This window comes from Mustelus asterias, chromosome 17 (assembly GCF_964213995.1).
Source record: "Mustelus asterias chromosome 17, sMusAst1.hap1.1, whole genome shotgun sequence".
NCBI lineage: Eukaryota > Metazoa > Chordata > Chondrichthyes > Carcharhiniformes > Triakidae > Mustelus > Mustelus asterias.
Genome location: NC_135817.1, coordinates 53583418 through 53727596, shown reverse-complemented (window position 1 = coordinate 53727596; position 144179 = coordinate 53583418). Strand labels below are relative to the sequence as shown.

General features: G+C 40.4%; 1 protein-coding gene across 3 annotated transcripts; it reads right to left on the bottom strand.

Moving 5' to 3' along the window:
• Positions 1-22574: 22574 nt before the first annotated feature.
• man1a2 (mannosidase, alpha, class 1A, member 2) lies at positions 22575-138879 on the bottom strand. 3 transcript variants are annotated; one of them, XM_078232675.1, is made up of 13 exons: positions 138311-138879; positions 104455-104710; positions 99087-99183; positions 85541-85659; positions 83053-83133; positions 65867-65961; positions 51134-51257; positions 49587-49680; positions 35647-35762; positions 32555-32774; positions 30718-30890; positions 28685-28800; positions 22575-24135 (listed from the first exon to the last, which is right to left on the bottom strand). In XM_078232675.1, exons 1-13 carry the CDS (start codon positions 138646-138648, stop codon positions 24003-24005), a joined length of 1962 nt encoding a protein of 653 aa, XP_078088801.1. In that variant the 5' UTR covers positions 138649-138879; the 3' UTR covers positions 22575-24002. The 3 variants fall into 3 exon arrangements, with proteins under 3 accessions (XP_078088801.1, XP_078088799.1, XP_078088802.1); XM_078232673.1 differs by lacking the exon at positions 51134-51257 and adding an exon at positions 58033-58156 and having other exon boundaries at positions 138311-138854; XM_078232676.1 differs by lacking the exon at positions 138311-138879 and adding an exon at positions 137113-137354.
• Positions 138880-144179: the final 5300 nt, after the last annotated feature.

The following is a 144179-nucleotide window of genomic DNA, read 5'->3' as shown; positions in this document are numbered from 1 at the left end:
AATCTTCATTGCATTTACTCCAGATATGTCACCTTCACATCAATACTTTCAAAATGTCTTTCCTTTATCCTCAAATGAGGACTTCCCTCCCCTGTGGTTGACAGGCCCTCAACTCTAAGTCTCATTTTTTGACATTCCATCCTCACCTCTTCTTCCCAAAGCCATGACAATGTCCCTTTTTTGCTCATCAACCACCTTTCAGCATCCATATTCAATAAATTATCCTCCACCATCTCCAACATGGAACAACGACCAAACACTTTCTTCTCCTCTTCTCCTTTCAGCTTTCCGAAGGGTTTGGTCCATCTGAGAAACAGCGGTCCACTCTTCAATCAACCCCAACAAACCCTTATCTTCCCATGCAAGTGCAGGAGATGCAACAGCTTCTCATTCACTGTCTCACTTCCCACTGTCCAAAAAATCCTTTCAGGTTAAAAAAAAAATAACTTACTTGCATTTCTTTCAACTTAGTATATTGCTGCTCATGATATATGATCTCCTCTGCTTTGGGGTGACCAAAGGCAGATTGGGTGATTGTTTTGCTGGATGCTAACATTCTGACACTCTCTCCCATATCTCTGTACCATGATCCAATTGCCTGGCCTGAATGGTCTCCTCTTCCCTCTGGGCCTTCAATCCATCTACACTTCCATCCCCCCACCAGAACAATGAGGGCTCTCCGCCACTTCCTTTGAAGTCTAACTGATTTCCATCCACCACCATCCTTTCTCACTTTGCTGAACTTGCTCCTTTAACCTCTCCTTCAACTCTACGCATTACCTCCAAGTAAAAGATCTTAGTATGGGTATGCACATGGTTCCTAGCTAAGCCTACCTTTTTATAGGATAGCTAGATCATTTCTTGGGGCACTTCCAGTTGGAGCACCCCACCCTCAACTCTTTTTCAAGTACAAGATAAAAGCAGAAAATACTGGATGAACTCAGCAGATCTGGCAGCATCTGTAGAGAAATGCAGTTAGTGTTTTGAGTCCCTATGACCCTTGTACAGAACCTGGTGGCTTATTGGTCTAGGGGTATGATTTTCGTTTGGGTGTTACAACCAACAAGTTTGAGAGAGGTCCCAAGTTCATATTCCAAACAGTCCTTTAGGAGGTGGCATGGTGGCACAGTGGTTAGCGCTGCTGCCTCCCTGTGCCAGGAACCTGGTCAATTCCAGCCTTGGATGACTGTCTGTGTGGAGTTTGTACATTCTTGTTTGTACACTCTCCGGGTGTTCCGGTTTCCCCCCTCAGTTCAAAGATGTGCAGGTCAGATGGATTGGCTATGCTAAATTGCTCCTTACTGTTAGGGGGATTAACAGGGAAAATACATGGGATATTGGGAAAGGGCCTCGGTGGGATTGTTGTCGGTGCAGGATTGATGGGCCAAATGGCCTTTTTCTGCACTGTAGGGATTCCACGATTCTAACTGAAAAGGGATAGAAGCTTGTGATTCCAAATAAACCTGATGTCATGTGACCTCTCATCTTGTCCACCCCAGTCAAACACCGGCATCTCCACATCATATTTAACAGATCATCCTCTGCCATGTCTGTCACGTTCAGCATGACACCATCACCAAACACATCTTTCACTCCCCTTGCAGCATTTCAGAGTCTGTTCTCTCCATGACAGGCTGATCCACTTGCTGAATCACTTCCAACATAGGAGATCTAACAGCTGCTCCCCTCATCTCTCTCACTCCTGCATCCCCCAAACACCCCCAAGAGGACTTGTATACTTCTATCAATTTAGTACACTGGATTCATTGTTCACAGTATGGTTGGCTATACATTGGGGAGACCACAAATAGATTGGATAACTGTTTTAGAGAACAACTCAATTCAGAGCATGAAAATGACCCCAAGCTTTGGGTGACCTGCAATTTTAACTCTTCACTATTTCTACACTGACATTGCTGTCCTCCCTCTACTGTGGTGCTGCCATAAAATTAATACAAGCATTAGGAACAGTGCCTCATCTTTCTATGGAGTTTTCATTGCCTTCGGGACTAAACATTAAGTTCAACTGTTTCAAACTGTAAGCTCTTCCCATCATCATGATTCCTTTTCTTTGCAAGTTTTGGACTTAATCTAGGTTTTGTGTTTGCCGTTCGTTCTTCTGCCATTCATACTTCGTCTGGACACATCTTTTGTTTCTTATTCCATTACTTTTGACTCAGCCCCATCAACTCTCGTCATCTAATATCTCCAGTTTTCTGCTCCCTCACAAACCTTCCCTTTAGATCCTTTTTTCCCATCCTCCTCCACTTTACTGACCTAAAATCTATTACATTTATTCAGATTTCGTTCAGATGAAAGATCAAAGACCTACAACATTAACTCGGTTTCTCTCCCTACAGATGCTGCCAGACCCTGCTAAGTGTTTCCAGTATTTTCTGTTTTATTACATAAATCATAACCCCGCTTCCATTTTCTTGCATAGCAGATTCTGGTAATGGAGGATGGCCGTACCAAATTCGTTTGTGTGATGCAAATTAGGGTTGGTGCTTGGGGTGGTGATCCCATCAGTACATGGCTGGTACTATAACCCTGGGCTTGTACCTCTTGGGTCTATCTACATTTCTCAGTCCTTTCTCTTTACCAGATATTCCATGCTTCCCTTATTAATTTATCCATATTTACACCTTCTCTGGACCCTTTGTCTCTTCACTTATCCCATTTTGTCTTGTATCATCATCCCTTTAATCAGATAGCCAATTTTGCTTTTGCAACCCATCAAAGACACTTTTGTTCTTCCCCATTTCCCTAACTCTGTACATGCTTGAAAGCTCAATCTAATATCGTCCAGTTCTGATGAAAAGTTATGAACTGGAGACATTAACTCCTTCCCACAGATACGGAATGCTTCTTGCATTTTCTGTTTTTATCTGAGTTTTTGTGGTTAGGTGTACTTTGGGCATCAACTGAACTCCAAGCATTATTACAAAGCTTCAGGTATAGGCTACTTCAATCAATTATTTCACCATTGAGAATGATATAAAGATTAATGTTTGTATTTCTGCATCAATTCCCAAAATCACTACATACTTCTGCTTGGGCTGTCAGTACCAACATCCGTATTCCACCAATATTAATGAATGAAACAGCAATGTGATAATGGCCAGATAATCTGTTATTTGTTACGCTAACGGAGGGAGAGACATTGGCCAGGACACCAGGGATTCACTCCCCTACTCTCCTTCGAAATAGTAGGATCTTTGGCATCCCCCCAACCAGACAGATGGGACCTAGTTTAATGTCTCATCCAAAAGATCACACCTCCACCAGTACTGCACTGAACTGTCAGCCTTGATTTCCTTTTGCACTCTAGCTCTAGAGTGGGACTTGAACCCAGAACCTTGTGATTCAGAGGAAAATGAGCTACCAACTGAGCCATAGCTAATAAAATAGGGCTCTGATTTATGTGCACAAGTGAATCATCTTCCAAGGTGAATAGGAATTTTCCCCAAGTTGCTGATGTTCCTCTAAGAGCTATTTTCCATATATTTTTGAATTCTTATATATAGTAGATTTGGTGATGGTGACTTAACTTTTAAATATTTAAGATTATTCTCAGAGGCTAAGCATAAAGATTGCACATTTGACAAACAAAAAACAGACAGTAACAGCAAAAATGAGAACCATTTTAAGTAAAAGCTTCTAATACTGAGGGATGCACTTAAAGTGAGAGAGGCAAAGTTCAAAGGAGATGTGAGAGACAAGTTATTTTGCAGAGTGGTGGGTGGCTGGAACACGCTGCCAGCGGTGGTGGTGGAGGCAGCTATGATAGGGGCATTTAAGGAGCTTTTAGATAAGCATACGAATATGCAAGGAATAGAGGGATATGAACCAAGGACAGACAGAAGGGATTATTTAATTTGGCATCATGTTCGACACAACATTGTGGGCCGAAGGGCCTGTTCCTGTGCTGTACTGTTCTATGTTCTGCATGTGTCAATGAAGGTTATTGTTTGTGAAGGTGACCAAGGGATGTACCAGGGAAATATTACCTACCTTATTTCACTTTCACTGTTATCCTCTACACTCTTACAGGAAAATTAAAAGTAATTCCAAGGAAATTTGAATGAGTGTTACAGACCACAATCCGACCAGGATTTTCTTTTAAAAATACAAGAAAAAGTGCATCTTTGACAAATAGAATAACGAAAAATACAATAAATTGTCATTTAATAACATTATCGAGAAAATTTTTTTATAATCTGTATAAACAGTCATGCTCCTTCAAAAAAAACTCGACATTTGGTGAGGGCAACTTGAATTCGTTCAATACAGATGGTCAAAAAAGTGAACTAGACAGAATTTCCCAGCAGCTATTTCATGTGGACATTCCAAACAGATTGTAAGATTGTGTCCATTAATCAAATGAATAACTAATTTTAAAAATGCCTAAGATTTAAATAAGTTTCTTTGACAATTTAGCTAATCTTCATGAAACAAAATTATTTCTGATTACAAACGCTGGAATGTTTTAATAAATCAAAAACTTTACATTTTTAACTGGGTGATAGATGTAGATGGAATATTAAACTTGGATTAGTGCACTACACTAAATAAACCTTTAACAAGAAAGCAATATTGTGAATCTAAGTGGCATAGTGCACGAGGTGCTAATGTACTGCAGTAAAGGCAGAGTGAAATTTTCTACTTAAAATTAACCCTAGTCAAGTGTATAGAAGTGCTACCACTGAACCAGGAATGATGCTTGACCGAGCACACAACCCTCATGCCTTTCAACCGCTTTTGTTAACATACAACTGATTTCTTTTGTTTCAGAAAAAATCTGCCCTATTTTTCAAACGATGTGACCCATGTTTTGACAGTTAATATTATGTGGTAAGAATCTGCTTGTTCCTTCTCTTCAAACTAATTTTGGTGCTTTTAACAAGAATGAGATCACGGAGTGTTTTAAAACTGAAGATGAAAAACAGAAGAGAAAGAAAAAAATTGAGACTAATGGAGTATGGCAAAGATACCCAGTTTAGAGAAGTATTGAGGAAGTTTTAGGGACATAGTGAAGTATATAACCTAGCATTGAGAGATTTAGGGATTAGAAACATAGAAAGAAACATAGAAACCCTACAGTGCAGAAGGAGGCCATTCGGCCCATCGAGTCTGCACCGACCACAATCCCACCCAGGCCCTACCCCCACATATTTTACCCGCTAATCCCTCTAACCTACGCATCCCAGGACTCTAAGGGACAATTTTTAACCTGGCCAATCAACCTAACCCGCACATCTTTGGACTGTGGGAGGAAGCCGGAGCACCCGGAGGAAACCCACGCAGACACGAGGAGAATGTGCAAACTCCACACAGTGACCCGAGCCGGGAATCGAACTCGGGACCCTGGAGCTGTGAAGCAGCAGTGCTAACCACTGTGCTACCGTGCCGCCCAGATTCTCAGAGAACAGTAGCAAAACGGCTGAAAGACCATCCGCCAATGGTGAAGCAGAAACCAGAGGGCTGCTCAGTGTTGGCAGAGTGAAAAACGTGCACAAGCAAATGAGGAAATTGCTATGGTAGGGTAGGGTAGTGCAAAGGAAACCAACTAAAGGGTAGAAACCCATTATGTACCTCACTCAGGAATTGCCTGGGAAATCCTCTTGGTCAGTTTTCAAAGTGAGGTTGAGGGTGGTAAAATGATGGCAATGTGAGACTGTGTGGGTGAAGGACATTGATTTGGGAATTTTGAATGGGTTGAACCTGAAGGGATAAAGGTATAGGTTAAGGTTTAGCTGGCATTGGAGGGAGCCAGAGAGGTGGGGAATATTGCTAAGGATGTCAAATAGCAGATAAAATGGGTTATCTAATCGAGAGAAGGAAGTCTTCTCGGCATCACATCAGTTTGACATGACAGATGTTGAGTTTGTAAAATTCAAGGCCAAACACACAAATACAAATAAAAGGGCAGGGCTTGTTTTGCAACTATTAAATGTCATTACTCCTAGAATGATTTCACAGTTTGGGGTATAAAGTTGGCAGTGAAAGATTTAGCACTGTTGATGAGGCATTAAGGGAGTCTTTTGAAAGGCTTAGATATTCTGCTGTTCAATGGTCTCTCTTGACATGCATGGAAACATGAACCTTTCAGTAGACTCCAGTTGTAGCAATTTGGAACACCCTTCCACAAGTAGAAATTGATGTTAAATCAATTGTTATTTTTTGAGATTCATAGATTTTTGTTAACCAAAGGTATCAAGGGACATGGGGCAAAGATATATGAAACCAAAAGAGAAAATGCTGGAAAATCTCAGCATGTCTGGCAGCATCTGTAAGGAGAGAAAAGAGTTGACGTTTCAAGTCCAGATGACCCTTTGTCAAAGCTCAGATAAATAAAGTTGAGTTACAGATCCAATGTGATCTCATTGAAAGGTGAGATAAGCCTGAGCAATAAAATAGCCCATTTCTGTTCTTATGCCCTTACGTTTTCTGGCATTGTTGCGCTATTTGATCTTATAAATGAAACAAAAAATCTAGATTCTAAAATAATTTGCATCCCAGGTAAAAATAACCTCCAACAATATGGTAAGGCCATTAGGAAAGATGCATCGGCTCGGTGGTCTCGGATGTATTGAAGCATCCATCTGCACACGTGCAGCAGGCTCACTGAGTGAGGCCATAAGCGTATATAGAATGGACATCACATGCCTATGAGTCAAAGCACAGGAAGCTATTATGGTTATTTGCATAGTTCAAAAGCTATTCTGCAGATAGCTCAGTACGATTTAATGCAGGTGTATTATTTTTTAATGCAGCAGCCTCAAAGTCTCCCATGGTAATTTTGGACAGCAAATCTGACAGCTGTAATGCTTATAAGCATGTTTACCTTTTTTGGAATAACACATTTACTCAGGTCTGAAGAACCAATTGCACTCCAGAAAAAAATACAGAACCACTCAGCAGTAAGGGCAATACTGAGTCCTTAATTGGCATTAAACAACAGGCATGAAATTAAAGCATGAATATTGTTCTGTTTGTTCACCAGGGCAGAAAGCTTAGAAAATGGCTCAAGGTACCAGTTAAGTCCATTAGTACAATTTTAATGGTTTTCCATTGTTGACTAAATTTCATTGCCTTGATTTGAGAGACACCATAGGAAATATTTTATTCCATTGTGTTTATAAGTAACAGGGCTGTTATTCCTTCCCTTTGTACCTGAGTTGCATGTTTTTCTTAAGTGCCAAGAAGAGGAAACAAAGGATGAAACCCAAGGATTACCCGGGGAATCCTCTCGGTACGGAGAATTGGTTGGGAGGGTGGGGTGGTGAACAAGGAAGCGATGAGTTGTTATGCCTCTTTCTTAAAATGCAGCCATCTTAATGACAAATCAGCAAGGATAGTTTGTCTGCCAACATCACTTTCATCATTCAACACTAAAAAGACTGCCATTGTGAGAGGTAGCCCACAAAAGTAGGCTTTGGTACTGTACCTTGCCCCTCTCTGATTAGAGGTTCAAAAAGAGGTAGGGAGCAAAGTCTTGTAAAGCAAAAATGCTGGGACCCATTTTCTTTCGGGACCAGTGGCTAAGACATTGCACGCTGTTCTTTTTATGCAGTAACCAGTAGGTCCTGATGCTGGCAACTGCTTCTGGTGATGTGGGTCCCGGTTGCTGTGTAACCTTTGGGGTTTCTTATGCTGTGACCTGCCAAGGTATAAAGCAGAATTGTTAGAATTTGGAGCTAGTAGTTAATCAGGGGAACAAAAACTTATTTCATTTCCCTTTAGCTTCAAACTTCACTATGAGTGTAACTGAAAACCATACCTCAGTCAGAAACAGGGCAACTGGACCCAGAGTAAACTCTTCAGCACAAGCGAAAACAGATTCAAATACTACAGATAAAGAACATTTAAAACTCTCACCAGCAGGAATTATAACTGAAAGCAACTAAATATAAATAGGTTGAGGCTCTAGAAAGCATAGGTAATGGATTTTACATTGTGGCTGAATAGTCCTAGATAGGACTAATTTCCCAGTCGATTGATAAGTATTTAACATTAAAAGCCTGCTGTATATTTGGATGGAAAAAATTGATTATGCCTTTAACTTTGCTACTGAAGCAGAACAATTAAATGATCAGGAAGTACATTTTCTATAAAAAAAACTGAAATCTTTTGTTTTATTACATGACCTCCTGGCCTTCTATTATCTGATGTGGAGATGCCGGCGTTGGACTGGGGTAAACACAGTAAGAAGTCTAACACCACCAGGTTAAAGTCCAACAGGTTTATTTGGTAGCAAAAGCCACTAGCTTTCGGAACAGGCTGTCCCTTCGTCAGGTGGGTGGGAGTTCTGATCACAAACAAGGCACAAAAAAAACAAACTCAATTTACATGAATAATGATTGGAATGTGAGTCTTTACAGCTAATCAAGTCTTAAAGGTACAGACAATGTGAGTGGAGGGAGCATTAAGCACATATTAAAGAGATGTGTATTGTCTCCAGACAGGACAGCTAGTGAGATTTTGCACATCCAGGCAGGTTGTGGGGGTTACAGATAGTGTGACATGAACCCAATATCCCGGTTGAGGCCGTCCTCATGTGTGCGGAACCTGGCTATCAGTCTCGGCTCAGCGACTCTGCGCTGTTGTGTCGCTGTCGTGCGCTGTGCTGATGTGCAAAATCTCACGAGCTGTCCTGTCTGAAGACAATACACATCTCTTTAACCTGTGCTTAATGCTCCCTTCACTCACATTGTCTGTACCTTTAAGACTTGATTAGCTGTAAAGACTCACATTCCAATCATTATTCATGTAAATTGAGTTTGTGTCTTTGTGCCCTGTTTGTGATCAGAACTCCCACCCACCTGACGAAGGGACAGCCTGTTCCGAAAGCTAGTGGCTTTCGCTACCAAATAAACCCGTTGGACTTTAACCTGGTGTTGTTAGACTACTTCTATTATCTGATCAGAAGGTGACCATGTAGAAGTTACAAAAAAATAAATAGAAACTGTTTTACATTTCATTGGCATCAAACATTCCCAAGTATGACCAGCTGAAAAGTCCAGTTCCTAAAATGTGCAATGAATTACATTAACACTCATAGGTTCCACATCATCACCACTTGGGTTCTATCGCACAATCACTACCACCTAGAAGGACAAAAACAGCAGATACCTGGGAACAGCACCACCAGGAAGTGCCCCCCCCCCCCCCCCCCAAGTCACTCACCATCCTGACTTGAAAATGCATCACTGCTCCTTCATTGTTGCTGGGTCAAAATCCTGGAACTCTCTTCCTCACAGCACTGTGGATGTACCTACACCTCAGGGACTACAGCATTTCAAGAAGGTAGCTCACCACCACCTTCTCAATGGGGATGGGCAATAAATGCTGGTCTAGCCAGTGACACCCACATGCCATAAATGAATTTTTAAAAAGCTCTACCCTTCACAATGGGTCCTTTGCACTCAAGTGTATATTGTTTTTCATTTCACTATGAATAGGGGATTGAAGAGAGTTCATTCTGCAAGCTATGCTGAATGTTACATAAACATAGTTCTCTGACGCAGAAAATCATCTCCAAATTGCTGTATCACACTTGTGGAAATAATAATCCTGTATTCCATTTTCTGTAAAATTCTAGGGATGACTAGATAAAATTCTCCGATAGTTTTATGTGCCATCACCCCACTTGTAATGTTATCTTCTCAAAAAAAGTCTAAAAATCCAATTTTCTTTGAGTCAGTAGCTTTCAAATGCATCTATTTACCTGACAGTAAAGATTTCCCAAATGCAAATTTTCCATTCCAAAAAAAATACTCTAATTTTCCTGACTGTTAAAGAATAGTTCCTGGAGTGGAGAATCTTTCCTCATAACTCAACCTTCTAAATTCAGAATTAAATCTAATAGCCCTTCACTGGATTCCCTCCTTTCCTTTGAGAGATGAATATCAAAAGTACTCCCGATATGGTATAATTGAGGCCAGATACAACTCAACATAATTTCTTGGCACCTACAAGTCTTACACTTAGTTATAAATTCTAGTTTTTTTCATTTCTTCACTGTTCAGTGAGGATAGGCAACAACATCTCCTCCATGATCATCCTCAACACAGGTGCTCTGCAAGGCTATGTCCTCAGCCCCTTACTGTACTCCTTATACACCTGACTGTATGGCCATACTCCCCTCCAACTCAATTTTCAAGTTTGCTGATGACACCACTATTGTGAGTCGGATCTCAAACAATGATGAGACACAGTACAGGAAAGAGATAGAGAATCTGGTGACTTGGTGTGACAACAATAATCTCTCCCTCAATGTCAACAAAACGAAGGAGATAGTCATCGATGGGGACAAAGTAGAAGTGGTCGAAAGCTTCAGGTTCTTAGGTGTTCAGATCACCAACAACCTGTCCTGGTCCCGCGATTCCAACACTATAGTTAAGAAAACCTGCCAATGCCTCTACTTTCTCAGGAAACTAAGGAAACTGGCATGTCCACTACAACTCTCACTAACTTCTACAGGTGCACCATAGAAAGCATTCTTTCTGGTTGTATCACAGCTTGGTATGGCTCCTGCTCTGTCCAAGACCACAATAAACTACAAAGGGTTGTGAACGAAGCCCAATCTATCATTCAAATCAGCCTCCCATCCATTGACACTGTCTACACTTCCCGCTGCCTCGGAAAACAGCCAGCATAATTATGGACCCCACGCACCTCAGACATACTCTCTACCTTCTTCCATCAGGAAAAAAATACAAAAGTCTGAGAACACATACCAACCGACTCAAAAACAGCTTCTTCCCTGCTGCCAGACTTTTGAATGGACCTACCTCGCACTAAGTTGATCTTTCTCTACATCCTAGCTATAACTAACTCTACATTCTACACTCTCTCCTTTCCTTCCCTATGTACGGTATGCTTTGTATAGCATGCAACAAACAATACTTTTCACTGCATACTAATACATGTGACAATAATAAGTCAAATCAGATTTAAATCACAGATATAGCCATAGATACATCACCCAATTAGCACTCAGGTGCATCAAAATTTCAACCCTGTCATTGCTAAGTTTAAATTAATTTATTGACTTATTTTTTTGAACCATTCATCCAGAAAGCTAGTGCTCGTGTCAAAAAGGCTATTTTTAAAATATGCAACAGATTATGACCAAAGACAAAGTTATTGCGATGTTGTGTTTTGGTGAGATGATCCTCTCGCACAATGAACAATGTGCAAGTAGCATTTGAGTAGCAGGTTGTAAGGGATGTGGTGTGAATCCATTGTAAATTTCAATCATTTATTTTAAATGTACAAGGTGAGCCATGTACAATCTACTTCGATTTCTATATTCAACATGGCAAAACAACTGAGACCATTTCATTTAAAAAAAAACTTTCCTGCTCTTATGGAGCTGAAATCAGGGGAGGACTGGCCAGGTAAAAGGGCAAAGGATGTGTGTGTGGGGTGGGGGGGTGGAGAATGGCTCCTCAATGGATTCTTGTCTCCGGGGAATTTCCCAGTAATGGACAGGAAGAAGTCAGCAGTTCACATCTAAGGTGATCAGCCAATTACGCAACTAAGAGTCCAAATAGGGGCCATTCTAAGATGGAGATGGGACCCTCATGCCGCTTCTCCCATGCTCGCTATGCGTGGAGCCTAACGGTTCTCTGGGGACTTCCCAGAGGTAGGCCAAGGGTCTATCAGATCATCAACCCCAACAGAAGTCAGGGTGAGCATTGGGCTACTGCTGAAGCCACTGATCATCCTGTGGGGAGACTCCTCCACTACATAATAGTCGCAATTACTACAATTTTAGAAATCTTCAGAGGGCTCCACGCATGGCTCCCCAACCTTCATTTACACTCACCACTCTTGGTCGGGCCACCAGTCACCAACAGCCTTGTGCGCTCTGGGTAAGTCCCTGGCATGCTGAGCCCACCTATCACCCCAAATGGATAAAGCTCCTGGAGGAAGCCTGTTAACAGGTTGTTTCTGAGTAGATCTGCAGGGCCTATCAGGGTCAGGACTTCCATATGGTCCTGGCATTGGTCCCAATGCCTTCCAGAAATTTCAGTCCAATAAATCCACAAAAACTGAATTACATTAACATTCCTTCTGATTCTGCAAATTCTTCACCATCTACTTCAAAAGAGAAATATGGTACCAATCCTGCGGCCATCTAAGCACAGGGCAACTGCAAACTGGTCTTCTGATTTATCCAACATGGAACTACCAACTTCACCAAAATGTCAGTATTTACAATCTCTAGCTATCTGCAGCTCTATATTACACTGACAATGGCTGGAACATAGTCAAGTATAGTAGTGTTTTGTGAATGTATGAATTAGGAGCAGGAGTAGGCCACTCAGCCCTTTGAGTCTGCTCCAGCATTCAATTAGATCAGAGCTGATCTAACTTCAAATCCACATTTGTCTACTCTAATAACCTTTCACCCTCTTGTTCATTAAGAATCTATCTACCGCTGATTTAAGACAAATACTCAGTTTCCACCGCGCTTTGCATAAAAGAGAGCTTCAGACACTCAACATTGAGAAAAAAAATTATCGTCATCTGTCTTAAATGGGTAACAGTGGCCCCTAGTACAGATTCTCCCAGAGGAAACATTCTTTCCACATCCACCATGTCGAGACCTCTCAGGGTCCTATGTTTCAATCAAGTTGCCTCCTGCTCTTCTAAATCCCATCAGATACATGCCGAGTCCGCCCAACCTTTCCTCGTAAGACAGTCTGCCCAATACGATTCACACACTAAGACCTCCAGATCCAACTGCATCTCTGAATTCTGCAATCTCTCACCATTTAGTTAAATGCTTTTTTCCCCCGCTACACTTTCCCATGTTATACTTTATTTGCCAGGTCTTTGCAAATAAATGCTTGCAATCCAAGTTTTAGTTTAGTAAACCTTCTCTGAACTGCTTCCAAAGCATTTACATCCCTCCTAAGGAGACCAGTACTGTACACAATACTTCAGATGTAGTTTCACCACTGGCCTGTAAAAATGAAGCATAGCATCCCTACTTTGGTATTCAATTCCCCTCGCAATAAATTATAACTTTCTATTAGCTATCCTAATTATTTGCTGTATCTGCTGCATAGAAAGCATCCTTTCCGGTTGCATCACAGCTTGGTATGTCTCTTGCTCGGACCAAAACCGCAAGAAACTACAAAGGGTTGTGAACACAGCCAAGTCCACCACGTAAACCAGCCTCCCAACCATTAACTCCACCTACACTTCCCGCTGCCTAGGGAAAACAGCCAACATAATCACATTGAGAAAAGAATTCTGAAAAAACGTACCAACCGACTCAAAGAACAGTACAGCACAGTATAAGGGCCTTCGGCCCTCCAAGCTTACGCCGATCACGTTGTTCTATCTAGACCAACGGCTTATATCCCTCTATTCCCCTTTTGTTCCTATGCCTATCAAATGAAGTCTTAAATGTGGTTAACGCAACTGCCTCAACCACCTCAATTGGCAATGCATTCCAGGCCCCCACTACCCTGTGTAAAAAAAACTTCTCCCCCCCCGCCTTATCTTGAACTTGTGCCCCCTTATAATTGTCATTTCTGCCCTGGGAAAAAGTTTGCAACTGTTCACCTTATCTATACCTCTCAATTTTATAAACTTCTATCAGATTGCCCCTCAGCCTCTGTCTTTCCAAGAAGAACAATCCCAGTTTATTCAATCTCTCCTCATAGCTAATACCCTCCATACCAGCCAACATCCTGGTAAACCTTTTCTATACTCCCTCCAAAGCCTCCACTTCTGGTAATGTGGTGACCAGAATTGGACACAGTATTCCAAGTGTGGCCTAACCAATGTTTTATACAACTAACATAATTTGCCAACTTTTATACTCGATGCCCCGTCTGATGAAGGCAAGCATGCCATATGCTTTCTTCACCACCTTTTCCACCTGTGCTGCCACTTTTAAGGATCTGTGGACCTGTACTCCCAGATGTGTGTGTGTCTATGCTCCTGATGGTTCTGCCATTTATTTTATAGCTCCCACATGTATTGGGTCTACCAAAATGCATCACCTCGCATTTGTCCGGATTAAATTCCATCTGCCATCTCTCTGCCCATTTTTCCAAGACTCAAGAACAGCTTCTTCCCTGCTGCCACCAGACTCATGAATGGTTCTATCACACATTAAGTTGATCTTTCTCTTCACCCTATCAGTAACTGCAACACTATATTCTGCACCTTATCTTTTCCTTCTCCCCATGTACTCTATGAACAGTATGTTTTGCCTGTAACAGTTCGCAAGAAACAATACTTTTCACTGTATCCCAATACATGTGACAATAATAAATCAATTCAATCTGCATACTATCCTTTTACGATTCACACACTTGGACCTCCAGACCCGACTGCATCTCTGAACCCTGCAATCTTTAGTTAAATACCTTTTTCCCCCGTCACACTTTCCCACATTATATGTTATACTTTATTTGCCAGGTCTTTGCCCACTCACTTAACCTATATCCCTTTGTGTTCTTCCAAAGAAAAGGACAATTCATGTCCTTTTCACATCTTATTAACCTACCTATCTTTGGCATCATCAGCAAATTTGGCAACCATGCCTTTGGTCCTTTCATCCAAGTCATTTATTTAAATTGAGGCCGCAACACAAATCCTTTTGAACACCATTGGTTACATCTTGCCAACCAGAAAAATACCCATTTATGTCTACCCTTTGTTTTCGGATTGTTAGCCATTCTTCTATCCATGCCAATATACCAGTAGTGGGCAACCTGAGGGCTGCATGTGACCCATCAGGATTCTGACTGTGGCCTGCAAGATATTTTGATGATAGAGCACAGAGTTTGAGAGCATGGAGCCAGGAGTCAAAAGAACACAAGAGTGAGAACAAGAGCAGAGTCGGAAGATAAAAGAGCACAGGAAAGAGTGAGAATGAGGGCAGAGCCTGGAGATAAAAGAGTGCTGAAAAGAGTAAGACTGAGAGTGGAACGATTGGTAGATGAGTATTTTAGTTATTTTCCTCATTTATTTTAAAATAGTTTTACAATTTATCAATAACTAAGATTTTCTTCATAGTTTTTAATCACATCGGTAGTAAAGGGAACAGTAGGGTTTATCAATAAAAGTAAAGATAAATAAATATGAATAAAAATAAGAAATACCTCAAGCACACATCTGTGCAATTAAGAAATGTATAATGTTTTGTTGTAGCTGGTATTAGCTTTGACAAGCGCAGTAAATTTAATATACACAAGGTGAGCATAAATATTTCTCCTATTTGAACTTGATAAGTTCTATTAATATATGAATGACTCAGCATTTTCTGTAATACATTATTAAATATTTGGTGTGTATTAAATGTAGTTAATCTTATTCATGGAATCATGGTTAGTGCACACTGATTTCAACCTTGCAGCCCACTGAGGAGGAGGGCCACTCATTCGGCCCACTCACTAACCTAGGTTGCCCATCACTGCCCTAGACCATGAGCTTTTATTTTTCACAATAACCTTTGATGTGGCACCTTATCTAAAGCCTTCTGGAAATCTACATACAGCACATGCATTGGTTCCCCTGTATCCAGAGCATATGTTACTTCTTCAAAGAACTCCAATAAGTTAAACATGATTTCCCTTTCAGAAAGCCATGTTGATTCTGCCTGATTACCCTGAATTTTTCCAAGTGCTATAATATAAGGTCTTTAATAATAGCTTCTAACATTTTCTATAAAACATGTTAAGATAACTGGCTTGTAGCTTCCTGCTTTGTCTCCCTCCCCTTTTTGAACAAGAGTTAAATTTTCCAATCTAATGGAACCTTTTCTAAATCTAGGAAATTTTGGAAAATTAAAACCAATGCATCAACTATCTTGTTACCCACTTCTTTTAAGCCCCTAGAATGAAATCCAGCCAGACTCAGGGCAGCTCCAACAATTTTCTCAGGACCTCCATTTCCTAATTTACACACTGATTTCTCGGACGTTACTGGCATCCTCTATTGCGAAGACCGATAGAAACTGTAGAATGTGTTCATATTACTAGCTAGCTTTCTCTCATACTGTAATCTTTCCTCCCTTATGAATCTTTGATTTTTTTTAACATTCTATCCAACCTTCTGACCTGTCACCCACCTTTGCGCAACTATATGCTTTTCCTTCAAGCTTGATACGATCTTTAATTATTTAGTTGACCATAAACTAAGGATGAGTCCTTCCCTTGGAAATTTTCTTTTTTGTTGCATGAATCTAATCTGTGCATTCTGAAATATCCTTTCAAATGTCTGCCACTGCATCTCTATTAAGCTATGCCTTTACCTAATTTGCCATTTCACTTTAGCTAGCTGCGCGGTCAGGTCCTCATAATTGTCCTTATTTAAACTTAAAATATTAGTCTCTTCTCTCCCTCAAACTGAATGTAAACTTCAGTCATACTATAACCACTACTATCTAGGGGAGGCCTTCACGGAGGTCATTAATTGTCAAAATCTTGGTATCTTTTGATCTGAAGTCACATCAAGTGGTTTTAAGGATCGGGAGCATATGCAAAACACCCATTCCAAACATAACGCAAGCAAAGCACCAGCAATTGCAGTCTCTAAATATAACAATCATAAACGGAGTCAGTTATCAGGTCCTGGGAATGTTATAAACCAGCCCAATAAAAATGTGAACACTCGGTGAATAGATTAAAAGCTGTGCACATATTAAAGTCAAGTTTAACATGTTGCTGATTTGTGCAAAAATAGATCTAGACATAGAGCAACTTTAAACAAAATAACTTTGAGGTTTCAAAAGAAATTACAAAAGAAATCAGTTGTTTAAAAAGCTTCTTAAAAATGCTACAATAATGAATCTGAACATAGAGAACTACATTCTAGTAGTTTAGTCTCATTGCTTCTGTCCATGATTAAACAAGAATTAAAATGCCCTCTGCACACAACTACCCCTCAACACTTATAGTACTTTACAATTCTCAGCAATGAATGCACGGATCTTTCAATTTGAGTTTCTTACCATGTGTGTTAGGTATTTGCACAATGAAATAGTTCAAATAAGAGTAGACTGAGCAAAAGAATTGCGGATATAGTTGACATGACTGCAAATGGAATTTGAGAAAATTCCTCAAGCTTTAGAAATGCTTAAACTGGATCTGAAATGATGGACTGGTTCCAGATTTAAAAGGACAACTATTAGGGCTGCAAATAATGGAATCTTGAATCGAGCAATTTATGGGCATCGCAACCATGTTCTAAACATATTTTAAATAACTGAAAATTACTGTTAAAACTGTACAGAAGTATTTAGAAATCCACTGGTGACACTAGTGAGTTTCTTAGTAAATTAAATGTATTTTATTTAAAATTTTTTAATAAGGTGAGCAACTAGTGCCTGTCTCAAACAGCTTAATTTGAAAAGTATCCTCGTATGGCAAAATCAGTAAAACCTCACTATGCTTATTAATTCAATCTGGGAGCATGGCCAGTTTTGGGACTGCAGTTGGCTTATGAAGCAATTTAAAAATAAAGCATAAAGGATTGCAAGAATCCAATTTTCATTGGACGTAACTTGCACATGAAATATCTTGAATTTTACTGCTGGCTGGATTGATTTCAGCTAAATTGCACTGGTTAGCAAAAACTCTACCCCATGGTCACATTATCAACTGACTCAAAAACAGCTTCTTCCCTGCTGCCATCAGACTTTTGAATGGACCTACCTTGTATTAAGTTGATCTTTCTCCACACTCTAGCTATGACAGTAACACTACATTCTGCCTATGTACGGTATGCTTTGTCTGTATAGCGAGCAAAGATCAATACTTTTCACTGTATACTAATACATATGACAATAATAAATCAAATCAAACATTAAAGTTGTAACTGTATCCTTGCCAAACTATACAGCATTGATTATGCGTGAATCTGAAGTTTCAGTGTTTATCCAACACATGAAGCTCAAATCAATTATAGGGGAAAAACTATCCAATACCAACTATCCAATGCCACTTGGAAAGTTTCCAAGAGTTTTGATCACACGGCCAATGACTATCTGCACAGTAGAAAGGTTCATTTACATGTTGAACCAAACTAAAACTGTTGTAAGTGTCAATGTTGACAAATGAACTGAATATGTTGTCCTTCCTGTCATTTGAAAGGGACCCTGATCAATTCTCTGGTATTGCTAATAATTGTCATATTTAGCATTACGCCCCAAGGCCTACCTCTGTAGAAAGGTGGAGTGGAAACAAGAGAGAACTACGCAAGTCATGTACTCAATTTTGTTCAATTTACTGAATGGTTGTAATACTATTAGGATGCACTTAGTCACACAAATTGTAGTGGAAATCCAGAGTGCTTGCCTTCAAAAAAGGTATTGAGAGTAGGTCAATTAAAAATTGCTGGGTAAAGTTATTAAGGTAAACAGAGCAAATGTAGGTAGTTGGGAGGTGAGGGACAGATCTAACTGAACTATGAAACGGGCTTGAAACGTTGAATGACCTGCTCCTGTTCTTTATGTTCCTATTGGATAATTATAGCTGATCAATAATGGTCAACAAATGGATACTAGCTGCAAAAAGTAAAATGGGAGTGGTCGAGGTTGGAAATAAATAAATAAATAAACGCTCCAAGCTGGTAACTAAATAACAAGGCATTCATGAAGGTGAATGGCGCTGGCCGAAAATAATAATGAAAAAAAAAAATGCAAGTATACAAAATGGAATCATCTGACAGGAAAGAAAAAAATATAGTGCAAAATAATGAAAAGACCCAGACCCAAAAGAGGGGAACAAAGCTATTATTTTCTTTAAAACGTTGCAATGCAAAAATAGCTATAACTATGCCATTTAAATATGTATCTAGAATTACTCGTTTTCCATTAATCATAGCCAGCAGTTCTTAATCACTAAAATTTAACACTTTTTATCACATGCCCACATGCAGCTATTAAAGTCTCTTTGGGCCCATAACAGAAGCCTAAAAACAATGAAGATTGTTAAAAAAAACATTTTTGGAATAATAATCACAAAAAGGGATCAAGTTTGAGGTAGGGTTTTCACTGGTACACATTTCAATTGCATTATTCAGTTCATACAGTTTTAGCTGGTTACTTATTTGAGAGCTTTTAGATCTTCTTTACACTTACTCTTGATCTGTGCAGGAGGAGGAATTTACATCACCTAGCTCTGTGCAACCATCAAGAGGAAAAGTAAATTAAGAAAAATAAATTTTACAATTCTTTTATATGGCATCCTACATGCACACTCCTTTTGTAAAGGCAAAATCATTTAGAGCTTCACTCAGTGAAGCAAACCCTTTCAGCTGAAAGTCTACTGGCAATAGTCAGAATCCCTTTTGATTGACATCAACATGAATAATTTTTTGCAAACTTGATTTTCATCCTCAAATTCCATAGTGCTTATTTAATAATGAGTCTTTGACACCAGAATGTTACTGTTCTCCCCGCCATGGGAATCAGAGCGGGCAAGGGACGGACTATAGAAAGGTCTGTTGACCTCAGATGGGATTTTATGGTTTTGGGACGAGCGAGGCTGTAAAATCCCACCACAGATATCTTCAAATGGTAGCAGGCAATCCAGATTTTTTCTTCACCAATAATGTCACTCTGAACTTGGCCGATAGAAAGTATCATGCAGCAGAATTCTCAGTTAGTAGATGCCTCACCCAACAATCTAGGCCGGAAATAGACAAAACCCATGCCCCATTTTTACTAGTGATTTGAGTGGCAAATAAATGGATGCAAAAAGAGCAGTATTTCACTTGTGTTTTGAGTCAAATTAAACAAGATGCATTTAATAACAGAATGATTTGTTATCCACAATATCCTCTTGTTTCTCTATCACTTTTTAAAATAGACTTGAAGCAAGTTTATGGAATAGCAGTTTTGTGCTAAACTCATCAAAAGTACCAAATGTTGAATTTATATACACCCCTAATAGAATGCTTTCTGATACAATTCAATTAAGCACCATAATGGAAAGTAGTATGCTATCTCTAAAATGGTAAAACATATGTTTCAAGCACAACTAGTATTTGTAAACCATGCGGTGTTGAAATTGAGATGTGGTCACCATTCTGCTTTCTTAGACAAGGGGATGGAAGAAGAATGAAATTACACAAATACAGTAACATAGTCCATTCAGAGCTGAACAAAATCATCTATCTTTTTCAGTACTTTTTAAAAATGATTTGTCTTTGTAAATCGAGTGCTGCTGCATCTCTAAACAACTGGCTCTTTATCTTTATTCTAGCTGTACTCCCACTCCATTTGCAGTAAAAGACCTGAAAGATGATTCAAGATTCAGCAGTGACAAGATCATAGTTTGAGCTTTGGATAAGTTTGCATAAGTTTTCTTTGATGTGAAATTAATCCCTGATCTCTAGAGTTTAAAAAAATGTTGACTCCATGCTGGTCTTCAAATTACCTACAAAATATTTCTCTGCTGGGAATCTTCATATTACATGAAACTATGTAAAGTCAATTCCTAATTAACTACTCTAACTTGCATGATTAATAGGAAATTAGTTTGCAACACTTCACAGGAACACACAAATAGTTGTGCATTATTTTCCTGTTAAAAGTAAATAGTTAAATGTTATTCAACTTGTGTAAATACTTTAGAGAATTCACCCAGATTAGCTTGTGTGAATAATTATTTTACAGGCAAAAGAGCATATTAGTATGCTATGATATCATAGTGCAACATCATAGCCATGAGTGTCCACGTGGGTCCCAGAAGATCTTGAAAGCTTTCCTACTTGCTACTTCAGATGGGGGAGAGGGGGGGGGGTGGGGGGAGGAGTAATGAACAGAATGCTGTTGTGTAAACAAAAAAGAGATTATATAGGCGACAAAATGCTCTGTCAAATAATCAGATGAGAGTTTCTGTGGCAGATGGGCAGAAGGGTAGGAGTGGAGACTTGCAATGTTACAGGCATGCAAGTAGGTAATCTTTGTGACTGAGAGAATACATGTTATTCAACAGGCAAACATGGAACTAAGTTGCATAATGGAGAAGACACTGGGGGAAGATGGTGTTATCAACCATCTCAAGATTACTGAGTAGTCAAGAACAACAGGAATGGGTAACATGACACAGTGACAGTCATACAGAGTGCCATCTGTAACCTTGACTAGTGCTGTAGCAGAGACAGAAACCTAATTGGAGATATCAAACAGGGTCTTGTGGCAGAGATGCACAAATTTGGGAAGCAATGACAGTTCAATGACTCAGTAGCAAAGTAGCAGCAGAATAGGATGGGAGACTGCAAATGGCATTGATTGAAAAATTAAAACTAAAAAACAAGTCCAAGTATAGAAATATGGATGAGTACTAAGCAGGAAAGAGAAATAAGCAAAGTACAATTCAGCCTTGAAAAGATAGAGAACAAAATCATCTACTATTTTCATTAAGTATCTACAATGCAAAAATGGTTGTAACCATACTATTTTAATATGTCCTAAGGATTACCCATTTTCCATTAATCACAAAGCACAGCTAACATAGAAGGGTTAAGGGTGAATATTTTGGAAGGAAGCATAATATTGTCCTTGGAGGGAGTGTAGTGTTGATTTACCAGAATGATATTTAGACTCAGTGTTAAATTATGACGAGTGATTTCAAAAGCTAGGATTCTATTTCCCTGGAAATTAGAAGGTTAAGGTTTGACTTTATGTTGGTATGTTTCTATTAGGATGGAGGGTTATAGGTAGGCCTAAAAGGGAGGGATATGTTCGGCACAACTTGTGGGGCCGAAGGGCCTGTTTTGTGCTGTAGTTTTTCTATGTTTCTATTAAGGTTTGACTTGACCAAAGTTTTTGAGATACAAGGGGAACACATAAGATAGATAGAGAGAAATTATTTTTGCAGGTTGTGGAATCTAAGATTGGTGGCATAGTCTGAAAATTAGAGCCAGACCTTACAGGAGTGAAATTAGGAAACAATTTGGTAGAAAGTTAGAATTTTTTTCTGCAAAATACGACTGAAGCTCGATCACCTGTTAATTTTAAATCAAACTGATTTTTAGTAGCCAAAGGTATCACAATCAGCCACAATATCCTTGAATGGCAAAAGAGGGGCTAAGCAGCCTGCTCCTGTTTCTATGCTCCTATCGAAGGGAAAGGAACAGAGACTGAGAGGGAATCATTTACAAATGTCAGCATGCCTGGCCTCTTAAGGGGTATTAAATGGTTAACAGTTTACCAGAAATGGTGTGCGTTTGTGTGTGCGTGTGCGGGGGAGCAACTTGAGCTGCTGTTATACTTGCCAGTGGCCAACTGCAGAATGGAATTGATACTGGGCTATGTTCTTAACCAGGGAAGGGTGAGTCCATGGACTTGCTCTTTGCACATATATAGGGTAGGGAAGATGGAAAGGTAAGAATTTTTTTTTCACTTATTAGAATTGGTAAATACCAGCTCCCTTCGCAGACCCGATTTTAGTAGATTATGAAAGAATTCCTCTGCCCTCAATCCCTCAGATATATTTTGGAACAGCTTGTAAACAAAACAATCTGGTAAGAGGAGAAAGGCAAAAATGCTATTTGATCATAAAAGTAAATATGTCGTAAACAAAAACATCCTCAGAGACATCATATTTTTTAATCATTCAGTACATCTTTGTTTCAGTTTGCTTAAACTTATGCATACAGTCTACTCCTAATAATTCAAAGTCACTTCTTGCACGAAATAACGGAAATACCAATAAACTGAATTAAGCAACATAAATAAAACAGCATAGTGAGAAATTACTACTCAAATCTGAAATCTGAGAATTTAAACTGATTTAAGAGGAGTAGAGTGTATAGAATAAATTTGTAAGATTGCCTTATGTTTTATCATTGTGCAGGGAGTTGTGAAGAGTGGAATTAAGGATAATTTTGTGTAGGTTTCATTCAGGGCAACTGTCAAGAAGCTGACATTTAAAATGTTTCACAGACCTTGATTAAATCAACAACACAGAAGTTCATCTCTTTAATACTGTAAAAGATGTGTACCATCTCCAGAGAAGTTTTAATCAGTCTGTTAGGACCTCTATCCACTGGTGCTAAAGAGCAGCCTGACTACTCTTGAACACCAGCCAATAAAAGAATGCAGAATGCAAGGTGAGAACCACATTTGCAAGCACTTTACCACAATTAAATGGCTCAGCTTCAACTGAAGTGCAAACTTTCAGCCACCAGCCATCTGTTGAGGCTAATACTGTAGAATATTGACAAAATGCTACAGATTTTGCATTCAAATGAGAACAGAAAATCTGGAAAAAGTACATCTTTTTACAATACCAAAAATACAATACAAGAGAAGTTAAAGTTCTCCCTAAGCAAACCAAGCCTGAAGGTCAACTGTGCCTTCACATTTGAAATAGCGATACCAATAGATTTTTAAAAAAATCAACACAAAGGCTCCTTTAGGGTAAAGAAAATTTGCAAAGTGCAGAAATATCACAAGCACACTTATACTGGCAAGATTCCAACAATCCCAAGATGTCTGCAAACATATGCAACATCAGAACTGGAACAAAGCCTCACAAGCAGCCTCTTCCAAGGTTTTTCCTACAAAAATAGTTTGTTCTTCTACTTTTTGTTAGGAAGAACCATTTATGGATGACTCCACAAAAGGGATACTGTGTCTTTAAAAACTGAGACTATTACACTCTTACCAGGGACTCTCAATGGCTTCAGGTAGTGCAGGAAAAAAACAAAATCCTGTACTACTTACATACATCTAGTGCTGTTTAGCTTTCTTTGAACATCTGCCATAAAATTCATTGTACAGCCTGAGTACTGTACTGATTGCCAACTACACCATTGTAAACTTATACATTCGTAGTTACTCTGCTCTGAAAGATGTACTATCCCAGTAGTCCACACCTTTCCTGCACGGCTTAATCTCAAATCTTTTGAGTCTTTTGAATAGGATCCTTTTTTCCCCCAGCAGATTTGTTGCACTTGTCCTGCTAGCACTGAGATGCAACAGTGAAGTTCACCTTCAGTTCTCTTGGGAATCCTCACTGAAGTGCCACATTTCCAGAGAGAGTAGTGTTCATAGAACGTAAAACAGGAAGAGGGTGAGCTTCTGTGTTAAAAACCCAATAGTCCAAGGGCAAGAGGTCATCACTAGAAAACAGGAGGTACAAGTACCTGAAATTGAAAACAAAACAGCATTGCCATTATGAAACAAGCTAATTATGAAAATAAGATATTTAAGTTTTCAGGTCACATTCCTGTGTCTACTGCAACAGTAATTAGTTTATATGGCAGACTGCAGATAAAATCTGGCACTCTAGAATGTTTAACTCAGTTTTACAAGAAGGGGTACACCAGCAAGTGGAGGAGTACAATGTTTAAACAGAATCATTCATTAAATTGGAACATGTACATTGTATAAACACATTTCTGCAATGGAGTTCTCCTGAAGGTTCCCAAACATTCTTGGTGGATCTCCCTTTAGAACATCATATCGCATGTATGCTCTTTTTTTTCTAAGAAACAGAATTTTTGAATGGAGCAAGAGGATTTTATCTTCTCAGCTAGCATGTTGCTTAAGGCCTTTCAACTGCCTCCACCTGTTGACAAAAAAGGCTTTCACGCAGAAAAGTGCAAAGTTTACTCTTATGGCACTCAGCTAAGAGCAGTAAAATGTAAATTGTTTTCTTCAGTGATAAACAGAGTGTCTCTCAGCTGGTATCATAGAATCCCTTCAGTGCAGAAGAGGCTATTTGGCCCATCAAATCTGCACTGACTCTCTGACAACCGTAACTTACATAGGCCCTCGCCCCCCACCCTATCCTCATAACCCCATAAATTACCATGGCTAATCCATCTAACCTACACATATTGGGACACTAAGGGGCAATTTACCACAGCCAATTCACCTAACGTGCACATCTTTGGACTTTTGTAATTCACTTTTGTCAATTTTCAATGCCAAATTAACAAATGCATTCCAGATAGATTGCATGATTAAACAATCAACTTATTTTCGCAGATCTGAAAACAAACAAGTCATTTTTAAACAATGTGAAAATGACTAACAGCTCAAACAACATCATCCTTACAAATGGATCCATTTTTCATCTCTATAGCTACGATTACAGTCCAAATCAAAAATTCTATTAAATTTTTGTTTGGCAGATTATTACAATGTTTATTGATTTACTATTGTGTGAACGATATCCATATGCAACTAGAGCCATGCATGTCAGTGATAGCAGACTTTTATTTTCCCTTAGTCACAACCACCATTCACCCCACCAAGTTTTTCTGAAGGTTGCAATTTGTACTGAGATATGGTTCTATAGGCATCGCCGTTCCCCATCTTGTCCAAGTGACCAGTAACCACGCTTGACTCTGGAAAGTAATTAGCAATGTTCTGCTCAGCACAGCCAACAATCTGAAGTTGTACCTGTAATTTGGTGGTTGGATGTATACTCAAGAATCCACTGAAATGAAATCTTGGAAGGCAAGACTGAAACCCTGTGAGGTGGACCATTATTGATGTTGTCAGAGTCTGGTAATTGAGGGCAATAGAGAAGCCCTGAAGATCCAAGAAGGCAGCCAAAGGTTGGTGACTTTGTGCTGCAGGCCACTGGGGTAAAGGAACCCCACTTTGAAGTAGTAGTATTAAGCTGGGCACAGCCGAAGAGATGAAACCATGCTTGATATTTCAATGTCCTCAGGAATCTAGGGGAATGGAATCTCGAAGACGAGATTGAAACCCTGCCAGATGAGCTGTCATTGAAGCTACCAGAATGGGAACAACATTTGGAGAGTTTCAAGGCGAGTTCTTCAAAGGTGAACACTGAAAACCCTTGAGAGAGAGCGAATTTCAGCAAGATTGGTTGACTCACTCTCTGACTAATGTCTGGGTGGTTTGTTGAGAAATCCATGGAATGTGTTTTGATTGTACCCATCATTTATTTTATAGTGTGGTGTGTCAAACAGGCAAACCACGTTAATTCACATGTACCTCATATTTACCTTGAACGTTAGAGTATAAAATAGATATTGTAAATTGTTTTACCTTTCTGACCTTGCAAAATTTCTGTTTGTTCAAAACCCGTGGAAACTTGTGGCTTTCTCCTATTAGCAAGTGTTTCGAATCTCAAACTTTGTCTACCTTAAAGAAAACTTTATTGGTCCCTAACTGGATCTCACCTACAACTTGGGAGTCTAGCCAAGAATCATAACAGGCTGACTAAATATGCCCATCCACTGAAATCTGTTGCCTATTTTGGTTCTTAGCAAACAGAATTTACTGCACTTTTTATTAATGCAATACCAATGCATTAGTGCATAGTGACCAGCAGATGGAACTAGCAGGTTTATAAACGCAGGAAATAGGATCAGGTTAGGCCATTCAGTTCATCAAGCCTGCTCTGCCATTCAACTAGATTATGGCTGATCATCTAACTCAATGCCATTATCCCTTTATCCCCTGATGTCTTCAATATCTAGAAATCGATCAATCTCAGTCTTGAACGTACTCAATGACTGAGCCTCCACAGCCCTGAGTGTTGGAGAGTTCCAAAAATCTACTACCCCGAGTAAAGAAGTTCATCTTCATCTCACTGGGCCTCCCCCTTATTGAAATTGTATCTCTTGATTTTAGACCCGCCTATCAACCCCTCCCATCAGCCCCACCACCAGTCAGAGGAAACATCCTTCTTGCATCTATCTTGAGCCCTGTAAGTTTTTTTTAATGTTTGAATAAGATCGCCTCATTCTTGTAAAATCCAGATTTTTAAAAAAATACATCGGCCCAGTTTCCTCAATCTCTCATCATCATCACCCCAGGAATTGTCTCGAATTGGATTAGCCTTCATAGTTAGAGAGCTAGACTATAATGGTAAGAGGTTTTCTACAGCGATATACAGCCCTGCTTAGACCACTTTTGGAGTGGTGAACAGGTTTTGTGCACTACCTCTTAGAAAGGATTTATTGACCTTGGAAGGAGTGCAGTGCAGAATGACCAGTATATTATGAATGGTTATTTCAAAAGGGGGAATTACATAAACTAAGTGTACATTCCATGGAATATAGAAGGTATAAAAGGTTATGAGACAACTTAACTGAGCTTTTTAAAATTCAGAAGTATGGTATGAATATTTTTGTTGACATTTGAAAACATAAAACCATACATATATTTCTTATAAACAAAAACTATTCCAGGATTAAAAATACGGTATCTCAGTCATTCAGTAAACTTAATCCATATAGTATTCATAATATACTCCACCTAGAAGGACAAGAGCTGGATGCGTGGAAACAGCATCAGCTGCACGTTCCCCTCCAGACCATACACCATCCTGACTTGGAACTATACTACCATTCCTTCATTCAGTCGAAACCCAGGAGTTTCCCTAACAGCACTGTGGGTGTACCTACACCACATGGACTGTAGCGGTTCAAGAAGGCAGCTCACTAACATCTTTTCAAGGGCAATTGAGTTGGACAACAAATGCTGGCCGAGCCAGCAAAGTCCACTTCCTGGGAATTAATAAATAAAAGCTTGCTGCAACATGACTGTAATACAGGCATTGCCGCTTCATACAACGCATGTGGCTACAACAGGCTTCAACTTACATGGCTCATGGAAGAAAGACTGAATTCTAAATCGACATGCATTTTTAAAGAAACAGCTGCTTAATTAAAATATTTTTGCTTGTAAATTTTGCCTAAATTGCTAAAAATGTGTTCAGATAATTTCACTTAATAATTGCCACACACTTGGAATGAAAGAGGTATGAAAATACATCACTGCATACGTACTGGCATTTTCACGATCTAAAGATGAAAACTGAAAAAACTGCCACTACTGCTCATGTAACAGTGATGGTGGAGTTTTATTTTAATTGCTTCATGGAATGTGAGCATTGCTGGCAAAGCCAGTATTTGTAGTCCAGCCATAATTGCTGGAGAAGCTGCCCTTGTGAGCCATTTTCTTGAACCACTGCAGTTCAATTGGTACTGATACACCCACAGTGCTGTAAGGAAGGGAGTTTCAGAATTTTGATCCAGTGACAGTGATGGAATGGAATATAGTTCCAAGTCAGGGTGTTGTGTGGCTTGGAGGGGAAATTGCAGATGATGGTGTTATTATTTCTCTCAATAATTAGATAATTTTTGTTAGAGTACCTATGTAAAAACAGCCAGGAATAGCTACTCGGATCTGTTTTCAGACCTCAAGTTTTTTTTAAAAACTTATTCATGGGATATGGGCATTTGCTGGCTAGGCCAGCATTTATTGCCCATCCCTAATTGCCCATAAGATGGTATGTATGCTGCTTTCTTGAACCACTGTAGTACATGTGGTGCACATTCACCTACACTGCTGTTTGGCAGGGAGTTCTAGCATTTTTACCCAGTGACAGTGAAGGAATATTGTTCCCTATGTTATACATGGTTTTATTTAGAGATAAGTATTGACAATGAACTACAGATGGGGGGAATTCACATTTAGGGAAGTACAGTCCATGTAATCTGTCTCATTATTAAGGTAGAGTGGCAATATCTGAAATACTACATCAAATTATTTTTCACTACTTTTTATCTCAGAAAAAATTCTCTTTTCCTTCTCTTTATAAATTCTCTTTTCCTTCTCTTTATAAACTAATACTCAGGATTCAATAAGTTCTTTATAACAACGACTGGAAAAAAATCTAGCTAGATTTAAGTACTTTTTGCTTACTTTAGTGTTTCAGCCAAGAAGAAACTTTGTTGCACATCATCATAGGCTGGAGATGAAGAGTAGACATCTTTAACACCCGAAAATCCTCCGATTACCCTGCAATACTTGTCAATAGCCTGAAAACAGAAGCATGCTATCAAAATATAGTTTCATAAGATTCCTGTTGTAGGTAGATGCACTATACAATTATCAACAATAACATGCTGCTGGCTAAGATCTGGAAATGGAACATGTATTCACAATAAACAAATCCAAGAACATCACGTTGTAACAATTGATAATAAGTTAGAACAATCTTCCTGTGAAATATTAGTACAAGTAATTGCAGGCATATCAAACGTTCATTCATTAGAAACACAATTGGAGATTAAAACGTCCTATAAATAAGTAAAAAGCTAGCTTTCTCTAAACCATTATAATTAAAGAATTCAAAATTGATAAATTCTTCTCAACAACTGCTGACTGAAGTTTAATTAAATTGTAACTAGCCAATTTTATTTTGAGGATAGGGGGAAATTGCCTATAATTAAATTGTGGAAGTCTCGCTAATATTCTCGAAACAACATTTTGATCAATTCTGTCTCATTGGCATTAATAGGCGAGTACTATTGACAACCAACCTATCACTGGTGAGCAGGGATAAAGCACAGTATATACTTTCTTGATACTTTTTGCTGATGACCAAGCCATGTTTATACTGCAAACTGAATCAAAATCACAGGAATTGCCAAAATTACATTACTTGAGTTATTGGAGGCTTTCTGGCCAAACACCAAATAGGAAAGGATTCAAGGTAGATCAAGAGCGGTGCTAGAGTCTTTTGAGTGTGGTTTACTCTCGTAACAATGTAATTAATATATTGCACGACAATTTACTGTCGAGCTTCTGTCATAACATATCAATATAAAGTTATTTTTACTTTCCCAAACTCAATGCCCATCAATTACATATCTTTAAGGGATTATGTTTTGAAGATAAAGCTGCTGCTTTTACTCATAACAGCATCCATTATGTAGCAACTGAAAGTAGGCCTGTGGTCCAATGCTGATTTATCCACTCTTATCTGTCACCATGATGTTATGTTTCCCCCTCCCCAGAAGCAAATATTTGTCCTGACATTGACCACTGTTCTCTGGCACTCCTGTCATAACTGGACCAGAATAGGGGTTCTCCAGGACCACAACAGAAGCTGTGTATCCTGGAGGATACCCTGAGGTTGGTGAAGTCGTCTATTCACAATAGTGGGGAAGTGAGGAATTTGAAAAGATGGAACATAGATTTATATAGATGGCTTTTTACTTTTTTTTGAAATCTCAAGTGCCTTTCCAGCATTCTTAATATTTTTAATGCTTATGCATATTTCAAATAATTAAAATTAGGTATATGGTATCCCTTTAAGATGATCCCTTATGAATGATAATGTCACAAATTGGTAAACTATAAATGTCAAAGTAGGCTTTCATAAACAAGGCATTTACCTTTTTATACTAGAAACTACCACCAAACAATCAAGTACAAGGTGCAGGCTTTATCTGTCATATCAAACTGGAAGCACAGATAGGATAACAGTATGCTCCCATCTATAATTTCCAAAACATACCAGCCTGTGTAATTACATCCTCTACAATGAATTGGAAAAACTCAGAATTTATAATGGCAGTAACTATGTAGACAAAAGAATACGAGAGGGAGAGGCAAAAAAAAGATGATTGGGGGGGGGAGGAGAGAGGACAGAGAGAAAAAGGAGGATCACAGCTTTGTCAGCATAAATAATGAGTGTGAATAAGATGGGGAAAGCCACAAAATCTCAAAGCACAGGAGGTCATTTAGCCCATTGTGACCGTGCTTTGAAAAAGTTACGCAACTAGTCCCGTTCATATTCATTTAGCCAAGAGGTATATACAAATGGGTATATATTCTTTATTCATACAGCAAAGGGGAAGACTTGGATATTAATGCACAAAGATGACTTTTCTGAAATCAGTGCCACCTGAAAGTTATTTTTCTCCATTTTGTGGTTTTGCATTTCTCACCTGAGCTGCCTCCCAGCCCCACTGCCTATATTTGGGGTCATGTGTGAATCTCCACATGTACCAGTAGGTTTCAATCACTTCTGGTCGAAGGATGTAGTACTTCTCATTTTGTCTCAGTGCCACTGCCTCTGTCCCACCATCGAATTTGAAAGCCTCAGGGCCTAACTTTAGTACTGTTTAAAATAAGAGAGGGAGATGGAATAAATAGAAGTCAACACAGCATCATAGAAAATGAGCAAATCATGAACAAATCTCAATACTACTTAAAGTTCTCAAACTTTTAACCTTTATTAAAAATAGTTGAAAATTATTAGGTACATTGCCAGTATGATGGGTGCCTATACACAGAATTGATAGGTACTATTTACTGATGTAGACAACCAATATTTTAAGGATTTTTCACACCACTTTCCAGATTGTTTAAAATTGAACTTGCCCACATTTTTGGGAGTGAAAAGAATTATCATTTGTACTATCAGTCCCAGCACAGATTAAGTACAAGTCAAGATTTTGGAAAAATATCAAGATTCATGGCAAAATAACCAAGACGATTTAGCAAATAAACAGGATCCTGCAGAAAATGCAAAAGGAATTCAGCTTTTACTGTATTACCAATTATCTCATAGAATCAGAGTCTCTACAGTGCAGAAGAGGCCACTCGGCCTACTGGGTCTGCACCAACTCTCTGACAGAACAACTTACCCAGGCCTTCTATCCCGCCCCCATCTCTGTAATTCCACACATTTCCCATAGCAAATCCATCTAACCTACACATCTTGGGACTGTGGGGAAGCAAGCGGAGCACCCAGAGGAAACCCACACAGATGCAGGGATATCATGCAAACTCCACACAGACAGTCATCCAAGGCCGGAAATAAACCCAGGTCACTGAAGCTGTGAAGCAGCAGTGCTAACCACTGTGCTACCATGCCACACCGATCTGCTTTACTGAATAGAGGACAGCTGCACTATTCTTGCTCCATGCATGAAATTGGTTGATCCCAGTGACTTAATAGTTCATCTAACAGGAAATTTGTGCAAATTTATGAGAAAGAATAAAACACCAGCCCACACAAAGTCCTATCTGACTTCTAGAAGAAGTTAGCATCAAAAATGTTGCTCAAGGTGACTGTTACAACTTTAAAAAGTTTGCCTTAATCTCAGAGTATAACATTGGCAATCTCCCCCTGTCTGAGTGTCTTATGTTTTGGAGTGTGTTTGTACAGCTGAATATTTACCTTCTCAATAATTTAAACCATGAGTAAAATAATATTAGCCCCCAGTGATGCACCACCACAAGCATTTCAAAGATGACTGAGAAAATACTTGTTGAGACAAGAACGGATACAATTTGTTAAGCTGCTTTATTTCACAGCTAGCAAACATACACAGCAACCTCCCAGAAGTACAAGCTAGCCCCTACACTATCCATCCTTGTTGTTCAGTGAAGGTGTCTGATGCATAGTAATTAAAACCAAATTGTATATTTTAGACTCGTGTCTATAAGGTGGTCAAATTAATTTTAATTACAATTCAAACTCAGCTTCACTTGTATCCTAGTTCAATTTATATTTCAATATGCATTAAATTGCTGTTCTTATGGATTTATCATCTGATTCACCTTTCGACAAAAATAAATTCATAAATGCTTCCAAGAAAGTTTTCGATTAGCCCAGAAAGTTGAAAATAAATGCATTAAAATTGCATTCTAATAGCACAAAAGAGAACTCTATCAATTACTAGAAGTAGATCCAGAGATTTTTTATGTATAATTTTTTTTAAATCAGCAAAAATTGAGGTGTAATCATAATGCTTCTGCCGGAGAACTGCACCTTACCTGTTCTGTCATATGATTGGTGACAGGTGTGAGCAATTTCAGCACCAAGCTGGAGATAATGACCTGCTTTATCATCTGGGGACCCATCTGCTCCGAGAGCAAACATTCCGCCAGCAAAACATGTTAGATGGCCCATTTTCCTCTCCAGATGACCGTTCTTCCATTCCCCAATAAATGTCAAGCCAGTGTTTGATTTCCTGATCAGATGCTTTTCAATAGCCTGCCAGAAATTTAAGCACTGATTAAAAAGACAATAATCTAACTGCACCAAATTTCAGATCTGCCTTGGATATTCTCTCAGGTACATTAGTGCTGGTCATTCCAGTAAATGGTCTGAGTGCTTTACCTTCAACGGTGTGCCAATATTGCTCAAAATTGAAAATAATACAACTCAGCAATGCAACAACAGAACCTCGTCATCTAAACTGGCTATCCTGCTTGTGTAGTGAGAAACAATTAGTGGCCAGATAAATGATTTTATGTCATTCAGCAAGTGAACATAGAGAGCAACAGATATAACAAACTTTCACACCAACTCGCTTCTCTTTCATCCTTAAAATTAATAAAAGCAGCAGCTCACTTCTGTTCCAATTAGTGAGCTAAATATAAATAAATTTACTTTTAGTCCATCTTAGCATTGAATAAAGATCACGACATATTCAAGTCATGGCTCTCTCCCTTCGCAGGGTCACTTATTGGCCTTCCTCTCACTAGATCTCACTAACTGACTTCTCAACAGTTGTTCTTGATTCTCTTCCTTTCTGACTTGGTTCCTGATCAAGTCCGAGTCAGCGTGGTTTAAGGAAGAGTAAATCATATTTGACTAATTTGTTAGAGTTCTTTAAAGATGTAACAAGCAAAGTGGATAATGGTGGTCCTGTAGATGTAGTGTAACTGGACTTCCAGAAGGCGATCGATAAGGTGCTACACAAGGAAAGATCCCATGGGGTTGGGGTAATATATTAGCTTAGATATAGGATTGGCTATCCAACAGAAAACAGAGCGGGGTTAAAAGGGTGTTTTTCTGATTAGCAAGCTGAAACTAGTGGTGTGCCACCCGTTTCAGTCCTCAGGCCCTAACAACCTACAAACCATATTAATGACTTGCATGCAGGGATAGAATGTTTTATCGTCAAATTTGAAGATGACACTAAAATAGGTGGGAAAGCAAGTCACAAAGAAATAATAAGAAATTTACAAATGGATATGGATAGGTTAGGTAAGTGGTAGATTGAATTTAACATGGATTAGTGTGAGTTTATCCATTTTGGTCAGAGGAACAAGAAGGCAGTCTATTATCTAAATGGAGAGAAACTTCAAAATGCTTTGGTGCAAAGGGATCTGGGTGTCCTTGTGCATGAATTGTAGAAAGTCCGTATACAGGTGCAGCAGGTAATAAGGAAGGCAAATGGAATTTTGGCATTCATTGCTAATGGAATAGAGTATAAAAGTAGAGAAATGCTGTTGCAACTGTATAGAGCATTGGTGAGACCGCATCTGCGCACAGTTCTAGTTCTCTTACTTGAGGAAGGACATAAATGCATTAGAGGCGGTTCAGAGAAGGTTTACTAGATTGATTCCAGGGATAAAGGATTGTCTTGAGAGATTGAACAGTTTAGATCTAATTATCTAATTGAGGTATATGAGAAGCTGAAGGGGAAGGGGATTGTCCGGGTACATGTAGAGTGGATGCTTCGCCTTGTTGGACATTCTAGAACCAGAGGCCATAGTTTTAGGCTAAGGGGTGGCAGATTTAAAACAGTAAGAAGTCTCAACACCAGGTTAAAGTCCAACAGGTTTATTTAGCATCTAGAGCTTTCGGAGCGCTGCTCCTTCATCAGGTGATGAAGGAGCCAGATGAAGGAGCAACGCTCCGAAAGCTCATGATACCAATTAAACCGTTTGAACTTTAACCTGGTGTTGTGAGACTTCTTACTGTGCCCACCCCAGTCCAACACCGGCATCTCCACATCAGATTTAAAACAGACAAGAAGAAGAATTACTTCAGTCAAAAGGTCGTAAACCTGTGAAATTCTCTACCTCAGGGTGCAGTGGATGCTGGAACACTAAACAAATTTGAAGAGATAGATAGGTTTTTAACTAGTAGCCAGATGAAGGGTTACAGGGAGCAGGCAGGTGAAGGCAAGATGAGATCAGCCATGATCGCATTGAATGGCAGTGCAAGCTCGAGGGGTTTCATTGCATACTCCTACTCTCAGTTCTGATGTTCCCTTCTCCAATTTTAGCGTTTGCCAGACAACCTCTGTTCAACATTATTTCCCTTCCTAATGTGTCTGAAACTAGCTTCTTGCAATTTGTTTTTAAAAAGGAGACTGCAACGGCCTACAGTGTTAATGTTTGCTGGGAGCACCAGAGATGATTTCCCAAATCATCATGAGTAACAGTTTTAATTCAGTTCATTAACACGTCAACTCCCACTGCCCCACTAGATTCATATTTGAAAGATTTCTAAATTGGTGAACTTGATCTGAGGTTAAAATTATAAATGTAATAATTTACGAGTCCTTTAAATGAAGATAGTGAGGCAACCAACATTTTAAGTTTGCAATTACAAATGCTATCAACTTCTAAGTTCATAACTCTTACATCAGGTCATTGAGTGTCTTTAAGACAGAGATAGATAGGTTCTTGATTAATAAAGGGATTAGGGGTTATGGGGAAAAGGCAGGAGAATGGGGATGAGAAAAATATTAGCCATGATTGAATGGCGGAACAGACTCGGTGGGCCGAGTGGCCTAATTCTGCTTCTATGTCTTATGGTCTAAGATTATATTGCTTTTTATCACAGCATCCTCTTAATTTATCAGAATATCAGAAAATTGTATGATACCCAAACAAGCAGTATAAGATTTAATTTGATAAACCCTTATTACCACAGAACATTACTCAATATGGAAACAACTGAATATTGGTAAAACTGAGTTTTCACTTGTATTGCAACCTGCAAATAGGTCAGCTATACTAAGTGGGTTAATATAAGTATGCATTCTTGCAATCCAATTATAAATTTGCTTGTGTCTTACAGAAAGTCACAAACTCATGTTCAGCACTTCAAGAGAGTTTTCGTTTACCTGCATAGCATCATCGTACATTTTCCTTGCTTCTGTATCAGTTTTATCAGATACGAGCCAAGCTTTCAGCAAGTATTCATAGAAACTGTCTCCCAGGCCACCCACAGAGGTATGATCTGCACAGAAATGAAACAACAAAATTCACATCCAAAACTAGGCCATATATTTTTTATTCAGCAATACAATATCTGTTGCGTTTGTGTATAAAGTCATTTGTATTGCAATCAAGCTTGAATGTTCATCAATTTAAAATACTGAAACAGAAAGTGCTCAACAGGTAGATGGAGCTGCCAAGACAGAGTGAAAAAAAAATCAATCGTTTGGAAAATGATCCCTGCACATAAACAGATCAGGCGATGACCTGTTAATACAAATGAAATCACTAATTGTTAATTATTTAACCTAGATTTGAGGAAATGTCATAACTAATGAAGACGCAGGGAGAAGTAATTTTAATCAGGGGCAAGAAAACATGCATACAAATACACGGAGCACCAGAAATTAACTTTTGGAATTAGAAATACGTGTAATTTGCAAAAATGTTGGCACCACTGAAATAACTAGAAGCACAAAGGCAAATCCATCAAGCTAGAGTTAAGGGAAAAGCAAAAACCCAAGCAATTTCAGGGGCAATCCGTGATTCTTCACAATGCATCATGAAGCAGAGTACCATAGGGGATGTTTTAATAAAAAAAGCTGGGAACACTCAAGAGGTCAGAAGGACAGATGTAGATTTCATCAAAATTGGTTGCATTGGAATATTACCATCTTCCACTCAACATAGCTACTACTTTCATTTGTTCTAGTTATTCCTCCAGGCAATGGCAGAGTACACTGCCCAAAATATCAAGACGTATTCGTTCCTTCAAGGAATTCTTTAAACGCAACAAACCACTCTTTTCAGAGCAATTTTACATGGTGTTAGCGCAAAATATTCAAAGTTACCATGCTCACCATGAACATTTTTTAAGCAACTTTTGATGACTAACATGAGTGAAAGATTTTCTAGTAATCATTTCATAGTTAAGATTTCAAACTATTATGAAAGTTATGGCCAAAAAAATGAGATAAAACTTCTGGTAACAATCAGCATTATAGCTGACCCTCGCATCTGTGCCTAGGCTATTAACAGGCTCCGAGATTTGATCACAACGTACAGAAGTCCTTGTTAGAATACAGAGTTCAGTTGGGAGGCTGTTAATATTGTAATACTCTGCTAACCTTTTAAAAATGCTACGTAAGAATAGTGACTATTTGAGGGACAAACTGGACAGCTGCCCTGGAACGAAAGGTACAAATCTTTCTATTAGCTTTGGAACAGTTGTGACTGACACTAATTGCAGGAAAAGAAAAACTGCTAGCATGCAAGTGTGTGGCTGATCCCTGAAGCCTCCATCATAGAAAATCAGGCATTGCCTTGGCAGAGTGTAGGAATGGCCAAGCCATGCCCTGTTCTGGGAGGCAAGAGTTGAAATGTCCAAAACTTGTGCAAATTTTGCTAGTTCCAGCTCTGTTTCACAGCAGAAAATGTGATCTTCAGTATCAGTTCTGGGCATCACACTATTGGAATGATGTGAACAGATTGGAGACAGTGCAGAACAGGTTTACAAAGAATGATTCCAGGGATGAGAAACTTCAGTTTTGAGGATAGATTGGAACCTGTTCCCCTCGGAAAGAAGGTTAAGAGGAAACTGGATAGAGATGCTCAAAATCATGAGGGCTGGACAAAGTAGAGAGGGAAAAATACTTCCTGCTCATGTAATGATCAAGCACAAGAGGGCATAGATTTAAAGTAATTTGCAAAAGCAGCAAATGTGACACGAGAAAAAGCATTTTCACTATAGAGTGGTTAGGGTTTGGAATGCACTGCCTTGAAGTGTGGTGGAGATAGGTCCAATCGAGGTATTAAAGAGGCAGCAGATGATTAATGGAATAGAAACAATGTGCACAGGTACAAGGAAAAGACAGGAGAATGGCACTGAGTCATAATACTCATTTGGAGAGCTAGTGTGGACATGGTGGACCAAATGGCCTTCTTCAATGCCGTAACAATTCTATGGTTCTGTGATCTACAATTACTAAATATCTCATGGCCAGCATTTCTAATTAAATCACTTGCAATTCTTTGTATGAAAATGTCGAGACTGCTCACCCCCTTTCGCCCCCCGCCCCACCCTGGAAAATGCTGATTCTTCCGCCATTGGCCAGGGACTCCAAGTAAGTTGAAGGAAGGGGTGCAGGAAGGTGTGAACACTGACTGAGGGATGGGGGTGGTGAGCACTGTATGATAGGGATGCAAACTGTCCAAGGTGTGGGAGGATGTGAGCACTGTTTTGGGGAGGTAGGTGAGAACATTGCTGTGGGTTCTAGAGTAGTTTGCATATCAACTGATTTACTTAAGAATTTTGCTAGTTTCACACCTACTACAAAAAAACTATATCCACGTTGAAACCAGGGTAATTATGTGTGGTGCTCGCCAATAATGGAGCTATCTAGGAAGTCTATAATTTCCCATAAGTACTAGGTATGTGCTTATGTTGGGACTTCCAATGGCTCCCACTCAGATATTTCAGGGTACCTCTGGTCTTTGATCAACTAGAGACCGGAAAATCTGGGCTACATTGTTTCACGAGAAAGCTCATCCAGGAAACAGATGAAAAGAAATCAATTTTCCCCCCGTGCAGCAGGGACCACATCATTTCGAAATTAAGTGATATTTTACATGTCTTTTAATTCTGGGCATTAATACTACTGTATTGCCCCAAATACAAGTTATTTTACGGATTAGAGTTAGGACTCCAACTGTAATTTACAAAGCCAATAAATTGAAGGGTCAAATTCAACTGCAGAAGCCCAAAAGTTAATATTTTTACAAACAAATCTTATAATTTTAGAAAGCTCAGTTTCTATTTAAAGGTTCACACGTGCAACATTCCTCATTATTCCCCATTCACTATTTTCTGTTCACATTTAATTAGCGGACATTGGTAGAAATCTCAAAGATAATCCACTAATCATGAGCTTATGTATCTAGGATAACAAAAGGGCATCCTTTTTCTTACTTAAGAACTGCCAGATTTCATTCAAGTTAAGACAATTTGTTTTCAAGAAGACTCGTCAACTTAAGGATTTTTTTCTTTATACACACACACTCTCACTCTTTTGGAAATGAAATTGTATTAAAAAGTGCAATGATCAGCCACAGAATTACATCGACATCTACTCAGTTTTCAAATATACAAGGATGATGTTTAAAAATAAATACATCAATTCATCTTTATTTTCTTTTAAACTAAACCAGATAGCTGGGAAGATGGAATAATGTAGAAAACGCAACACTAGTCATGAGCAGAATGTAAACACATTTTTTGTTAAATGTTAACACAAGGCAAGAATAACATTAGTTCTAAAATAGGGGCAATAAAAAAAGCTTTCTCTTTGAACTTTATATTAATCCTTCAAGATAAATATTATGCAACTCATTTCAGTCAACATTCACAGTTACAATTGCCACTGGCACAAAAATTGGCCTAAAAACAAGATATGCGCCACATCATTAAATTAGCAGTCAAATTATGAAAGGCACTTCAGGCACTTATATAATCTAAAGGTGCAGATGATGGACATAGGGAACCTCACATGAACAGAATTTCTGTTCTATGAGTGCTTATGGCAAGTTTCTTTACTAAATTCTCTGGCTTACTATCAACATTACAATCAGAAAACTTAGGTAATTCTACATATAATTACACAATTTACACCACAGAAACAGGCCATTCAGCTCAGCTGCTCTCTGCACCACTATTTATGCTTCACATCGCCTACTTCGCCTAACCCTAACAGCAGCCTTTATTTTTTTCTCCCTCATGTACTCATCTATCTGCCCCTAAAATGGCATTAGTCAACTAACCACAATCGCCTCCAGATTTAGGTGTGAATTAGACTGTGCTCATTTAATAATTGTGCTGATTTCATAATTGTGTATCAGGGTAACAATGTTCATCTTAAGCACATATGGAAATTATTTCAACTTCCAAAAATCTAATGGTCACGTTCAATATTTGTTTTCCTGTTTTTTACATTAGCATGAAAAAACATAGTGCAAAACTGGCAATAAAACATTGTTGTGCCTGGACTACAGACCAAGAACTGTTCAAACCAACAGTATTCGAGGGTATTGCTTTCTCAATAGCATTTTATTTGATACACAGAGAGCTTCAAGTTTTTAGGTGTCCAGATCACCAACAACCTGTCCTGGTTCTCTCTCTCTCTCTCTCTTCCCTCCCCCCCGCCCCCCCCCCCCCCCCCCCCCCCCCCCCAACCATGCCAACACTATAGTTAAGAAAGCCCACCACCGCCTCTGCTTTCTCAGAAGACGAAGGAAATTTGGCATGTCAGCTACGACGCTCACCAACTTTTACAGATGCACCATAGAAAGCATTCTTCCTGGTTGTATCACAGCTTGGTATGGCGCCTGCTCTGCCCAAGGCCACAAGAAACTACAAAAGGTCATGAATGTAGCCCAATCCATGACACAAACCAGCCTCCCATCCATTGCCTCTGTCTACACATCTTGCTGCCTCGGCAAAGCAGCCAGCATAATTAAGGACCCCATGCACCCCAGACATTCTCTCTTCCACCGGAAAAAAGATACAAAAGTCTGAGATCACGTACCAATCGACTCAAGAACAGCTTCGACTCAAGAACAGCTTCTTCCCTGCTGCTGTCAGACTTATGAATGGACTTACCTTGCATTAAATTGATCTTTCTCTACACCCTAGCTATGACTGTAATAGTACATTCTGCACTCTCGTTTCCTTCTCTAGGAACGGTATGTTTTGTCTGTATAGCGTGCAAGAAAAAATACTTTTCACTGTATGTTAATACATGTGACAATAATAAATCAAATCAAACAGGAATAGTTTATAATTTAAAAAAACAAATGAAGCAGGTTAGGCAGCATCTGTAGAGAGATAAACAAACAGGTTATTGACCAGAAACGCTAAGGATTTCTCTCTCCAATGGTGCCACTGGGCACGTCGAGTACTTCTAGTATTTTTTGTTTTTATTTCAGAATTTCAGCATCTGTGTTGCAGTTTATCCAGTACAAAGGCAGAATAAAATGTAATTTCTGATTGTCAAATTAAAATAGCTTCAGGCGGTGATGCAGATGCCACAAGGTATCTTAAACCTGTTCACTCATTATGGCACCAAACATTCTGTGTGCTTCACTTTTTCAAAAGAAATGTATGCACATTAAAAGGATCACAAGGGCAAATATTTCAGGTCTGTCTGGTGTTCCTTTGGACCTGCATGGTTATAAATTCAATGATCGCTTGGGCTTACATATTCTACCTATATACAAGTCCGAACACAGTTCCAGAACCAATGCATCTTCTGAGTTAAGGGCAATGTCACCGAGATACACCACAAAATGGAAAAGAAGAGTGATATGCTGAATGTTGTGGGTGGGTCCAAGAAGACAGAGGTTTACTGCACTGCGATCACAGCATCTTTGATAATTGATTTGTGCAGTCTTGGTACTGCTTAATTTAGTTCATATATATATATATATATATATATATCACACACATACATGTATAGACAAACATTCTCTGATAATATAAATCAGCAGATGAACTTCTTTAGAATACAACTGATGTTTCACCATCAGCAATGCTCTTCTAAGAGGACAATGAAATTGAATCTTAATGAATATGCTAAATCTATCCAAGGCAGATACTAGAAGCATTTAGAAGATGTAACTAGCTGACTGGGTGCAATGCAGCAATTAAAATTGACTTTAGAAACTTACATAATAAAGGTCCAATGGAACTTTCTGAGTTGAATAGATCGATAAAGTAAAAGAAAAGACATTTTTTTTTAAAGCAACATTCAAGCAACCATATGTATTCCCTCCATCTTCTATTTTTCTCCTCACTATCACCTTATTAAGAGGAGGTTGAAACTTGAGAAGTCCTTACTTGATGCATACTGCTGGAACAATGACAGTCCTGCTTAACATTATAGTTGGAAGATAGATGCTCAACCATCTGTATCACCAAAGTAAATTATTTGCTGCAACGCCTTAGAATTATAACACAGTGACATCTATCGCAAAAGTAGTAACAAAGGATTCCACTGGGCCATTTAGGATGTCACTACATTGATTTAGTTAAAGCAACTATTATTTTACTGATTACTCATATTTCAAATGAATCATATACATGCATTCTATTAGACTTAAATACATATAACTTTAGCAAAAGTAATTTAGTAATGATGGCAACAGAAAGACGATTGCAGTGAAATCTCAAATTTGGCTTGGGTAGACTACATTGCATTGGGCTTGTTGCATACCCACCATGGATGACAAGCCAAAAATTTAAAGCACAATGGACTTGGGCAGATTTTCTTCATATTGCATTGCCCCAGGAGATTGTTTAAAACAAAGTTGAACAGAATAGAACACAAATCCAATTTTCTGTCAATATAAATCAACAAGAAGAAAAAATGCAGAGATTTCATGCCAGGCCTCGGATTCTCCCTGTCCAATTATCCTCAACTGAACTGCATGGAGCCAATTGTTTCTGCACAAATGGAAGAGAAAAATCTATCCCACTTTCATACAAACTAGTTGGCAGTGCCTTAAACTTTTTTTTTGAGCGCCCAGGAAAGCAGCTGTGCTCCTCCTGAACCTGCAAAAACAATTTTTTAATGCTGTTTTTGAGCAGCCTCCAGCATTTCTTAAAGGCAAATAGGGACGAACAATAAACGCTGGCTTTGCTAGTGATGTTCATATTCCAAGAATGAATAAAACCATTTCCTTTAAGGAATATCGGTTAGGCCACTTAATACCTTGTCCTTTCACTTGAAGATTTTATAAAGAGTTGAAAAAAACAAACCAATAGCTTGACTAGCCAATATAAACTTGGAATGTTGGTTTAATTTTTATTCTAATTCATTATCTCTCAATTTTATCAATAGAGTAAATTTTATTTTGGAACTCAATATTTTAAGTCCATGGAGTTCAAGCTGGTGCTACGAAATTGAGGAACAGTTGAATTACAACCATGTTGTAATTCATTTTCCTACATATCATCTTGGCAACACAGCACATATTGCTTGCTTGATCCCATGCACAGACTTATAAAGCATGTATAAACCTAAATATGCATCTCCGAGTTGAAATGTTGAGGCCAACTCCTCATGGTTATATCCCTAAACGTGCAATTATTAACACAAAAATGGGGGCTCAACTTATACCCTGAATACAGGCCTAAAGAAGCCTCAGGGTGCTGACAAAATGGAGTTGTCTCCTATGCCCAGATCTACAGCATCCGTTGTTCACTTAGTGTAGGAAGTTGAAGACTCCCTCAGAGCAGACCGTCCATGAGAACTGACGAACAGCATCCTTCTGCACCAGCACATGTGGCTCACATTTTATACTCGCTGTATAAACTTCTGTTTTTGGAAGGACTTCTGAAGCTTCAAAAGACTTTATTCAATAGACTAGGTTCAAAGAAACCTGTTCAATTACAAAACAGCTTTTAATAGTCAAGATAAATGAAAACTGCTTATGATCCTACATATATCAGGAGTCATGGAGAAGTGAAATTAATAGATGGCACAGAGAAATCTTAAGTTAATGTAGTTATGTTCTGTCCAAGATGTTTTAATTTAATACATGTTATTAAGGAATAGAGGAGAAAGCTGGTTTCAGAACAAAATAATATCTGATTTGTGACTGTGTACCTACATCAGATAGACTGCAGTGGTTCAAGCAGACAGCTCACCATCATCTTCTAAAGAGTAATTTGGGATGGACAATAAATGCTGGCTTTGCCAGTGATGGGGAGGTAGAAAATAATTCTTAGTATGAGGTCCTTCATTTTAGTTGTACTATAATATGTAGACTAGGTTGAGGTAATTATAAAGTGCCTTATATATAGTGAGAATTCACAATGTGCCTGGAACAAAATATGCAAAGGTATTATAAACTGCAAAGATATTATAAACTGTACAGCCACAAATTAACCAAGTATTATAAGCTTAAACTGTATTTTCAAAATATATGTATTGTGCGCTTTGGCCAACTTTGTTCTGAACACAGCATGATGGGAAACAATGGTAGACAGGCCAAATTCTTTTAATACAATGGAGCATAGAAAGGCAGCTTCTGTTATCTGTTTTTGGATACACGAAAACAAGTTTAAATTCTGGGCCTGCTATTTAAGGGAGTAAATTCGTTCATGGGTAGCAAGGCTAGAGCAGTCTCTCAAGCTGATAAGCAGGCCCCGGTTCTAGCGAAAGAGTGACTCCTTTCACCAATTAAGATTTGCAGGTGTTGGCTATGGCCTTGGTTACTAGCAATGACGTGGGGTAGGTTTCCTAGGTAAAGGGGAAGGTACCTACATGGGCAATAAGCTAATAATATCCTATTCCTGTTGACAGGTGAAACATTATTGGCTAAGGTAATAATGTTGAATATTGTGATTGGGCCCTCCAGTCTGATTGACAAAACAAGGCAGGATATTGAAATGTTCAGAATAATATAATAATCTTACCTTGCAATATTAGTTCAGAGAGGACAGTCAACCCTCATTGACTGTGTCTCTCTCCTGATACATGCATTAGCAAATAAATTCCTTTTCATTCTTTAACTATAAACTGTCTTTCGCAGTCTATGCATAGGTTGAGTGAGGTCCAACAAATACATAGCACCTCAGGAGGAATACCTCAAAAAATTCCTCTTATAGCCAGTGATACTCACATCCCATGAAAGATTTATTTTAAAAGCACTGAACACGAACATAAAGAATTGGAAAAGTATTCAATTAACCACCAATACACAAAATGAGTCGTCACCAAAATTAATTACCAAAGTTAATTTTGGGTTCAGAACATCAACCACATTTGTTTTGCTTTCTGAAAATACAAAAAAATTCTGAACAAGTGGGATAAAAGGTCATGAATTGATTGGCTGGTGAGCATCACAGCTTTGTTTTCGTCTCTCTGGAGTTGGGGGGGGTTTTGCCTAAATTACCCTCCAGTGCTAAAATAGTTTGAAGTTTATCAGATAGATAACTCAATTGTATCTGGCGGACACAGGTAGCTGATTTGTAAATAAAACATCAAGTATATTAATTACAGCATTTTGATTATACGCATTAAGCGAGCTAACATAATAAATGAAAGTTGTGGCAGGGTACCACATACCCATGGAATGTGTATCCTGTGCCACATGGGAATCCCAGAATACATCCTGTGTACTTGACAAACACAGGTGCAGGAAGTGTCATCAGCTGGAACAGACTCAGGATTTGGAGATTGAGCAACAATAAGGAAGATGTTGGTGTAATGGCAATGTCACTGAGCTAGCTATCCCGAGGCCCAGACTAACGTCCTGGGGACATGGATTCAAATCCCATCACAGCAGGTGGTGGAATTTAAATTCAATTAATAAAACCTTCAATTCATAGCCAGTCCCTGAAACTATAATTGATTGTTGTAAAAACCCATCAGGTTCACCAAAGTCGTTTAGGGAAGGAAATCTGCCATCTTTATGTGGTCTGGCCTACATCTGACTCCAGACCCACAGCAATGTGGGTGACTATTATTGCACTCTGAAATGGCCCTTGGAAGCCACTCAGTTCAAGGGCAATTAGGGATGAGCAATAAATGCCAGCTTTGTCAGTGATGTCCACATCCAATCAAAAGAATTTTTAAAAATCTGATGTCATTGCTGTTCATCCCATGAGGTTGAATGTTTTGTTGGTCGCACAGGATCTAATTGCAAGCAAGTTTGTCAGTGCTAATGAGGAAAGTTTAAACTAGCCAGGTAAGGGGATGGAAACTAAGCATAGATTCAGAAAGGAGAAATGCAGAGTTAGAAATGGAAGACTGAAAATTAGAGACTTAGACAGGCAGGTCAAACAAAGATGGGAAAACAGACAAGAAGAAGTGTGGTTGTGCTTAATTGTATATGCAGTAGACAAATGCAAGGTCTATAGTGAATCAAGCAAGTGAGCTAATACCACAGATTGGCATGTGAAACGATGATCTTTTTTAAACTGATGGCTTAATACATGGCTCAGAGAGGAATTGGAATGGCAGCCTAGTGTTCTTAGTTATAGGGCTTTCAGATAAGATGAGGATTAAAAAAAGACGAAGCGGCAATATTAGTTGTAATTACAATTACAACATGAGACAGGACAATATGCGGGTGGTATGGTGGCTAACACTGCTGCCTAACAATTCCAGGAGCCTGGGTTTGATTCTGGCCTTGGATAACTGTCTGTGGAGTTCGCAAGTTCTCCCCATGTCTGTGTGGGTTTCCTCCGGGTGCTCCGGTTTCCTTGCATAGTCCAAAGATGTGCAGGTTAGGTGGTTTGGCCATGCTAAATTACCCCTTAGTGTCCAAAGATGTATAGGTTAGCTAGATTAGCTATGGTAAATGTTTGGGGTTATGGTGATAGGACAGGGGGTTAGATCTGGGTAAGATGCTCTTTTGGAAAGTCAATGCAGACTCAATCGGCTGAATGGCCTTGTTCTGCACTGCAGGGATTCTGTGCGAGGTATATTTAAATGAGGATTGAACCAAGGGATTACATCGTTGTGAGTATAAAATATGCCACCAAATAATCCAAATTGAAAGAACAAATTTGAAAAAATTGAAAAGAATAAATTTATAGGCCTATTTCAGAGAAATACAAAAAGAATATGGCAGGAATAGTGGGGAATTTCAACTATTCAAGCATTAATTAGGATACTATCAGTGCAAAAGGTACAGAGAACACAGAATTCCTACATTGCATTCAAGGGAAAGTGGCAAGCCCAACAGGAGGGGGGCAGTAATTTGGGGTTTAATTTTAGAGAATCAAGCTGGGCTCATGGAATGAGCATCAGTGGGAGAGCACTTTTATGATAGCTATCATAATTCAGAAATTTAGCATAGTTATGGAAAAGGACAAAGGTTCTAAACTGGGGGAAAGCCTATTTCACTAGGCTGAGTAGTGATTTAGCAGGCGTGAGCTAGAAACAACTTCTTGAAGATAAATTGGGGTCAAAGAAACGAGAAGCATTCAAGAGATTCAAGGGATTCAGGATAACATGCCCCATAAAAAAAAGACAAGACAATCAAATCTCGAGACAACTGGATGACAAGGGATAAAATGAGGAAAAATTGAAGCTCATGTCAGCACTGAGAGCTGAATGCTGCAGAAAGCCTGGAGGTGAAATTAAAAGGGAAATTTAGACAGCAAAGCGAAGACATGAAAAAATACCAACAAGTAAAATACGAAGATAGGTACATAAAGAGCAAGAGGATGAATAAGGAAACAGAGGGTCTAAGGAGATGAACAATTAAATGATTTGGTGTCTTTGAAAGTAGATAATTCGTTGGGCAGGGATGAAATATATCCCAAGTTAATCAAAGAAAACAGAGGAAATTGTTGAGTTTCTGACCATCATATTTCAAATCCACCCTGGCTACATGAATGGTAGTCATGATGTGGAGATGCCGGCGTTGGACTGGGGTAAACACAGTAAGAGTTTTAACAACACCAGGTTAAAGTCCAACAGGTTTATTTGGTAGCAAATACTATTTGCTACCAAATAAACCTGTTAGACTTTAACCTGGTGTTGTTAAAACTCTTACTTGAATGGTGCCAGAGAGTTGCCAATGCCGTACTTTTAAAACAAAAATTATTTCACAGCACGTACATATCGCTGGCCAGGCCAACATTTGTTGCCCATCCATAATTGCTCTTGAACTGAATATCTTGCTAGGCCATTTCAGCAGGCAGTTAAGAGTCAACAGTGTTGTCGATCTGGAGTTACAAATACCAGACAATGGAAGGGATGGAAAGAAATTCGAAGGTTTGGAAAATGTCCTTCTCTAAAGGACATTAGTGAATCAGATCATTTTTTACAACGACTGATGATCATCATTACTGCGAACTAGCTTTCAATTCAGGTTTTTTTTATTAACTTAATTTAAATTCCACCAGCTGCTGTGGTAGGATTTGAATCCAAGCATTAACCTGGTCCTCTGGTTTAGGACAATAACAAGCAGGCCAATGCAGTGGATGTGGTCTGTATAGATTTTAGCCAGACTTTGAGAAGGTTCCATGTGGCAGGCTGATTAAAAAAGTAAAAGCATCTGGAATTCAGGTAAGAGTGGCAAATTGAATCCAAAATTTGCTTAGTGGCGGGAAACAATGGGTGCTTTTGTGACTGGAAGACTGTTATCAGTATTCAGTCCCTCGCTTATTGTACGTAGTTCATATTAATGATTTAGTCTCAAATGTACAAGGTAAGAAGACTGCAGTTTATACAAAAATTGGCCACTTGGTTGACAGTGAGGACAGCTTTAGACTGATGGAAGCTATAGATGGTTTGGTCAGTTGGGCATAGAAATGAAATTCAATCCAGAGACGTAGGAGTAACACATTTGGGAGGTACAAGAAACAAAGGAATACATAATAAATGGACGGATGCAAAGGAGTGTGGAGGAATAAAGGGATCTTGGCGTGTGCGCCAAAGGTAGGATAAGTCAATAGGTGGTTAAGAACACATGTTGTGTCCTTTTCCTTTAGTAATCATGGCATAGGATATAGAAAGAACAGGGAGATTATGCAAGAAATATATACAACACCAATTAGGCCACAACTTGAATACTTTGTACAATTCCAGTCAACACATTACAGAAAGATGTGACTGCACTGGAGAGGCTAAAGAGTAGATTTAAGGGGATGTTGCCAAGACTGGAAAATTTTAGCTGAGGAAAGATTAGATCGGTTAAGGTTGTTTTCTTTGGAACAGAGAATTCTAAGGAGTCACTTAATTGAGGGGCCTGCAGCAAACAGGAATGACCTATTTACCTTAGCAGTGGGGTCAAAAACTAGTGGGCATTTATCTAAAGTAACGGATAGATAAATTACAGGGGAAATGAGGAAGCAGTTCTTCACCCAGAGGGTAGTAGAAACCTGGAAGTCACTACCTGAAAGAGTAGCAGGAGCAGAAATTGTCACCACATTTAAAAAGTACTTGAATATCTAACCGAGGAGCTGTAGCTTGGGCTACAGACCAAGTGGGAGAAGATTGGATTAGGCTGGCAGCTCTTCATTGGATGCACAGGCTCAATGAACTGAATGGCCTCTGTGTTGTAAATTTTCTATATTTTAAATTTTGTCAGCCAATTAACAATTTGCCCAATAAAGTATCTGGAGTAAACTATAGACAATGAAACTGAATTGATTGTATTTTAACTAATAGTAATTGACTTACCTATTTTGCATCCTTCCCAATTTTTATTTCTAATGAACTCAATGGAAATTTTTTTTTAAATCACGAAGGATGTGAAATGGGCTGCTGGCTCAGTCAAATCCCACCCCAATTATTTCAAGCACTTTTTACAAGGAGGAGAAAAATAAAAGTCATTGTCAGTACTTTATAGGTTCAGCTTTTTGAAGGGCCATCCATTGCAGTGTCATTAAAAAAAGTGAAGTCAAAAGAGCAAAGGGGATGAAGTATTGTTAACTATCTGGCTGATAGAGGACTCAAATGGTTAAACACAGAACCCAAAAAACACACATACAATTTCATTTTGGGAAATTAGAGCTAGTTTTAGCATTAAATAAATAAGTGCAATTTTAAAAGGCTTTGCCTTCATCACATAGCCCGAAAGGTTTAAATCTGGTGGTGGAAATAGAGCTGTAGCTCTGATTTTACCATGTCTGAATTGTGTAACTAGAGTTCAATGCTCAGAGCAGTTTTCAAAATTAGCCCCATGGCGTACCAAGTAACAAGCTTATTGGACAGAATTTTTAAAATTTAAATGCATTGTATTTCAAAAGCACTTTGCCCAATTAGCACAATCCAAGATCGGAGTCTGAGTCCTGTGAACAACTATTTTCTAAGTACAAAATAATACTCACGTTGGCCCCAACGCCCTGTCCTTGGATTAAGGTAGTTGGGGTAGAGGCCATTAGGTCTATCCATTTTCTGCAACAACTTGCGAATGTGCAACACCTGCAATTAGTTTCAAAATGTATTTTGTCAATCGTGGTACTATTTACAATAATTTACAATATCAATGTTCTTTTACTACCACATTATTTCCACAAGTTTAACAATTATCTTTCTCATTGCCCTCCATTTCATGCATCTTTCAAGAATGCAGGTGATCCAACTTTGCACTAATACTACTGTTACTGTCACAAATACAGATATGCCTGCAATGTGGAATTAAGACAAGTTGATTCAAATATCAAGCAGCCCTCAGACCTGAACCCCCAAAATATCTGACCGAGAAACTGTGATTACTAGAATACCAGATCCATTCTACATGTACTACCTTTCTCCTGAGGTAAGATTGTGAAATAACTTCCCCATTATCAACACCAATGCTTTGCATTCATATGCATGTTGCGTGCTCACTTTGAATTAATAGGCGGTCTGGTGGCTGAGAACTACAAAATCTCATCAAACACAACATTGGAATGTTCAAATAGCATTCCACATGTGCCTCGGATGAACTACATTGCCTCTGACCAAAACAGCAATGTTACTACAGATTCAGATTTAGATTTACCTGTTTAAAAACCTTTCCTCTAAACCTGAATAAGATTTTTGTTAATTTCAAGATTATAGATGAAAGGTTATTACACCAATTCTATTTCAGAATAGCTTTAGTTATAATAAATACACACTTTAAAATCTCTCAATTAATATTCCGTACACAAAAATTATAATAATCTTATATAATTTATATATTATATAAATTTATATTTATGAAGCTGCACTAATGAAGGGTTGCTGTTTCAGTACTCTATACACAAAGCTATCAAATATATCCCAGCAACACTTTCCAGTACTTAAAAACTTGAGTGTAAGAATTTCTTGTCCTCCTTTTTATTATTGAAATGTGGGCAGCACTGGAAAGGCAGTATTTATTGTCCATCTGTATTTGCCCCGAGGACATTAAGACTGAATGAAGGACTCATGTTTGATAGATGTGGCGGGTTCTAACCCTGAAGCACATTAACAAACCAGTTGGGATTTTTTAATGACAATTTGTTTTGTTGTTATTTTCCGGCATTAGCCAACAAAATTACTGGATTTATTGCTTTCAATGTTACAGCATGAACTGTAATATGAGCTTGGGGTTGTGAATCCTAAAGCATAGGATTACTAGATAATTGTAACTATCAGATTTCCCTTTCTCTGATAACTTACCGGTTTGAAGGACACACCTATAGTTGTAGTCAGGGTTTTATTCACTTTTCATTCATGAATAGGAATTTAATACATCTCAGATGAACTGTCTAAAACAGTTCTGCAGAAGCCATGCAACTATCTGAAATACCCCCACAATAAGCATAAAATGTTGGTAGTTAATGTTCAGTAGCCTCTCACATACTACAATTAGAGCATTATGACTAGGGTAATACTCTTACGATAATTGTGTCTAGCACTCACTTACTTTTTTGTAGTAGATGGGGTCCCCTGTCAGGTAGCTCAGATGCACAAACTCCAAATGCAGAGTCCCAAATTCAGACAAAATGCTACTCCCAGCAGATGCCCATCCCCAGTTCCGTCCAACACCACTGGCAAATCAAGAACCCAGGCAAGAACAAACATATAATCACAAACAGAAGAGCATAGCTAGTTATCAGATGGTTAAGCACACTGAAAACTGCAAGCAAACAGAATCTAATGACTACTTAATCAGGGATACCATGAATAGCCATTTTAAAGAGAACAAAATCTTACAATGTAAAACACCTAAATTCTCAAATATTTGGTGACCAAAAGTGGCATTATCTTTATCTTTAATCTTTTAACAATTTCTTTGTTGAATTCCACGTAGAAGTTGTCATTAGATAGTCTCCTTGCTCAAAAGCACATATTATATCAGTCATTGACATTCTACCATGCAAAACAGTTATACATCTTTTTAAAAACTATTTTGCAGCATTGCCTCTGTCCTACCTTTAAAAAACATGTGTATTTAGAAGGTACTGAACTGGAATTTAGAATCTTACCATCAATTTCAATTCTATTAAAGTGATAATACAAAACAGTCTTGTTTCTGCATCTATGTGAATGTCAGCCCATCCTCAGTTCAATTTTATTTTATAGGTAGTTGAATATAGTTGAGAGCCACAGGACTCCAGAATTTCTGTCTTTGATATCAATAATCTCTTTTCATTTGTCATTGCTCCATAGTATCTCCATTCATTGCTAACTTTATTCTCCATCTAGCAGTAGCCATTTTGGATCCCACACTAAGTTTGAACATCAGTCATACCATGTCACTGATTCTAGGCCTAGCTTAACAAACCCACCTCTAACCCGGGGCTTAACCTTAATATTGCCAAACAAACAGACCAATACTGTCCACATGAAATCCTGACTCTGATCATGAACCTAGCTTCTGCTTTGGTCGAGCTTGCTTCCAGCCAAAGTATACTACAGTTCAGAAAGCTTGGGAAGCAATCTATTTCTAAATTTTGGAATTTTCTGAATTATAGAATGTTAGAATGCCTAACCACAGTGCATGAACTGGATATAAATATGCACCTGAAACATAAAACATGCAAGATTAGGAAAAAGACACAAAGGTGCACCTTTTCAAATTCATTCAGTTGAAAATATGAGCTGATGCATTAATGCACACGAGTCCAGAAAAAAATTGAGCATTATAAACAGTTCTTTAAGGCTTGTCCTATCACTAGTAGTATAAATTTAAAGACACTTGCAGTTATCTCAAATTCATACCTCATCTGTACCCTGTACATCAGTGCTTCCCGAACTATTTTTCAGTGTGACCCAATTTAACACGAATGCATCGACAATCAATCCCTCTGCCCCCCCACGACACTCTCACTAATCAACCCCTCTCTATTCCCCCTACGCACATGCACTTCTCCACCTCTCCTAACCCCCAACACACACAAATTAGACCCTCTATACCTCCACACACTCCCCTCAGTCAGCCCTCCTCCACACACACTCCCCTCAATCAGCCCTCCTCCACACATACCCCTCAATCAGCCCTCCTCCACACACACACCCCTCAATCAGCCCTCCTCCACACACACACACCCCTCAATCAGCCCTCCTCTACACACTCCCCTCAATCAGCCCATCTTGCAGATGGTACACATTGGTGCCACTGTGTGCCATTGGTGAAGGAAGTGAAAGTTTAAGGTAGTGGGTAGGGTGCCAAACAGACTGCTTTGTACTAACGATGTCAAATTTCATGAATAGTTAGAGTTGCACTCATTTAGGCAAGTGGAGAGTATTCCATTATATTTCTGACTTGTTGGTGAACAGGCTTTTGGGGAGTCAGGACGTGAGTTACTCATTTCAGATCTTCTAGCTTCTGACCTGCTCTTGTAGTCACAGTAGTTGTCCAACTGATGATCAGTGGTTACCCCCAGGATGTTGGTGGGGATTCAACAACAGCAATGTAATTGAACATCGTGGGTGGTGGCAGTTGCAAAGAATTAGTAGTAGAGGGTTAGTATCAAAGTGCTATATCAGGAGCATTGTAATATATGGATAGAAATACTCATCTAATGTAATTATTAAATTGCTCCAAGAAACAAAATTTAATTAGAACCTAATCAGGAGATGCCTAGGAAGCAACCCTAATTTGACTATTAATGCAGGCTTCTACTTTTGAAATGGAAACAATGGATACAATCAATCTTTCTTTGTTTCTACTATGTTTTGGGTACTTGCACAAAGGGATTCTGAACAAGACTACATAAGTTATAATGACCAAGACAATAATAACTTGGGTACCACAGCATTTACACAAGCAAAGTGGCAATAAAGTGTGGCAGTAGATCAACCACAAAGGACAAATTCTAACCCAAATATAGTTACTATAAGGACTGCCTCATCAGAGTGACAAATCAAATACAACTAATTTCAATAAAATCTTGCAGTTCACAATTGTGGGTTCAAACTCTGGATCAGGACTTCAAACACAATCTGGTTTGATATGCCATCACAGTGCAATGGCAGTTGGACATGCCGTCCTTTGGGGATGGCTATTCAATGGATGTAAAGAAATCCCATCGTATTGTCCAAAGAAGAGTGGGATACATCCTTAGCATATGGCCAACCAAAACCACCAAAACAGATTTATTGATCGTGTATCTCATTTGCTGTTTGTGGAATCCAGACTGTATGCAGACTGGCTGTTGTTTTAGTCTACAAAACAACTGATTTAGTAGAACATAGTGCATACCATACATAGATTAATCAAGATATCTGCCATCAAGGCCAGACAGTAGTTTTAACAGTCATAATTTTTCAAAAGCTTGGCAACCAACAGGAACATTCCCGATTTGGTTACATCAACTGAACATCCCCTTCTACAATAATAAATGTGACAGCAGAGCTCTTACACAAGACAGTGGAACTTATTTGTGTTTAATGCTGTGACAGTCAAGATCTGTGCAACTATAAAGGGGTTACCAGTAAAAACTTACTATTCTACTACTTATCTTTTAAACTACTTAAGATCTGAAGAAAAGGCAACAAATACACAAAAGGAAAGATAATCCAGATTCCAAGTCTACAATTTGAACACTTTAATAATGAGTTGCATTAACTTTTAAAAAGCATTAGGTGATATAATAGTTTTTAAATAATAGGACTGTCTCAATTTAGCACACTGCTGCTATATCCAACTGACCTTAGGATAATGCACAAACCAGATTTTTAAAAAAGAGAATCTTTCATGGGATGTGCACATTGATGGCAAGGCAAACATTTGAGATTCATCCATAGTTGCCCTTGAGAAAGTGATGGTGAGTCACCTTCTTGAACAATTGCAGTTGGTGTAAATATATCCACAGTGCCATTAGGAAGCGGGTTCCATGATTTTGACCCAGTGACAATGAAAGAATAGCAACATTTCCAAGTCAGAATGCTGTCTGGTTTGGAGGGGAGCTCCATATCCACAATCTAAAAAGTTAGAATAAAAGCACACACATTTAAATTACGACTCGTGGGATGTTCAATGAAGATTACACAAATCTGTTGCACGAGGGTGGATTCCATAAGTATAGATACTGAAGTACTGGAGAAATAAAATGGTATTTGAATAAAGCAAATTAAACCCTGATTGAATGAAACTTAAGCAACAGTTTATCTTCCACATGAATTCAAATGCAGTGGAAAAAAACATGCTCGCCTCTTTATGCACAGTGGGATCCCATAAACAGGTTGCGAGATGAATGACAAGCTGATCTGTTCTTTTGCTTTAAAACTCTAACAGCTAAAATAGCAACGTCATCTCGGACACCAACAAAAATTATTTTTAAGGTGTCATGTAATGATTTGGAATCTTGATCTTTAACTAGAAAAGATATACAGGACTTCCATTTATCATCTCCATGAAGGACAATATTTCCAACAATGCCGAACTGTGACAGTTTAGGTTATGTAAGGGAAATTGTATTAGATATTGTATGAGCTAGGTATGAAATTCAGATTCACAGGTTTTAGTAAAATGATATAGCAGATTTAGGTGAGTAGTGAGATGGGTATATAACCTAAAATAACTTCGTGTGACCTAATATAATCAAGTGTAGTCGATATGATCAAAGTGGAGAAACTAGAGAAGTAATATAGCAATCACTAATTAAGGAAAGCAGACAATAGTCACTTAAGAAAACAAGGAAGACTGCTCGGTGGTTCAACTTAATAGTGGACCATAAATCAGCAGAGAGAATGTCTTTTCTTCTAAACACATTAGTGGACCATAAATTAGCAGAGAGAATGTCTTTTCTTCTAAACGCATTCGGCCTTAGCCTACAAAACCACGATTATTGTACAAACAGAAAAGTTCAGATAAGAGCAAGAGTTATAACCACCATGGTTTAAGAGACAACGAGATATAACAGGGAGCGACCAATTGCAAAGAAAACAGATAAAGGGTCAACTAAAACTAATGGTGGCCAAAGAAAGGTCGGGCTGTAGGGTAAGATAACAACCAAGGACAGGCTGTAAAAGGGAGAGGAGGATCTTGAGATATGAGGCTGAAATGTACATAAAAGAGTGTAAGCCCAAGGGCTCTTTGGAGTGTTCCGGACGTTCCCGGCTTTATCGCTTGTACTGAGAAATAAAGTCTATTGCTTGGAAGATCGCTGCTCAGACTCTCTGTTTTAAACCGATGTGAACTAATTGTCGTCCTGGGGAACCACGACAGTTATTAGTTTTTTTTAAATTCATTCGTGGAACATGAGTGTCGCTGGCTGGCCAGCATTTATTGCCCATCTCTAGTTGCCCTCGAGAGTGGTGGCGAGCTGCCTTCTTGAATTGCTGCAGTCTGTGCGCTGAGAGTTGACCCACAATTCTGTTAGGGAGGGAATTCCAGGATTTTGACCCAGGGACTGCAAAGGAACGGCAATATTTTTCAAGTCAGGACATTAAGTGGCTTGGAGAGGAAAGAGGAACTTGCTGATGGTGGTGTTCCCATATATTTGCTGCCCTTGTCCTTCTAGATGAAAGTGGTCACGGGTTTGGAAGGTGCTAAGGGTCTTTGGTGAATTGTTGTAGTGCATCTTGTAGATAGTACACACTGCTGCTACTGAGCATCAGTGGTGGAGGGAGTGGATGCTTTTGATGTGGTGCCAATCAAGTGGGCTACTTTGTCGTAGATGGTGTCAAGCTTCTTGAGTGTTATTGGAGCTGCATCAATCCAGCCAAGTGGGGAGTATTCCATCACACTCCTGACTTGTGCCTTGTAGAGGGTGGATAGGCTTTGGGGAATCAGGTGGTGAGTTACTCGCCGCAGTACTCCTAGCCTCTAACCTGCTCTTGTAGACACTGTTTATGTGGTGAGTCCAGTTGAATTTCTGGTTAATGGTAACCGCAAGGATGTTGACATTGGGGGAATTCAGTGATGGTAACACCATTGAATGTCAAGCAGCGATGGTTAGAATGTCTCTTATTGGTGACGGTCATTGCCTGGCATTTGTGTGGTGCGAATGTTACTTGCCACTAGTCAGCCCAAACCTGGATATTGCCCAGACCTTGTTGCATTTGAACATGGACTGTTTTAGTATCTAAGGAGTCGCAAACGATGCTGAACATTGTGCAATCATCGGCAAACATCCTCACTTCTGGCCTTATGACGGAGGGGAGGTTACTGATGAAGCAGCTGAAGATTGGGCCCAGGACATTACTCTGAGGGACTCCTGCAGAGATACCCTGGAGCTGAGATGACTGACCCTCCACAACCACAACCATCTTCCTATGTACCAGGTATGACTCCAACCAGCAGAGATATTGCCCCATTACCCACTGATTCCAGTTTTGCCACTTGATGCCACACTCGGTCAAATGCAGCCTTGATGTCCAGGGCTGTCACTCTCACCTCACCTCTGGAATTCAGCTCTTTTGTCCACTTTTGAACCAAGGCTGTAATGAGGTCAGGAGCTGAGTGACCTTGATGAAACCTAAAATGGGCATTATTGAGCAGGTTATTGTTGAACAGGTGCTGCTTGATAGCACTGTTGATGATCCCTTCCATCACTTCACTGATGATTGGGCAGTAATTGGCTGGGTTTGATTTGTCCTGCTTTTTATGTTCAGTATAAACTTAGGCAATTTTCCACATTGCTGGGTGGGTGCCAATGTTGTAACTGTACTGGAAAAGCTTGGCTAGGGGAGTAGCAAGTTCTGGAGCACAAGTCTTCAGCACTGTTGTCGAAATGTTACCAGTGCCCATTGCCTTTGCAGTATCCAGTAACTCCAACCATTTCTTGATATCATGTAGAGTGAATCGAATTGGATGGAGTCTGGCATCTGAGATGCTGAGGACCATTGGAGGTGGCTCAAAGCCCTAACCAGCAGTTGTGCGCTACCAACTGAACCCCGCTGACACACAATGCAATGAAGAAGATTTCATTCTGGACATTCACTTAATGAGCCTAATTTTGTCTAGTAGAAAAACTCTCAAACCAAAAATCAATAATTCTATTAATTCTATCATGAAGGGATTAATCTGAATAATGAACGGTTATAATTTATTACTGAAGTTTAACCCACATAAAATATTACACTAAGATCAAAACTTCATGCCACACTAACAAATACTCTAATCTCTATAAATTAGCTATGCCAATGACTTGTGAGAAGTGTACTTTCCCGATTCATACTTGGTAAAGGATTTCTGGCTGAAACAGCAGTTTACATGTGGAAAAATCTCTGAAATGGCTTAGAAATAAAATCAAAGACTGATAGGAACAGCAGAAAACTGTTAACATGACCACTCTCAGAATCATGCAATGCTGTTTAGTGTTGCACATCAATACTGGGCATATCTGCTCCCAAATACATAACCACAGATTTTACCTTCTCCTCATAAACAGGATTCCCCAATAAACAGGAAATGTGGAGGAACTCCAAATGAAGAGAGCCAAACTCTGCAAGAATGCTCGCTCGTTGCGAGGCCCACACATAATTACGGCCTATTCCACTGGAAAGAGAGAGGCAGGTTCAGTTACAAATGGCACCTCCTCTCCCATCACCATTCTCCTTAAACATATTACGTAACTTGGCTGCAGACGAAGTCAAAAGACTTTAAAAAAAGAGCATAGTAGGATGTTTGAAAGTGGAATGTTAACCAGCCTGCTCTCACATTCTACCAACTACATTAATTTTGAGGAGAAAACAGATTGCAATTAACTTCCATATGATTTTAGTATAAGCTTGCTCAAGAAAAATCATCACCTGCTTGTGGGATGTGGGAATTAGGTAAGGTAGCTCATATTCCCTGTTTCATAGTTCCCTTAGAATTTTGATCAAAGAAAATATAACACACATCTCGTCGGTCCAAGCACAAAGAAATCAGTGAATAGAAGTTACAGGAACAATTCAATTGCAGAAATTTGAAACTTTGCCACTAATTTGATTTTAGAGCAAGCAGCATCTAACCACAATAACATTACCGTAACCCTGAAATAGAGCAGTTCTATCAAAGCCTGACATGATGTTAAGAGAATGAATCCTAGACATTTCTAAACTCCAGTTTTGTAGATCACTGCCGTCCTAAAAAGTGACAGAATCACAGTCAAATGTTGAGACAATGAGCAAACAAATTTGATTTCAGGCCTGAAAAGTCCAAATCGATAACACCACCATTGAAGATTGACATTGATTACTTTCATTCATGATGCCAGTATCACTAAAGGGTACTAAGCTATTTCAATTAAAGGCATTGCACTATTGACTTGGTGAACCATATTTTGCAGGCAATTGTTATAGGTGGATTCCCCCCTCTGAGAACTAACATCTAACCACTTAAAGAGGAGTGCCTCACCTCAATCTGTTAATAGGAGTGGGAAGTGATACAATCTGTGCTTCAGCAACTTTCAGTGGTTAACCAAAATAACTACCTGACACGCTCTCTAAAGTCAACAAGTAACAATTTATTTATCCAAAAGTGAACAAGTTAATTAAACTATTACAAACCGAATAAAACACAATTCTAATCAAATGCAGTTCAGGTAAATACAATTCCCACTTATTAACAAAAAAAAAATTGAATTTTAGTCACTCTCTAAATTACAACCAGGTTTGGCGTCTTCCAGAATATTCTGGGCTTTCTCTGCTGATTCTTCTGTCTGGAAATTCTGTCTTCTTTGGTACCTCCGCTATCGAGATGGAGCTTTCTCTAAAACATGGATGAGGCTGGCAAATGGCAGTTGCTCTCTCTGCTTATTGTCCCACTGCCCTCTTCTTTTATACCTGCGATGACATATCAATATCCCCTACAATATGATTGCTCCCAGGTTGTCAAAAACCATCAAATTCAAAAGGTTAATGGTATCCAAATACCTGATTTAAACGGATTGGATAAATTCAAAAGCCTGTTCTGTTTCAAATTGATTGGCTAAATTAAAAATATTCAAAAGCCTGAAAGCCTGTTACCAAGGCAACCCTGCTGCTTGACCTTCGATACAAATGTTTCAGTCTGGGACCCCATATGCACCTGCATTTCTTTTTTAACTTTCTATAAGCACAGAAAAAATAACACCTTTTTAAACAGAACCATGCAATGCTTTCTCCTCTTAGCATTTCACAATTTTAAAATAATTTTACAAACACCAAAATCTAACATCCTGCTCCTCAATCTACAAATACCCTACTCAACTTCGCAACACAATCAAGTCAGAATACTTGAACAAACTTCAAGAAGAATGGGAATGTGCAGTTCTACTCATCCACATTGGCACCTTCAGTGTCTATATATCTTATATCCATGAAATGAAGGAATTTGGTGACCCCATTTGCCAGACTTCAGAGAAGAGTTCTCACTTCTGAACAATATACCTTAAAACCAGTAAATAGCATGAAAATGCTTCATTCCACACCACAATCCATCAAGGATAGGCAGACTCTAACTGCTCTGCAATACCATGACGAGAGATGGTTGTACTTAAACCAGAAATTTAAAGGAAGAGACAAGCTTCTGGATGGCATCATAACCATTTGGATCAATCAGATAAAAAGCATCACACTAATAATTCCGTTTACTGAACTATACCCTCTGTTAACTTTAAGATATAATTTTGTGTATGCAGTTACACTTTTCCTGAATCAAGACTGTTGAGTGTTAGGGAATTAAGTAAAGTAAATTTTCTCAGTATAATGCTTTCAGAAATCAGAGAACTACAGATGATAACAGCATAAAAGAACATCATTTGTCACACTGTGCTGTCTTTTTGAAAACAAATCTCACTACTTTGATATTCTCCATAGTTCTGTATTTGTCTCTGCTTCAAGTAGTTATTCAAGGTTCATTTTTAAAAATCGCAATTGTCTCTGCCTCAACTACTCCCTATAGCAAAGCAGTTCATGCTCCCAACTCTGCATTAATCAATCTACTCATTCTCTTACTGACAGTATTAAATTGATAAAACTTCATCATTAACTCTCCAAAAAAAAGGAAATTATCTCAACATAGAAACAAAGAGCAGAATAAGGTCATTCAGCACTTCAAGCCAAAAACTGCCATTCAGTATGATCATGGCTGATCCTCTATCTCAATGCCATATTCCCACTTTCTCCCTATACCTCTTGATACCATTAAGATCTAAAAAATATCTCGAATATATTGTGACCTGGCCTCCACAGCCGTCCGTCTGTGATAGAGAATTTCAGAGATTCACAACCCTTTTCATCTCAGTCCTAAGTGGCCTACCCAGTATCCTGAGACTGTGTCCCCAGTCCTAGATTCCCCAACCAGGGAAAACATCCTCCCTACATCTAGTCTGTTCAGCCTGGTCAGAATTTTATAAGTTTCAATCAGATCTCCTCTCATCCTTCTAAACCTCAGTGAATTCAGCCCCAGTCAAAGCAATCTCTACTCATAGGATCATCCCACTAACTCCGGTCTCAGCCTAGTGAACCTCTGCTGCACTTCCTCCACAGCAAGTATATTCTTTCTCAGGTAGGAAGATCAAAACTGCACGCAATACTCCATGTGTGGTCTCACTAAGGTGTAACTGCAGTAATGATGTGGAGATGCCGGCGTTGGACTGGGGTGAACACAGTAAGAGTTTTAACAACACCAGGTTAAAGTCCAACAGGTTTATTTGGTAGCAAATAATGGTATTTGGTAGCAAATTGTAGCTAATGGTATTTGCTACCAAATAAACCTGTTGGACTTTAACCTGGTGTTGTTAAAACTCTTACTAACTGCAGTAAGACATCCCTACTTCTGAACTCAAATCCTCCTACAATGAAGGCCAACATACCATTTGCCTTCCTTATTGCTTGCTGCACCTGCCTCTCCACTTTCACTGATTGGTGCACAAGGTCATCCAGATCCCTTTGTACTTCCACACTCACCAATATATCACTATTTAAATAATACTCTCCCTTTCTGTGTTTCATACCAAAGTGTATAACTTCATATTTTGCCACACTGTACTGCATCTGCTATGTGTTTGCTCATTCACTCAACTTTGTCTAAATTACTGTGAAGCCTCCTTGCAACCTCCTCATAACTCACAATTCCACCCAGTTTGCATTCAGTAAAAGTGGAAATGTTACATTTGGTTCCCTCATCCAGGTGATTTGTATATATTGTGAACAGCTGGGACCCAAGTACTGATCCCTGTGGTACCCCACTAGTCACTGCCTACCACGTGTAAAAAGACCCATTTATTCCCGCTCTCTATTTGCTGTCTGTCAACCAAATCTCAATCCATGCCAATACATTACCCCATCTCCATGTGGTTTAATTTTGCCCACGAACCTCTTTATAAGACACCTTATCTTGCCCCATTCTGACCATCAAGATCCTTCATGATTCTATATACTTCTGCCAATAAGATGCAGCTATTTTCCCAAGAGAAGACGGAGAGGCAAACTAATAGGGGCCTTTACAATGAAGTGGTTTGCTAGGGTAGATGCAGAAAAGATGTTTCCAATTGTGGGAGCAGACCAGATCCTGGAGCTATAAATTTGAGATACTCACTAATAAATCAAATGGCAAACTCAGGAGAAACTTCTTTATGTGGAGATTGGTTAGAGTGTAGAACTCACTAAACAGTTTAATCAATAACACAGATAGCTGTAAGAGGAAGCAGGGTAAACATGAGGAAACAAACAGAAAGATATGTTGACATGGACAGGACGGATGAAAAAGGACTGAAGGAGGTTCAAGTGATATAAATACCAGCATTGACTTGTTGAGTCAAATGGCCTGTTGATGTGTTAAAAATACAATGCAACACTATGCAAAATCTTCTTGTCCTTCTCTGTTCCTTAGCCTCTCAATGTAGTTCATCATCCTGACATCAGGTAGCGTGGTGACACAGCGGTTAGCACTGCTGCCTCACAGCTCCATGGACCAGGGTTCGATTCCCAACTTGAGTCACCTTCTGTGTGGAGTTTGCACATTCTCCCCGTGTCTGCATGGGTTTCTTCCAGGTGCTCCGGTTTTCTCCCACAGTCGAAAGATGTGAGGGTTAGGTGGACGGGCCATGCTAAATTGCCCCTTAGTGTCAGGGGGACCAGCTGGGGTAAATGCATGGGGTTATAGGATAGGGCCTGGGTGGGATTGTGGTCGGTGCAGACTCGATGGACCGAATGATCTCCTTCTGCACTGTAGGATTCTATGACATGCTGCTGAATTTACACGAAACATACTCTATGGCTTTATTGTCCTTTCTATATTTCTATAGGAAATGTTTGAAATGGTACACATTACTAAATTAAGGTAAATATTGTCTTATGTAAGTGAACCATTAGCGCTCTACTCTTGTATTCCACATCTCTATTTACAAGACATTGGATATCATGTCACACAGGCATGAACAAAGGCAAAGGGAGAGGACGACATCTCCCATGGGCACCACCAACATTGCTCTTAGCTGATCAGAAGGTATCAACACCACCCATTTCACCCATTCCACCCTCTTCCCCCCCCCCCCCACCACCCCGACCCTCAGAACCAAGAATCCCTTTGCCATCCTTTAGCAAATGCAGCAATCGGCACTTGGTTTCCATCCATCATCTTTGTTCAGAATTATGACTGACATTGAAAAATTAATGTAATGGGGAGGAGAAATCAAATCTGCACACCACCAACCCTCCCTGGGGTCATCTGTTTATCCAATATGCATTTGACTTACCTAATGAAGACACACAAGGGACAGTCCTTAAAGTACCATGAATTGCCAGTGTGCAAAGAATAATTGTTTACACAAAAATCAGACAGTAATCCATAATCTCAATTCTTCAATATCCTCTATAGTTTACATTAGAAATTATCCTCAGACATACACTGTGTATCAACAACGTGAACATTTATGTTGTATTACTGGTCATTATAATCCAATTATTCAAACTTTCAAGCCTGTATTTTAAACAAGCCTCTCTCCACCCCGGTGGTTTCCCTTGAGTTTAACATTTTTGCTTTGCAAGGTTGTACACTCAAAATAGCAGTACCACTTTATGCAAGATTATTGTTCCAAATAAATTACTAATTCATGCTGGATTGCAAAAATATAAAATTTGCAATAAATATTGTACATGATTCTGCTTAATTAGAACCAACTATTACACGCAGAGTGGACATCAAGTTACATTAACGACACCAATGTGCATATTTTTTAAAAAGTCATTCATATTTATTCTGTTGATCCAATTTGCAAAAACATTTATAGAAAACAGCTGTCATTTGTTCATAAATTCAAGGACAGCAATAATCTAAAAGGATTCATATCAGCTTTTAGCTACTCTCTGCACTCTAAAAAAAAAATGGTTGCAGAGTGTAGGAAAAAGCCTTCAGCATGTCCTCAAAAGTGATAAAAATAGGATACAATGAATGATCTAATAAAACACTTAGAATATTAATACAGGTCAAGTATCCTTTATCTGTGAAGCCAAATATCGAACACCTCCAAAAGCCCCACATTTTTTGAACCTCATCAACCTTGACCACAGGAGTCTATGATCTAGGCTAACAAAACCTGAGCTGACACGAACCTCACTGACCACACCCGACCTTTATCGCAGGCAGTCTAGTTGTTTGCTGCACTGTTTACTTTGTGAATACTCTCCCACAAGCAGAATTGCAAACAGCACCGCAGATAGGAAGTCATTACAGGTATCTTTATTCAGTGGCATATCTTACTTTTTGAGCCATTTTATTTAATTTACACGATGGTGAGTTTAGGCTTCAGCCATTGTGATGCAAGTAGGCCCAGGCCTATAACAATGTCTCTTCTTTCTCAAATGCAGTCTTGTGATAGTCTCAGTTAAATGTTGATCATCAGTTTACTTTTTTAAAAATCATCACTTCGCTCATGCTATCAGTTCTTGGCAATCTTTATATCATTAATTTCACATGCAATTTGAGGGCTAGATGTCTGAACATACTTCATTGCATTCAACACAAGCTGTTGCATAATGTGCCATGTTGTCATGCAAGTAGAGAAATATTTTTGACACATTAAGCTGAAAAAGCGCACAGTGGCCAATGACCAACCTGCAGTCCCTATCCTGTATATCATATACATCTTGCTGTGTTGCAATGACTTAATGTTTGAATCCTTCAAAAATATCAGTAGTCAAGAGTACTAAATATAGGTTGTAGCCTGTATGCGTGTCCTACTGGTATGGTTAAGCATGAAATGCAAAGAAAGGGATGCAAAGTTGTTTGTGGTCTTGACATAAACCAACTACGTATGTGAAACTGATTGAAACTCAATATGTGCTATGCAGTTACACACTCAGTGACCGCAGAGCTAAAATGATACACTTGTTAATACTTGCAATCTTTCCCCTCTGTCTCCATTGAAGTTATATCAATTATATCAATCAACATATTTCTGATTTTGGTGAAGAAATGTTTAAATCTTCAAATTAGAGAAGAATTTTACCGAAATCTAAATCATCTTATTGCTCAAAAAGAAAATAGTCCAATATAAGATGACAAGTAATAGATTTTAAAAATTAACAGGAGACTTTATGTTTCCTTCCAAGAAAGAATATTTTATCTTTTCTGGAAAAAAATACATCAAATGGTGGTTCGATTGCCAATGTCAGAGAATAGGTTACACCTAAATATTGATCCTAAACATTGCAACAACTACAGTGTAAAATTCTCATAATATTTGAAGATACGCTGCCTAGTATTTGCAATCTTACACCATAGTTGCATTGTAATTTGTGTTTTAAATATGCAACAGCCACATGGATCAGAGTTATAATGCTGTTCAGATTTGCTAATTTATCAGCATTTGCAAAGCATGTTCCAGTCCCAGAACACACATACAGATATTGGCATGAAGATGCAAGCACATTTGTTCATGCATAAACACATCACAGTGATATCAAGCACTGAAAAATGAAAGTCAATTTCTTTTTTAAATAAACTTGCTGTACACACTTGCTTTTAGGTACAAAAGGATAATGCAGCATTTCAATGATACTGCATGGATTTTACTCCTACATTCATATAGCAACTTGCTGTACATCTGTACTTTGAATCTACAGTCATACTGTCACTGTGAACTGCAAAACAGATCTGAAAATCTCTGTTGCAATTTTTCATTCATCCACTTTAACGTGTAGGGTTAGATGCCAGTGAAGCAGAAATGGCAATAAAACTCAATCCCATTCTTTCCTTACTCAACCAATGTAGAATGCAACATTAGATACGCAAGCTTACCTCTTCAAATTCACCATAGCCCAAGGGATGCCTGTGGGGGTGTTAAAGGAAGGCAGCAGCTTCTCAGCAAGTTGTGCAGCTTTCTGCTTAAAGACCTGGAGAAGCAAATGAAAATGTATTAAAAAACACTTGCTTCATATCCAAGAAAGTAAAACAAGGAAGTAGTAAAGCAACAGTTTTGAGGATAATTCGATCAATCCAAAGCCATTTTCACAATCTTTGACGATGGAATTCTCTTTGATGAAATCTAGATCCTATGCACTGAGAACAATAATTCAATTCCAATTCACAAAATCCTGTAGACAGCTCCCTACTCCAAGCTCAAACAGATAGTTTCCAGGAAGTTGAGCTCCAAGTGGCCCAGATACATTACAAGCTAGACAAATTACAACTTTGGTCAAGTGTGGAATAATGCAATTACAGACCCAGGCCTTCGTTACATATAAATATTACGATGAAGCAATACAATGAAAACTCCCTAAAGATGCAAGTTTTGGTGAAAAGAAAACACTCTGGAATTGAAGATCCTTGAAGACACTGTCACCCTCGAGAACTCAAAACATCTCTATGCATTTAGGGGTGTAAGATGCTCTGTCCAAGAGCCAGTGCACACTCGATAGGCCGAATGGCTTCCCACGATAGGGATTTTAAAGATTCTATGGTAATAAATAAATTTATCACCATCTTTCTCCTTTGTCTTCGCTCTCAGGGTAGGATGGGCGGAGTAATAAGTCCTCTTAATCATTTGAAGATGGTTAAGGGAAGCATAAAGCAAGTAGTGGGCTCAATCTTGGTTAGTCCATCAATTTAAGATTAGAATCAGTGACTGAATCAACAAAAGCATTCAGAATTATTTGCAGCATATACGGCTTATTGTGCAGAGGATAATGCCAATTTGCCTTGACTTATTCAAATCCTCATCTTCATAGATAATCATTGACCGTCTCGGAGGGAAGAAACGCCAGTGAAAATGGAACAATGGGGGCCACCATGCTGGCCATCTCCCTTCGTAGGGATTCCTGGAACGACAAAGTCATTCACAGTTAGAGATATCTCAAGGGCAATGAGGGATGGGCATAAATGCTGGCCTGGACAGCGAAGCCCATGTCGCTTGAATAAAAAAAAACTGGGCAGAATTTTCAGCTCCAGAGACTAAATGCACTAGCAGGCAGAAACATCGGCATGATTCCTGCTGACCAGTGGGGTAATTGTCCCTCCAGATCTTCACTTTTCAGCTCATTATTTATACATAAATAGGCAACTCAGTGAATCGCGTGGTGAGACAGGCTGGGATTGATCCAACCCACTGTTACTCATGGGTCAAAGGGTTCCGGCACCATAAATAAGGGGGCACCCACTCATACATTCACTCTCTGCAGCCCAGGACTTGTGGGGAGTGGCGATTTTGAGCTGAAGCAAACCTTCAGCAGCCAAATTCAGCGACAAGTGCCTGGAGAGATGCTTCCAGGCAGCCCAGGACCAGTGGAAGATCCTTTGCTTTGCAGATGACAGCAGGAGGTCCACCCACACCACGTCAGCTTGACAAAAGGTCGCTAGGGAGGTCAGCACACATGGACCTTAGGAGAGGACCATTCTCCAGTTTCGGAAGAGGATGAATTATTTTGTCTGCTCCACCAGGGTATATCAATCTTCTCACTCTGATACATTCATCAGGCATTCACAAAGTTCCGGTGCACAGGAATCTCTCATCTACCAGCAGAAGGGACATCACAATTCTTTCACACACTCAACATTATCATCTCCTGAACATCCTACACAAGTCTCATCTTCAGCCCTTACATGGGACCACTCAGCACACACATGCATGCTTATCATCTGCTCTTGCATCAATGTTGCTCACACACTATCCATCGGTTTTTATTCAGGACAAGGGTCCTTCAACAAGAGATCCCAGATTAGAGGGGAGGGAGGTGAGGTGTGGGGGGGTTTGGAATTGAGGCCACTCACCCCATTTGAGGAAACGGAGGCAAACCTCACTGGTGAGAAAGGGACTGCTCCTGTGTCAAAGGCAAATCGACATTTCCCAACAAGCTCATTAGGATCCATCCAGTTGGCATCGCCGCCCTCCAAGTGCGCTTTAATGCAAGTGACTCTATAATCAACCACTAATTACCGCTTCTCTCGATTACAGCCACCAGCAAGAAAAGGCATCAGAAAACCACCAGCCCTCAGGCACCTCAGATTAGGAGGCTGAGGAACTATTTGTGGAGGTTCCACCACTGCGTTCATTTGCATCCGCCAAAGGAACAGTGATACACACTTTGGTGGCTCCTATTTCTAGGGCAGACTGGGGCTGGGACAAGGTCACCATCTGGTGGACACAAAACAGAAACGTGTCCAGGTGGAGGTAGTGACAGCCAAAGTCTCCAACACTCAGAGGACTGCTAGAGACTAGGCCCCTGCTGAGTGCAAGTCTGAAGACAGAGGCTTTGGAATCCGCCATCAGAGAAATGTTGGACCAGCAAAGACAGGCAGGGTCATCAGAGGCCATCACCAGATTACAACGAAGGATGGAGGATTCTGCCCACGTTCTGCCTGTTTCATGGCTCCATTATGCAAATGCATTGAAAGCACCATTGGAAGGATAACATCCACCTCAGAGACCCTGGTCCAATACATTATGCCAGATGTGCACTCAGATCTACATGCCATCGCTGTAACCATGAGTGGGATCCATCAGTGGTTAGGTGAGGAGGGGACAGGGTACCTCAGTCTCCCTCCAGGTGACCTTTCTCCTCAGAGTCATGGGGCAGCCCTTGGGCACCCACAGGGAGCAGTAGCACCACTCAGCACTCTCCAAATCGGACCAGCTGCTCCAAGTTTCCTCTGCCTGTGACCTAGCAACTCCACTTGCTCAGGTCGAGAAGATGCACCTGCCCCACAGCAGGAGACCCTTAGAAAGCTGGAGCCCTCCAGAAGGCATCAACCAAAGTCATCTCATTCAACAGGGCATAGCAGGCAGCTTCCAAAACTGCTGCAGATGTTGGCAATGCACCTAGACGTAGAAGTAGGGTTAGGAAAATTAAGAAATTTTGAGAACACAATGGTGGCATGGGTTCACCCACTGTATAGACTTTGCACATGTAAATATTTTTGCTTTTCTGTCTCAGTTTCATCTAGTTAATGGCTCTTCCATCTGATGGAATGCTTCAAGGTCATCCAATGATGCCTCCACTCCTCATCTATGTTCCATTGTGTGCCTTGGGTCTATGGTGTCTCACTCATTCTAAATTCAGTAAGTTACCTTCATGCCCACAGAAGCAAAATGAACAAATCTGTTGCTCTATAAATATGGTGAGTGGACAGTTCATATGTCAGACTTGCATAAGAGAGTCATATGATGTGACCTCATGAGTATAGATTTAGTTTTGTTTATTATCCAGATGGTACTGCACTGAGGTATGTTCTCTGTAGATTTCAGGGGTTTTGTCAAGTGCTTTTGAATGATCAGACGATAGTGCTTCTGAAGCTCTCTTTTTTAAATTTCATGGGATGTGTGTGTCACTGGCTTTTATTGCCCATCCCTAAATGCCCTCGAGGTGGTGGTGGTGAGCTGCCTTCTTGAACCGTTGAGGTCCCTGTGGTGTATGCATACCTCTTCAATCTCTCTAACCTGTGCTTAACCCTCTCTCCACTCACATTGTCTGTACCTTTAAGACTTGATTACCTGTAAAGACTCGCATTCCAACCATTATCTTGTAAATTGAGTTTGTGTCTATATGTGTCCTGTTTGTGAACACAACTCCCACTCACCTGATGAAGGGGCAGCGCACCGAAAGCTTGTGGCTTGTGCTACCAAATAAACCTGTTGGACTTTAACCTGGTGTTGTGAGACTTCTTACTGTGTATGTATGCCCACAGTATTGTTTGGGAGGAAGTTCCAAGATTTTGACCTAGCAGCAGGAAAGAAACAGCACTATATTTCCAAGTCAGAGTGATGAGCGGTTTAAAGGGGAAGTTCCAGGTGGTGGCATTCCCGTGCATCTGCTGCTCTTGTCCTAAATCTTGGTGGCTGCTGCCAGGGAACTCTTAAGGACATGTGTGCAATTGATGGCACCCTGCGCCTGTGGGAAATCTGCTGCATATCATTGTTCTGACAACCTGGCTGGCTACATCTGGGGACAACTGGACACAATTGTATGCATTACTAAATAAATCAGTGATCCTTCTTTTGCATTGATAAGTGGAGGATTGTGATATTCTGCAGAGGTCCCCAATGCATCTCTGGAATGAGATACAAACAAAAAAGTTGTGTATGGCAGTCACCTTTAGAGGCACGGGCAATGGATGCCCTCAGTCTCTGTGGAGTCAGGTCCTTCCATAGAATGTAGTATGTGTGAGCCATCACCTCCCTTGATAAGCGAAGGCATTTACGGCACAATCTCTCACTCATCCACAAATCTGAGAAGCGTTTTCGGTACATCACGCTAAACACCTCAGCGGAATTGGTCTCTCCTCCTCAGCTTCTGAATCTTCAAGGGACCCCACTGTCCCATGGTCCTCATGTTGAAGCTCTTCCTTTTGCTCTGCCAGACAGTGGTGAGTCCTTCTCCCCTCAGTTGCATGAAAGCCATGAAGACGACAACATTGCCTGCTGCCTGCATTCTGCACATCATCTTGTGTCTGTTGAAGAATAGTTGAGGGACTGAATATGTCCTGCACACTAAGCTGTGTATGACTGACAATAGAGTGGCCCTCTTCCTCCCTGGGCTAGAACCAAGATATGTGCCCCAGACACTGCCTTATAAGCATGGTGTGCATTTCCTGGAGTGCCCTTAATTTCTGGCCCAGATATTGTGCTGCACACTGCCCCAAAAGTGACTCAGTCTCATCCCTCTCACCCCGTTCTTTAAACTTTCCCCAATCATGCATCACTACCCATCCCCTTCCCTCCTGGGCTCCAGTCACCACTCCCAAGCTAGTCAAGTGTCTGCCTTCTACCCCCTCCTTTGCCTCTGTCCACTTATTCCCCCCCCCCCAGTCACCCAAGTCAAGCAAGTGCCCTCCACCTCTTTTCCCTTCACACTGGTCTTGCCTAAGCAACCTTGGCATGGAATCAAAGCAGCCGCGAGAGCAGCACAGCAAAAGGTCGGCATACACTGCTTGCACAAACCTCAAGGTCAAGAGTGAAGTGCAGTTCGACAGTTGTAGGCACTTATATCCAGTTGTGAATCAGACCAGTCAAATTATCCACCGGTGGGGCAATCAGATTGAGTGTGAACGTGATCCAGTGAGCTACATTGTTAATGTTAATTCACGAGATCCAAAGGCATGCAAATATGGTTCATGATATATTTGAACCATAAGTGGGAAACTTGATCCATTGTGAAATTCCAGGAGGAAATACCAACATATTTTCCTGCTGATGGAAAACCAACTTTTGCTATTGCTGCAAATTTTGTGCTCTCACCTGCTATGATTCCTCCCGTTGGCTAGACTGGAAAGTTCAATGCATTATCTTAGATGTGGCCTGAGCCCATTTATTGTCCATCAATGAGTACTAATTATATCTTTTGATTGTCCTCAAAGTCTAAAAGGTCATCAGTACCTGCTGATTTACTAATACTTTCCAGTCATGTTATTTCAAATTTCACATTATTAGACATGTAGTGAATATTTTTAGTGCTCGTATGACCAGGATCTCTTTTCAAAACTATAGCAGGCCCAGTAAAGCCTGTCCTACTCTAACTTTCAAAACTTAAACGATAATCAATTTGGAATCTTCTGGGACTAACTTTTCTTTTAAAAACAGATATCAAAATACTGCAAATGATGGCTGCTGAGAGTCACCTGACTTAGTTTGTTGATTCAAACTAGTACACTGTCTTGAAAGACAAAAGGACACATCAAGTCTAAGAAATGTCACTACTAATCTCCTGGCACCATCCAAAATGTGTTTCTGACTTCAATGGATCATTCTGAAATCAAGACACAGATTGTCTCACACCTCCTGGGTGAATGTTTGTAAACATTTATAACAACACCAGGTTAAAGTCCAACAAGTCTATTTGGTAGCAAAAGCCACGAGCTTTCGGAACAGGCTGTCCCTTCATCAGGAACTCCGACCCACCTGACGAAGGGACAGCCTGTTCCGAAAGCTCGTGGCTTTTGCTCCCAAATAAACCTGTTGGACTTTAACCTGTTGTTAGACTTCTTACTGTGTTTACCCCAGTCCAACGCCGGCATCTCCACATCATGTAAACATTTACCCAGACTGTGGCTAATCAGCTGAAGCACAACACCATATTTGGCAAAGGGACTGTGAGAAGCCACATAGTAAAGCAACTATATGGTCTCCCTTTTAATCTTTCAGTGCTGTCTGCAAGAGACAGAAACAGTAGCAGCAAAATGCAGCATCATCTATGCCTTAAAATCTGGAGACTGCAACACCCTAAGGTCTCCAAGCATTTCCTTTTCAAGTCTACCAATACTGAAAACCAACCTCCTGGTAGCAAAACTATAAGTAACTAGCTTTGCAACCTGTAGAAAGTCCATCTCTTCGATTTCACTCTCACAGGATTTTGCACCCGTGTCATTGAAATTGGGTGCAAAATCACAGCCATTGTATTTTTAAACCATTATTGTAGTCAAATTACATGGAAGAAAGGGATTGCTCCCAAACATGGCACACATCACATGTCTACATAAACCCAAAAGCCAGTCTGTAATACCTTTGTTTAAATGGTAGCATTATTCCTGTTAAATTTCTTCATATTGAAAGTTTCAGCAGTACTCACCTGAGGTCCCTTCACACAATTCTCTTCTCCCCACCCCTCTCCTCCCCTTTTGTTTCTGATCCTTTTATTCTCAATTTAGAAATGCAGTAAGGAAATTCTTTGCTGGCAATAATTGGGACTGCTGAAGAGAATGCTTAAATACCCAACTAAATAGCAGCTGCTTATAGAATTCACTGCAAATACTGGAAATAAAGCATATTCCTATGTCCTACAAATGAGCAAGTACTAGGCAAAAGATATATACATAAAATGCAAAAACATTAAAAATCAAAGACTGCAATGAAGCTGATAGCAAGAGAGTACTATATAGAAGTAAATGCCTTCTCCATTAGTCTGCAAGCCAAGCTTCAGAAGAGATTTTTTTTAATTCAGAAAAGCATTTTCAGAGCTGCAGGTGTGTTATTCTTAATGGAATATTAAGTCAAAGAAATGGAAGTAGAATTATGTACAGAGCAAAGATGCTTTCAAAAGTCAGTGAGGAACAATGTGCTTTTATTTTCCTTTTTCCTCTATTTGTATAATTGCAATATCTGGTAAAGAATTAAAGAAACAATCCTGTAAACACAAAAAAAGGTTTTGAAAGTATCATGGTTTCAAGATTGAAATTACATTAACATAATAAAGGCGAAATGAAGATGAAAATTTGCAGGACACAAGTTAGCAAAGTAGCTAAAGGAACTCTGGCCATAAAAATGACATTGTGCTACATTTGTATCCTGTTCAAAAGACATATTATTTTAGTTTTCTTAATACAGTTAGGTAGCAGTGTTGTAAAACAACTATTTTTCCATTAAATCCAAATAAAGTGACAGCAGTGCCGTTAAACACTTCCCAGTCAGATTTGGCATAGGTCATCAACATGGAGCTCTCCTTCCATATCCTTGACAATGCATCTAAATCCCATGTGCCATCAGATAATTTCCAGGTATTTAATCAGAATGCTTATTTTATTCCTCTCAGTCAATTTGACGCACTAAAAGCAATTTAATGCTTCAACTGCATGATTTAAGATTGTTGCTTCTAGCTGGCAAAGCAAGTGCAGATTATAAAATGGATTCCCATGAGTATAAATTGTCTTCCCATTATTTTCTGCAGAAGTCAGTCTGACCTTTCAAAATACAATGCTGAATACATCCGAAGTTTCCATTTAAGCCCATTAACAGAAAATGTACATGCAAATATATACACAAATATGCATATGTGGAATTGTCAATGGGTGTCAGGGGAGTTGGTTCTTTAGTGAGAACAAAAATCAAATAATCACTTTTACCATAGAAATATGAAGCTATTTACAAAGTATGAGACAGACATTTTGTGGATGCGGTCAACAAAAGAAGTGATGCAAGTAAATAGCTCTTGCATGCAGTACTTAATTTTGATGTGCCAATATAATTAACCCTATTGCTGGGACTGAATGAACTTCTTCCCAAATCTAGGAAAGCTCCCAGTCAGACCAGCAAAAAATTAGAAATATGTCGTCACATTGCCAGGGAGATTATTTAGGCTTTCAGTGCAACAGCACATGTGAGATTATACAAGTACTGGAACTGGGGTGGATTCTGGCTTGAAGTATTTGACATTATTAGAGAAATGCTTTCACTGAGAACTGGTACAGAATGATGAAAGATCATGGATCAGAAACATTGGATGGGTGGAATTTTCTCCAAAAAATTCTAAGTGTCGAACAGGCGAGAAAATGGGAGGTTTTCTCACTTTTTGTTCAGAAAGGCAAGTAATGGGAATTTATGGCACTTTGTGCATATCAGGAGCCATAACGTGATCCTTGCCAGTTTTTCTTTTGAGGAGGGTGTTGATGACAAAGCCTCAGCTCACCTGTGAAACCAACTGCTGAACTCTAGTGGTGTCATTGTGCAAGTGCCCCAATCTCCTAGTATATGGTGTACATTGATTGTACACCGTATACTAGGAGATCTCCTGTCACTCCCCCACCACGGACATTGCCTTGTAGATGGTGGAGAGGCTTTTGAAAGTCAGGAAATAGGAGTTACTCACTGCAGAATTTCCAGTCTCTGACCTGCTGTTGGAGCCACAGGATTTATAAAGCTGGTTCAGTACAGCTTATGGTCAATGGTAATCCCCAAGTAGTAGATTGTGGAGGGTTCAATGATGGGAATGCCATTGAATGTCATGGGGAGATGGTTAGATTTTCTCTTGTTGGATATGAGCATTGCCTGGCACCTGTGTATGGACAAATGTAACATGCCACTTACCAGCCCAAGCCTGAACGTCATCCAGGACTTGCAGCATATGGACATGAACCACTTCAATATCTGAGGTGTCACAAATAGTGCTGAAAATGGGTAATCATCAACAAGTATCCCCACTTCTGATCTTATGATGGACATAAGGTCATTAATGAAGTAGAAGAAGATGGTTGGGTATAGGACACTATCCTGAGGAACTCCTGCACAGATGTCTGAAACAATTACAACCACCTTACTTTGTACTAGGTATAACTCCAAACAGTGGAGTGTTCCTCCACTGTATCAACTTTGCTGGTCCCAAACTGCATTTGTCCTCTGTCACAGATGGAATGGGTACCCAGAACATTATAGAGAAAACAGTCCCTGAGGGTTAGACAACTGGGATGAGATGTTGGATGCCAGCATTGGTGGTAGCCTTTGAGTCGTCCAGGGGGGTTGAGAATAGGTAAGATTTGGGGAACACAGGTGAGGAAGAACAGCTGGCAGATACTATGGCTATGGCTGAATGGGTGAGAGCAGCATTAAGCAAGGACAGTTCCACTGAGCTGGATAAGAAAAAAAAGAGGCCTTGGATCATGTGGTACGCTCGACCATGTCAAAAGCTGCAGAGAGAGATCAAGGAGAACAAAACGATAATGTAGAATCCTACAGTGCAGAACAAGGCCATTCGGCCCATTGAGTCTGCACCAATCACAATCCCACCCAGGCCCTACTCCCATAACCCCATGCATTTACCCCAGCTAGTCCCCCTGACACCAAGGGACAATTTAGCACGGCCAATGCACCTAACCTTCACATCTTTAGACTGTGGGAGGAAACCGGAGCACCCGCAGAAAACCCACGGAGACATGGGGAGAATGTGCAAACTCCACACAGACAGTGAGCCAAGCCGGGAATCGAACCCGGGTCCCTAGCGCTGAGAGGCAGCAGTGCTAACCACTGTGTCACCATGCCGTCTAATACTACTATGTACTATAGCTACAGTTATGGAATAGGTCAATTAGAGGCATTTCAGTGCTGTGGTAATTACAGAAACTGGTTTAAGAGATTCAAACATGGCATTACAGGAAAGATAGGAAAAATTTGGAAACATACAAGGACATTGCAGATCGAAGACAAAGCAGTTGAGTCTCTCTCTTTTGGAGAAGGATATGATGACAAAAATGGTACTTGAGCACAGGGGTTATTTACAATGTCAGTGATTGCTGGGGCCAGAAAGAGAAGTATGCAGTTAGCAGCTTAATGAGAGTGATGTCAAGGGAGAAAGAGGTGAGGCTCAAGGTGATGAAAAATAGGAGATAGGACAGAAACAAGAGAAAGATGGAGGTACAGGGGTAGGCTGGGAGGATCCCAGGGGAAGTGATTGGGCTTGCATAATAGGAAAGTGATACATGATCTTAAATAATATCACAATTATAAAAGAACAAGAATGTGTGGCATGTCAAAGATAGATCACTCAACACTTATTACAGATTTAGGCTCAAATTCTAAAGAAGTTTGCTTACAAGGAGTTAATTTCCTTTACTACAGGAAGCAAGGCTTCTGAGGGTGCTGTACCGAAATGCACGTAGTATACGGAACAAAGTAAATGAGCTAGAAACACAGATTGTAATTGGAAGGTATGATGTTGTGGGCATCACAGAGACTTGGCTACAAGGGGATCAGAGGTAGAACATAGAACATTACAGCGCAGTACAGGCCCTTCAACCCTCGATGTTGCGCCGACCTGTGAAACCAATCTAAAGCCCCTCTAATCTACACTATTCCAATATTATCCATATGTTTATCCAATAACCATTTGAATGCTCTTAATGTTGACGAGTCCACTACTGCTGCAGGCAGGGCATTCCACGCCCTTACTACTCTCGGAGTGAAGAACCTACCTCTAACATCTGTCCTATATCTATCACCCCTCAATTTAAAGCTATGTCCCCTCGTGTTAGCCATCACCATCCGAGGAAAAAGGCTCTCACTATCCACCCTATCTAATCCTCTGATCATCTTGTATGCCTCTATTAAGTCACCTCTTAACCTTCTTCTCTCTAACGAAAACAACCTCAAGTCCCTCAGCCTTTCCTCATACGATCTTCCCACCATACCAGGCAACATTCTGGTAAATCTCCTCTGCACCCTTTCCAATGCTTCCACATCTTTCCTATAATGCGGCGACCAGAACCGTACGCAATACTCCAAGTGCAGCAGCACCAGAGTTTTGTACAGTTGCAGCATGACCTCCTGGCTCCGAAACTCAATCCCTCTACCAATAAAAGCTAACACACCGTATGCCTTCTTAACAACCCTATCAACCTGGGTGCCAACTTTCAGGGATCTATGCACATGGACACCCAGATCCCTCTGTTCATCCACACTACCATTAGCCCAGTACTCTGTATTCCTGTTACTCCTTCCAAAGTGAATCACCTCTCACTTTTCTGCATTAAACTCCATTTGCCACCTCTCAGCCCAGCTCTGCAGCTTATCCATGTCCCTCTGTAACCTGCCACTTCCCTCCGCACTGTCTACAACTCCACCGACTTTAGTGTCATCCGCAAATTTACTAATCCATCCTTCTACGCCTCATCCAGGTCATTTATAAAAATGACAAACAGCAGTGGCCCCAAAACAGATCCATGCGGTACACCACTAGTAACTGAACTCCAGGATGAACATTTCCCATCAACCACCACCCTCTGTTTCCTTACAGCTAGCCAATTCCTGATCCAAACCACTAAATCACCCTCAACCCCATGTGTCCGTATTTTCTGCAATAGCTTACCATGGGGAACCTTATCAAATGCTTTGCTGAAATCCATATACACCACATCAACCGCTTTACCCTCATCCACCTCTATGGTCACCTTCTCAGAACTCAATAAGGTTTGTGAGGCACGACCTACCCTTCACAAAACCGTGCTGACTATCCCTAATCAAATTATTCCTTTCTAGGTGATTATAAATCCTCTCTCTGATAATCCTTTCCAAAACTTTGCCCACAACAGAAGGCTCACCGGTCTATAATTACCAGGGTTGTCCCTACTCCCCTTCTCGAACAAGGGGACAACATTTGCTATCCTCCAGTCTTCTGGCACTGTTCCTGTAGACAATGACGACACAAAGATCAAAGCCAAAGGCTCTGCAATCTCCTCTCTAGCCTCCCAGAGAATCCTAGGATAAATCCCATCGGCCCAGGGGACTTAACTATTTTTACCCTTTCCAGAATTGCTAACACCTCCTCATGAACCTCAATCCCGTCCAGTCCAACAGCCTGCATCTCAGTACTCCCCTCGACAACACTGTCCCTCTCCTGTGTGAATACAGACGAAAAATATTCATTTAGTGCCTCTCCTATCTCTTCAGACTCCACGCGCAACTTCCCACTACTGGCCCTAATCTTACCCTGGCCATTCTTTTACTCCTGACATACCTACAGAAAGCTTTAGGGTTTTCCTTGATCCTACCTGCCAAAGACTTTCATGCCTTCTCCTGGCTCTTAACTCTTTCTTTAGGTCCTTCCTGGCTAAGAATCTAATATCCAAGGATATGTGCCCTATCGAAAGGATAGGCAGAAGGGTAGAGGCGGGGTTGTCTTGTTCATAAGAAACAAAATTAAATCATTAGTAAGAAGTGATATAGGATCAGTGTAGAATCTGTGTGGATAGAGTTGAGGAATCGCAAAGGGAAAAAAACCCTGATGGAAGTATATACAGGGCCCCTAGTAGTAGTCAGGATGTTGGACAGAAAATAAATCAGGAGGTAGAAAAGGCATGCAAGGAAGGCAATATTACGAATAATCATGGGGGATTTCAAAATGCAGATGGACTGGGAAAATCAAGTTGGTAGTGGATCCCAAGATAAAGAATTTGTGGAATGTCTACGGGATGGTTTTTTGGAGCAGCTTGTGCTAGAGCCCACGAAGGAACAGGCAGCTCTGGATCTGATGATGTGTAATAAGGCAGACTTGATCAGGAAACTTAGGAAGGAACCCATGGGGGCAGTGACCACAATATGATAGAATTCACCTTGCAGTGTGAGAGGAAGATGTTGGAATCGAATATGACAGTGCTACAATTGAGTAAATGAAGCTACAAGGCCATGAAGGAGGAACTGGCCAGATTTGATTGGAAAGGGAACCTAGCAGGAAAGGCTGTGGAACAACAGTGCCAGGAGTTTTTGGGAATAATTCAGAAGGCACAACATAAATTCATTCCAAGGAAGAGGAAGCATGTTAAGGGGAGGACGAGGTAACCATGGCTTACAAGGGAAGTCAGGGATAGCATAAAAGCAAAGGAAAGAGCATACTGTGAGGTGAGGAATAGTGGGAAGCCAGAGGATTGGGAAGCCTTTGAAAACAAGGAGAGGACATCTAAAAAAAAACTAAGCATGGAGAAGATGAAATATGAAGATAAGCTAGCTCGTAATATAAAAGAAGATAGCAAGAGTTTTTTTTACATTATATAAAAGGTAAGAAAGGCAAGAATCAACCTTGGACTGCTGGAAAATGAGACTGGAGTAGTAATGTAGGGCAAAGAAATAGCAGAGGAACTGAATGGGCACTTTGTATCAAGTCTTCATGGTGGAAGACGCCAGTAACATGCCAAAACTTCAAGAGAGTCAGGGGGCAGAGGTAAATGTAATAGTCATCACTAAGGATAAGATGCTAGAGGTCTGAAGGTGGATAAATCACCCAGACCAGATGGGCTGCACCCCAGGGTTCTGAAAGAGATAGCTGAGGAGATTGTGGAAGCATTGGTGGTGATCTTTCAGGAATCACTGGAGTCAGGGAAGATCCCTGGGGACTGGAAAAAGGCTAAAGCAACACTCTGTTTAAGAAGGGAGAGAAATTATAGGCCAGTTACCCTGACCTCAGTCGTGGGTAAGATCTTGGAGTCCATTATTAAGAATGAAATTGCTAAGTACTTGGAAATACATGATAAAATAAGGCGGAGTCAGCACGGCTTCGTCAAAGAGAGGTCCTTTCTGAAAATCTGTCAAAATTCTTTGAGGAAGTAACGAAGAAATTAGACAAAGGAGAGCTAGTGGACGTGATTTATTTGAACTTCCAGGAAGTCTTTAACAAGGTGCCTTACAGGAGGCTGCTAAATAAGCTCAGAGCCAATAGTGTTAAAGGCAAGGTACTGGCATGGCTAGACGAATGGCTGACAGACAGAAGGCAGAGAGTGGCGATAAGGGGGTCCTTTTCAGGATGGCAACCGGTGACTAATGGTGTTCCACAGCGGCCAATGTTGGGACTACAACTTTTCATTATATACGTTAATGTTCTGGAAGATGGAACGGAGGGCATGGGGTTGCTAAATTTGCAGATGATACAAAGATATATAAAGGGACATGTAGTGTTGAGGAAGTGGGGAGGCTGCAAAATGACTTGGACAAGTCAGGAGAGTGGACAAAAAAGTGGCAGATGGAATACAATGTGGGAAAGTGTGAGGTTATGCACTTTGGTAGGAAGAATAGAGGCCTGGACTATTTTCTAAATGGGGAAAGGCTTTGGAAATCTGAAGCACAAAAGAATTTGGGAGTCCTGGCTCAGATTCTCTCAAGGTTAACGTGCAAGTTCAGTTGGCAGTTAGGAAGACAAATTCAATGTTAGCATTCATTTCTAGAGGGCTAGGATACAAGGACAAGGATGTACTGCCGAGGCTGTGTAAGGCTCTGGTCAGAACCCATTTGGAATACTGTGCACAGTTTTGGACTCCACACCTAAGGAAGGATGTGCTGGCCTTGGAGGGGGTCCAGAAGAGGTTCACAAGAATGATCCCAGGAATGAAAGGTTTGTCACATGAGGAACGGTTGAGGAGTCTGGGCCAATACTCGATGGAGTTTAGAAGGATGACGGGGGGGGGGGGGTCCTGATTGAAACTTACAGAATACAGAGAGGCCTAGACAGATTGGATGTGGAGAGGATGTTTTCACTAGGTGAAAGGAGGTGTTGAAAGTCTTAAGGCACATCAAGGTAGATAAATCCCCGGGACCTGATGAAGTATATCTCATGATGTTGTGGGAGGTTAGCGAGGAAATTGCAGGTCCCCCAGCAGAGATATTTGAATCATCAACAGCCACAGGTGAGGTGCCTGAAGATTGGAGGGTGGCAAATGTTGCACCTTTGTTTAAGAAGGGCTGCAGGGAAAAGCCTGGTAACTACAGGCCAGTGAGCCTAACGCCTGTAATGGTAAGTTGTTAGAAGGTGTTCTAAGAGACAGGATCTACAGGCATTTAGAGACGCAAGTACTGATTAGGGTCAGTCAGCATGGCTTTGTGAGTGAAAAATCATGTCTCACAAATTTGATTTGAGTTTTTTGAAGGGGTAACCAAGAAGGTAGATGAGGGCAATGTAGTTGATGTTGTCTACATGGGCTTTAGCAAGACCTTTGACAAGATACAGCATGGTAGACTGTTGCAGAAGGTTAAATCTCACGGGATCCAGGTGGAGGTAGCCAAATGGATACAAAATTAGCTTGATGACAGAAGGTGGTTGCAAAGGGTTATTTTTCAAACTGGAGGCCTGTGACCAGTGGTGTGCCTCAGGGATCGGTGCTAGGTCCACTGTTTTTTGTCATTTATATTATTGATTTGGATGAGAATTTAGGAGGCATGCTTATTAAGTTTGCAGATGACACCAAGACAGGTGACATAGTGGACAGTGAAGAAGGTTACCTAGGATTGCAACGGGATCTTGATCAATTGGGCCAGTGGGCTGATGAATGGTAGATGGAGTTTAATTTAGATAAATGCGAGGTGATACATTTTGGTAGATTGAACCAGGGAAGGACTTACTTAGTTAATGGTAGGGCGTTGGGGAGAGTTATAGAACAAAGATCTTGGGGTACAGGTTCATAACTCATTAAAAGTGGAGTCACAGGTGGACAGAGTGGTGAAGGCTGCATTCAGCATGCTTGGTTTCATTGGTCAGAACTTTGAATACAGGTGTTGGGACATCTTGTTGAAGTTGTACAAGACATTGGTAAGGCCGCACTTGGAATACTGTGTATAGTTTTGGTCACCCTATTATAGAAAGGATATTAAATTATAAAGAGTACAGAAAAGATTTACTAGGATGCTACCGGGACTTGATGGTTTGAGTTATAAGGAGAGGCAGGATAGACTGAGACTTTTTTCCCTGGAGCATAGGCTTGGGGTGATCTTTTAGAGGTCTATAAAATAATGAGGGGCATAGATCAGTTAGATAGTCAATATCTTTTCCCAAAGGTCAGGGAGTCTAAAACTAGAGGGTATAGGATTAAGGTGAGGGGGGAGAAATACAAAAGGGTCCAAAGGGGCAATTTTTTCACACAGAGGGTGGTGAGTATTTGGAACAAACTGCCAGAGGTAGTAGCAGAGGCAGGTACAATTCTGAAAAGCATTTAGACAGTTGTGGATAAGATGGGTATCGAGGGATTTGGGCCAAACGTGGGCAATTGGGAGTAGCTTAGTGGTAAAAGCTGGGCGCATGGACAAGTTGGGCCGAAGGGCCTGTTTGCATGCTGTAAACCTCTGACTCGTGGGAGGGACTAGAACGCAAGGGCACAACCTTAGAAGAAAGGGATGCTCCTTTTAAACGGAGACAGAGGAATTTCTTCAATCAGAGGATGGTGAATCTATGGAACTCATTGACACAGAGGGCTGTGAAGGCCAGGTCATTGAGTGTCTTTAAGACAGAGATTGATAGGTTCTTGATCAATAAGAGGATCAAGGGTTACAGGCAGAAGGCAGGAGAATGAGAATGAGAATCGTATCAACCATGATTGAATAGCAGAGCAGACTCGATGGGTCGAATGGCCTAATTCTGCTCCTCCATCTTACGGTCTTATGGTATAAAAGATGTTTTGTCAACTATTTTAATTCATCAGCAGTAGAATGCACTAAAAACAAAATATTCCTGAGGAGCATTTTGGAGACTAAAACCTGAAAATACGGAAAATTTGAAGTTAAAAACAGAAAATGTCAGAAATGCACAAGTCTACCAATATCTGAAGAGAAAATGTTACAGTCTATATGTTACAGTCTGAAACTAGGTCAATACCGGAACGTTAATCAATATTTTTAGCTTTATTTTCCATCATTTTTTTGCATGCTTGGTTTGATGGAGCCATGCTAAGACTAACACTGTGTTTTGTGAAAAGTCCAAAATTACAAGAGGGTGAAGGCAATTTATTAACTTGAAAAAAAATGAACAGCATAACTGTACCTCCTCTCCTGAAAGGTAGTAGGCAGCCAACAGACCTCCGATAAACCGGATATTCACTTCAAAGACTGAGACTTCTGCATTCTACAGAACACGAAAGGAGTTAATAAAGTTAGTTGCGTATAGTAATGCTTTAGAGGTACAGTATTACCATAGAACAGAACCATAGAATCCTTACTTTACAGGAGGCGGCCATTTGGCCCATTGGGTTTACACCGACTCTCCGAAAGAGCATCCCACCCAAGCCCATCCCCATAATCCCACACATTTAACCCACAAATTCCCATGACTTACACATCCTGGGACACAGAGGAAATTTAGCTTGGCCAATCCACTTAACCTGCACATCTTTGGACTGTGGGAGAAAACTGGAGCACCTGGAGGAAACCCACGCAGACACGAGGAGAACATGCAAACTCCAAGGCTGGAACTGAACCCAGGTCCCTGGCAGTATGAGGCAGCAGTGCTAACCACTGTGCCATCATGCTGCTTTTTATTTTTAAAAGAGAGCATTGCACCCAGGCCAGCCCTCCCCATGCTTTCCCTGTAACGACACAAGTTTACTATGGCTAATCCATCTAACCTACACATCTTTGGACATTAAGGGGCAATTTAGGATGGCCAATTCACCTAATTTGCACATCTTTGGACCGTGGGAGGAAACCCACGCAGTTACAGGGAGAATGTGTAAACTCCACAGTCACCCAAGGCTAGAATTGAACCCGGGTCCCTGGGGCTGTAAGGCAGCAGTGCTACCCGCTGTGCCACCGTGGTGCTTTAACACATCGGTCTACCTCTTGGGTACAAAATCAGGAGCCTATTGGTCCAATTTTGTTGGTTGTCTTTTGTTCCCCAAGAGTGCCTGAAATACATCGGACACCATATTTGCACAGGATATTTTCAGGTATTCCTGGCAGAAGTCTTAAACATGCACTCAGCCTTCTGAATATGCCACAAATTGTTGAAACTCAGTATATGGGCTTATTATAGCATGCTTTCAACTTTTTTTCTCCTGATTTTTTTGAGGCTAATTCATTCAGGAACTGTTGGACTCTCCCAACATAAAACATTATGTTTTTTTACTTTTTAAACTTACTGCAGTATGGAACCAGGAGGAGCAATAATATTCTACCTGTCACCATAGCCTGACTTGTGGGTTTCAGCCAACTCACTAACAGAACCCTGCCCAAACCAATCCCATTTGCGTTCCTTGCAACCCAAAAATTACCAGAGGGTCACTACTCACTTCATAGGCATTAAAATTGGTCCAGAGAAAATCAGCAAACCGTCTCAGGAAATAATTCAGGTGCCAACAACTCACTAGCATTATTTACATGAGGTTTGAAGCCCAATTTCCAATGAGTTTCAGTTTCTGGTGATTTCTGCAAGCTTGCCAGCCTGATCATGTCAGAAAGCAACTCAAAAATTCTATTCCCCGCTCACACTTTTATTAATGGCATAAATTAAGTTCCCTTCACTATGGACATAACATATGGCAAACCTAACACACAATGACAAGTCAGTGTTTTGATGGGTTTAATTAAAGGTTTAAAAAACCAAGGAAGCATTTAGATTCAGTTTTACTTTAACCAGTTATTTTAAAATTGTTAACTCAAATATTATTTTTCAGTGTAAAGGCTGTAGCAAGAAAAATGACATAAATCAGGAAATTTGTCATCGTCACTGACTTAATTGGGAACAGAGCTATGGCATTCAATTGGTATTGACGAGGATATGGAAAAGTGCTATAAAGCTCTCAGAAAACTTTGGTGTGGAGTGAACAATGGTGTAAACCACTTACACGACTACTAATGAACCCAAATGCTGTACATGTGCCATTTGAATGGTACAAGTCTCCAGGAAATTCAGGGCTTTATTTCTGGGTGGTGCTCATTGTCCAGTCATATTACTTTTCACATATGCAGCTAAGTACTTTTTAACGATTAAAGCTTTGAATTTTTTATAATCCTTTCTCCTTGGGTGATAACTGGACAAGTATTTCCCAATCCAGCTTCCCAAACCTTCACTGCATTTTAGCTCATTGAAATTGAGATTATGACCAATCTCTTGTAGCTTCATTTTGACCCATTCAGGTCTCATTTTTGCTTGCTGTTTGTGCCTGCACTGCCATCATTTTGGACCGCCTTCCCTTCATCCTCCTGACCCCTTTTAGTCAGGTCTCAGACACATAGGACACAGCCAAAAAGGAAACACTGATGGTGGCAGACAGGACAGTAAGTAAGAGAACCATAACAAGGAGCACAACAGAAAGCAGAATGTTGGATGCAAAGTGTTCAACTTCTATGATCGATGCTGTGGGAGATAAACTTACTAATTGAGTGTGGATGTGTCATCTGACAAGCCACCTCTTTGGCAGTTCAAATTCTTAGCACTGACAAATTTCCATTCCACTGAAAAAGGCTCACTTCATATTATAGTGAAAACAAAGCCATTGAGTAGGATTAGGCCCATCAAGCCTATTATGACTTACCACACTGAAATCCAAGTTCTTTTCAATCCATTCTTTCCCATCTCGAAACTCATCAAAAAGACCCATGATGTAGAGTGTATCTAATGCATCCACGATGGTTGCACCCAATTGAGAATTTCCTAAAACAAAATCAAAATATTAAATACTTTCTGGGTATGCATCTGAAGATATCAGGGTAGTGTAGGATGGGAATAGAGGGATATGGTCCCCGAAGGATAGGGGGTTTTAGTTCAGAGGGTAGCATGGTCGGTGCAGGCTTGGAGGCCGAAGGGCCTGTCTGGTGCTGTAATTTTCTTTGTTCTTTGTATTTACTTTACAGCATACTTACAGCCTTCAACTTATTTTTTTAAATCTGGGAACCCTCTTATGAAGTGATGCATCAGTGATTGGCTAAATATCAAAATTCCACTCACTGTAATGCGATTGCTGCTCTTCTTCCAGAGGTTAACCTCCTTTCTCCTTCTTACCAAGCTTCTATAAATATCTTCCCTCCCTGTGCCTCTTTTTTCCTCACCAGGCAAACTAAAAGCTCATGACTTCCAGCTTCATTTCAACAGCAGACCACATGGTGGGCACAAATTTGTGATCTGACAATCATCATCACTAGATCTGGAATTCCTGATAGTGACAATACAATAAAGAGCAAAACGACAGCATGAGGTTGGAATACTACTGGCAACAATGATTTATTATGGAATTGGGATCAGTAGCTCCTCATAAAGGGGTTAGCAACTACCCAATAAATGCTTGTTGGCTTCTGGGAAATCATGAGTTTAATTGAGAACAAACATATGCTGGATATCGTAATTTTTTTAAAAATTCATTTACAGGATATGATGCGTCACTGGCTAGGCTAGCATTTATTGCCCATCCCTAATTCCTCTTGAGAAAGTGGTTGCGATCCTTCTTGAACTGCTGCAGTCCCTATGTGTAGGTATACTCAGAGTATTGTTAGGGCAGGGAGTTCCAGGATTTTGACCCAGCAACAGTGGAGAAATGGCAATATATTTCCAAGTCAGAATAGTGACTGGCTTGGCGGGGAACTGCAAGGTGACGTTCTCATGTATCTGCTGCCCTTGTCCTTCTCGATGGTAGCAGTCACTGGATTTTGAAGGTGCTGCTTAAGGAGTTTTGTTGAATTTCTGCAGTGCATCTTGTAGATGGTACACACAGTTGCCACTATTCGTCAGTGGTAGAGGGAATGAATGTTTGTGAAAGGGGTTCCAATCAAGCAGGCTGCGTTGTCCTGGATGATATCAAACTTATTTAGTGTTGGAGCAGTATGAATGTTAAACGCGGTATTAAAATTAGTTTTTCTTTAAGGAAAATTACTGTGGGTGTACCTGAATAATTATATATAGAATATTATATTCCATTATACTATTTAGGAATGGTAAGCTTTGAGTTAATGGCATGTTCTAGCGTATTATGAACTTTCAGGCAATATTTCAAAATTTTGAACAGAAATTGTTAAAATAGCCACTGCTAATCATGTAACCTTTGTCCATATCAACTCCAGACAGTCCTGAAACTCAGCAAATACTTAACCAAAAATGGACATTCTCAGCCATTTGGGAAATTCACACATCCCTTTCTTTAAGGTTGGAATATCAACAAAAGCTCTTTTGCACACAACTGACTCGGCTCTCTGATTCGCCATGAACAAAATACACGCCAAAACTCAATTTGCACTAGACTAATGTGAATGGGTCCCAAATCGACCTCCCATTGTATTATAATGGTCTCTCACTTGAATCCAGATTTCAAAGCATTAAGGACAATACAAGGTGTTTATTGACTTGACCAGCCACCTTATTTGAAAAAGGACTTTGAACTTGTGACAGGTTACATGAGCGAGAAAGTCATGTTACCTGCTTTTAAAAACAAGGATCAACTCTGGACAGAGGCACTGTCCAGAAGGCATCAAATCAGCTGCAGTCAACTAAGCTGCCACAGTAATAAATAGCAATACCTTGAAGATAGGAGAAGGACTATGCAACCAGTTCCAACTTCAAGTTCACCTGAGAACCAACCTTCTGAAAATTAAATACAAGAAGTCTTGCAGCTCTCTGAGAAGCCTATACTTAAAAGACTTTTAAAACTATCAAATCATTTGAGAAACTAGAGGCCTGCCACAAAAGAGAGACTGGGACAATCATATCTCGTAATCATATATTTTTAAACTTCATCTGTATTTTATCTTGGTACATGTGATAGTGTGTCAAGCGAGTGAAAAGTCATACATTGTTTTAAACATCCAGGGTAAGTATAAGATAACAAACTATCTCTATTTTTAAAAAAATTCACAAAAAGCTTGCTGCTGAAATTATTTAAATTGGAACAAGCACTGAGGTTAAGAGAATACACACATAACAGAACACATTGATAAAAGATAGTAAGAAAACGCAACCTTGAATGCAACACACAAAGTGAAAGTTTAAAATTATAATACTACCCAAACCCCATTCAGTAATAGAAATCTTCGAACTCAAACAGCCACAATAAAACACCTAGATGAAACATGAAGTACTCAAACTGGCATCTAGCTGTATAAATTTATACCACAACGTGCAAGTCAGTGCATTCAACTTTACTGCAGCATTGAAATATTTTTGTTGAAGCCTAAAAGTTTTTAAGTTATGTTGTATAGCTTAGGATCAGCAATGCTTAAATAAAGTCTGTATTTACAAAGTTTGAAAAGGATCTTGCACAAGTCTCGTTGTAAGAAACTAAAAATAAAAGACAATTTACCATCTAATATTTTGTACCATTAATTATATTTTTAAGACATATCTGATCTCAAAATTGACGCTGGCTAAATTCAGTAGATTTGCCAGCAGATCAATAATCTTAGGGGGTAACTGATCTGATGGATGAATGAATTAAATGACTATACATGAAAAGTGGATTTTTATGAAGATGTGACTAGTGCGGTTGACAGAGGGGAACCGGTGAATGTGGTGTTTTTAGATTTCCAGAAGACATTCGATAAGGTGCCTCACAAAAGGTTGCTGCAGAAGATTGGGGTACACGGAGTTGGGGGTATGGTGTTGGCGTGGATTGGGGATTGGCTATCTAACAGGAAGCAGAGAGTTGGAATAAATGGGTGCTTTTCTGGTTGGCAGTTGGTGACCAGTGGCGTGCCGCAGGGATCGGTGCTGGGGCCTCAACTGTTTACCATTTACATAGACGATCTGGAGGAGGAGACTGAGTGTAGGGTATCAAAGTTTGCTGATGACACGAAGATGAATGGGAAAGCAAATTGCGTGGAGGACGCGGAAAGTCTGCAGAGAGATTTGGATAGGCTGAGCGAGTGGGCGAGGATCTGGCAGATGGAATATAACGTTGGCAAATGTGAGGTTATCCACTTTGGAAGAAATAATAGTAAATTGGAATATTATTTAAAAATTACATCATGCTACTGTGCAGAGGGACCTGGGGGTCATTGTGCACGAATCGCAAAAACGCAGTCTGCAGGTGCAGCAGGTGATCAAGAAGGCGAATGGAATGTTGGCCTTTATCGCGAGGGGGATAGAATATAAAAGCAGGGAGGTCTTGCTGCAACTGTACAAGGCACTGGTGAGGCCACAACTGGAGTACTGTGTGCAGTTTTGGTCCCCTTATTTGCGAAAGGATATATTGGCCTTGGAGGAAGCGCAGAGAAGGTTCACCAGGTTGATACCGGAGATGAGGGGTGTAGCTTATGAGGAGAGATTCAACAGGTTGGGTCTGTACTCGTTGGAGTTTAGAAGGCTGAGGGGTGATCTTATAGAGACAAATAAGATAATGAAGGGGCTGAATAGGGTAGAGGTAGAGAGATTCTTTCTACTTAGAAGGGAAACCAGAACTAGAGGGCACAGCCTCAAAATAAGTGGGGGGCCGGTTCAGAACAGAGTTGAGGGGGAACTTCTTCTCTCAGAGGGTAGTGAATCTCTGGAATTCTCTGCCCATTGAAGTGGTGGAGGCTTCCTCGTTGAAAATGTTTAGATTTCTGATTGATAAGGGAATTAAGGGATATGGGGAGCAGGCGGGTTTGTGGAACTGATTCGCTTCAGATCAGCCATGATCTTGTTGAATGGTGGGGCAGGCTTGAGGGGCTAGGTGGCCTACTCCTGATCCTATTTCTTATGTTCTTATATGTTCTTAAGTGTAGAACTGTAAATAATCAGTTAATCCAATAAACAAAATTAAGTAGACATGGCAGGACACATAGTCTGCAGCATGTGCAAGTTTGTGGATGACACTGCAATCCGAAACAGCCATATCTATATTATGTACCTGTGATTCAAGGAACTTCACTGCAGAGTTACAGAGCTGCAAACATTGCAAGACATCAGAGGGAGGAGAGTTACCATGCCTTTGTTCTCGGAGTAAGAAGTTTAACAACACTAGGTTAAAGTCCAACAGGTTTATTTGGTAGCAAAAAAGTTCTCGGAGGCAGTCATACCCTTTAGGTTAAGTAGAACTTTAAAGTTGGTCAATGGTCAGGAACAAGAGAGTGTCATTGTAAGTCAGGCAAGTATGATAATGTAGTAATGGAGGCCCTTGTCTGTGATCAACCTTTATGTGGCATTTGTTACCTGTGTGAGAGAGAACAGACTGCAGGGTAGATGAGCAAACTGTTCAGTGTCAAGGTCAAAGACACTGCCTCATGTTTGCAAAAGAACCGGGGTGGGAGAGAGAAGATGCAACAGCCATGATCCACTAAGAATCAATGACACAGGCGAAAAGAACGAGGTTTCTGCAAAGGTAGTTTGAGGAACTGGGTTCAAAACTTAAGGATGAGCCATATGCAAATTGGCACAGGGTCAGACAGATTAGAGAATTAAATGCATGACTTAGTGATGTGGAAAGATGGGGTTTCAATTCATGGGGCGGGGAGAAGGGGGGGGGGAAAAGAGAAAAAGAGGAAAGAGGTCAGACAAAAAGAAATTTGGAAACCTAAAGAGAAAAATTCAGGTAATTGAGAAATGTAGCAATATAGGTAATGACAAGCAGGGTGGGACAGGAAGGAACTAAAAGTTAAAGGTAATGGTACATCAGTGAAAAAGATACAAGCAAATAATTGAGGTAAAAAAATAAAATGAAAGGCTCATCTAATGCCTGAAGCATTCATAACAAGGCAGAGGAATTAGTGGCACAAATAGAGAACAATGGGCTTGATTTAATCAATATCAGAGACATGGGGCAGGGTTTCACCCTGATATGGAGGTGGGCACATAATTTCCTGCTGTTAGCCAATGTGCTCGCTGGCACCATCCTGCCCCCAAGCCATTGTCAGGAAGGCTGAATTAGGGATGGAACAGCTACATGCGTGCAAGCAGAGGGTAGTTGAGATAATGAGAAAGCCAATTAAGACCAATGATCAGAGATGGAGCAGAATTCCCCCCCCCCCCCCCCCACCCCACCCCCCAAATATATCAGGGCACCATGGGCCAGTGATTTTGAAGCCACCTCCTCTGGTTGCTAACCAGCCAATCCAGGCAAGATCAATGTTGGATGACTGCCCCAATAGTGTCAGGTCGGGACACACATTTGACCTCTATGTCAGTGTCCTGATCCGAAATGGAAAACCCTGCCCATAGCTGCAAAGTGACACAAAGTTAAGGATATAAATGTTCCAGGATACTTAACATTTTGAAACCCTAAGCAGAATGGAAACGGAGAGGTAGTTGTAATAATAAATAATGTCATAGGATAGTAGTAAGAAAGAATCTTGGCTCTGAAAATCAAGTAGAATCAGTGTGGTTGGACACAGAGTAACAACAGTCAGAAAACGCTATTGGAATGATTTAACAGTCCCAAAAGTGGGTATACCATAGGCAGAACATTAAATGATTGGAGCTTGCAAGAAAAACAACATAATCGCAGAAGACTTTTATTTATCTAGTCCATATGAAATTAAATTTCATCCTTGGCTTACTAGAAAAGTCAGCAGCATTAGATTAAAAGAAGAGACTCAAATGTTGAAAAGAATAGTCAAAAGCCTGACGATTGGGAGAACTTTAGAAACCAGCAAAGGGTGACCGAAAAAGCTGATTAAAAAGAGGGAAAATAAAATTCGATAGTAAAGCAGCCAGGAATATAAAAACAGATTGTAAACACTTTTATAAGTGTAAGAAAGGAAAACAGCTGAAGTAAACTTTAGTCCCCAAGACGCAGAGACAGAAGGAATTATCATGGGGAATGAGGAAATGGCAGAGATGTTGAACAAATTTTATGTCTGCCTTTTTCCTGTGCTGTAATTTTCTTTGTTCTTTGTTCATGATAGAAGATAAAAATGATATACCAGAAACAGAAGGTAACCAAGGAGCTATTAAGAGCAAAGAACTTAAAATAATTATCAGCAGAGAAAAAGTTTGAGGGGAACTTAAAGGACTGAACACCGACAAATCCCAAGATCCTGATGGCCTAGACCTAGAGTACTAAATGAAGGAGCTGCAAAGTTAGTGGGTGCACTGGTTATATTTTCCAAGTTCGCCATATACTAGGATTGTCCCCGTGGATGGCAAGTTAGCAAATTAAGCACCACTACTCAAAAGAGAGAGAAACCAGAACTAGTTACGAGAGTTGGGGGGGGACACGGTGATAGTGTTCAGCACTGCTGTCTCTCAGCGCCAGGACCCAGGTAACTGTCTGTGTGGAGTTTGCAGGTTCTCCCCGTGTCTGCATGGGCCTCTTCCAGGTGTTCCGGTTTCCTCCCACACGCCAAAGATGTGCGAGTTAAGTGGATTAGCCATGGTAAATTGCTCCTTAGTGTCAGGGAGATTAGCAGGGTAAATGCGTGGGGTTATGGGGATAGGGCCTGGGTGGGATTGTTGCTGCAGGCTTGATGGGCCAAATGGCCTTTTCCTGCATTGTCGGGATTCTGTTCTAGTCTAACGTGGCATTAACCATCAAGAAAATGCTGGAATCTATTATTATGCAAGACTTGCATGCACTTAGAAAATCATAGCATGATCAGATAAAGTCAACATCATTTTAACAGGTAAACCACGTTGGACAAAGGAGGTCTTTTTTTAAGGATTAACCAGTAAGCTAGATAAAGAGGACCTAGTAGATGCAAGTACACTTGGATTTCCAAAAAGGATTCAATGAAATGCAACACAACATGTTAACATCCAAGGGATCATGGAGTTTAGGTAATATATTAGCATGGATAGGACTGGTTAATGGTAGCAGAAAGTAGGGAACAACAGTGCATTTTCAAACTGACATGTTAACTAAAGGAGCACCAGATGGATTAGCGAGATGTGGCCTCAGCTATTCGCAATTGATATGAATGACATAGAAAAAGGGACCAAGACTAATGTATCCAAGTTTGTTGATGCTAGTGCGAATGCAAGGTGTGATAAGTAGCAACAGGGCATATGTTTTCGTGGCTACCAATGGCATTCATCTACATGTCCCTGCTGTTGGTCTCTAGAAGTAATTCCCTTGTAACCTTCCATTTCGGCAAATATTCAAAACAAGGCTTATTTGAGTACACTGACTAGATCATGTAGTACTAGCACTGTTAATTATTTCATAATTTTCACTCCCAGTTAATTAAGGATTTAGCACAGCAAGAGATGAAGAGGACGTGCTGAACATCTCTTAGCAGAACAAGGTCACCAACTCAGAGATCCTGAAGCTTGCTAATTTCATCAGCATAAACTCATTGTCCAATCTGTGCTGGCTCAAACGTGTCCATCAGACAGATGATCTCAAATACTCAAAGATCTTCTGCACACTGAATTAGCCACTGGATCATGACCTCTTGGGCATCGATACCACTACAAGGCCACCTGAAAGCAAGATGTGAAGATGGTGGACAATGACACAACAATTGGGAGATAGTCACCAACAGCCGTGACCTCTGGAGGGCGATTGTTCTGAGGGCGACTGTTTGGAAGAGGCGAGCAGAAATGGAAAGCTCAGCTGGCCAAGAAGAGGACCCACAGAAAACAGTCCAATGAATTGTGCAAATTCTCAGCCCACAGTCTTCTGCTGCAACAGAAACTATCATGCCAGCGTGGGGCTCCTGAGCCACAGAGTTGACCATCTTGGTGCAACCCATCATCTTACAAATCAGAAGGCTGCCACCTTGTTTAGTACAGCAAATCAAAAAGTTTAGTATATACGAGTGACACAAGGAACTGCAACACCCTTGATACGAATAGGCAGCATTACAATTATAGTGTTGAGTCAATTTTCATTCTTTTCTGTTGTTTGCCAAGTACAGTAAGATAGTACATATCAGCAAGTAACACCAAACATCCTTGCAGCATAGGCTGAGAAAAAATATCCAGAACAGCACAAAACACCAGAACTATATAAGAACATAAGAACTAATAGAATAGGCTATTTAGCCAATCAGGCCTGCTCAACCATTCAATCAGATCATGGTTGATCTGGCTTCAACTCCATTTTCCTGCATGTTCCCCATAATTCTCGACTCCCCAAATAGTTAAAAATTATCAGCCTTGAATATATTCAATGGCTCAGTCTTCACAGCTCTCTGGGGCAGAGAATTCCAAAAGTTCACAACTCTCTCGGAGAAGAAATCCCTCCTTATCCCTAACTTAAATGGACAATGCCTTATCCTGAAACTATTTTCCGAGGTTGTGGATTTCCCCATGAGGGAAATATCCTCTTGGCTTATACCCTGTCAAACCTTCTCAGAATTTTATATGTTACAAAATTATCTCTAATGCTTTTCAATTCCAATGTGCTTAATCTTTCTTCATCTCGCCATTCCAGGAATTAACCTAGTGAAATAAGTAACACAAAACAAAATACCGTGGATGCTGGAAATCAAATAAGAAAACAAAAAAATGCTGGAAAAACTCAGCAGCTAAGGCAGCAGCTGTGGAGAGAAGCAGTAGTTACTGTTTCAGGTCAAGTGACCATCAACCTTGCAAAACTTCTCCAAACTGCTTTCCAATTATCTTTGTATCATTAGCAAATTTAACTACAATACATTCTGTCCCTTCATCCAAGTCAATATTACAGACTGTAAATAGTTGAGAACCCCAGTATTTCGAGTTTGCCAACCTGATATATATTCAGACTGATTGTCAGCCAATCCTCTATTCATGCTCATATATTACCTCCTGTACAGTAATCTTTTATGTGGCACCTCATCCAATGTCTTTTGGAAATCCAAATAAACTATAGTTACTGGTTCTCCTTTACCCAGCCTGCTCATTACATCCACAAAGAATTGTAATAAATGTGCAACACACAATTTCATAAATCCTGTTGACTCTGTTTGAATGTATGATGATTTTCTAAATATCTTTAGTGTAGGGCCAGGGATTTGATTTAATCCTAAATTTCCTTAATAATGGATTGCAACATTTTCCCAATGGCCCAAAGTTTCCTGCTTTCTGACTCTGTCCTTTATTGAATAGAACAATTTTATATAGAATATATAGAACAGTTTTACCAGGATGTTGCCTAGTATGAAGGGCATTAGCTATGAGGAGAGGTTGGAGAAACTTGGGTTGGTTCTCACTGGAGCGACAGAGGTTGAGGGGAGACCTGATAGAAGTCTACAAGATTTTGAGAGGCATGGACAGAGTGGATAGTCAGAAGCTTTTTCCCAGGGTGGAAGAGTCAATTACTAGGGGGCATAGGTTTAAGGTGCGAGGGGCAAGGTTTAAAGATGTACGAGGCAGATTTTTTAGACAGAGTAGTGGGTGCCTGGAACTCGTTGCTGGGGGAGGTAGTGGAAGCAGATACGGTAGTGACTTTTAAGGGGCGTCTTGACAAGTACATGAATAGGATGGGAACAGAGGGATACGGCCCCCGGAAGGGCAGGGGGTTTTAGTTAAGTCGGGCAGCATGGTCGGTGCAGGCTTGGAGGGCCGCAGGGCCTGTTCTTGTGCTGTAATGTTCTTTGTAGACCATTATATTTGTGATTTCCTATCTGCTGCAACCTTTCTAGGAACTAGGGAATTTTGCAAGATGATAACCAATGTATCCAATAGGTTTGCAGTCCTGTTTTTAAGAACTTATGATGCAGATTAGACTTTTTCTTTCTTGGCCAGCATAAATCAAGGAAGAATTACCACCAGCTTGGCACATAGACTTCTCGCTCGGGACTGGCACAGTTGCAAACAGTTCTCTGGATCCACTACAGTTCGCCTATCACCACAACATGTCCACAGCAGATGCCATCTCCCTGGCCCTACACTCAACCCTGGAACACCTGGATAACAAAGACACTTATGTCAGACTCCTATTTATTGACTACAGTTCAGCCTTCAACATCATCATTCCTACAAAACTCATCTCCAAACACCGTGGCCTAGGGCTTGACTCTTCCTGCTGCGACTGAATCCTAGACTTTCTAACCCACAGACTGCAATCAGTAAGGATAGTCAACAACAACACCTCCACGATTATCCTCAATATCAGTGCCCCACAAGGCTATGCCCTCAGCCCCTTACTATACTCCTTATACACCTATGACTGAGAGGCCAAATTCCCCTCCAACTCGATTTTCAAGTTTGCTGATGACACCACTGTAGTGGGTCGGATCTCAAACAATGATGAGATGGAGTACAGTAAAAATAGTACTGGTGAACTGGTGTGACGACAATAATCTCTCCCCCAATGTCAGTAAAGCAAAAGGAGGTACTCATCGACTTCAGGAAGCTTAGTGGAGGTCATGCCCCTGTCTTCACCAACAGGGATGAAGTGGAAATGGTCAAAAGCCTCATGTTTCTAGGTGTCCAGATCACAAGCAACCTGTCCTGGTTCCTCCGCACTGACACTATACTTAGAAAAGCCCAACAACTCTACTTTCTCAGGAGGCTAAGGAAATTCGGCATGTCTACTATGACTCTCACCAACTTTTACAAATGCACCATAGAAAGCATTTTTCTAGTTGTATCACGGCTTGGTATGGCTCCTGCTCTGTCCAAGACAGCAAGAAACTACAAAGGGTCCTGAACAAAGCCCAGTCCATCACGCAAACCAGCCTCCCATCCATTGACAGTCTACACTTGCCGCTGTCTCAAATGCAGCCAGCATAATCAAGGACCCCATGCACTTTGGACATACTCCCTTCCACCTTCTTCCGTCAGGAAAAAGATGCAAAAGTCTGAGGTCAAATATATTATACATTGTTCATAACACAGGGATGTAACTAGTGATGTTTTCTACGGATCTCAGCTTTTCACCATATACATGTATGACTCGGATAAAGGAATAGAGTTGTATAACCAAGTCTCTGTTGACATTTATTTTGCAAAGTACAGTAATTCTGTCTTAGATATCCACTTCAGAATCATCAGTTACTCGTTTGGCATTTCCTGCAAATTTGCAGTGGCGTTCAGAATTCAAGTCATTCATGCAAATTGAAAACAGTAGAATTTCCAACATTAATCCAGGGAACCTCAGTATTTTTCCCTTTTTTGATACAACTTCTGTTTTCTACCTGCCAAGAAATTGAACATAGCTAGTAACTATTTGCGCAGAATTCCTTGTGCAAGTTCACATACACAACTCAACAGATCTTGAGACTTTCCATTTTGGAAGTCACCTCCTATTATTTGGGCAGAAATTCCCTCTTCAGTCACCATGCCTTTGTTTTACTGGGTTTTGCTGTATATGGCCTCTTTGCTTTTTTGAAAGATATGTAATAGCCTGTTTGCAATAAGTCCCCAATGCTTAATGACTCCCAAATTTCCTCTGCTTTCTTGGTGCTATGGGTTCAATTTGTCCCTGGGAATTTTGATCTTTTTTATCTGTCTGGGACTTCCATCTGGATTGCATCAATTTCATTAATTCTACTAGGGTTTCCACTGCTTAGAGATGGTATGACAATTTGTTTTTATTTTATGTTCAGTTTATTCTGATCAGGGATGACCAAAATCTTGATCTCTTGAGCCTTTAGAATTATCTTGAGGACCATTGAGGATGTGGGGACCACAATTTAACATTTTGCAATTGAAGTAATGGGGTAGCTTATTATTCATAAACGTGTATTCCAGAGTCCTTCGTATAAGGGTCTTCTTATTTCTATTTTAGTGCCCTCCCCCAGCCATTACATACCCACTGCAAATGTTATCATGAGATTGACTGGACAACTTTTGATTAATGGTATTTGTCTGACATTTAACAACAAATACATTTATCATATTCCACTGGTCATAACTCACTCTTCCATTGTGCCTTGCTTTATTATAATATTACATTTTCTTTTAATTGATCGTTGGGGCTTTACTGAGCTTCACTATATTAGATAACTGGTTACCGTCTTGAGAATATCTTAAACAGGGATTAAATATAAGATTTCTCATAATTATCATCTCTGCAAACTTTTGTCATTGTGAGCTAGTGCATTTTAACGGTTCCCCAATTAAAGCCTCGATTCAAATGCCAGATCTTCTTGGTTCAGTTAGCACTCTCGACCCTCCCGTGAACCATGAGATTGAGAGGTAGAGTTTTGGGCCTGAATGGCAGACCAGCTGCAAACTGCAACAGTTTTGAAATGTTTACTACCTCTGATGTGGACCCTATCCTGCCTCATTGAGTTCAGCTCAAACTCATTTGCAAATCATCACAGGCAAAATCTGTCATCAACCAGAACAATCAGGCAGCATTTTAAAGGCAATTTAAAAAACATTTTAAAATATTTCCCGATATATTTAAGCCTGCCAACTTGATGTTTAACACACCTGAAAAGGCTCTCCTCAAATCTCACTAATCCATCCAGCAGTTACTTTAAATGTATGCCCCTCGGGTATTGAACTCGCTGCTAATGAAAATAAATCCTTCAAATCCACACTATGTAGGCCCCTCATTATTTTACAAACCTCAATTAATTTCCTCTTAATCTCTTTTATTCCAATGAAAACAAACCCAGACTATCCAATCTTTCCTAATAGCTAATTCCTCATTCCTGGCAATATCTTCTGTACAGTACGCTTCTCTGTAATTACATCCTTTCTTTAATATGCTGACCAGAATTACGATATTCTGATTTTGTGTCCGACCTCCCAATCGTTTACTGACCCACAAGGCTACCTCCTATTCTGCACACTCCCATTTTTATAATCATCAGTAGCTCCTCCACAAATTATGTTGAACATGCAGGTCTGCAGTTACCTTACTTCTCCCTCCACCCTTAAATGATGCTTATCTTGCATAATATTTAATAACCACATCATATTCACAATTAAGTAAATCACATTTCAGCTGAAGATGGAAAATGCTGGAATACTCTAGGTTAGACAGCATTTGTGGAGAAAGTTAATGTTTCAGTATGATGACCTTTTGTCAGACCTATTGATGATGAAAGGTCATCAAACTGCAACACCAACTAATTCCCTCTCTGCAGATGCTGCTTGACTGCTGAGTATTTCCAGCATTTTCTGTTTGCATTTCAGGTATCCAGCATCCACAGTAATTTTCATATTGATGAAGCACATGGGAATCGGTCTCTAGACTGCTCAATCTAAAGGCAAATTATCACATTGTCCAAATTGTCAAAGGCAAGGATAGTATAGGCAATGCAAACTACAGATGAGTCAATAAATATCCAGATACTTACCAAATATATTGGTGGTATGGCCCTTCCTAGAAAGTGGTTTTAATTCATTGTGCCCCCAAGCATATTGTCTATAGTTGCCCCAAGCATGCTTCATCATCTAGAAAATGAGAAAATTACTTAATTAATTTTATAATCTTTCTGCAATTAAAATTAATAAAACAAATTTATAAAAATATAATCCAACAATTTAAATTTTAACACCAAGTGATTGCAACTGTACAAGGCAATGATGAGGCCACACTTATGCGTACTACATACATGTTTTGGCTCCTTATTTAAGGTTTTGGAAGCACTTCAGGAAAGACTGATTAGGTTGATTCCTGGGATAAGGGGGATGTGCAATGAGGAAAGGTTGAACTGGTTGGGTCTATATTCATTGGAATTTCAAAGAATGAGAGGTGATCTTATTAAAACATAAAAGATTCCGTTAGGACTTGACATGGTAGATGCTTAGAGGATGTTTCCCCACATGGAGGAACCTGGAACTAGGGTTCATGGTTTAAAAATAAGGCTCCCCATTTAAGGCAGAGATGTGAAAAATATATTCTGTCCATGTTGCTTGTGTTTGCAATTTTATTCCACAGTGGAGATTGGATCATTGAATAGATTCAAGGCTGAGTTAGACAGATTTTTGATCTACAAGGCAGGCGAGAAGGTGGAATTGAGGCTACGACCAGGTCAGCTATGATCTTATTGAATGGCAGAGCAGGCTTCATGGTCCAAATGGTGTATTCCTGCTCCTATTTCTGCTGATATTATGAACTACATAAACACAAGGGCTTGCCCAATATGCCCGGTTTCATAGTCCCACAATGACAACATTGTGCTCAAGATTCCCTATTTTTATACATGCGATTTGACATGTATGCTTGCATAAATATTGAAGATGGCAGACAGATAGAGAGCAGTTAATAAAACCTATAGTATTCTGGGCTTTATTAACAGGGGCATTGAGTACAAGAGAAGAAAATTATGCTGAATTTGTACAACTAGTTAGAACTCAGCTGGAGTATTATTGTAGGTCTGGATTCTACATGGCAGGAAGGATGTGAACACATTGGAGAAAGTGAAGAGGTTTACAAGAATGTTTCCAATGATGAGAAACTTCAGTTATGGGGATAGAATGGAGAGGTTGGGACTGTTCTCTTTGGGAAGTAGGCAGCTAAGAGGAGATTTGATAGAGATGTTCAAAATCATGGAAAGTAGAAAGGGAGAAACTGTTTCTGCTCATGAAGGGACCAGGAACAAGAGGGCAGAGATTTAAAGTGATTTGCAAAAGCAAATGTGATGAGAGAAAAAAAAATCACAACTGCATCAGAATCTGGTGATTGGAGGAGTTCAGTGCAAGAGGAAATAGAGATTGTCTTTGTTGCCTTTTAACATGTAGTGGTGAAAAAGAGTTTGAAGCAGTTAGTATTTGAAACTAGAAACCTAAAACTAACCTTTATTAAATTAATTCATACCAGTTAGTTAGGTTTAAAAAAAACTAAAACAATAAACCCAAGTGAGTTACTGATACAAAATTTTAATTAACTGAATACATAAATCAATGCTATCTAGAGATGGCCATGCAGGTGGTGTACAACATTTGCAGTGTGTGGGAGGGAGCTTGTGGAGAGCAACATGATCCAGGCAACCATATCTGCAGCAAATGTCTGCAAATCAAACAACAAAGAACGAACAAAGAACAATACAGCACAGGAACAGGCCCTTCGGCCCTCCAAGCCTGCACTGGAGGCATTCCAGGCCCCCACCACTCTCTGTGTAAAATATGTCCCCCTGACATCTGTGTTGAACCTTGCCCCCCTCACCTTGAACCCATGACCCCATGTGTTCGTCACCTCCGACCTGGGAAAAAGCTTCCCACTGTTCACCCTATCTATGCCCTTCATAATTTTATACACCTCTATTAGGTCCCCCTCATCCTCCGTCTTTCCAGGGAGAACAACCCCAGTTTACCCAATCTCTCCTCATAGCTAAAACCCTCCATACCAGGCAACATCCTGGTAAACCTTCTCTGTACTCTCCAAAGCCTCCACGTCCTTCTGCTAGTGTGGCAACCAGAACTGGACGCAGTATTCCAAATGTGGCCTAACCATCGTTCTATACAGCTGCAACATCATATGCCAACTTTTATATTCTATGCCCCGTCCAATAAAGGCAAGCATGCCATATGCCTTCTTCACCACCCTCTCCACCTGTGCTGCCACCTTTAAGGATCTGTGGACTTGTACACCCAGGTCCCTGTGTGTGTCTATACTCCTGATGGTTCTGCCATTTATTGTATAGCTCCCCCTTACATTAGATCTACCGAAATGCATCACTTCGCATTTATCTGGATTAAATTCCATCTGCCATTTCTCTGCCCAATGTTCCAGCCTATCTACATCCTGCTGTATTCTCTGACAATGTTCATCACTATCCGCAACTCCAGCAATCTTCGTGTCGTCCACAAACTTACTGATCACACCCATTACATCTTCCTCCAAATCATTTATATACATCACAAACAGCAGAGGTCCCAGTACAGAGCCCTGCGGAACACCACTAGTCACAGACCTCCAACTGGAAAAAGACCCCTCCACTGCTACCCCCTGTCTTCTATGGCAACGCCAGTTCTCCACCCATCTAGCTAGCTCATCTTTTACCCTGTGAGATTTAACCTTTTGCACCAACCTGCCATGAGGGACCTTGTCAAACGCTTTACTATAATCCATATAGACGACATCCACGGCCCTTCAATCGTTTTTGTCACGTCCTCAAAAAACTCAACCAAATTTGTGAGGAATGACCTCCCTCGTACAAAACCATGCTGTCTATCGCTAATGAGATTATTCAGTTCTAAATGCGCATATATCCTATCTCGAAGAATCTTCTCCAACAACTTCCCTACCACGGACATCAAGCTCACTGGCCTATAATTACCCAGGTTATGCTTGCTACGCTTCTTAAATAACGGGACCACATTTGCTATCCTCCAATCCTCTGGGACCTCACCTGTGTCCAGTGAAGAGACAAAGATTTCTGTTAGAGGCCCAGCAATTGCATCTCTCGCCTCCCTGAGGAGTCTAAGATAGATGCCATCCGGCCCTGGGGATTTGTCTGTCTTAATGTTTCCTAAAAAACCTAACACTTCCTCCCTTGTAATTGAGATTTTTTCTAACGGGTCAACACATCTCTCTGAGACAATACCAGTCAATATGTCCCTCTCCTTTGTGAATACTAATGCAAAGATCAGTAGATTCTTAATTCCAGATATTTTTTACTGAATTCAAATTCCACCATCTGCCGTGGCGGGATTCGAACCCGGGTCCCCAGAACATTAGCTGAGTTTCTGGGTTAATAGTCAAGTGATAATCCCACTAGGCCATCGCCTCCCCAACATTGACTCAGTGATGTTCAGCTGGGGTCTGAGGTATTGCAATGCATCAGGTGATGGAGAGTTACCTGGACAGTTTAATCCAGGAAACAGTGACATCCTTCAGGTTAGGTTGTGGTTTAGTCAGGGAGAAGAAAATGTGACACTGTGATTCACGCAGCTAAGGGGATCACAAAGATAGTTGATCGATGTTGGCTGACAATCAAGCAACATCTTGATTTCAACATTCATATTATGTTTTCAAATCCCTCCATGGCCTCCATCTCTGCAATTTCCTTAACCTACATATCATGGATTTCAATCAAGATCTAGGAAGAGATAAAGCCTCCTCTTTTACTGAGGATGCCAATAGTCCAGCACAGAATGAACCCTGGTCTATCTCAGCCTGGATCTCCCACCCTTGCTGCTCCTCCCATCACAGATTATGTCTCATTCACATATGAGGGCAACTTTTTTTTCATCAGTATTCCGATGATTAAATCTTTGCAGGCCTTTTGAGGCTTGACGGCAAATTCGCCCCCGCCCCCACTTATTTTGAACCCTAATTGCTCTTATTTATGTTCTTATGCAGAGTTAGCATGAATTTCTAATCCATCTTTGATTTATTTTTATTTTAAATATGTCTGCAACTGGATAATGCTGTGTCAACATTGCAATAAAAGGCATTAGCTTCAAGGCACTCCAACATTGCAGAGACAATTCAGATTTTAATTCCAGTTTTATCTCAATTGTACTCAGTCATCCAACTAACTCAACTGTCACACCTGACTAGGATGGCAGGTGCCAAAGACAAGCAGTAGCAACATGTCTTTGTTTAAAAATTAACCTAAGTGAACATTCAGCATCCATTCTGGCAGCAACAGAACATCATGGTTAGATGTCACGGGAAAATTCAGTGTCCTTTCCCTGCACTTCCAAAATCTTTTAGTAGAATCTTGCTCATCACAATTTTTTCTTAAGGGGATGGGAGGGAATGGAAAGTAGCTAAACAAGCATTTTGCCAGTTCTTGTGTGTGACATTACAACACCCAAAATTGGTGGCAATATTTACAGCTTGATGACAATAATATCTATATTGTGAGACTAAAATATGAATATGAAACTTTGTAAAGCACATGGTCTGTTTGCTGCAGATCATTAAAATTTGTCAAGAGTATTTTCTCAGGAATGTAAAATATTTAAACTTAACTATTTTTTTATTAAAATGCATATTTTCTAAAGACTGTAAATATCTTTTCACATTGCTTCTAATTTTCAGTCATTTTAAATTTTATAATGACTTTGCACTACAGATAGTTCTATAAGTTAAATTTAAATGCTATGTTAAATCAATTCATTATTATTATTCATTTAATTTTCAGACTGCGCTAGATATTTCTCTCATAAGCAACACCAAGGAACATTCCCATAAAAGAACCCTTGCTGCACCTGTAAAACAAAATATCAGGCATTGGTGTTGTCCGGGTTCAAAAATACTTGCTGTATGAGCTTCCCTAGTATGACTTTGTCTAAAATTTGCTGATCAATTTTTACTACTACTAACAGGAGGAAAAAAAAAATCCAAGGAGTCATACAGACCATGGCATTTTAATGTCTAAATTACAAATTTCCAGTGCAAATGGTCATAGAAATTAAATAAGCAGCTTCCCTAGCAACAGTAAATTCTGGCACAGTCTATTTTAATGATGTTGGTTGAGGGATAGGTATTGACAAAACAATGGGGAAGGACTCCTCTGCTCTTCTTTGCATAAAGCCATTGAATGTTTCAAATCCAATTAATAGGGCACATTTGGCCTTGGTTTATCAGTAAGAAAGCACCTATGAAACTAGCACTCCCTTAGTATGTGCTGGATTATGGCTAAATCATTGGCTCAAATCTCTAGAGTGCAGTGCATACCCATATAAGAGATGCAATATGTTTAGAAGGAAACTAATAAAACCTATTATCACACCACTTTAAACAACATACTGATCCATGCTTTCACATACCTCTTTAATTTTCTCTTGTTTCTCCCTGGTATCTGGATCACCTGGGTCCCCATTATTGATTCCTACCAGTTTTGGGATAGGAACTCGTGGCAGCTGTTTGCCTTCTCTTTTTTTCATATCTTGCGCCACTCGATTTTTCTCTGTCTGAATCTCAGCTCGGATTTGATCTTTGGATTTTTTCAGTTTTTCTTTTGCCTCTTCCAGGGCCCTCTCATGATCTGCCCTAATCATTTTACGAAGCTGCTCCTCTTCTTCTCTGAGGAATGCAATGAAGAGATCATATTCTCAGTATTAGATCATTGTATCAACAGTACAATGGTTAAAAACACCATTTCAGAGCTTAAATAAGTCTCACCTTGCTGTCATTTACTGCAGAGAAAAATAATAAAAATATAAATTGCGATATTCAAAAAGAAAATATTTTAAATAGTAGAGATAATTGTTGTAATTATTAAATTTGGACAGTGTTCACAAGACACCAAAACTCAACTTTATATCTAGGTTTTAGTTTTTCCAGATACTTCACCATATTTTACACAAAAGACCAATCTAATGAGCAAGACTTTTTTCCAAACAAATGTAAAGTTAATGATAAACACAAGATGGAATCAAAACATATTGCAAGTACTCAGTGAATGGTTGCACCTGAGGGGAGAAGAGTTAACATTTCTGGTTGTTACAATCTCTGCAGAGGTGGGCAACTTTAAAAAATAAATTCGAACTTCGAATAGCTGAAAGGATGACAAGATTTCACATTTCAAGGCTTTTACCGTAACAAAAGACAGAGAACTATTGACTAAAAATCTTTGTAGACAATTTAAACAGAACACTCTTTTCCTTTAAGCACAACCGAAAACAAACTTCAGGGATATACATTACACTGTCCATTAAGTAAACATTTAATTCGCCCAGAACCAATCCCAAAGTGAGGCTCAGCTCACAAAGGTTTACTGCTATTCTTTCCCTTTTGCAGCCTGGTAACTTTTAGTCTCAGAATTGTCTTTCACAGTGGGTTCAATTAAAGAAACAAAAAATGCGTCCAGAAGACAAGGAAAGGTCAACACAAACATACATGCAAGGAGCAGGGGTAGGCCATTTGGCCCCCCAAGTCTGCTTTGCCACTCAACAAGATCATGACTGATCTGATCGTAGTTCCAACTTCACATTCCAACCTACCCCTGACAATAGCAGAATCATTACCAAGAGCTGCTATCTGGAAAAACTGATGCAGTGGTTCTGATCTGAAATTACTGAATTCAATGCTGAACACAGAAGGCTGCAAAATTCCTAACTAAAGATGAGGTGCTATTCCTTGAGCTTCCAATAAGCTTCATTAGAATAGTTAAGGACTTTGAAGTCAGAGTGAGATTAAGGCAGAGAATTAAGATGACAAGTACCTAGAAGCTCAGGATCACATTTGTGGCCAAAACAGAGGTGTGCCAAAAATCACACAATCTGCCTTTGGTCTCCACAAACGTAAAGACCATTTAGTCAACAGCAAATACAGCACACTGAAATGAAAGAAGTGCAAGTAAATCACGGTTAAATCATGGCAATATCGCACGGTTAAACCCCAAAGAGTGGAAATGGAGGGTAAAAGGGCATGCTTTGTATCTCCTGTGCTTGAATGGGAAGGTATCAAAGGTAATCAAAGAGTGGAGGAAATAGTGTCTCCAGAATGCTGGAAGGAGTGAGGATATAATTGATGGCGGTATCAGCAAAAAATGTTATTCAAAGTGGAGGCTGGTGGGGTGGAAGGCGAGGTCCCAAAATCTGACCGCCCCACAAGACTCCCTGATCCCTCCCATCCAAAACTCCAACTTACCTCAGATTCATGTTGTCTTTATCCCGGAGTCTATTTGCAGTCCCAGCAACGCCCAGTACAGAGTTCTGGCATTGCTGGGACTGTGAGAGCAGCCAGACAGTAAGATGGGCTGACAACTCAAGGGCGGAATCCCTCGCCTCCATAACATCACCCGTTACACATTACTGCTGCAAGGTGGGCCTGTTGAACATTGACACATTGTGTTTTATAATGCTCCTGTCAAGTGCCTTGGAATATCTTATGTTAAAAGGCACAATATAAATAAGTTGTTTCCTGATAACAAAAATCCCCAGCCATCAAATCTCCATTAACTATTCTCTTGAAACTATGTCAAAGGTAGCTAAAACATAAAGGATACTGTGGCTCATCGATCCAAATGATTATAGGAAATTTTCAGCATAGAAACTTGCCAAACAAACCATCCCCTTTTTGATTACTTTACCCACCATATTTTTAAATTGTCTTTTCCTTTAAATATATCCAGTGGTTTCACTTTTGATCCAACAGATATGTAGCATAGTCCATCAACACAAAGATCTCCAAATTACTACAAAATCCTCATAGGTTTGGTTTCTGTTTGTGCAGTTTCTGTTTCCCTTTGGTAGCAGAAAGGTGTATACTCCATTTTGGGCACACACCCAACTTGCACAAGTTGAGAGCAGTTACTCTTCATTACCCTCTGCAAAGACAATCACCAATTGCCTTTAACATAAGAAAATGTCCCACGGTCCTATACAAGAGCACAGGGTAAAAACTAACACCAAGCCAAAGGTGATATTAGCACAGTTGAGTAGAAACATAGAAACATAGAAAACTACAGCACAAAACAGGCCCTTCGGCCCCACAAGTTGTGCCGAACATATCCCTACCTTTTAGGCCTACCTATAACCCTCCATCCTATTAAGTCCCATGTACTCATCCAGGAGTCTCTTAAAAGACCCTATTGAGTTTGCCTCCACCACCACTGACGGCAGCCGATTCCACTCGCCCACCACCCTCTGTGTGAAAAACTTCCCCCTAACATTTCCCCTGTACCTACCCCCCAGCACCTTAAACCTGTGTCCTCTCATAGCAGCCATTTCCACCCTGGGAAAAAGCCTCTGAGAGTCCACCCGATCTATGCCTCTCAACATCTTATATACCTCTATTAGATCTCCTCTCATCCTACGTCTCTCCAAGGAGAAAAGACCGAGCTCCCTCAGCCTATCCTCATAAGGCATGCCACTCAATCCAGGCAACATCCTTGTAAATAGCCTCTGCACCCTTTCAATCTTTTCCACATCCTTCCTGTAATGAGGTGACCAGAACTGAGCACAGTACTCCAAGTGGGGTCTGACGAGGGTCTTATATAGCTGCATCATTATCCCCGGACTCCTAAACTCAATCTCTGTCAAATGTTCTGACAGAGGAGGGAAACGAAAGGAGAATTGATTAATGTTTCCTTCCAGGTTTTCCCTTAGGTCTTTGGTGGTGTTCGAAACTACTCTCTCTCCACTAACTCGATCCTTCTGACTTGTGATGGGAAGTCCAGACTGAAACAAACAATTCTGGTTTGATATACATGATACCAATCGATGGTAGCAATCGTGAGTTTGGAAGGTGCTGCCTACGGAACCTTGGTGACTTATTGTAATGCATCTTGTAGGTGGTACACACTGCTGCTACTGTAAGTTGGTGGTTTAGGCAATTAATGTTTGTGGATGTAGTGCCAATCAAGCAGGCTGCTTTGCCCTGGATCATGTCGAGATTCTTGAGTGTTGTTGGAGCTGCACCTATCCAGGCACGTATTCCATCACACTCCTGACTTGTGCCTTGTAGATGGTGGACAGGCTTTGGGGAGTCAGGAAGTGACTTATTTGCCACACGATTCCTAATCTCCGAGCAGCTCTTCTAGCCACAGTATTCATATGGCTAGTCCAGTTCAGTCTCTGGTCAAATGTAACCACCAGGATCAGCTTGGTCAAAGAGGCAGGTTTTAAAGAGGTAATCCGTATGTGCAAGATCTTGCTGCCATATTTTCTACAAGTGGCAGCACTTCAAAAGTACTTCATTGGGACATCCTGAACAAACAAATTAAAGTCCAAGTTTTACTTGCATGCAGAACTAGGTATCGAGCAACATTACAAATTACAACCTTGTATGCTAAAGAGCAATGAAAGATGAAAAATTTGATGTCAGTGGATAAAAAAATGAATAGTAAGACAAACCACTAGGTGTACCACCACATTTTTAACATCCAAGCTAAAAAAGGCAAACAACGAGATTAAATTACAGTAACAGGGTAAAACTATCCATCTCTCTACTAAATTAAATCAACTGGTATAGCAATGATATACAAGCAATCTGATTTGAAACTTCACTCCATTGGCATGTCAGACAGAACAAGACACCAACCAAGACATGTACGTAAACATGTAATCATGATAAAGTTCAACTGAGAACTTGCAAAAAAAAAACTTAAAATTTATAGGGTTACTTATAATCTCGGGATGTCTCAAAAACAACTATTTTTGAGGTGGATTCAATATTGTAATACATGAAAGGAGTTGTAAAACCTGAGCTGAGACATTAAAAGTTAATACCATAAGGAATCTAATAGCACTGGGTGTGGTTACTATGCAGTAAATATAACAGTATTGTATCAATATCTTCATCGAGAGTATTCTTTATCTGGATCACATGGCAGAGATGATGTGTGATTGTAATGAAGTAAGCGTTAGCTCGTAAGCAACCTTGCCTTCCATCTCAAACAATGGTTTGCACTGTGGCAGTCTTTAAAGCATCGCCTTGTGTGGCTCAAGAGCCCCACTCTGACATGGCATTTTCTGCCACATTTTCCAAAGAGAAAGACAATGGGCTGGGAAGGAAGCCAGTTCGCCGGCCTCTGCTTGGCCAGCAGAGCTTTGGCATACAGCAGAGTTTTTGCTCACCTCTTCCAATATCCTTCCAGTCAGCCTCCAGAGTTATGGCATTGACATTAATGACTAGTGTCAATGTCCACTATCTTTATATCTTGCTTGCAGGTGCCCTTGTGGAGGTATGGACACCCAGCAAGTCTCAACACAATGACCCACTCTCTGTACAGAAGATCATTGGGTACATGAGCCCCATTCATCCGATGAACTGGCCAGCCAGCATAGAGGTCGTTCATGTAAGCTGATGGAATTAGAACCCTCGAAGATGTCAAGAGTTGGAAAACTTGCACTGACATTAGATGCCAAGGATATGTCTGAGACAGTGAAGGCAGAAACTGCTCAGGCTTTTCCTGCCTAGCACAGGTTGCCCAGATCTCACTACTGTAAAGCAGTCTGCTGAGAGCATAGGCTTGTTAGACAAGCAATTTGGTGCTGGCCCTCTCTCTTACTCAGATTGGGCATAACAGTTGCAACTTTTTCAATGCGTGTGTAGATTTCAGCATCAAGCAACATTGCTGGTGATTGCAGATATGAAACATGAATAATTTCCAAGAGTATCATTATCAATGCTGATAGGTAGCAGTGCGACAACACCCTGGACCATGACATTCATTACACCAAACTCTTTACAGTCATGGGAGTGTGTGTCCAGTTGCCAGTGAAGGGGTTCAGGCAGCATAACATTAGCACCTGGAGCTTTGCCCATAGCAAGCAAGTCAATAGCTTTGCTAAACTCCCTCACTGTGGGTTCAATATTCAACTGTGCTATGACAGGCAGACTTTCTATGGTCTCGATTCTTTCTTGGTACTGCATTCTTTCCCAAGTACAACTTCAGATAGTATACTATCCATCTCTCTGACTGTTTATTGGGGGTCAGTGATGACCTTTATAGATCTACTTTAACTTGAGCTACTTTCTTTGTTGATGGGCATGTATGAAAGGATCAAAAAGGCAATAAGTCCATGAGCAAAGAAAGTATCATCTCCTCTCAGCTGATGAATCAGTATTCCTCCAGGTTGACCACCACTTGGCAAGGGCGCAGAATGTACTCTGGGTGGGGTACTTCAATGTCCATCACCAAGAGTGGCTCGGTAGTATTATCACAGATGGAGCTGGCCAGGTCCTAAACAACATAGCTACTGTTAGACAGCAGCAGGTGGCGAGCAAGCCAACATGCGGAAAATACATTGAAACCACAATCTGTAGTCTCATGGCCTGACATGTCCCCCACTCTACCATTACCGTCAAATCAGAAGATGAACCCTGGGTCAACGTAGAAAGCAGGAGGGCATGTCAGGAGCAACACCAGACATACCTAAAAACGTGCCAACCTGGTGAAGCTACAAGACAAGACTACTTGCTTGCCAAACAGCATAAAAGCAGAAAGTAATATACAGATGTGACAATAGTGTACCTTTAAGAAATGTTGAGTCATCTTCTTGCCATTCTATCTATAATCGGCATCCTGCATTGCTGCTGCAGCAGCATAATTGTTTAATCTGAGCTAAAACTGGCTATCTCATAGAAAGAAGTCTCACAACACTGTGCTTACCCCAGTCCAACGCCGGCATCTCCACATCATATCTCATAGAAGACAGAGGGTGGTGGTGGATGGAAAATTTTCAGACTGGAGACCAGTTACCAGCGGTGATCCACAAGGATCAGTGCTGGGTCCTCTGCTATTTGTGATTTTTATAAATGACTTGGAGGAGGGGGCTGAAGGGTGGATCAGTAAATTTGCAGATGACACCAAGATTGGTGGAGTAGTGGATGAGGTGGAGGGCTGTTGTAGGTGCAAAGAGACATTGATAGGATGCAGAGCCGGGCCAAAAAATGGCAGATGGAGTTTAACCCTGATAAGTGCCCGAGGTGATTCATTTTGGTAGGACAAATTTGAATGCGGATTACAGAGTCAAAGGTAGGGTTCTGAGGAATGTGGAGGAACAGAGATCTTGGGGTTCATATCCACAGACCTCTGAAGGTTGCCACTCAAGTGGATAGAGCCGTGAAGAAGGCCTATAGTGTGTTAGCGTTTATTAACAGGGGGTTTGAGTTTAAGAGCCGTGGGGTTATGCTGCAACTGTACAGGACCTTGGTGAGGCTACATCTGGAATGTCATCAGAGAGTGGTTGGGGTGTGGAATGGACTGCCTGCTGTGATAGTGCAGTTGGACACTTTAGGAACTTTCAAGCAGTCATTGGATAGGCACATGGAGCACACTAGAATGATGGGGAGTGGGATAGCTTGATCTTGGTTTCGGAAAAGGTTCGGCACAACATCGTGGGCCGAAGGGCCTGTACTGTGCTGTTCTATGCTCTATGTTCTATAATGCTGTTTATGGTGTTCCCCTGGGATTTTGCTGAGTAGGGCTTGACTGGGATGATTGACAGGTATGGTCATATGACTGGGCACAGCTAGGCTTACACAGAGAACTCAAGCTCAAATCTGCTTTTTGGGAGAAGATGTGCCTCTCTTTTCTATCTTTGAAGTCTGGAGACAGGGAGCTGCTAGAGACAAGGTTTATTTCTGATGTTTTGAGGATCTATCCTTCTCTGAAAACTGCTGTCTGGATCACTGTCCAGAAGGGTTAAAAAGCTGGAAATCTAGCATCGTGTAAGCATTGTTGGTTTCTGTGCCAACTGGTTCTATAGAAAGAATTTATGTCTATGGGGAATACTGCTGAATTGCAACAATAGAGATAGCTAGTTAGCTTTGTCATGTTAAGTATTTTGATTGGTAAATGTTATGCTCACTCTTTTTGTTATATTCTAACTATATTCTTAAATAATGTTTGTTTTGATAAAAGCTTCCTAGTGAGTTACATGAATCATAACTGGAGTGAAACATCTTATACTCACCCAATCAAGGTGTACAAAATTATGAGGCACATCGATAGGGGTAACTAGGAAGAAACTTTTCCCCTTAGGAGAGCGGTCAGGAAGCAGGGGGCATAAATCTATGGTAAGGAGCAGGAGATTTAGTGGAGATTTGAGGAAATACTTTTTCACCCAGAGGGTGGTGAGAATCTAGAATTCACAGCCTTAAAGTGTGGTAGAAGTAGAGGACTCGCCACAAACAGTGGCTACAAAAGCAAGTCTGAGGCAGGAAAACTGCAGCGAGTAACACACCTCCTGACTCCCCAAAGCCTATCAACATTCTACAAGGCACATGTGATGGAATACTCCCCACTTTTGCATGGGTGCGACTCCAACACTACTCAAGAGGTTTGACACGATGCAGGATAAAGCAGCCCACTTGACTGGCACCACATCCGCTCCCTCCACCACTGACGCTCAGTAGCAGCAGTATGTACCAATTACAAGATGCACTGCAGCAATTCACCAAAGATCCTTAGACAGCACCTTGCAAAGCCACGACTACTTCCATCTAGAAGGATAAGGGCAGCAGATATATGGGAACACCACCATATGCAAGTTCTCCTCCAAGCCATTCACCATCCTGACTTGGAAATATATTGTCGTTCCTTCGCAGTCGTTGGGTCAAAATCCTGGAATTCCCTCCCTAACGGCATTTTGGGTCAATCCATAGCACGTGGACTGCAGCATTTCAAGAAGACAGCTCACCATCGCCTTCTCAAAGGCAACTAGGGATGGGCAATTAATGCTGGCCAACCAGCAACACCCATGTCCCACAAAGGAATAAAGAAAAACAGATAGGAACCCTCAACATTTAAGAAGCATTTGGATGAGCACTTGAAATGCCATAAGCATACAAGGCAATGGAACAAGTGTTGGAAAATGGGATGAGAATAGATAGGTGCTTGATGGTTGGTGCAGATACGATGGGCTGAAAGGCCTTTTTCTGTGCTGTAAAACTCTTGACTATCACTGTAATGTAAAAATTAGGGTCTAGGCTAACTTCATAAAAATCTTCGGAGTTTCTGAGCTGGTCCTTAACACAGATCTAAGCGATCCCACAACCAACAGATCAGATCCAAGCTCTGCAATCTTGCCTCATCCAGCCATGAATGGTGGTAGACAATTAAACAACTCAAACTTAAACTCACTGGAAGAGAATCCACAAATACCCTCGTTCTCAAATGATGGAGGAGCCCAGCACACCAGTGCAAAAGACAATGCTGAAACATTCGCAACAATCTTCAGCCAGAAGTGCCAAGTGGATGACATTGATTAGGCCACAGCTAGAGTACTGTTTGCAGTTCTAGAATCCACAATATAGGAGATTGATTTGTTTCATGAGAGATTGAGCAGTTTAGGCCTACAATCCCTTGAGTTTAGAAGAATGCGAGGAGATATAATTGAGGTGCATAAGAATAAGTGGGATTGACAAAATAGACGTGGAGAAGATGTTTCCTCTTGTAAGACAATCTAGAACAAGAGGTCATAGAAGTCATAGAAGTCATAGAAACCCGACAGTGCAGGAGGCGGCCATTCGGCCCATCGAGTCTGCACCGACCACAATCCCACCCAGGCCCTACCCCCATATCCCTACATATTTACCTGCTAATCCCTCTAACCTACACATCTCAGGATGCTAAGGGGCAATTTTTAGCATGGCCAATCAACCTAACCCACACATCTTTGGACATAGTTTTAGGATAAGGTGTGGCAGATATAAAACAGAGATAAGGATAAATTACTTCCCCTCAAAGGGTCGTGATTTTGTGGATTTTACTACCCCAAAGTGTGGTGGATGCTGGGACATTGAGTAAATTTAAGATATAGACAGATTTTTACTACTCCTGCTCCTAGCTCTTATGTGATAGCATTGGAAAGGGTGCAGAAGAGATTTGACAGGCTTTTGCCTGGACTGGAGAGTTTTAGCTGAGAGAGATTGGACAGACTGTGGTCGCTTTTTTTGGAGCAGAGGAGACCTGGGGGCAGGCAGTCTGGGTTAAAATTATGAGGGCATAGATAAAGTAGACAGGAAGAAACCTTTCCCAAGAAGTTTGAGACCAAATCAACATCTGTTAGTGAAGCAAAATTTATCTAATATGCAACATAAACCAACAAGTTGGAACACTGCACAAATTGAAAGTGGTGAAAAATAATTATTCCACACAAGGAGATAGATCACAAATAAACACAAATCAACTTATGTCAAAAAATCCAAACTAGCCGTGATAACAGAAATAATGGGATCGAGGAGACATTTGGTTCTCCATCACCATTTTCTATCCCCGAAATCCAAAGATGGCAAATTATTCACCAGTAGTTGTCCCACTGGTTTGAACACTACTTTATTCCCGTGTTTGTTTGCCATGTGACTTTAAATTGGAATTTGAATGGGGGCTGACTGAGAATTCACCCTTGATAGGACATTTAACTTTCCAGACAAAAACAGAAAATGCTAGAAAATCTCAGCAAAACTGACAGCATCAGCGGAGAGAGAATAGAGCCAACGTTTCGAGTCTGATGAAGGGTCAGACGAAACATTGGCTCTATTCTCTCTCCACATAAGCTGTCAGACATGCTGAGATTTTCCAACATTTTCTTTTTTTGTTTCAGATTCCAGCACCTGCAGCATTTTGCTTTATCTTAACTTTCCAAACTATGACTCAGAGATTCTCTTTAGTTTGATTGCACCGGTAAAACATAGAATCATAAAATCCCTATGGTGCAGAAAGAGGCCATTCGGCCCATCGAGCCTGCTTTGACAACAATCCCACCCAAGCCCTATCCCTGTAACCCACCTATTTACCCTGCTAATCTGCCCGACGCTAAGGAGTTATTGAGCATGATTAATCAGCCTGACCTGCACATCTTTGGAGTGTGGGAGGAAACTGGAGCACCCAGAGGAAACCCACGTAGACACGGGGAGAACGTGCAAACTCCACACAGACCTGAGGCCGGAATTGAACCTGGATCCCTGGCACTGTGAGGCAGCAGTGCTAACCACTGTGCCGCAAGATAGCTTAGCTACCTGGTTAAAAATTAGAAAAGATAATCAATGTAGCGGTAGTCCTCTGACTACCTTACTATTTTGAAGTGCCTCACTTATGTGAAGCAGATGTTGCAACAACAAATACAGTCATCGTGCTGTTTGCCTTAACTCCCGTCTAAAATAACGTTTAAATTCCCCGCCTGCAAAGATTCCAGCACAATACTCTTAGCTGTATTACAAAATATAAGATACAAGGACAATATGACACTAAATTTGGATTTTAAAAGCTTGACAATTGGAGCAGAACAAATAGACATGGGGAGGAAGAAATTTCAGATTTAAGGCCTGGAAACAATGTTGGAGTAAGAATTTGTTGATATCCAAACTCAGTGCACAAACTGCAGATATTAATAAAAAAAAGAAAACAAATGCAGAGGTTACAAACCACCAATAAAAGAAATTGGAAGAGTAATGACCATAGCAGCATTGAAAAAACAGAGTTATAGGGCGTCACCTAAGAAACCATCCATTTATTTCAAAGGAAGCCAAGTTTCTTAAACACCCCTTTGGAAATGGGAATTCCAGTAAAGTTAAAGTCAAAGATTTCAACAGAGGAAAAACAAATCCACAGTGGACCCATTAAGAGCACAATGCACTCACTGTCCATTACACTTGAGAGTTGCAAAGAAACAAGATGTTTAAAACGTCATTGGAGAGCACATAGATGGTAATTATATGAGAGGACTAAAAATCCAATGCAACCTGAAGGGAATTGCTAAACATATGACTGAGTTCAAACAAATTTCCAAGAAAGGTAGATTAAAAGCAAGGAATTGACGAGCCAGTAAAAAGGGTATGTTCATAGATACATAATTTAATGGTACCATTAAGAAATGGTCTCTTAGGGTGCACAGAACATACTTGGCCAAAATCTAACATGATGCTCATTGTAGTAGTACAACTAAAGATAGTAATTTATAAGCAAGATCACAGATTTAAATAGGAAGAGAGTGAACCAAAGTGACTAGATTTCACAAAGAAAGCTAACAACTGGGAATTCAAGAAGAAAGTTAAGAAGAAAGTTTTAATTAAAACCATTGAAAATTTAGGACACAGGAGGCGTAGAACAACGTACACATCATAAAATCAGCACTACAACTCTTTCTCCATTACTAGACTCAAAGCCAGGGAGGCTATGTGCCAAGAGTAGTGCCTTTTAAAACCTCAGCTTAACCAATTTTTCTTCATAGCTAAAATTTCCAGTCCTGGTAACATCTTTGTAAATATTATTTGTACCCTCTTGAATGCAATCACATATTTTTTATAATGTAGTAATCAGAGCTGTACGCAGTACTCAAGCTGTGGTTTACCTAATGTTACATACAATTTTAGCATAAGCACCTTGCTCTTATGCTGTATACACTAACTAATAAGGGAAAGCAAGGCATATGCCTTTGAACCATCTTATCAACTTGTCCTGCTACCTTTAAGAATGTGTGGACATATACTCCAAAGTCCCTGTTCCTCCACACACTACTCAGTATCTTTTCATTTATTGCATCATCCTTGCCTTGCTGCACTTCCTAAAATGCATTACCTTGCATCTCTGGATTGAATTCCATTTTTCACTTTTCTGCCCAACTGACCAGATCATCTGCACCTTCCTGCAGTCTAAAGCTTTTCTCATTTGGCAACCACATGGTTAATTTTGCTATCACCTGCAATTTTTTTGCTCCCTACATTTGTGTCTAAGCCATCAATATAAACAGTCCGACTACTGAGCCCTGTAGATCTCCGAGTAAATACCGTCCAGTTGCAAAAATACCCAACCGCCATTTCCCTTGGCTTCCTGCCACTGAGCAAATTTTGGAGTCAATTTGTTACTCTTTCCTGGATCCCAGAAGCTTTTACTTTTTAAATAGCCTGCAACGTGGGATCTTGCCAAAACCTTGCTAAAATCTATGCAGGCCATATCTGCCATGCTACCCTTAGCAACTCTACTTGTCATCTCCTCAAATAATTCAATCAAGTTAGTCAGACATGACTGACTCATAACAAACCCATGCTAACTTTCCTTGATTAATCTATACCTTTCTAAATTAACGTATATATTATTCCTTAGAATTGATGTCAATCATTCCTCCACAACCAAAGTTAAGCTAACTGGCCTACAATTACCTAGACCTCTTTTGAAACAATGGTACAATATTAACAATTCTCCAGTTTTCTGGCACTACTCCAGTAGTCATGATGTGGAGATGCCGGCGTTGGACTGGGGTAAGCACAGTAAGAAGTCTCACAACACCAGGTTAAAGTCCAACAGGTTTATTTGGTAGCAAATACCATAAGCTTTCGGAGCAATGCTCCTTCGTCAGATGGAGTGGTCTCCATCTGACGAAGGAGCATTGCTCCGAAAGTTTATGGTATTTGCTACCAAATAAACCTGTTGGACTTTAACCTGGTGTTGTGAGACTTCTTACTACTCCAGTAGCCAGGGAGGACTGAACAGGACAGCCAGAATCTCCGCAATTTCCTCTGGCTTATTTAAACAACTCTGGATACATTTCATTCCAACCTGGCAATTAATCTACATTCAAAGACATTAAACCCTTTAATACTTCCTCTCTCGATGTTTATCCCATCCAATATCGCACAACGCATCCTCATCAACTACAGCACTATAGTGACTCCAACAGTGGACTTACACAAAGTTATAGAAAATAACATTGGTCAGATACTTCACACTGCCAAAATTGCCAGGTGACATCAGAAAAAAAACGAACAGATATCATCAGATCTGGTGATTACTTCAATAACACATCAATGAGTCAGAAAACAAAACAGCAGTTGGACTAAAGAAAACAAAATATGTTTTTAAAAAAAATTTTTGCTCAATTTGGCAATCAAAATATGGGTACGTCACTGCCAGCCATTAAATACATCCCCAGAAGGATGTGCTATTATGGTCGGTAATGCAATACTGAGATATATACTAATATCATAATATCGTACTAATACAACATAATCATTGTATTTCCTGCTGAACTAATTTTAATCAGCATTTTTATAGCTCATGTGCTCTGAACTGTTTTATTGCCAGAAATACAAAATGATTTCTCCACATAAATATTGTATAATCAGAGGATTAGGTCAAATTCTACTCCAACGGGCCAAAATGTAATTCATAAGTTCAAGAAACAAATTCTTAATTATTCCAGCAACAGGATTGCAAAAAAAACCCCACAAAAAACACTTCAGTAAAGCTCGAGCAATTTATCATTTAACCATCAATATTAACTTAAAGCATTTTTGACAATAAATAAGCATTTAGTCAAAGTCAAAGTTTTACAGCATTGAACGAGGGCCTTTGGCCCATTCTGCCTGTGCCAGCCATCAAGCACCGAGTTATTCTCATCCCATTTTCCAGCACTTGGTCCATCACCTTGCATGCTTATGGCATGTCGGTGCTTGCTAAATGCTTCTTAAATGTTAGGGGTTAACACCTCTACAATGCTTTCAGGCCATGAGTTCCAGATACCCACCACCCTTTGGGTGAAAAGGTTTTTCCTCAAATGCCCAGGAAGTTTCCTCCTTTTAACTCAAATCTATGCCTTCTGCTTACTGACCCCTCTACTAAGGGGAAATGTTTCTTCCCATCTACCCTTATCGATGTGCCTCATAATTTTATACCCTCAGTCTTCCCTGCTTTAAGGAAAACAACCCCTGGCTAACCAGCCTCTCTTCATCGCTGACATGCTCTAGCCCAGGCAATATCTTAGTGAATCGCCTCTGTACCCTTTCTAATGCAATCACTTATTTCCCCGTGTAGTGACTTGTTACCTCGAGTACTGCGCAACAGTACTCTACCTAACAACTGCACAGACTTTTCTTCAACAACGTTCTCCTTCCTCTCTGCAATTTATTGTTTATAATTTAAAAATATCACTCCCACACTGGAATAGAGTTTCTCAGGCGATGGACCCATGGACCTTTCTGGTTCATGTCCATTTAACCAGAAGAATTGGCTTTAATCACAAAATCTAATGCTGACTTGCAAAGATCTTTTGGTGGTCGTGAATTTACAAGTAACATAAGCAGCAGTGTATTCACCTAAATTATTGATATAATGACTTCAGTTTTACAACTTAAACCGTAATAGGTTATCCAGAATTAGCACTGTTCCATTCAAGCAAATTACGAATTTATCGACTCATAGATTATTCATTTCATGATTTTTAAGATGTCAGTTCATATGGTACTGCAATATTGGCTGAAGTACATTTTCTCCACACTAGTGAGATGGAAGATAGAAGTCTGAGACTCAATACATTATATCCAAATATTATAACAGTTATGTACTGGGCTCAGCTTTCAGGAACCCAGAAACAGGAGCAAGTGATTCAGCCTCTTAAGCTTGTTCAGTTAGACCATGACTGACCTATATTTTAAACTCTCTCTGCCTTTGTTCTGTAATCCTTTATGCCCTTACCTAACAAAAAACTATCAATCTCAGTTTTGAAATTTTCAGTTGACCTAGAGGTTCAACAGTTTTTGAGGGGAGTTATTTTTGGTCTCTAACAGACTGGCTAACACAAATGGAGAATTTGATAAAGAACCTAAGTGGAAGCACGGAAATTATAGTTCAATCTCATCTTGCATATTAGTAGAATCAAATCACAGATAGAAACATAGCAGTTAGGAGCAGGAGGCGGCCATTTGGCCCTTCGACCCTGCTCCGCCATTCATTATGATCATGGCTGATCATTCAATTCAATAGCCTAATCCTGCTTTTTCCCCATAACCTTTGATCCCATTCGCCCAAGTGCTATATCCAGCCACCACATGTTTTGGCATCAACTACTTCCTATGATTGTGAATTCCACAGGCTCACCACTCTATGGGTGAAGAAATGTCTCCTCACCTCTGTCCTAAATGGTCAACCCTGAATCTTCAGACTGTGACCCCTGGTTCTGGACTCCCCCACCATCAGGAATATCCTCCCTGCATCTACCCTGTCTAGTCCTATTAGAATTTTATAAGTCTCTATGAGATTCCCCCCTCATTTGTCTTAACTCCAGCAAAAGCAATCCTAACCTAGTCAATCTCTTCTCATATATCAGTCCCGCCATCCCTAGAATCAGCCTGGCAAATCTTCGCTGCACGCCCTCGAGAGCAAGAACGTCCTTCCTCAGAAAAGGAGACCAAAACTGCACACATTCTAGATGTGGCCTCACCAAGGTCCTATATAATTGCAACACATCCCTGCTCCTGTACTCAAAACCTCGCGCAATGAAGACCAACATGCCAGTTGCCTTCTTTATCACCTGCTGCACCTGCATGCGTACCTTCAGTGACTGGTACACAAGGACACCCAAGTCCCACTGCACACTCCCCTCTCCCAATTTACAGCCATTCAGGTAATCATCTGCCTTCTTGTTTTTGCCTCCAAAGTGAATAACCTCACATTTATCCAAATTATACTGCATCTGCCATTGATTTGTCCACTCACCCAGATCATTAGAACATAGAACAGTACAGCACAGTACAGGCCCTTCGGCCCTCGATGTTGTGCCAATCCATTCTGATGGATCTCTGTATCCTCGTCACATTTCACCCTCCCACCCAACTTGGTATCATCTGCAAACTTCGAGACGTTACATTTTGTTCCCTCACCCAAATTATTCATATATATTGTGAATAGCTGGGGTCCCAGTACCAATCCCTGTGGCACCCCACTAGTTGCTGCCTGCCAATTTGAAAAGCAACCATTAATTCCTACTCTTTGTTTCCTCTCTGCCAACCAGTGTTCTATCCATCTCAATACACTTCTCCCAATCTCATGGGCTTTAATCTTGCATGATAATCTCTTGTGCGGGACTTTGTCAAACGCTTTCTGAAAGTCCAAATATACTGCATCGACTGGCTCCCCCTTGTCAACTTTACTAAGTTACATCTTCAAAGAATTCCAACAGATGTGTCAAGCAAGATTTCCCCTTCACTAATCCATGCTGACTCTGTCTGATCCTGCCCTGCTTTCTAAATGCTCTGCTATAAAGTCCTTGACAATGGATTTGAGAATTTTCCCCAATTTTCCCCGATGTTAAGCTTACTGGTCTATAATTCTGTTTTCTCTCTACCTCCCTTTTTGAATATTGGAGTGACATTAGCTATCCTCCAATCTGCAGGGACAGTTCCAGAGTCTATAGAATCCTGGAAGATCACCACCAATGCATCCACTATTTCTAGATCCACTTCCTTAAGTTCTCTGGGATGTAGATTATCAGGCCCTGGGGATTTATCCGCCTTCAATTTTCCCAGCACCATTTCTCCACTAATATTGATCTCCCTCAGTTCTTCCCTCTCACTAAATCTTGCATTCTCTAACATTTCTGACATCTGAGTGGTGTCCTCTTTTGTGAAGATAGAACGAAGTATGTATTCAGTTGCTCAGCTATTTCTTTGTCCCCTATTATACTTTCCCCCGTTTCTGTCTGTAGGAGACCCACATTTGTCTTCATCAACCTTTCTCTTCACGTATCTATAGAAACTCTTAGTGTCAGTCTTTATGTTCCCTGCAAGCTTACTTTCGTACTGTATTTTCCCCTTCTTAATCAATCCCTGGTCCTTTGCTGAATTCTAAATTGCTCCAAACCCTCAGACCTATTATTTTTCTTGGCCAATCTGTATGCTTCTTCCTTAGATCGGATGCTGTCTCTAATTTCCTTTGTAAACCACATTGGCCCATTTTGCTTTTTTGCCAGACAGGAATAAACTGTTGCTGCAGTTCCCCCCATGTATTCCTTGAATGTTTGTCATTGCTATCCACTGTTATCATTAAGTAACTCTCCCCAATCTATCAAGGCCAACTCACGCCTCATATCCTCAGTTTCCTTTATTAAGATTCAGCACCCTAGTCTCCGAATCACCCTCCATCTTGATAAAGAATTCTACCATGTTATGGTCGCTCATCCCCAAGGAGTCTCATACAGCTAGATTGGCAATGATTCCCTTCTCATTACACAGCACCCAGTCTAAGATGGCCTGCTCTCTAGTTGGTTCCTCCACATATTGGTCAAAAAAACCATCCCGTATACACTCCAGGAATTCATCCTCTACAGCATTGTGGCTAATTTGATTTGCCAATCTATGTGCAGATTAAAATCACCCATGATCACCGATATTCCCTTATCACATGCATCTCTAATTTCATGTTTAATGCCATTTCCAACATCATTGCAGTTTGGGGGTCTACATATGAAATCCACCAATGTTTTTGCCCCTTGGTATTTCCCAACTCTACCCATACAGATTCCACATTGTCAGAGCTAATATCCTTTCTCACCACTGTATTTCCTCTTTAACCAGCAGTGCCATTCCACCACCTTTTCCTTTATGCTTGTCCTTCTTAAATATTGAATACCCTGGGATATTCAATTCCCACCCCTGATCATCCTACAGCCATGTCTCCATAATCTTAATTCTATCGTACCCGTTTATATCTATCTAGACTATTAGTTCATCCACTTTATTGCAAATATTCCGTGCATTAAGGCACAGAGCCTTTAAGCTTGTCTTTTTAACACCGTTTGTCTTGCTCCCAATATTTTTCTCTTAGCCCTGTTTGAACTTTGCTCTTGGTTTCTCTGCCTATCATTTTTCTTATCCCCTTTTCTACCTTTTATTTTGTCCTTGTTCCCTCCTTCTCTGACTCCTTACATTGGTTTCCATCCCCCGGCATATCAGTTCAGTATGGGAACCAATGGTCCTGATTTTGCAGTAGAAATAAAGAAGTTAATCTTCATTAAAACTGATCATGCATGCATAGCTAAATAAGAAAATCAGGAAATTGCTGTTGAATTGCCCTGCTCCACCAATATCTTGGTGAAATGCTCAACAGTGAAATTCATGCAATGGTATAAAGGTTTTTAATGGCATGACAAGTAATAATTAGTAACAAACACCCAATAATTAATTTTATGAATGTGGAATCTCGCTCCTTCGGATTTTAATTGTTGAGATTTTTCATGGATTTTGTTTTTACATTTTTGCTTTTTATCTCACTCTCTCAATCTCATCCCTGTTTTCCGCTCTACTTTGTTTTCTGTATTTGATTTAGCCTCAAGTTATGTACATCAACTTACACATCCTGATGCCGACTCTGTGTCTCTGTAACGAAACTTCAACCAAATTGCTTAAGGCAACACACTTACTTGCCGTGTTCACATAGACCCTAGATGCTCTGTAATCCACTATTCTGGATTTCTAATTACCTCAATTTCCAGTGCAAAAGTCCATAGAAGAATAAGAGTAATAAACTTCGCACTGTTCTTTCATTACTAAATGTGCAATCATGACACTGAGAAATGTCAGCACGCCACTAAAATTAAAACTGTCTTTTACTTTGTCCAACTACCACGTCACAGGGGACTAATGGCAAACAGTGATTACAAGTGACCTATAAATTATTTCAACTACTTCCCAAAGAAAGAAAACAGATTGGGAAATATTCTACTTTATATAAAATTATCTGATATTTTGTTATAAATATGCTCAACAATCAACAGATACTTTGCTGCTATGATGAACACGTTGCAACATTGAGAACCAGGCAGAACGTGTGCAAGGGCAATGGTATGATTAACAATGTCCATGAACATATTTTCGGGTACCCTTTACAATGCAAAACAAATTGCCTGTTCTAATGTTCCAACACTATACAATGCTGCATATCAAATGAGTTACATGTTTTCCATTGATAGGATACAAGCTTATGCTTTTATTGGAAACATTTAGATTTCATCAAGCAAATGTGTACAGTCCAAAACTGAATCAGACATTATTTAACAATGGAACATAAATCATTTAACGTGTGAGGAATGAGTTTAATACTCACAGTCACTGCAATTGTTTTTACATAGTCATATGCTGATCTCTTTCTTCTCTTTGGTCTCAGTTCGTGCTTCAATGATTTGCAGAAATCAGGGTTGTAAAGCCTCAGCTTAGGAAAAAAAGGAAATTCCCTCCCTTCATATCTTCACAACTTTAGGAGTGTCATTTCCATCCACCACACAGTTGAAGATATTCAGTTAAAAAGTGCTGTAATTCTAAACAGTGGTATTGATTTTCACAGTCCCAATGGACATGCAGACAACTGAAGAAATTAGACTTTGAACTAGGTAGACGCATGTTATTTTCACTCCTTGAGTTATAAAGATGGACTTTTCAAACTATAATTCTGAATGAAGCTACTGTTAAATTCTAACTGTTCTTTTTTTAAAGATAGCCCATCTACATTTCAGTTTTCTAAAACAAAAACAGAAAATGTTGGAAAATCTCAGCAAGTCTGACAGCATCTGTGGAGAGTGAATAGGGCCAACGTTTCGAGTCTGGATGATTCTTGTCAAGACTAATTATTTTCTACTTGGAAAAACAACAAAAAGACCAGGACACAAACATTTAATTTTGCACCATTAAAGCAGAAACTGTTTCAGTAATACAATGAGCATTAGGAACTGTATACTGACTAGACTCTGCTCCAATTTATAACATGGTCATTTATGCTTTTGCAAAATTTGTTCACCCAAGGAGATAGGGACTGTTGTCCCACTGATGCTCCAATCGGCACACCTTCAAAAATGCCTTTAATTATCTGGCAGAGCTAGACTCCATTTCAAATACTGGCTGCAGAATTCTAATTCACCATGCACTTCAGCAAGGGCTATTACACAGCCTTCCCGACAACAGGAAAGACTTGCTTTACTTGGCAAATAGACAACTGACAATATTCAGAACTGAAGGTGAGAACACATCTCCATTATTGACATCAGAACTACAACTTTACTTTAAAGAAAAAGTCAATTTTCAATAAGAATTTTAATATTAGAGAATTAAATATTTTCCTTCAAGGCCGGAGAGAAGAAATCTTAATCCCATCGTGGAGTGGACCTGAACCCAAATTGACAGGGTAATAATCACCAGTTTTTTCCCCAAATTTAGAGTCCCTCAAATATATGCCCAATTTTGATCTTATGACCATTCATACGATTGAATACGCTCAAATTTCTTGAGAAAAAAATGAAAGCTACTTAATAAAGATGTTAATATTTAAGCTACACTGGAACATTATTAGAATACTGGAATTTTGGATGTTCAGCAGGGAATTTGCCCAAGGTATAATCTACACAATTCACTTGTGGGTCTATTACTTACGAATGCTTCAGTATTTCGCATTTATGGGATAAAGTCCATACTTCAACTTTTAAGTATCCTGCTTATTCCATGTGTTTGTTGATCCAGAATTTTGCACAGTGTTCTAGTGTTAAAGAAAACAAACAGATCTAATGTTCCTAAAAAAAATAAAAACAGATAAGTATAACTAAAGAGCTTGGCAGCAAATATATAAAATCACTGCAGAGAAATCCTTTCAAGAATAATATTGGCTACGGGATCTTGCGTTTACAAATCCCAAGAACTGTGGATTAGGTAGCTCTATTAAAACTTCAGACTCCACAAAAAGTAGCCTTTGGTCATTTTTGCTATTGTTTAAGAAATATGCAACGTAACAGACTTGCTCTGACCAACAAATCAAGACTTTGAACACAAACACACTGGAAGCTGGGAATGGGAGTTCCCACAGTGGATGCCAAATCACTCAAAAAAAACCTGTAAACTAATGACGAAAGACTGACATCTTTTGCCTTTAATCCATGTCACAAAAGATAGTTCAAGTGTTGTTTTGTCACTTTTGAGTTGTACAGATGGACTTAAATTACAATTCTAACGTAATTGTTAAATTCTAACTTTATTTTTTTTTAAATCCACTTACATTTCAGTGAACGTAATAATTTTCTTCTTGTTCTCGCAAAAAAAACACATTGCAATGACAAAGCTTGAAGTCCACATGCTGACATAATGCCAGTCTAAAATAATCTCGTGAGCACCATTTATTTGCTGTCAGTTGCATGAAACATACTTAAAGCACAGCTCAAAAAGTGTTTAAAAGGAAGTCTTTTTGAGCAGGAAGAATACAGAAAAATATTAATTTAAGACTTCAGCAATTTCTAAATAAAAAAAGGCAGAGCACTGAAGATGACAACAACAAAAGGGACACAAAGTAAAAGGAAAGGCATTTTCTGTAATGGGTAGTGGAAAGCCAAGAGAATTTAGTGAGGGATGAGGAAACCTTTGAGCACAGGTAAAATCAAATAGAGAAGGAATAGAGACTTCACTTACTGAAGCTGAAATACAATTCTTATGTTCTAACGACAAATCCAGCACAAAGCTACCTTTTACTTTGGAAAGATGTCAATATAATTTAGCCTTTGAGGGCTGATCGTTTTAAGAACATATGAATTTAGGAAGAAAAAGGCCAGTCAGCTTGCTCTATTATTACACTTTTCCATGAATCAATCGGACTCCTTTATTTTAAACTCAAAACTCATACCCAATTTCAGGGTGAAGAATTAATATGATCTCCTACTGTACATTCTTACTATTTATTGCATTTTTAAAAGATCCCAGTCCTTAATGTAAAATTTTTGATATTCTAATACAAGTATTGTAAAAGCAGTTGAAGTGTTTAGAAGTTCATGCTTCATATTCATATTACAGAATTTATAATTGACATATTAACAGAAATCAGAAGTCGCAACAAATTTTGAATGTACTCATTGTCGACTGTTTCTTGATTGAGAACTGTATCTACTCAGGGTTGCAAGTTTCAACCATGGATCTCCATGTAAATGAACATTCTGATTTTCATCACAGATCAATGGGCACATAGGGCAGAATTTCTCAGAATAGTAGAATCCAAAGTTCAGGATTTGCTTTCTTTTCCTTCTTTCTCTACCACCAGTCTGCTTCATCATTAAGATGCTGTGATTCAAAGCTTGACGCAACTTAATGGACAAGATGCCACCATTCTGAACAATTAATAGCAAACTCCTCCCAGACATTAACATCAATGCTACAGAGTGTCTTTGAAATATTTTCTTTGTCCTCCTCCACAAAACGCTGGCCATTTGAGAGTTGCTGGTGGAGGGGAGGGAGGGTAGAATTTGTTGGTCGTCCCATTGAATCTGGAAGATGCAGCAGAAGCATTGCTGATGGAAATTCTCAAATGCTCATGTGTGTTGTTGACACAGTCCAGGTCTCACTGCAGGACATGAATGCAGTACACTCGGACTTCCCCTAATCTGTGGGGGTCTTTGTTGTCAAACACTCACTGACAAAGTTTGCAGAGAGCCGAGCTGCCGCAGCTGATTCAGCATTGGATCTCCTCAACAACAGTGGCCTTTTGTGAGAGATGGCCCCTGAGGTATGGGAAGTGTTCCAACATTTTCCAGAATCCCTCCTTCAACATTTATGAAAAGTGGAATATTTGGCTAACCAGATTTGGGTTGACATGATATTTTGACAATATTCAAGGGCAAGCCAAGTTTCTTGCATGCTGAATGAAAGAGATCATGAGCAAATCTGATGCAGGGCAATGACAAACATTACAATTATTCACAAACTATATATCATGTATATCTATGGTGGTTAGTCCACTTTTAGCACCGAGGCAACTTGAGGTTAAAGAGTTTTGTATCCAGATGGTATTTAATACAGACATTAGAAGGCAGTTGATCTTTGAGGTGAATAGCCACTGTCAGGTAGATTGCAAATAGTAGAGAGGTTACCAAACAGCCTTCCTTGACCCCGATCCATTCTCTGAAGGCATCTATTTGAGATCTCACATTTAGGATAGTTGCAGTCATATCACCATGACGCAATTGTAGGATTGTGATGAAAGAAAGCAAACCTTTTTTTTAGGAAGTGGAGGAAACTGGAACACCCAGAGGAAACCCACGCAGACATGGGGAGAACATGCAAACTCCACAAGGACAGTAGCCCATGGTCGTAATCGAACCCAGATCCTTGGCGCTGTGAGGCAGCAATGCTAACCATTGTGTCACCGTGCCGCCATTTACAATTTATATCAATAACTTAGAGGCGACCAAGTGTTTGATATCCAAATCTGCTGAGGATACAAAGCTAGATCGGAAAGTAAACTGCGAGGAGGATGTATAGATGCTGCAAAGGAACACAGACCTGCTAAATGATTGGTCAAAAAGATGGTAAATGGGGGATAATGCGAGGAAGTGTGAAATTGCTCACTTTGGTAGGAAGAATGGAAAGTAATTTTTTTTCTCAAAAAGAAAGTGTTGATATTCAAAGGAAAGTTTTCTTCTCCACATTCAAGGGACGCGAACATCGCTGACAAGTCCAATATTTATTGCCCATCCCTAATTGTCCTTAAGATGGTGGTGGCGAGTTATCTTTTTAAACCATCCTCTTATGAATGACTTTGATTGCTGCCATGGAACACCTGTCGTGAAAGAAGTGAATGATTAAGGTGATGGATGGGCTCCCGAACAATTAGTCCACTTCTTTCTGGATGGTGCTGAGTTTCTCATGTGTTGTTAGAGCCACACTTATCCAGGCAAATGCAGACTATTCCATCATACCCAACTTGTTCCTTGCAGATGGTGGATAGCCTTTGTTGAGAGTTTCCAACCTCTGGCTTACTGTCAAAACTTCAATATTTCTGGCTGGTCCAGTTAAGTTTCTTGTCAATGCTGGCAGATTCGCCAATGGTAATGTCAAAGGAAAATAGCTATATTCTCTCTGGTTAGAGGTGATCATTTCCTAACACATAGGTGGTATGAATGCTGTTTACTATTTGTCACTCCAAGTCTGAATGCTGCCACGATCTTGCGGCATGAAGATACAGAACAGTATCCAAGAAGCTGCAAATGATACTGACAATTGGGCAGGCTTCACCAAACATCACTTGACCTTGTGTCTGAGGGGAGGTCATTGATGCAGCTGTTGAAGATTGTTGGACCTAGGACACTGCCGTGAGGAACTCCTGCAGATAAGTCCTGGGCTAAAATGATTGGCCTCCAACAGTAACAACCAATAGTTATCATGCAGGCATAGCAAACAATTAGAAAGGCAAATTGTATGTTAGCCTATATTGCAAGAGTAAGATGGGCTTGCTGCAATTATACAAAGCTTAGGTGAGACAACACTTAGCTGAATGGTGTAAGTTTTTGTCTTCTTGTCTATACCTTCTTTAGAGGAGGTGCAAAGTATGTTCACTGGGATGATAAAACTGTTCTAAGAGGAGAGAGAGAGTAAAATGGGCCCATTATCTGCAAGCTTTAGGAGAATGAAGTGATCTTAATGAAACATATCAAACCCCCTAAAAATTTGACAAGGTAGATACTGAGAAGCTGTTTAAGTTGAGAAATTCCTTCATTCAGAGGATTGAGACACTTTGGGAATTCGGTACTCCAGAAAAGCTAGAGCTCTTCCGTCTTTGAGTAGTTCAAAAATTAAATCAAAAGATTTTTGGCCTCAAGGGACATAGCAATTGGGCAGGAAAGGGCAGTGGATGTAAACAGTCAGTCATTATCTTATTGAATGGCAAAGGAGGCTCAAGGAGCATAATGCCTACTCCTATTTCAGTGTTCTTAAACTAAAATGATTCTGGAACTTTGTAGTGTGCAACAATTTGTATTTCTAAAGCATTGTTTAACATAAAGAAAACCCCAAAGTGCATCACAGGTGCACCATAAAGCAAATTTGACACCGAGCCATGTGAGACGATATTAAAACATATGGCCAAGGCTTGGTCAAAGAGGTAGAGTTAAGAACATAAGAAATAGGAGGAGTAGGCCATCTAGCCCCTTGAGCCTGCCCCGCCATTCAATAAGATCATGGCTGATCGGATGGTGGTTTAGTTCCACTTACCCGCCCACTCCCCATAACACTTAATTCCCTTATTGATCAGAAATCTATCTACCTGTGACTTAAACATATTTAACGAGGTAGCCTCCACTGCTTCAATGGGCAGAGAATTCCAGAGATTCACTACCCTCTGAGAGAAGAAGTTCCTCCTCAACTCTGTTCTAAACTGACTCCCCTTATTTTGAGGCTGTGTCCTCCAGTTCTCGTTTCCTTTCTAAGTGGAAAGAATCTCTCGGCCTCTACCCTGTCTAGCCCCTTCATTATCTTATATGTCGCTATAAGATCTCCCCTCAGCCTTCTAAACTCCAACGAGTACAGGCCCAATCTACTCAATCTCTCCTTATAAGCTAACCCCCTCATCTCCGGTATCAACCTGGTGAACCTTCTCTGTACTCCCTCCAAGGCCAATATATCCTTCCGCAAATAAGGGGACCAAAATTGCACACAGTACTCCAGTTGCAGCCTCACCAGTACCTTGTACAATTGTAGCAAGACCTCCCTGCTTTTATACTCCATCCCCTTCGCGATAAAGGCCAACATTCCATTTGCCTTCTTGATCACCTGCTGCAACTGCAAACTGAGTTTTTGCGATTCATGCACAAGGACCCCCAGGTCCCTCTGCACAGTAGCATGTTGTAATTTTTCACCATTTAAATAATAGTCCATTTTACTATTATTCCTTCCAAAGTGGATAACCTCACACTTGTCAGGCCTGTCTTACCGGATAAAGGAAAGGTAGAGGGGTAAAGGGGTTTAGGGAGGCAATTCCAGAGCACAGGTCCAGGCCGAATCAATAACTGAGCAATCAGAATTGCAGATACTGTGAGAGTGCGAGAGAGAATTTTATAATAAAGGTATTACTTGACCAGGAGCTGATGAAGGTCAGCAAACAGAGTGCTGACAGGCAAACCGTATTAGATAAAATTAATAACAAGGGCAGCAGAGATTTAGATTACCTCAACTTTACGGTGAGTAGAATGTGCAAGGTCAGCCAGAAGAGCATTGGAAGAGTCAGGTCCAGAGGTAACAAAGCGTAGTTGACAGATTGAACAGGTGACCTGAGACAGAAGCAGGATTAGACACTCCAAAGAAGATGGAAATTGACAGTCTTAGGCATGGATGTAAAGTTGGTTATTAATTTTGGGAGTAAAATTTGATACCAACTTTAAGTGTAGCGTTTTTCAGCCTCAGCATCATGACTAACTAAGCTGGCCGAGTCCTAAAGGACATAGCTGCTACACTGGGTTTGCAGCAAGCAGTGAGGGAACCAACATGAAGGGAAAAACATACTTGACCTCTTCCTCACCAACCTGCCGGCTGCAAATGCATCTGTCCATCACAGTATCAGTACAAGTGACCACCGCACAATCCTTGTGAAGACGAAGTCCATTTTCATCTTGAGGATACACTCCATCGTGTTGTGTGGCACGAACATTGTGCTAAGTGGAACAGATTTCAGACTAGATCTAGCAACTCAGGACTGGGCAACCATGAAGCACTATTGGCCATCAGCAGCAGCAGAATTTTACTCAACCAGAATATGTAACCTCATGGTCCAACATATCCCTCACTCGACCATTGCCACCAAGCTAGGGGATTAATCCTGGCTCAATGAAGAGTTCAGAAGATCATACCAGGCGCATCACCAGGCACACCTAAAAATGAGTTATGAACCTGGTGAAGCTACAACACAGAATTACTTGCATGCCAAACAGCACATATAGCAAGTAATAGAGATAAACGATTTCACAACCAACAGATCAGATCTAAGCTCTGCAGTCCTGCCACATCCAACTACGAATGCTGGTGGACAATTAAAAAACTCGTGAGAGAAGGCAACTCCACAAATATCTGCATTCTCAATGATGGGGGAGCCCAGCATATCAGTGCAAAAGACAAGGCTGAAACATATGCTACGATTTTCAGCCAGAAGTGCCAAGTGAATGGTCCATCTTGCTCTCCTCCAGAGGCCCCCAGTCTCAAAGATGCCAGTCTTCAGCCAATTTGATTCACTCCACATTATATTAAGAAATGGCTGAAGTCACTGGATACGGCAAAGGCTATGAGCCCTGACAATATTCCAGCGAGTACTGAAGATTTGAGCTCCAAAACCTAGCACCTCACGCCAAGCTGTTCTAATATAGCTACAGCACTGGCATCCACCCAGAAATGTGGAAAATCGCCAGATATGTCATGCACACAAAAAGCAGGGCAAATCTAACCCAGCCAATTATTGCCCCACCAGTCTACTTTCCATCGGCTTTCGACAAGGTCTCACATAACAGACTACTATGTAAAGTTAAAGCACCTTGGATTGCAGGTAGTGTCTTGAGATGGATAGAAAGTGGGTTGGCAGATAGGAAGCAAAGAGTTGTCATAAATGGGTCTTTTTCTGATTGGCAGTCAGTGACTAATGGGGTTCTGCAGCAATCTGTGCTAAGCCCCCAACTGTACATATTAATGATTTGGAAGGAGGAACTGAACAGCCTTGAGAAAGGATATACTAGCACTGGAGGGGGTGCAGAGGAAATTCACTAGGTTGATTCCGGAGTTAAGAGGGTTGGCTTATGAGGAGAGACTGAGTAGACTGGGGCTATGCTCATTGGAATTCAGAAGAATGAGGGGAGATCTTATAGAAATATATAAGATTATGAAGGGAATAGATAAGATAGAAGCAGGGAAGTTGTTTCCACTGGCAGGTGAAACTAGAACTAGGGGGCATTGCCTCAAAATAAGGGGAAGCAGATTTAAGACTGAGTTGAGGAGGAACTTCTTCACACAAAGGGTTGTGAATTTGTGGAATTCTCTGCCCAGTGAAGCAGTTGAGGCTACCTCATTGGATGTTTTTAAGGCAAGGATAGATAAATTTTTGAACAGTAAAGGAATTAAGGGTTATGGTGAGTGGGCGGGTAAGTGGAGCTGAGTCCACGAAAAGATCAGCCATGATCTTATTGAATGGCGGAGCAGGCTCAAGAGGCCAGATGGCCTACTCCTGCTCCTAGTTCTTATGTATTATCTCCAAATTTGCAAATGATACAAAGTTGGGTGGGAGGGTGAGCTGTGAGGAAGATGCGGAGGTGCTTCAGTGTGATTTGGACAGACTGAGTGTGTGTGCCTGTGCATGTCAGATGCAGTATAATGTGGATAAATGTGCGGTTTTACACTTTGGTAGCAATAATAGGAAGACAGATTATTATTTGAATGGGCGTAAATTGAGAGAGGTGGATACTCAACGAGATCTTGGAGTCCTCGTGCATCAGTCGCTGAAAGTAAGCGTGCAGGTACAGCAGGCAGTAAAGAAGGCAAATGGTATGCTGGCCTTCATAGCGAGAGGATTTGAGTATAGGGATATTTTGTGGCAATTGTATTGGGCATTGGTGAGGCCACACCTGGAGTACTGTATGCAGTTTTGGTGTCCTTATCTGAGGAAAGATGTCCTTGCTATAGAGGGAGTACAGCGAAGATTTACCAGGCTGATTCTGAGATGGCAGGTCTGTCATATAAGGAGGCGCAAAATCGGTTAGGATTATATTCACTGAAGTTTAAGAGAGTGAGGGGGGATCTCATAGAAACTTATAAAATTGTAACATGGTTAAACTGGGTAGATTCAGAAAGAATGTTCCCAATGGTGGAATCCAGAACTAGGGGTCATTGTTTGAGGGTAAGAGCTAAAGCTTTTAGAACGGAGGTGAGGAGAAATTTCTTCACCCAGAGGGTGGTGAATGTGTGGAATTCACTACCACAGAATGTAGTTGAGGCCAAAACATTGGCTAAAGGGATCGAGGAGGGGGAATCAGGATATTGAATTCGATGATCAGCCATGATCAAAATGAATGGCAGAGCAGGCTTGAAGGGCCGAATGGCCTACTCCGGCTTCTAGTTTCTCCTGTCGATCATCAATAAAGTGATGGAAGGGGTCATCAGCAATGCTGTCAAGTGGCACTTGCTTAGCAATAACTTGCTTACTGACACTCAGTTACTCAGCTTCTGACCTCATTACAGCCTTTGTTCAAACATGAACCAAAGAGCTAAACTCCAGAGATGGGGTGAGTGTGACTGCCCTTGACATCAATGAGCCCTAGCAAAACTGGAGTAGTGTGTACCATCTACCAGATGCACTGCAAGAACTGACCAAGGCACCTTCCAAATCCAAGACCAGTACCATAGGGACAGCAGCTACAAAGGAGCACCACCTGGAAGTCCCCTCCAAGCCACTCAACATCCTGACTTGGAAATATGCTGCATTTTCTTCAATATTGCTGGGTCAGGATCCTGGAATTTCCTTCTCAATAACGCTCCATTTACACCTACACCACACAGACTGCAACAGTTCAAAAAGGCAGCTCACTGCCACCTTCTTGAGGGAAATTAAATGCTGTCCTATCCGCAACATCCGCATCCCTTGAATGAAATAAGACAGATTCCTTTTAGATAAAAGCACTGAATATATAAGTAGTATAAAAAATTGTATTGAATTCACACAAGACAATTACCAAACCAGACAGATAAAGGCATGCGTGCAAGTTCTTTGCCATCATTGAAATTTAGGAGCTATGGGAAGTATACAGTGAATTCACTAGAATCATACCAGGAATGAGAAATCATAATAGTTAGCCATGGCTTCAGAACTCTTATTTTACAGTCACAAAATTGTATTTTTGATGGACAATGCCAGAGTTGAGAAAGCTTCAGTGTAATATTGATAGTGTTAAATGGTCATAGTGCTATTTTTGAGATAACACATTGAACTGAGGCCTGTCTGCCTGTAGATAGGCATGAAAAATAAAATCCCATCAAAAATTTCAGAAGTGTGTCCTTCCAGTATCTTGGGTAAACATTCATCCTGCAATCAACACCATCAAAACGGATCAACTAGTTATCCATCTCATTGCTGTTTGCGCAACTCTGCTGTATGCAAATTGTCACTGTATTTTTCAGCAAAAACCAACAGTGATGAGACTTCAAGTGATGTATCATGAATCACAAACAACCTGAAGTAATGAAAGACACTATACAAATATGAAGCTATTTTTAAAGTTGTGAAACAATTTTTAAAATCCTAATTCTATCAACAAAACAGAAAGCATTAGACAATCAAATAAACGTTTTCCAGTTTATGAAGAGTATTGGCCAGGATTTTCCACCTCCATTTTCAGAGAATGGGAAGGGCAGCTGGCGCAAAGAATCCCACAGAAGTCCCAAAACAATTTTAACACCTGCAGAATTTGCCCGGTGTGTGTGTGGGGTAAGGTTGAGGGGGAGGGGAGGTAAAAGTGGAGGAACAGTTGTGTGGAGGACCTTTTGATTTTTATTCTTTTACATCACAATGTTCCAATTTTTTAAAAACTTAAATTGCTCATGGAGCATGCTCAATCAAATAAAAGGTGTTCTAGATTATGAAATGTATTGGCCAGGATTTTATGCCCCTTTTTACACAAGATGTAAATGGCAGCAGGGGTGGAGAATCCCACATTATGTCGTGGGACCCATTCCTTACATTTGTTTTGTCTATCATAGAATCATAGAAACCCTACAGTGCAGAAAGAGGCCATTAGGCCCATCGAGTCTGCACCGACCACAATCCCACCCAGGCCCTACCCCCATATCCCTACATATTTACCCGCTAATCCCTCTAACCTATGCATCTCAGGACACTAAGTGGCAATTTTAGCATGGCCAATCAACCTAACCCACACATCTTTGGACTGTGAGAGGAAACCGGAGCACCCGGAGGAAACCCACGCAGACACGAGGAGAATGTGCAAACTCCACACAGGCAGTGGCCCAAGCCAGGAATCGAACCCAGGTCCCTGGAGCTGTGAAGCAGCAGTGCTAACCACTGTGCTACCGTGCCGCCCATATCAGTGTAAAAGTACGGAGGGAAAACCCACCAACACTGCCAGGCTACCCTCTGCTTTTCCCACCTTTTCTCACTGTCAAAAAATGGCAAAATTCTACCCACTGAGAAGGCAAAACAATGAAAGATGGTTGCTGCTGCCTGGTGAATTAATAACAATGTGAATTGTTATTACAATCACATTCCACTCAATTCCCCGTGCAAAACACTGACTGGAAGGCCAGATGCCTTTCAGCAGAAACAGAACCAAAAAAAAAACACAGGAAGGATCTCACTGCCACTGTCTTAAAACTCATGGTGGATGACACTCTTTTCATGTGTAACACTGGTAGTTAGAACTAGTTATTTTCACACTCTACAGCTCAGACCATCCACGAAAAGAAAACAAGGGGAGGAAATCAAAGGCTATGCAAAATAATTTTTTTCACAACAAAAAACATTTGAAATCTTATAGAAAGATAATTTTGGAAATGGCTTTGAAAAAGTAGCAGTGTCAAATAAAAAATATAAACAGAAAAAAATGGGGAATTAAAATGTAAATTAAACAGTAAAATGATCAATTTCCTTGTGATCACTAAACTAAATGCAATCACAAAAAGGCTTTAAAAATTAATCCGCAAAATGTGGTACACAGCAGCCAATTATTTGATTTGTTATAAACTTTCAACTTTGGGAAAATGTTAATAGCATTTAAGATCAACAAGAGTGACAGTTTGTAAATTATTTTAAACCTTTGACTGTATTTATGTTCAAGAATGACACATCAAAACAATCTATGTTTTAAATTAGAGTGTGATGATTCCCACTTCACTGGCACTCACCAAGCCTGAAATACTATGGCAGAAAAACAAACTCTATAATATGTCTTTTCTCTAAGCATACATCAAGGTTCACAGCATCACTACCAAGCTCTCAACAGTTGATATGTTTTAATATTCCAGTAGAATTTCTGTCAGTTGTCTCATTCCCTCAGTAAATGTCAGCTATAAGTATTTTGCTAGTAATTAAGTCAAGTAAATCTCAATTTTACAGCAAACATATAAAACTGACCAGCTGAGAACTGAACAGAGGGGCAGGCATAGGCCATTCAGCCCACTGAGATTTCTTTGCCATTCAATACTATGGTTGAACATCCATCTCAGTGCCCTCGCCCCCCCGCCCCCCCCCCCCCACACACTATCCCTATGTCCTTTATGTCATAGGTATTTAGAAATCTGTCAATCTCTGCTTTAAACATTCTCAATGATAGAACTTCCACAGTCCTCTGGAGTAGAGAATTCTAAAGATTGGCAACTCTGAGTAAAATCATTTCTCCTCATCTTGATCCTCAGTGGCTTCCTCCTTATTTTGAAATTGTGTTTCCTAATTCTGGACTCCCCAGCCAAGAGAAACATCTTACCTGCGTCTACCCTGTCTATCCAGTTAAGTATTTTGTTGATTTCAATGAGATCATCTCTCATCCTTTGAATTTCTGTAGCGTACAGGCCCAATTTCTTCAATCACTCTTCATGAGACAGTCCTGTCATCCCAGGAACAAGTCTGGTGAACCTCTATCGCACTCCTTCTATGGCAATCATATTCTTCCTAAGGTGAGGGGTCCAAAACTGCGCACAGTACTCCAGATGCAGTCTAACCAAGGTTCTATAAAATTGAAGCAAGATTTCACTACGCCTGTACTCAAATCCTCTTACAATAAGGCTAACATACCATTAGCCTTCCTAACTGCTTGCTACATCGGCATAAACACAAGTAGGAATCAACTTCTAGTATCAATGGAATGGATAGATTTTGATAACTGAATCCCTCCCATTGCAAGTAACAAAAAAATTACAATTACATACAATTTAAAGCACAGAAAGAACCCTATACAAATGCTCCATATGGTGTTCAACCACTCATTTCATCTCACCGCACATCATCATTAAATCCTGTTTCTTTCTCCCTGGTGTACTGACATAGCTTCCCCCTTAAATGCATCAAATACGAACCCCTGGCTAATGTATCATCTTTCAACCTAATTTTGATACGTTTGTTTACATTACTGCAAGCACACTGGACCAAAGAACTTGAAAATGGTGATGAGAATCCCAAACTACTGCTGGGGGGGAAAAAAGGGGCAAAGATTACAGCGCTGCTGCTTTCCCTGAAACAATATTAGCATGCCTGTCTAATGTTGCTAACTGTGGTTGGAAAAGCACCGGCCATAAAGGTCACTCTGAACACTTCTTCCAAACGCTGGGTCAAGTCCTAAGCAATTTGGACAGCACCTAAAGGGTGCAGTGGGTCTTTGTGTATGTGCCGTTTGCTGTGATACTTGCACCAGGCCTACATTAGCTGGCTCAATGACAAGATGAACAATCGGAGCTGCCATTTACTTATAGCAATCCTTTCAACTTTTTTGCGACGGGGTAAAAGATCTGTAGTGTTGCCCACTCTAACCTTTTGCTTTTGGGGATCTCAGTGCGAAAGGAAGCATTTAGTCGGGCACCCGGGTTTGCATATTGAACGGATCTGTTTTGAAGTCCAATTTAAGTGGCGTGGAACTTGAGTTTGCTCTAGCCCTGGGACCCCCAGCCCAGCCCGGCCAGCCCCAGTACCTGTGTCGGTGCTGATGCTCCTCCCCACCTCCATGCACCATGACTCCGCCGCCTTGTGGCCCGGCGCTGCCGTCCCGTCCCGCCGGCCTGCCCTGCTCCACATGCGGGATGAGGACGTCCTGCAGCCCCAGGTCGAAGCGCCGGTGCTTGGAGGAGTCGGGCAGGAAGAAGATGGCCCCGAAGCACAGGGTGATGAAGGCGCTGAGGATGAGCAGCAGGATGAATTTCTCTGACAGCCTCAGGGTGGCTCTGTGATGCGGGTAGAAGGAGACGGGCGAGCTGGGGCTCAGAGCCGCCAAGCGACGGCTCGACACGGGCAGCAGCGCCGGGCTCGACATCTTCCTCCTCCTCCTCCTGCTGCTGCCCGGGACCCGCTGCCAGCCGTCCAACCGAGAACCCCGCCTCCGGGTAACGTGCTAATCGCGGGAGGGTTTAGATATCGCCCCGGTGGAACGGCGAGCCACCGACCCCCTCTCCTCCTCCGCCGCTCCACTTGGAGCCTTCAACCGTCGCCGCTCGCGAGGAGCTCAGGTACAGCCACACTGCGCGTGCGCCGCCCCAGTCTCCATAGGGGGAAGGGGGGGAACGGTCCAGCCCCGCTCCGCCCCCTTTCCCGGGAGGAGGGGGAGCGGAGTTGGCCTCTCTGCGCATGCCCAGCAACGTTCCCCCCCCTCCCCCCTCCATCTCCCGTCAAACAGTTCACGCTCTGCATTGATGCTCCCACTTCAACAACTTCACCAGCCCTCCCCTGACCATCATCAGTAAAGATGTGGAGATGCCGGCGTTGGACTGGGGCGAACACAGTAAGGAGTCTAACAAACACCAGGTTAAAGTCCAACAGGTTTATTTGGTAGCAAAAGCCACTAGCTTTCGGAGCGTGCCGCTCCTTCGACAGGTAAGCATACCTGACGAAGGAGCAGTGCTCCGAAAGCTAGTGGTTTTTGCTACCAAATAAACCTGTTGGACTTTAACCTGGTGTTGTGAGACTTCTTACCATCATCAGTAAACACAGCTTTTCATTTATTATTTATTAGTGTCACAAGTAGGCTTACATTACATTAACACTGCAATGAAGTTACTGTGAAAATCCCCAAGTTGCCACAATCCAGCACCTGTTTGGGTACACTGAGGGAGAGTTTAGCACGGCTAATCCACCTAACCTGCACGTCTTTGGACTGTGGAAGGAAACTGGAGCACCCTGCAGGAAACCCATGCAGACACGGGGAGAATATGTAAACTCCACACAGACAGTGACCCAAGCCGGGAATCGAACCCTGGTCCTTGACACCATTGGGCAACAGTGCGAACCACTGTGCCACCATGCCACCCCAGCACAACTCCATTTACATGAGTATGGTGCAGCAGAAGGATGCTGCCGTAAGTCAATCGAGGAAAAAACCATGCCAAATATATATATATTCAAACGGGAAATTAAAAGGCAAAGCGAAAATCCCCCCACGCAGAGATGTAGGAAAGGTGTTTACATAGAAAATAGAAGCAGGAGTAGGCCATTCAGCCTTTCAAACCTGCTCCGCCCCTCGTTTTGATTATGGCTGATCATCAAATTCAATATCCTAATCCCTCTTTCCCCCCATATCCCTTGATCTCTTTAGCCCCAAGAGCTATATCCAATTTCTCCTTGAAATCACACAACAGGAAATTTAAGTTGCTTTTGGATAAGCACATGAATATGCAAGGAACAGAGGGTTATGGACCAAGGGCAGGCAGAAGGGGTTAGTTTAAATTGACATCATGTTCGGCACAACATCATAGGCTGAAGGCCTAGACCCTGTGCTATGTGTGACAAAAAAGCAGCAAGTGGCGGCACCAATTTGGCAGGAGAGTCAGCACCATTTGTGAATCTCCACTGAGAGTCCTCACACGAGATGTGAATTCATCTGTCGCCTCCACGGATGCTGACTGATCTGCTGGCAGTTTCCGATAAACAAGAGAGTGCAGAGAAATAGGGAGATGCAGAGGAATCTATTCAGTTGATAACTCTTTTAAACTACTGCAGTGTGTTCCTGTGGTCTAATTCTATACTGCTAGGTTCTATCATGCGTGCCAGTCGGACCCATGTTAGTGGTATGGTGATTTATGGAAAAAATAAACCTGTTGTGGGCTGCATTACTGCCAGTGAGTTACCTTAGTCACAGATAAATTATTCCTATGAAATTCTTTTGCAGGGAAGCCAGCATTGAATTTGTTAAAGGTACATCATGTTTAATTAATTTGTTAGAAGTCTTTTGAAGAGGTAACTGAGAGAGTGATGAGGGCAATGCTGATGAGGGCAATGGTGTACATGGACTCCCAAAAGGCATCTGATAAACAGTTGCTCAACACAAGTGTGAGCAAAGTTAGAACTTATGGAATAAAAGGACAGTATGGATACAAAATTGGCTGAGTGACAGGAACAGAGAGCAGTGGTTAATCAATATTTTTTTCAGACTGGAGGAATGTTTGTAGTGAGGTTTCCCAGAAATCAGAATTAGGACGCTTGCTCTTCTTGATCTATATTAATGCCCTACACCTTGGTGCAGAGGGCACAATTTCAAAATGTATTGATGATACAAAACTTGGAAGCAGAGTGAGGAGGATAGTGTGGAAATTCAACAGGGCATAGACAAGTTGGTAGAATAGGCAGAAAAAAATAGTAGATAACATTTAATGCAGAGGACTGTGAAGTGATTCATTTTGGTAGGAAGAGTACAGCGATAATATAACATAAAGGGCGCAGTTCTAACGGGATGCAGGAACAGAGGGGCTGTTTGCATATGTGTATAAGTTATTGAAGGTGACAGGACAGGTTAAGAGTGCAGTTAATAAAGCATAGAGTATCCTTAGCTTTTTTATGAGGTGCATAGAGTACAAAAGCACAGACATTATGTTGAACTTGCACAGAACACTGGTTCAACCTCAACTGGAGTATCATGTCCAGTTCTGGGTATCACATTTTAGGGAAAATGTGTTGGCTTTAGAGAGAGTGTAGAAAAGATTTGTGAAAATAGTTCCAGGGATGGGAACTTCAGTTACCTAAATAAATTGGAGACTTTGGGGTGAATTTTCCCATTCTGCCCTCCATGGGAATCATAGCGGCTGAGGGGCAGACTATGAAAAGGTGATCTCGGGCAGGATTTTCCAGTTTCAGGGCGAGTGCGGTTTGGATTCTCTGATCTTGTCCGTACCCACCCCGCTGCAAATTAGAATGGAGAATTTGGCGCTGAGCCAAAACTTCATTCACTGCAGCGGGACTGGAGAATCCCAGCCATGGATGAGGTCGGGGGATTTGGCGTACGTCTTTTCAAATTAAACAAAAGCTAGAATGATTGCCATTTCCTGATTCATTCCCATGGGGATGTCTTGACCAATCAGTATCAAATTGCCTGGTTTGAATTTGAAACAAAAGCTTGGCAGTTAACTGTTAACTGCATTCTTTATGGCAATGCCTCTACTAATCAGAGTCTACCTGCCAACCAATCAGCACTCTCTTATCATGCAATATAAATTGTTGTTCCCTATATTGTTGGTTTATCTTGTGCAGCTGTCCTGGTGAGTGCAAGACAAAAGCTTTGATAGCATGTCTCTTTTTTTTCAACAATACTCTCAAGTTCTATACTACCAAATGACTATTTGTAACCATTCTGCAATATGTTATATTCAATAAACATACACAATAAAAATGATTTATAAGTCCACAACTCCCATGTTCATTTACGGGGCCGTGCTGAGTTAACCACGCAAACTCAGAAAACTTGAAAAGAGTTGGCAAAGCACAAGAAACTGATAGTTCAAAAACAAAGTACAACTGATACAACCTTAATAAAAGCTTGTGACCAATGCCTCTGCTATGTGTTACCTGAATATATTAAAAGTCCTTTATATTGCTCTGGATTTCAGGATACTGATGTTTTGAAATCAAATTACACTATTCGGTTTGTTTTTCTGTGAAACTGAAATTCCAACAGTCTTGGATATAACATAACTGGACTGCAGCGGGAAATAAACTTGTCATAACTTATGCCTAATATTCCATCAATTATACATACAGAATGAAAATCTATGCAATAGTGCAAATTTTGCACTGATGGAATGAGACATATTTCAAAAGGGAAGTCAGATCTTATGGATGAAAATTTATTTTCGAGGTCATGCCCCAAAGGGAATTATATTTTTGATACATTTGCCAACAATTTGATGCCTGCAGAGATTCAGTATCTGAAGTCAAAATTAATTTATTCCAAAATTATGTATGTATATAAAATAGCTCAATCATTTAGTTCTTGATTTGTGCTGAAGGTATTGCTCAGTGAGCATAATTAGGCAGATCCATAACTGAGTTAGATAATACAATAAATAATAATGGTCTGTTGGGTTCCTTATAGCACTATAAATCTATGGAATCAGAAATAAATGATAATTTATTGCCAGGTGCATGATATTAAAGATATGTTAGTACACCACAACCGAGGATAAGGATACCATATCAATTTGCAGCACATTGTGAAGATGGTACACTACCTAAACTTCAGATATATCCAATTCAAAAGACTACTTGGTAATCAAGCATTCAAACTAACTTCCTGAGCTCTGTATGCAATCCAATATTTTCAATCCACTCAAATATTCTTTAACTAATTCTGAAAAATAAGTAGCTGCATCCAGTTATGTTAGCTCTTGAGATAAAATGGTAGGCCAACCTTAAACAAAATTCAAATTATCCTTTATATTCCAATATCATTCCATGTCTTTTTGTGAATTTCATGTTTACTTTGAAAAGCTTGTGCAATTTTCAAAGAAAAATCAATGAGACCATTGATTCATAAGTTGAAATTACACTTGTGCAATATCAGTAGTGTTTTTTCTCCTTTTAACTTTCTTTGAAATAGCAAACAGAGGAATTTCATCTGAATGTATTTGATAGTATGAGCTCACCCACTGAGCCTCAAAGGGAAAAAAGTGACCTTTAGTCCCAATAAAAGTGAAGTTAAAATCAATTAACTCTTGTACTCAGGACCACAAAGACTGGTAGATTCTCGGAATCCCAAGCTCATAATATGACACATATTTGTATTAATTGCATTGTACCAATGATCTCTTAGGGTAAACTACAGCTATCAACCATGTCGACAGTGACACGACATCCAGAACAACCTTAGCTGTGAAATAAGCAGCGCCTCTCCTGAGAAATAAACAGAAGCCAGCCATTTAAGTTGTGCCCCTACACCATTCAAAACCCCCATTAAACCTATTTTACAGCATCCTGTGACATGGAAAGTATGGGCTGCCATTCAATAAGTCCTACCTCAAAAGCACCTTTCAATGGATCAGCTGATGGCTGTAAAAGCAGAAAAAAGGTTTCAGCAGGGCCTTATCCTCCATAATACTGACTCGCCTTATCATTGCAATCAGGCCAAGACCCACCAAGGCATTATGGGAACTGCTGTGCAACAGGCTTCCCACTCTAAGAGGCACCAGGCACAGGCCCTACTCTAGATGGATTTTCCTCAAGCCCTTTTGGCAATCAGTTAGTGGTGATAAGGGTAGGTTTGTAACATCTTGGACCTGCTAATTGTTGCTGTTGTTGTATCTTCACACCCATATACTGTTTGGGGAATAATGGGGGAGGTGGTGGAAGGATTTCCTAGCTGATTATCAGCCTGTTGAACCACATTGAACATTCCTTCTGTGACCAACACATCATGGTGTTGGACTCGAACCTGGAGCTTCTGGTCCATTGGTAGGGGTGCTATCATTTTGCCACAAGGCCCCCAGCTGGAGCTTCTAGTCACAAGCTAACACAGAGGTCGCAGTTACCAATTAACTGCTTCACTCTTAACAGAGGCAGCAGGGTGGTTCAGTGTTTGTAACT

Excerpts from the sequence above, each read along its gene's own strand:
- man1a2 (XM_078232675.1), bottom strand. The coding sequence starts at position 138,648 with ATGTCGAGCCCGGCGCTGCTGCCCGTGTCGAGCCGTCGCTTGGCGGCT. Across the intron at positions 104,711-138,310 it reads GAGCATCAGCACCGACACAG|AGAAGAAGAGGAGCAGCTTC; the intron begins GTACTGGGGCTG and ends TGCATTCCTCAG. Across the intron at positions 24,136-28,684 it reads TTCTTGGCTGAAACACTAAA|GTACTTGTACCTCCTGTTTT; the intron begins GTAAGCAAAAAG and ends TTTCAATTTCAG.